The 144179-nt window shown below is 43.5% G+C and overlaps 2 protein-coding genes across 2 annotated transcripts; both read right to left on the reverse strand.

The window, feature by feature from the left end:
- Nucleotides 1-20973: 20973 nt before the first annotated feature.
- On the reverse strand, nucleotides 20974-77600 carry LOC120026748 (histone-lysine N-methyltransferase 2A-like). Its single transcript, XM_038971467.1, has 35 exons — nucleotides 76087-77600; nucleotides 74963-75192; nucleotides 70700-70786; nucleotides 67276-67432; nucleotides 66883-67117; nucleotides 66641-66702; nucleotides 65708-65971; nucleotides 65252-65367; nucleotides 64374-64763; nucleotides 64054-64167; nucleotides 63650-63796; nucleotides 63460-63552; nucleotides 63042-63159; nucleotides 57775-57888; nucleotides 57108-57292; nucleotides 56781-56885; nucleotides 56371-56481; nucleotides 54416-54492; nucleotides 51800-51984; nucleotides 51421-51518; nucleotides 47721-47855; nucleotides 47208-47366; nucleotides 46948-47065; nucleotides 40366-40444; nucleotides 39955-40112; nucleotides 39571-39729; nucleotides 36873-39318; nucleotides 36627-36734; nucleotides 28330-28484; nucleotides 28038-28169; nucleotides 24603-24855; nucleotides 24260-24373; nucleotides 24060-24143; nucleotides 23805-23934; nucleotides 20974-23422 (listed from the first exon to the last, which is right to left on the reverse strand). Exons 1-35 carry the CDS (start codon nucleotides 77348-77350, stop codon nucleotides 23147-23149), a joined length of 8658 nt encoding a protein of 2885 aa, XP_038827395.1. The 5' UTR covers nucleotides 77351-77600; the 3' UTR covers nucleotides 20974-23146.
- A 15369-nt stretch (nucleotides 77601-92969) lies between these two features.
- LOC120027246 (zinc finger protein 436-like) lies at nucleotides 92970-101024 on the reverse strand. Its single transcript, XM_038972146.1, has 4 exons — nucleotides 100414-101024; nucleotides 97709-97824; nucleotides 96978-97121; nucleotides 92970-94271 (listed from the first exon to the last, which is right to left on the reverse strand). The coding sequence occupies exons 1-4, from the start codon at nucleotides 100526-100528 to the stop codon at nucleotides 93582-93584; spliced, it is 1065 nt and encodes a 354-aa protein (XP_038828074.1). The 5' UTR covers nucleotides 100529-101024; the 3' UTR covers nucleotides 92970-93581.
- Between the last annotated feature and the right edge of the window lie 43155 nt (nucleotides 101025-144179).

Consider the following 144179-nt stretch of genomic DNA (forward strand, 5'->3'; position numbering starts at 1 on the left):
TAGACAGAATTATTTATTTAAGCTTTTATTTCTTTCATAACATTCCCAGTGGGTCAGAAGTTGACATACACTCAATTAATATTTGCTAGCATTGCCTTTAAATTGTTTAACTTGGGTCAAACGTTTCGGGTAGCCTTCCACAAGCTTTCCACAATAAGTTGGGTGAATTTTGTCCCATTCTTCCTGACAGAGCTGGTGTAACTGAGTCAGGTTTGTAGGCCTCCTTGCTCGCACACACTTTTTCTTTTCCGCCCACAAATTTTCTATAGGTTTGTGGTCAGGGCTTTGTGATGGCCACTCCAATACCCTGACTTTGTTGTCCTTAAGCCATTTTGCCACAACTTTGGAAGTATGCTTGGGGTCATTGCCCATTTGGAAGACCCATTTGCGACCAAGCTTTAACTTCCTGACTGATGTCTTGAGATGTTGCTTCAATATATCCACATAATTTTCCTGCCTCATGATGCCATCTATTTTGTGAAGTGCACCAGTCCCTCCTCCAGCAAAGTACCCCCACAACATGATGCTACCACCCCTGTGCTTCATGGTTGGGATGGTGTTCTTCGGCTTGCTAGCCTCCCCCTTTTCCCTCCAAATATAACGATGGTCATTATGGCCAAACAGTTCTATTTTGTTTCATCAGACCAGAAGACATTTCTCCAAAAAGTACGATCTTTGTCCCCATGTGCAGATGAAAACCGTAGTCTGGCTTTTTTAATGGCAGTTTTGGAGCAGTGGCTTCTTCCTTGCTGAGCGGTCTTTCAGGTTATGTCGATATAGGACTTGTTTTACTGTGGCTATAGATAATTCTGTACCTGTTTCCTCCAGCATCTTCCCAAGGTCCTTTGCTGTTGTTCTAGGATTGATTTACACTTTTCGCACCAAAGTATGTTCATCTCTAGGAGACAGAACGCGTCTCCTTCCTGAGCGGTATGACAGCTGCGTGGTCCCATGGTGTTTATACTTGCGTACTATTGTTTGCACAGATGAACGTGGTACCTTCAGGCGTTTGGAAATTGCTCCCAAGGATGAACCAGACTTGTGGAGGTCTACAGTTATTTTTCTTGGCTGATTTCTTCTGATTTTCCCATGACGTCAAGCAAAGAGGCACTGAGTTTGAAGGTAGGCCTTGAAATACATCCACAGGTACACCTCCAATTGACTCAAATTATGTCAATTAGCCTATCAGAAGCTTCTAAGTCCATGACATCATTTTCTGGAATTTTCCAAGCCGTTTAAAGGCACAGTCAATTAAGTGTATGTAAACTTCTGACCCACTGGAATTCTGATTAAGTGAAAGCTATAATTTGTTAACAAGAAATGTGTGGAGTGGTTGAAAAACAAGTTTTAATGACTTCAACTGTATTAGCATAACTAGGCTATAGAGAACCATGTTGGACCCACTGTAAAATGTGTTTTTTTTTGGAGCCAAATAGCTGCCAAAAGGTTGAACATACTGTATCATTAGGATCGTAAGAAACATGAAATGTCATCTGTGAACATACCATGTTACGATTACGGACTAATATTTTAGGCTTGAACAAATCTTGTTGCAATTCTGACGTACAATAATACCTCTCAGATTTTTGGCAGTTTCATCTCACCAACAAACAAAAAAGTACACCAGGAGGAGGAGTCCTACACAAACAAGCATAACACAGTATAAAAGAAACGGAAGTCAGGGAAACCGGAAATGTAGTGGATTTGTTTGCCAGCGCAAGTCGAGATAGAACTAACTTATGCCTACAACAGGGACGTTTCAGTCTGCTAGGTGTATCTCTACAGCATGGGCATATCTCTGGGTGACGTGGACATCCCCGTGCATACACCTTATCAAAATATGACTAATTCAATATTGGACCATCCCATTCTCTGGACTCTGTCTGCAGTCATAACCAGTAGTATACCAGGAATAATGAAAAACAGAATAATAATAATAGATGTCATGTGAATCTATGAATTATGTATGACCACTGGAGTCTTTGACACTCAAAAAAAGAAATTCTAGAATATTTTGACATTTAATTCATCACTCAAAATCTTGCTAAAGCATATTCTGTAGGAGGGGTTAATTGAAAATAATTTGACATGGTTTATATGAATAGGGTCATGAACATATGGACTTTGAAATGAATAAGGTAGAGGTCTGGCATAAGCTTATTCGCACCCTTTACAATAACTCTGTTGCAGTGGTCTTAGGTAGTCTCCATATAGGCTACTCCCTCCATCGCGACACTGCTGCCCAGTTGAAGAACTTGTGATCTCCATGCAGCACCATGCGCCTTCGGAAAAGCACCCCTCAGCCTCAGAAGATGCTCTTCTGGAGGCATGCAACCATAGAGTCATTATACCCTAATGTAAGCCTATTTGCCTACTAAAGTGTAGAGCATGCATGATGCGTACAACTCATCATTCAAACATATTTGAACATTTAATTCATCCTTCATTCAGTTCAGTCAGTCAGTGTGTCATCCATTCTGTCATTTGTCTGAGTTGAAATAGGAACTAAATCAAAGAGAATAGAACAGTCTTATCCATTTGTTTATTGAAATTATCTTAATTCTCCAACGTTTTTTTTGCCTATCCAAGTAAAAAAAATAGGCCTTCAACTTGTAGGAATTGCAATTTAGGCTATCATTTTGGGTACTGGTGTCTTGTGGAATAATTTTAGAACTCTATTTGTGATTTTTTAAATTATATTTATTATATCCTCTTAAAAAGAGACCCTAGCTCACAGGCATCTAAATACATTTAAAACAAAATAGTTGAAGAAGCAGATGCAGTGGCGGTTAGGGAGAACAAATCTGGCAATAAGAATAGGCTATAGATAGTCTTGATCATTTGGCACCCGTTGGCTATTTAGCTCAGGACAGGTTATAGCCAAGATATAATCAATATTTTGTTTTGTCTCATTTATTGATATGGATATAGCCTCTGCGTAATAGGGTTTTGCAACGCAAATGGCTATAACAAGCCTACATACAGAGTGGAATTCGCAAATACAACAGTCAAAATGCCTAATATAAGGCCTACAGTCCGTGCTCCCAAATACTGGAAAAATGTAATTCATTAGGTTACATGATCACCATAGTAGCCCAACACAGCTATAAAAATAAATGATGCAATTAAATGGCCATTAAATAACATAGTGGAATAGGCCTAGCCTAAATCATATTTACTTTCTATTTTGCAGCTCAGGCGGTTATTCTAGACAAGGTTTATCTGTGTCTTTATAGTATAATTCTCACACAAGTCATTTGCTGAAGGCCCAAGCCTATACTACGCCATCTACTGGTGTAACGTAGTTACTGTTATTCTAAAACAAGCGCTCGACTTTTATTTTGGAAATGAAACCAGAAGCTGCAAAGCAACTCTGGGCTAGAGTTACTTGATTGACTCGCTAACTTCAAATAGCTATGTTCAGTTCATTCCTTTGCAGATGCCGCATTCCTGACAAAAGTTTGTATGTATAAAAAAGAACTGTGACCGGGAAAAGGGAAATGTAAAGTTAGAATTGAACGTGTAAATGTTCATTCATAGTTGTAATATAGGGTTTATAAGTTCACAGATCGAATTTAACGGTTATGTTACATGTATCACGCATTGCTTTTCTTACGATCCTAACAATTTACGTATGGATTTTCTTACAATCTTAACGATACGTACGTTCAACCTTTTGGCAGCTATCTGGCTCCATACCTCTGCCCACTGGGGCGTGGCTTATGGAGTGCTCTCTGAAATAAGTGCTCGTATTTCACCGGATCGACTTCGCTCATCACACCAGTCTGCTTTTGTTCAAAAACTAAATAAATTATGTTATGCCATGCTATTACAGTAAGATAACTCCAACTGGACTGAAATAATAAACATGCTGAACGTACATTTCTGTGACTCACTAGCTAACATTAGCTTGCTAGCTCAGTGACTTCTACCAGGTTAGGAAATATGCACCTCTACCTGTTTACAGTGTTCCCTATGGGAAATCAGACTAGCGCCACAAAACCAACCAGTGGACAGAATTATATTACACAGGGGTTAGTTTAGAAACCGCATTGACATTGCATGGGAAATGGTTTAGGGCTGTTTAGCGATAGAACGTTTTTTTAATAGTAAAAAAAAAGTAAGCCTATCCAGAAACCATTACCTTAACCTGGGGCGGCAGGTAGCCAAGTGGTTAGAGCCTTGGGCCAGTAACCGAAAAGGTTGTTTGATCTAATCCCCAAGCTGACAAGGTAAAAATCTGTCGTTCTGCCCCTGAACAAGGCAGTTAACCCATTGTTCCTAGGCCGTCATTGTAAATAAGAATTTGTTCTTAACTGACTTGCCTAGTTAAATAAAGCTTAAATAAAATGTTTAAAAATAAAACAACACATTTTTGGGGGGAGTTAATACCTAACCTTAAGATTTCGGGGGGTTAATGCCTAAAATTAACCCTAACCTAAAAAATTGTAGTGTGACCTTGAATGAGTGTGTGAGCATTACTGTACAGTTGTGTGTGTGTTCAACACTGTGTATGTCACCAGGCTTAATAATAATGCCTGGAATGGAGTGAATGGAATAGGATCAAACTCGTGTTTGATACCATTCCACTTACTCCATTCCAGCCAATATGTTGAGCTGTCCTCCCCTCAGCAGGCCTCCACTGGCTTGTGTGTGTGTGTGTGTGTGTGTGTGTGTGTGTGTGTGTGTGTGTGTGTGTGTGTGTGTGTGTGTGTGTGTGTGTGTGTGTGTGTGTGTGTGTGTGTGTGTGTGTGTGTGTGTGTGTGTGTGTGTGTGTTTAGTTGTTGCTCATAATATCGCTGATCCAGATGTTGTATTGGCAAACGTGGGCGTAGAGACTAGGGTGTCCCTCCTGGGCACACTCGTAACCCCAGGACACCACACCCTACAGCTGACCATTACACACCAGGGGGCCACCAGAATCACCTTGCGCACACTCACACATAGACACGAACACAGAAAGATACAAAGGTCAGAATTAAAGTGATTATTCCCAGGAGACAGGAGACAGAATACTGTAACTCTAGCAAGATCTAAAGGAGAGTGTTGAGAAGATGCGTAGATGGTTAGAGAATTTTATCAATACAAGTGGGAAAGAGGGGATGAAGAATGAAAGCAGGAACTTGATAGTATAGTCAAACAGTCTTATTTCGGTATCATTCTCAACCCCCATTTTCTCAGTGGTTTATGTCGACTAACGTGACAGCTGCTGACTCCTCCGTGAATGCGGGCCATGTTCTCTGTGAACAGATTCTCATTCTCGCAGAGTCTGTGATCGATGATGGGCTGTCTCAGGCACTGCAGTTTAGTAGGGAAGCTGTCTGGCAAAGCAGAAATAAATCAAGGAATGTGCTATGCCACACTCACACAGCCTCTCATTCAACATACAGTATTCTGTGTTGTGTGCTTTCAAGTCAGCCCTAGACCGTTTGCATTTGAAATGTTATGTATCATGTAAAAAAATAAAGCATACTCAAGTTACTTTGCTTTAATTTAAAAAAGCACTTATTAACTCAATACAACATCAAATCCCACTCCCCTCTCATTTCCTCTGCAGTTTGTGCCCTATTTACCCTGGAATAGAGGTATGGGTACTGTAAAAAGTGCCCCTAACCACTAATACAGAATCAGATTATTTAGTATTTGCCTAATAGTTTTAAGTTTAAGGGTTGACTAGTTGCAGCCTAGGTTTATGCTTAGGTCCAAATTCTACCTTTAGCTCCCAGCCTCTCACTTCCGTTGGGGATGGTGTTGCCCCAGCCGGACACCAGGCAGTTGTCGACGGCCTGGGGGTAGCGGGAGGGCAGGGCCACAGTCTGGACATGGCTGTAGAGTTCAAGTAAACATTTTATTACACCTACCTAGCAGCAGCCAATAGTTCAACTACCACAGAGTTACTGCATAATGTAATTATACTGAACAAAAATATAAACGCAAAACATGCAACAATTTCAAAGGTTAATATAAGGAAATCAGTCAATTGAAATAAATTCCTTAGGCCCTAATCTATGGATTTCACATAACTAAGAATACAGATATGCATCTGTTGGGCACAGATACCCCCCCAAAAAGTAGGGGCGTGGATCAGAAAACCATTCAGTATCTGGTGGGACCACCATTTGCCTCATGCAACGCGACACATCTCCTTCGCATAGAGTCGATCAAGCTGTTGACTGTGGCCTGTAAAATGATGTCCCATTCCACTTCAATGGCTATGCGAAGTTGCTGGAATTGGCGGGAACTGGAACACGCCGTCATACACGTCGATCCCCCACACGACGCCATACACGTTGTCTGCGGTTGTGAGGCCCGGTTGGAAGCTAGCAGCACTGGTGCTAGCAGCACTGGTGGAGCGAGTGGTCGCATTTCGCTCCGCAGGTAGTATTACATTTCATTACAGTACAACGGTTTGACTTGTCTGATCTTAGCTAGCTACATAGCCGTCTTTGTATCAAAGATAATTGTGTGGTTTAGAGTAATTATCGTAATTACCGAGGTTAGCTAGTCAGCTATTTTCGTCCTAGTCAACACTGCTAGCTAGCCAGCAGCTAGCCAACGTCTACCGTCTACCGAATAGCAGCACTGTAGAAACTATTACATTAGTTTCTACATTACAACGGAACGACTTGATTAGTGTAGTGTTAGCTAGCTACATAGTTGTCGTTGCTGTCTTTGTATCCAAGGTAATTGTGTAGTTTAGAGTAATTATCGTAATTACCGAGGTTAGCTAGCCAGCTATTTTCGTCCTAACGTAGGCAACACTGCTAGCAAGCCAGCAGCTAGCCAGCGTCTACCGTCTACCGAATTGCAGCACTGTAGAAACTATTACATTACAACGGAACGACTTGATTAGTGTAGTGTTAGCTAGCTACATAGTTGTCTTTGCTGTCTTTGTATCCAAGATAATTGTGTAGTTTAGAGTAATTGTCAAGGTTACCTAGCCAGTTACCGAGGCTACCTAGCCAGCTACACTTTCAAACTAAGTCAACAACGCAGCCACTGCTAGCTAGCCTACTCCACCAGCCAGCAGCACTATCATTTTAGTCAATAAGATTTTTTGCAACGTAGCTTAACTTTCTGAACATTCGAGACGTGTAGTCCACTTGTCATTCCAATCTCCTTTGCATTAGCGTAGCCTCTTCTGTAGCCTGTCAACTATGTGTCTGTCTATCCCTCTTCTCTCCTCTCTGCACAGACCATACAAACGCTTCACACCGCGTGGCCGCCGCCACTCTAACCTGGTGGTCCCAGCGCGCACGACCCACGTGGAGTTCCAGGTCTCCGGCAGCCTCTGGAACTGCCGATCTGCGGCCAACAAGGCAGAGTTCATCTCAGCCTATGCTTCCCTCCAGTCCATCGACTTCTTGGCACTGACGGAAACATGGATTACCACAGATAACACTGCTACTCCTACTGCTCTCTCCTCGTCTGCCCACGTGTTCTCGCACACCCCGAGAGCTTCTGGTCAGCGGGGTGGTGGCACTGGGATCCTCATCTCTCCCAAGTGGACATTCTCTCTTTCTCCCATGACCCATCTGTCTATTGCCTCCTTTGAATTCCATGCTGTCACAGTTACCAGCCCTTTCAAGCTTAACATCCTTATCATTTATCGCCACCCAGGTTCCCTTGGAGAGTTCATCAATGAGCTTGACGCCTTGATAAGTTCCTTTCCTGAGGATGGCTCACCTCTCACAGTACTGGGTGACTTTAACCTCCCCACGTCTACCTTTGACTCATTCCTCTCTGCCTCCTTCTTTCCACTCCTCTCCTCTTTTGACCTCACCCTCTCACCTTCCCCCCCTACTCACAAGGCAGGCAATACGCTTGACCTCATCTTTACTAGATGCTGTTCTTCCACTAATCTCATTGCAACTCCCCTCCAAGTCTCCGACCACTACCTTGTATCCTTTTCCCTCTCGCTCTCATCCAACACTTCCCACACTGCCCCTACTCGGATGGTATCGCGCCGTCCCAACCTTCGCTCTCTCTCCCCCGCTACTCTCTCCTCTTCCATCCTATCATCTCTTCCCTCTGCTCAAACCTTCTCCAACCTATCTCCTGATTCTGCCTCCTCAACCCTCCTCTCCTCCCTTTCTGCATCCTTTAACTCTCTATGTCCCCTATCCTCCAGGCCGGCTCGGTCCTCCCCTCCTGCTCCGTGGCTCGACGACTCATTGCGAGCTCACAGAACAGGGCTCCGGGCAGCCGAGCGGAAATGGAGGAAAACTCGCCTCCCTGCGGACCTGGCATCCTTTCACTCCCTCCTCTCTACATTCTCCTCTTCTGTCTCTGCTGCTAAAGCCACTTTCTACCACTCTAAATTCCAAGCATCTGCCTCTAACCCTAGGAAGCTCTTTGCCACCTTCTCCTCCCTCCTGAATCCTCCTCCCCCTCCCCCCCTCCTCCTCCCTCTCTGCGGATGACTTCGTCAACCATTTTGAAAAGAAGGTCGACGACATCCGATCCTCGTTTGCTAAGTCAAACGACACCGCTGGTTCTGCTCACACTGCCCTACCCTGTGCTTTGACCTCTTTCTCCCCTCTCTCTCCAGATGAAATCTCGCGTCTTGTGACGGCCGGCCGCCCAACAACCTGCCCGCTTGACCCTATCCCCTCCTCTCTTCTCCAGGCCATTTCCGGAGACCTTCTCCCTTACCTCACCTCGCTCATCAACTCATCCTTGACCGCTGGCTACGTCCCTTCCGCCTTCAAGAGAGCGAGAGTTGCACCCCTGCTGAAAAAACCTACACTCGATCCCTCCGATGTCAACAACTACAGACCAGTATCCCTTCTTTCTTTTCTCTCCAAAACTCTTGAACGTGCCGTTCTTGGCCAGCTCTCCTGCTATCTCTCTCAGAATGACCTTCTTGATCCAAATCAGTCAGGTTTCAAGACTAGTCATTCAACTGAGACTGCTCTTCTCTGTGTCACGGAGGCGCTCCGCACTGCTAAAGCTAACTCTCTCTCCTCTGCTCTCATCCTTCTAGACCTATCGGCTGCCTTTGATACAGTGAACCATCAGATCCTCCTCTCCACCCTCTCCGAGTTGGGCATCTCCGGCGCGGCCCACGCTTGGATTGCGTCCTACCTGACAGGTCGCTCCTACCAGGTGGCGTGGCGAGAATCTGTCTCCGCACCACGTGCTCTCACCACTGGTGTCCCCCAGGGCTCTGTTCTAGGCCCTCTCCTATTCTCGCTATACACCAAGTCACTTGGCTCTGTCATATCCTCACATGGTCTCTCCTATCATTGCTATGCAGACGACACACAATTAATCTTCTCCTTTCCCCCTTCTGATAACCAGGTGGCGAATCGCATCTCTGCATGTCTGGCAGACATATCAGTGTGGATGACGGATCACCACCTCAAGCTGAACCTCGGCAAGACGGAGCTGCTCTTCCTCCCGGGGAAGGACTGCCCGTTCCATGATCTCGCCATCACGGTTGACAACTCCATTGTGTCCTCCTCCCAGAGTGCTAAGAACCTTGGCGTGATCCTGGACAACACGCTGTCGTTCTCAACTAACATCAAGGCGGTGACCCGTTCCTGTAGGTTCATGCTCTACAACATTCGCAGAGTACGACCCTGCCTCACACAGGAAGCGGCGCAGGTCCTAATCCAGGCACTTGTCATCTCCCGTCTGGACTACTGCAACTCGCTGTTGGCTGGGCTCCCTGCCTGTGCCATTAAACCCCTACAACTCATCCAGAACGCCGCAGCCCGTCTGGTGTTCAACCTTCCCAAGTTCTCTCACGTCACCCCGCTCCTCCGCTCTCTCCACTGGCTTCCAGTTGAAGCTCGCATCCGCTACAAGACCATGGTGCTTGCCTACGGAGCTGTGAGGGGAACGGCACCTCCGTACCTTCAGGCTCTGATCAGGCCCTACACCCAAACAAGGGCACTGCGTTCATCCACCTCTGGCCTGCTCGCCTCCCTACCTCTGAGGAAGTACAGCTCCCGCTCAGCCCAGTCAAAACTGTTCGCTGCTCTGGCACCCCAATGGTGGAACAAACTCCCCCACGACGCCAGGTCAGCGGAGTCAATCACCACCTTCCGGAAACACCTGAAACACCACCTCTTTAAGGAATACCTAGGATAGGATAAAGTAATCCTTCTAACCCCCCCCCCCCCCCCCTTAAAAGAGTTAGATGCACTATTGTAAAGTGGTTGTTCCACTGGATATCATAAGGTGAATGCACCAACTTGTAAGTCGCTCTGGATAAGAGCGTCTGCTAAATGACTTAAATGTAAATGTAAGCACTGACAAATTCTCTAAAACGACGTTGGAGGCAGCTTATGGTAGAGAAATGAACATTCAATTGTCTGGCAACAGCTCTGGTGGTCATTCCTGCAGTCAGCATGCCAAATGCACGCTCCCTCAAAACTCGGTAGTGAACAGTACGTTTACTCTGCCTGACCTACCTGTATTACATCACCTTTTACAGGGAGTCTTTCCTGACCATATGATTATTTTAACAGGAAAGACTGTGGGTCCTACTTGTAATAGGCTAAACTCTGGGCCCCAATTAAAGGCTAAAACCCCAAGGGTTTAACACTTTAATTGGTCTACACTGCCACGAGCCTAAATAAGCCTACATCAGTTTAATAAAGCCCGGTCAGCACTTACGACTTGTGGCAGTGGGCAGCAGACACCACCCACTGGCTGGAGATCAGGGAGCCACAGCAGAAGTGGTAGCCAGCGTTCAGAGACACTTAGAAGGGCATGGAGTGGGCCGGGCACTCATACCCTACGATAACCTTCTCATCGCTCTCCTCCACCGGGGTAGCAACTGAAACAAACAGGTGTGTGGTTAAGCATGATCATACTTACATACAGTAGATAATAAGAGCCATAAACGGATGGATCCATGAACAAAGCAGAATTTTAAAACAATTTAGATAACGAGGATAGACCTACTGTGCTGTAAATCAGTCCACTTTCCTGTAGAGCTATTTGTTTTTCTTAAGTACAAAGACTCAGGGCCTTCCATGTTTGTGTTTGTCCGTTGGCACTCACACAACCAAGGCTACAACCAAGCCATCTTTATAAACTGTACCACTCCATTCCTTTGCTCTCCACTTTTTCAAGGTGCTGTTAAAAACCGATTCTGCCTGCGAATAGGGCATGATTACCTAATGCAATACGGGTGTAGAATTGAACCAATAGGCGTCCAAGTAGTGTTTCTAGAAAGTCACATTGTTATCTCCTGTATGACATTCCAAATGTAAAGGATACACTATAGATTCTAGAGTAAATGTACCTAGACACCTGAAGTAATTGTGTGTGTTCACTGACTCAAATTCAGTGATTTAAAAAGTGATATTCTCACATAAGACGACTTCATTATTTAGAAACAAAACCGATGCATGTGCAACTATGGGGCAAAACAGACAGGGTTGTCTTAAATTGTTGACAGCATGTCCCCCCCCCCCCCCCTCTACTTAAATTTCCCTCACAGTCCCTTCAGTTTACCTTGAGTCCCATTAGTTTGGCTGTTTAGCCTACCTTAGTTATCCGTCACCCATCATAGCCCTGACATTCCCAATCAGAGCGCTTGCAAAGACGCATCTGGACACTGCACCCGCCCACTCAGGTCAGAGTGTTATCGTTGTCCGAAGAAAGAAGACACACATTTGAGGATTATTTTTAATATGGACAGTAACAAGAATACCTGAATGTGGTGTGTGCATTGAAATGTAAATTGCATGGGGGGGTGTATTGGGTTTCTTTTTACAATTACCCCAAATGACTTAATAACTTTGATAGGTTTGTAGCCATATGTTCTATTGTACCGCTATTATTATTCTTTCTTGTTGGAGTTGCCAGTATTGCTTGGCATATTGTTTGTAGTATGTAGCATTTTGCCCGTTGCCATAGGTGTCATTGTTTCATTGGTAAACATAGTTTTCATATGCTCATGATACTGTAGCGCTTCCATAGCGGCCTTCGTTAAAGTGGTTGTTGCACTGTCATGGGCGAGCTTCGAGAAGCCTCTGAGACGGGTCTTGGAGCTCACACATGCGCAGAGTAATTTCCGACCCTGTGGCGCTGGGCAGATTAGATAAGACCTCAGCATGGCAGGCTCTTGCACCGGGCCAGAGAGCAGTGGTGGAAAATGTACCCAATTGTCATACTTGAGTAAAAGTAAAGATGCCTTTAAAAAAAATACTCACGTAAAAGTGGATGTCACCCAGTAAAATACTACTTGAGCAAAAGTCTAAGAGTATTTGGTTTTAAACATAACTTAAGTATCAAAAGTAAATGTAATCGGTAAAATATCAAAAGTATAAATCATTTGAAATTGCTTATATTTTAAGCAAGCGGCACAATTATCTAGATGTTTTAATTAACGGATAGCCAGGGGCACACTTCAACACTCAGACATTATTTACAAACAAAGCATTTGTGTTTAGTGAGTCTGCCAGATCAGAGGCAGTAGGGATGACCGGGGATGTACTCTTGATAAGTGCGTGAACTAGACAATTTTCCTGTCCTGCTAAGCATTCAAAATGTAACTAGTACTTTGGGTGTCAGGGAAAATGTAAGGAGTAAAAAGTACATTATTTTGTTTAGGAATGTAGTGGAGTAAAAGTAAAATTTGTCAAAATTATAAATAGGGAAGTAAAGTACAGATAATTAAAATACTAAAGTAGTTTTTTGGGGTAAGTAATTTTCACCACTGCCAGAGTGAGAGGGTGACATAGTTCTTCATCTTTGTAGTGTCTTAGCTCTTATTACTAATTTATTTAATAAGAAAGACTCCGAATACACGGAAGTGAACTGGAGCTTCACATTTACTAAAGCTAGTTAGTACAAGAATAACATAGAGTAACACTGTACATGACCAATGGCGCTCCTTCTTAAAGGGGGCATCTCCGTAATTAACAGAGCATAACATTCCTTCTCTTATACAATGAGAGTTACTTTTACCAACCACAAGCAAAACATTTCTCATAACTTGTAGTTATTTTGCATCTTTGATTGGAACTTGAACAGTCGTGGGTTGCACCAACATTGTTTAAATTAATCTAGGATTAGAGCTGATCTAGGTATTGTAAATCTAGGTTTTTAATTAATCAGAGATGTGTTGCACCACTTAATTTTAAATCTTGATCAGTAAATCTATGATTAACGGTTTTAAACTATGATTAGTGACATGTTACACCAATATATTCGTTATTTTGTGGGTTGAAACGAAGTAGGTAGCCTACTTGACAAATGAGGCCACAAAGTTGCTGTTCCTTGATAAAATAATAACAATGTAACGTTAGAACTACTGCAACACCATCGTGAAAGGTTCTCATGGGTTGGCTGATTTGAAATAAAATCCGTTATTTGCCAGTACTAGACAGAAAACTAATTTGTTAGCTAACATTAGCCACTGTAGCTAGCTAATTTATAAACCAAGCTAGCTAGCATACAATATTATTCATTATTGTCATTACTTAACGTCATTTATCCATTTATTATTTGTACCTGATCATGGCACATCAAAGAAGTTCAAATTTCTCAGTTAAAAAAAATAATAATATTGTCGGAGCTGATGGAGGAATTTTGTAACGTACTGGAGGATAAAAAGACAGACAACACGACTGGCAAAAAGCAGGAAGACACCTGGGTCATTTTATGCGACAAATGTAATGGATCGACACGGATTAAAGAGAAGAGGGACCCAAATCGGATAAAAGCGCGAAGGAATGTTTTTAAAAGCGAAAGCCTAAAAGGATGCGGCAGAGGAGAGGCGGGGGCTATTTCAGACCAGAGCCTGAGGGTCCTATCACTCAGAAGATATGCGAGATGATGCCCCAGCAGTTTGGCCATCTCCATAACCCCTATGATGACAAAGGACAACTTGACCCACCAATATTTAGTAAGCATAAATAAACTGGTAAATATCAATGCCTATAATGCACTTTAAAACTAACGTTAATGCTACTTCACTACAATGTTACCGTTATCAGGCCCGTTACAGCATGTTGCATAACATCATCATTAGTACCAAGGCTGGGCATATCATAAGCCCCAATTCAATTGTTGTACAAAATGGGCATGTAAATAGCTGGAATAGACCTTTGTTTAGAGCTCTGTTTAGAGCTCTCTTCAATCGGTAGTTGCAGATAAGCCTGTTTCAGGTCGATTTTACTGAAGTATTTCCCACCAGCTAGTGCAGCAAAGATGTCATCCAGACGTGGAAGGGGGTATTGGTCCACATGCAACATTGAATTCACAGTTACCTTGAAGTCCATGCACATTCTAACAGACCCATCTGTCTTTACAATAGGAACAATGGGTGTGGCCCATTCGCTTCTGTCCACTTTCGTCAGGATCCCTGTATCCTGCAAGCGATCGATTTCCACTTCCACCTTTGCTCTCAACGAGTATGGAACAGATCTGGCTTTGCAGAATTTTGGGGTTGTGTCATCTCTCAGTACGAGTTTGGCTGTGAAGCCTTTTACTGTTCCCAACTGATCACTGAAAACAGTTTTGTATTTCTTCAGCAAGTGTTCCAGTGTTTGGTCTGTGCCTTTCTCTTTAGGCTAGGACTTGTGAAGCATTTTGAAGTCACACCAGTTCAGCTTTATTTTGGACAGCCATTTCCTGCCAAATAATGGGGGGACCAGTTCCAGGCACCACATACAGTTGTAACTGCTGCGTTTGCTCCCCATAACTCACTCTGACCTGCCAAGCCCCAATTGGGCTCAATCTCTCTCCCGAGTATGTCTTCAGCAACACATTTGTTTCCTTCAGATTGATAGCCTTGAAGTGCTCATTGTAGACAGTCGTGGAAATTACAGACACTGCAGATGTGTCCAGCTCCATTTTGAAGGGTGTACCTGGTGTCACCCATATGCTACTGCTAGGAGAAGTCACTGCGTTTAACTCCATTGTACCAATTAATTGTTCATTTGAATCACTGCCACTGTTCTCTGCCAGTGCATTCCCAGACCCTTTCAATTTCTCAGTTTTCCTGTTGTGACTGAATTTTGCTCTGCATGCTCTTTGAATTTTGTCTTTGAAACGCCAGTTCTCTGCTCTGTGACCATCTCTGTCACACCTGTTTTTTACGGCCACACGCTGTCGGCTGCGTGAATACTTGTTCAGGTAAGTTTGTGATAGGTCAGCATTTATTTTCCTTTGCAACACAATTGCATCTTTGGGGGCGATTTCCATAGCAACAGCAATTTCAACAGCCTTTGAAAAAGTGAGATCTGATTCTGTGAGCAAACGTTTCTGAATGTCCACAAACAAATATATCCCTTAATATGTAATTTAGGTTCACTCCAAAATGGCAGTGCTCTGTCAGTTTCTTCAACTCTGCTACATACAGTGCCTTCGGAAAGTATTCAGACCCCTTGACTTTTTCCAAATTTTGTTACATTACAGCCTTATTCTAAAATGTATTAAATAAATAAAAATCCTCAGCAATCAACACCCAATACTCGAAAGCAAAAACAGGTTTTAATTTTTTCTCTCCAAATGTATTAAAAATAAAAAGACAACCTTATTTACATAAGTATTCAGACCATTTACTATGAGACCCGAAATTGAGCTCAGGTGCATCCTGTTTCTATTGCTCATCCTTGATATGTTTCAACAACTTGGAGTCCACCTGTGGTCAATTCAATTGATTGGCCATGATTTGAAAAGGCACACCTGTCTATATAAGGTCCCACAGTTGACAGTGCATGTCAGAGCAAAAACCAAGCTATGAGGTTGACGGAATGGTCCGTCGAGCTCCGAGACAGGATTGCGTTGAGGCACAGATCTGGGGAAGGGTACAAAAGAATTTCTGCAGCATTGAAGGTCTCCAAGAACACAGTGGCCTCCATCATTCTTAAATGGAAGACGTTTGGAACCACACTGAGCGAACGGGGGAGAAGGGCCTTGGTCAGGGACGTGACCAAGAACCCAATGGTCACTCTGACAGAACTCAAGTTCCTTTGTGGAGATGGTTGTCCTTCTGGAAGGTTCTCCCATCTCTGCAGCACTCCACCAATCAGGCCTTTATGGTAGTTGCCAGACGGAAGCCAATCCGTCTGGAGTTTGCCAAAAGGCACCTAGACTCTCAGACACAGCCAAGACAATGCAGGTGGTCAAATCTAGTCTTATTGGTCACATACAAATTTAACCTAACAGATGTTATTGCGAGTGTAGCGAAATACTTGTGCTTCTAGTGCCGACAGTGCAGCAATATCTAACAAGTAATATCTAACAATTACAAAACAAATACCTAATACACACAGATCTAAGTAAAGGAATGGAGTAAGAATATATAAATATATGGATGAGCAACGACCGAGTGGTATAGTTTAAGATGCAATAGATAGAATACAGTATATACAGTGGTAAGAAAAAGTATATGTGAATCCTTTGGAAATACCTGGATTTCTGCATAAATTGGTCATACAATTTGATCTGATGGCTGTTTAATAGTTTGATGGCCTTGAGATAGAAGCTGTTTTTCAGTCTCTTGGTCCCAGCTTTGATGCACCTGTACTGACCTCGCCTTCGGGAGGGTAGCGAAGTAAACAGGCAGTGGCTCAGGTGGTTGTTGTCCTTGATCTTTTAAGCAAATAGAAGTGGGTCTAGGGTGACACTAGGGTGACAGGTAAGGTGGAGGTGATATGATCCTTGACTAGTCTCTCAAAGCACTTCATGATGACAGAAGTGAGTGCTACGGGGCGGTAGTCATTTAGTTCAGTTAACTTTTTCAATCTTGCGTACAGGAACAATGGTGGCCATCTTGAATCATGTGGGGACAGCAGACTGGGATAGTGGGAGATTGAATATGTCCGTAAACACACAAGCCAGCTGGTCTGCGCATGCTCTGAGGACGCAGCTAGGGATGCCATCTGGGCCGGCAGCCTTGCGAGGGTTAACACGTTTAAATGTATTAGTTACGTCGGCCACGGAGAAGGAGAGCCCACAGTCCTAGGTAGCGGGCCGCGTCGGTGGCACTGTATTCTCCTCAAAGTGGGCAAAGGTGTTTAGTTTTTCTGGATACAAGACATCAGTGTCCGTGACGTGGCTAGTTTTCCTTTTGTTGTCCGTGATTGTCTGTAGACCCTGAATTGCGACTCCACTTTGTCTCTATACTGACATTTTAGTTTGAGCATTCAGTTTTGTGCGAATGCAGCCATCTATCCACAGTTTCTGGTTAGGGTAGGTTTTAATAGTCACAGTGGGTACAACATAGAGGTCGACCGATTATGATTTTTCAACACCGATACCGATTACTGGAGGACCAAAAAAAGCCGATATTTTTATATATATATATTTGTAATAATGACAATTACAACAATACACTTTTATTTTAACTTAATATAATACATCAATAAAATCTATTTAGTCTCAAATAATGAAACATGTTCAATTTTGTGTAAATAATACAAAAACAAAGTGTTGAAGAAAGTAAAAGTGCAATATGTGCCATGTAAAAAAGCTAACGTTTAAGTTCCTTGCTCAGAACATGAGAACATATGAAAGCTGGTGGTTCCTTTTAACATGAGTCTTCAATATTCCTAGGTAAGAAGTTTTAGGTTGTAGTTATTATAGGAATTATAGGACTATTTCTCTCTATATCATTTGTATTTCATATACCTTTGACTATTGGATGTTCTAATAGGTGCTTTAGTATTGCCAGCCTAATCTCGGGAGTTGATAGGCTTGAAGTCATAAACAGCGCAATGCTTGAAGCACAGCGAAAAGCTGCTGGCAAATGCAGGAAAGTGCTGTTTGAATGAATGCTTACGAGCCTGCTGCTGCCTACCACCGCTCAGTCAGACTGCGCTATCAAATCATAGACTTAATTATATTATAATGACACACAGAAATACGAGCCATAGATCATTAATATAGTCAAATCCAGAAACTATCATTTCAAAAATATTTATTCTTTCAGTGAAATACGGTACGGTTCCGTATTTTATCTAACGGGTGGCATCCCTAAGTCTAAATATTGCTGTTACATTGCACAACCTTCAATGTTATGTCATAATTATGTAAAATTCTGGCAAATTAGTTCGCAACGAGCCAGGCGGCCCAAACTGTTGCATATACCCTGACTCTGCGTGCAATAAACGCAAGAGAAGTGACACAATTTGCCTAGTTAATATTGCCTGCTAACATGAATTTCTTTTAACTAAATATGCAGGTTTAAAAAAATATACTTCTGTGTATTGATTTTAAGAAAGGCATTGATGTTTATGGTTAGGTACATTCGTGCAACGTTTGCAAATGTGCTTTTGTTAAATCATCCCCCGTATGGCGAAGTTGGCTGTCTTTGTTAGGAAGAAATGGTCTTCACACAGTTCGCAACGAGCCAGGCGGCCCAAACTGCTGCATATACCGACTCTGTTGCACAGATCGCGAGAGAAGTGACAATTTCCCTAGTTAAAAGAAATTCATGTTAGCAGGCAATATTAACTAACTACGCAGGTTTAAAAATATATACTTGTGTATTGATTTTAAGAAAGGCATGGATGTTTATGGTTAGGTACACATTGGTGCAACGACAGTGCTTGTTTCGCGAATGCTCTTGTTAAATCCCCCGTTTGGCGAAGTAGGCTGTGATTCAATGATAACTTAACAGGCACCGCATTGATTATATGCAACGCAGGACAAGCTAGATAAACTAGTAATATCATCAACCATGTGTAGTTAACTAGTGATTATGTTAAGATTTATTGTTTTTTTATAAGATAAGTTTAATGCTAGCTAGCACCTTACCGTGGCTCCTTGCTGCACTCGCATAACAGATTGTCAGCCTGCCACGCAGTCTCCTCGTGGAGTGCAATGTTTCTGAATGTCCTTGAGTGGCCCAGCCAGATCGAACATCTCTGGAAATACCTGAAAATAGCTGTGCAGCAATGCTCCCCATCCAACCCGACAGAGCTTGAGAGGAATGAGAGAAACTCCACAAATACAGGTGTGCCAAGCTTGTAGCATCATACCCAACACGACTCAAGGCTGGAATTGCTGCCAAAGGTGCTTCAACAAAGTACTGAGTAGACTAGGGTCTGAATACTTATGTAAATGTGATATTTCTTTTCTTTGTATATATTTGCAAAAATGTCTTGGTGTGTCCAAACTTGACTGGTATTGTATATACAGTATCAGTCAAGTTTGGACACACTCATTCCAGGGTTTCTTTATTTTACTATTTTCTACATTGTAGAATAATAGGTTAGACATAAACTATTAAACATGTTGTCATGATTATTTATTTAATCCATTTCAGAATAAGGCTGTAATGTAACAATGTGGAAAAAGGGGTCTGAATACACTGTATACGTACAGTGGGGAGAACAAGTATTTGATACACTGCCGATTTTGCAGGTTTTCCTACTTACAAAGCATGTAGAGGTCTGTAATTTTTATCATAGGTACACTTCAACTGTGAGAGACAGAATCTAAAACAAAAATCCAGAAAATCCCATTGTATGATTTTTAAGTAATTAATTTGCATTTTATTGCATGACATAAGTATTTGATCACCTACCAACCAGTAAGAATTCCGGCTCTCACAGAGCTATTAGTTTTTCTTTAAGGAGCCCTCCTGTTCTCCACTCATTACCTGTATTAGCTGCACCTGTTTGAACTCGTTACCTGTATAAAAGACACCTGTCCACACACTCAATCAAACAGACTCCAACCTCTCCACAATGGCCAAGACCAGAGAGCTGTGTAAGGACATCAGGGATAAAATTGTAGACCTGCACAAGGCTGGGATGGGCTACAGGACAATAGGCAAGCAGCTTGGTGAGAAGGCAACAACTGTTGGCGCAATTATTAGAAAATGGAAGAAGTTCAAGATGACGGTCAATCACCCTCGGTCTGGGGCTCCATGCAAGATCTCACCTCGTGGGGCATCAATGATCATGAGGAAGGTGAGGGATCAGCCCAGAACTACACGGCAGGACCTGGTCAATGACCTGAAGAGAGCTGGGACCACAGTCTCAAAGAAAACCATTAGTAACACACTACGCCGTCATGGATTAAAATCCTGCAGCGCACGCAAGGTCCCCCTGCTCAAGCCAGCGCATGTCCAGGCCCATCTGAAGTTTGCCAATGACCATCTGGATGATCCAGAGGAGGAATGGGAGAAGGTCATGTGGTCTGATGAGAAAAAAAAGAGAGCTTTGGTCTAAACTCCACTCGCCGTGTTTGGAGGAGGAAGAAAGATGAGTACAACCCCAAGAACACCATCCCAACTGTGAAGCATGGAGGTGGAAACATCATTCTTTGGGGATGCTTTTCTACAAAGGGGACAGGACGACTGCACCGTATTGAGGGGAGGATGGATGGGGCCATGTATTTCGAGATCTTGGCCAACAACCTCCTTCCCTCAGTAAGAGCATTGAAGATGGGTCGTGGCTGGGTCTTCCAGCATGACAATGATCCCAAACACACCGCCTGGGCAACGAAGGAGTGGCTTCGTAAGAAGCATTCCAAGGTCCTGGAGTGGCCTAGCCAGTCTCCAGATCTCAACCTCATTGAAAATCTTTGGAGGGAGTTGAAAGTCCGTGTTGCCCAGCAACAGCCCCAAAACATCACTGCTCTAGAGGAGATCTGCATGGAGGAATGGGCCAAAATACCAGCAACAGTGTGTGAAAACCTTGTGAAGACTTACAGAAAACGTTTGACCTCTGTCATTGCCAACAAAGGGTATATAACAAAGTATTGAGAAACTTTTGTTATTGACCAAATACTTATTTTCCACCATAATTTGCAAATAAATTCATTAAAAATCCTACAATGTGATTTTCTGGATTTTTTTCTCATTTTGTCTCATAGTTGAAGTGTACCTGTGATGAAAATTACAGGCCTCTCTCATCTTTTTAAGTGGGAGAACTTGCACAATTGGTGGCTGACTAAATACTTTTTTGCCCCACTGTATATACATACATATACACGCACATATGTATATATAATAGATATTTAACCGAATCAAAAACAAATCCCTCACCAACATTTCTTCAAACATTTCAACATCTTTATTAAGCCAAGTATATCATAAATAAAAAAAGTGCTTAGAAAAAAATACAGGTTTAGAATTTTTTTTATACAACTATGTACAGACAAAGTTCGCTTTACAGAACAATGTTCATTCAATACGCAGTGAAATAAACAGTCCTACGGCAACACACTGCATTTATTCAGTACTCTGGGGCAGAGACCCCTCCAAACCAGAAACATGTAGATTGTGTCCTTTGTTGCATGCACTGCCAGCTCAGTGCCCTAAAATGGGGTTGCACAGCATGAGTTGGAAACCAAGAGCAAGTTACAATATCCATACGAGCATACCACTTAGAATGAAACAATCTATTGGCCACGTGGTTTACTACAGTCAGTGCTTGACTTGGGCCAGAACAAACAGAAAAAGAGTTCCAATACCCCAAGCACTGGCTGAACTAGTCATTGTAACAGAGCCCAAACATGATCTTCTCTTGTTTATGTCATGGTGAGCCACTGAGGTAATACACCTGTGAGAGACAGGGGAGAGGATTGGTCACTGTTAGGTAAGTAGAAGAGGGCCACACAGATAAAGATAAAGGACGACAATTTGAGCATAGGCTACGACCAGGCATTTAACTGTAATCTTTATGCCCGTTTAAAATTAGTGGGTGTTCAGTACCAAATATAAACCAGGTTAATATTTGAAAACATCACTTTTTTTTCATTAGCATTTTGATTATACATGTATACCAATATACATGAATACATATACAAATTGGGTTGTAAAATGTTAGGGAGGGAGTTGACTTATCAAAGCAGTTTTTATCAGTACCAGTATTAAAGTCTGGATAATCAAGAACAAAACGGCACAAAAACAAGTGAAAAAAAGTATGCCTGGCAGACTAAAAACATCTTTCATTATTTCTTTCTAGAAGGGTGCAACAAGATATGTTTTCACAGTAATTAAATTCTAATTTCAAGTATAGGGGAGAAATTAGTGGAGAACCAGTTTAAAAGGTAAGACTCAGCGATATGACGGAGTTGCAGAAAGTAAACAGCATAGTGGGTCAATTTCCAACTAACAGCTTTGAAGCGCGAGGCTCAACGTCGCCGCTGTTTTCGTGCCCTGGCTACCACGCTGTAACAGCGTGAATCTAACCCGTTACGCACATACGGTGTGTGACTGTGTGAAATCGAAGTCCTGCATCTCGCTCATCTCAATATCTGCGGTGGTGATCGTAGCAACGGCACTTCGCTGAGTTTACCTTTATTAAAACCATAAGTGAAAGTATCTTTTAGTTGAACAGCACCTTCATATAAGTACAACAAAAGGAACAACAACCTGAACCTGCTCATAAGAGTCTCTGGCCATGTCCAAAATGTCACCCCATTCCCCATTGGCCCTGTTCTAAAGTAGTGCACTATGTATGGAACAGGGTGTCATTTGGGACATATTCTGTTATAACGGTCTCCATAATATCGACATGGGCAATTAAAATATAGCTGCTCTAAAATGTATACTGGAGGTGGCTAGGGTCAACGGAAAAAAAATAAAAAATACAACAGGCTTTTTTTATTTTATATACAGAAACGCTCACGCTTATGGCCATTGAAAATAAGGTGCTAAAATAGTTTGACTCGACTCGAGTGTAGCCTTGTACTGTCATAGCTACAGTACAATAACATGGAATTCCTCGTAAAAACAGAGTAATCTGAATGATGACAAACTGAAATTAAGTACATAATCAACCCCATCTCTGGTCTAAGTGATAAGCACCACAACTGTGGAATATTTACCTTCATTTTCAGCAGAGGCCATTGGCAACTGATTCAAGAACGTAGACAAACCAAGCGAGTGGCCCATGAGATGGTGTAATGTCACCAGTGGCCTAAAGTCCTGAGGCCTGAATCAACTGGGTTTCTTTGAAGGCCTAGAATAGATGCCTGTAGCAGTAGACATCGAGTTTAGGAAAACCTGCTCTGGGATATATCCACAAAATGTCCATCAGTCTGTCTTTAAATTAAAAAGCGTCATATCAGTCCGTCTTTAAATTAAACTATCTACGGAGGAGTGTCCAATTCATCAGTACTTATCGGTAACGCCACCCTTATGACCACATCATTGCGTCTCCCAGTCTCCCTCTAAGAATTCAAGTACTCCAACGTGGTGTCTGTTCAGGTTGGTCTTCTAGTTGAGGAAGCGGCGGCAGCGCCTGGTGGCACAGTTGCAACGCAGCTTGCTGCTGTCGTCCTCGATGGGGAACTTGTAGTCGTAGGTGAGCTCCTCGCCGCGGTAGATCTTACGCAGGGCGAAGATGACGATGTGCTTGTGGCTGTCGACGAGGATGACGCGCGAGTAGCAGTTGGGCTCGCATGAGTGGTTGATGAAACGGGCGGCATTGCCGTGCATGGTGGCGTCAACTACATCAAAGTCATCAATGCGGAACATGTAACAGCCGATGCCCTGACAAGGAGATGAGAGGGTTTTAGAAAACAAAGATGAGATAGTACTTTATTAATCCGCCAAAGGGGACATTTTTTTGTGCTAGCTATAAAAAAACAATAAATACACAACCAACGCGACACTAAAATCCACACATGAATGCATGTTCAAAATCTAAGTGCTCAGATTAAAATGTATCATCGCAAATGTCAAAATATATTTAGTTATTGAATGAAATGAGATGCATAGCTGTATTTTCTGAAATGAAATGCATTGCTGTATTTTCTAAAATGAGATGCATTGCTGTATTTTCCTTTGTATTCAACCTAAACATCCGCAGCACAACCAGTTTCTGTAAACTGCTTATAAGACAGTATTCACTCCGGTGATTTTGTTGACCAACCTTGCTGTCATAGTATTTCTCCCTCTTGTCTGTGAGAACAGCACGGATGACATTGCCTGCGTACTCGATCACCATCTCCCCTGCCTCAATGTTCCTCTTGCAGAACAGACCACGTCCGTGAATTTCAGACCTAGGATAAGGAAAAGATTTTTTTTAAACAGTGAAAGAGAAAAATAGTAAGTATGAAGTATTTTTCCCCCAACAAAACAAAGTAATCATAATAATATTAGAACATTTAAAAATGGTTTTAGTGACCTGTAAACCCCCACTGCTTCCTTTGAGGTCTTCTCCAGGTGCCTGAAGCGCATGGCCATGGGAAGCTCTGTGCTGGTGGCTCGTCTATGAGATGGGAACATGGAGAATATTGTAGGTTAGAACTTATTTCTCTCAGGAAAAAAGACAGATTACAATTAAATTACAGCATTAGCTCAATGGTAATTGTGGAGTTGTCTAACCTGGTGGATTTCAGTAGGACGTCATCGTCCTCCTCGTCACATGGCGTCGACATGATGTCAGGCAGCTGTCTGTGTTGAGACGCCAAGAAGTTGAACATGTCGAAGGTTGACTTCCTGTGAGGGGACAGAGGGAGTTAGTCATAGCTACAGTAATTTAATGTTCTAAATGTAGGGGATGTAGAATTCAGGTTACAAAAAAATAGAAATTCAGATTCAATTACATAAGCTTAAAAATGAAAATCACCTCTACATTCCAATAAGAGAGATATGGAGATCTTATAGCAAGATGGCTCAGACATCAACATGCCTATTTTAACCACAGACATCAGTGCTTGGTTCTTACCGCGAGTAGACCTCAGCGCGGGCGCAACCGCTGGGGTTGATGGGCAGCTCGTCGTCAGGGCTGTCGGAGTGGTGGAAGCGGAAGCGGTGTTGTTTACAGCTGGCGGCACCCTGCAGCTGCTCCAGTAGGAAGATGACAGCGTCGTGGAGCAGGCCCAGAACCCGTGCCCCGATCACCCCGCCCAGGGGCAACGCCTTCAGATGGAACCCTGCTCGGGCCTCCAGGACGCCGTCGATCACCGCTCGCCACGCCACTGAGGGAGCGAGAGGAGAGAAAAAAGGAGGATATGAATAACAAAATAAAATGCTATACTACATCGGGTCGGTTTACTGGGCACACATTAAGCCTAGTCCTGGACTTAAAAGCCAGTTCAACAGATTCTGCATAGAAAATGCTTTTACATTCAAATAGGAATAGCTACAGTGGCTTGCGAATGTATTTACCCCCCTTGGAATTTTTCCTATTTTGTTGCCTTACAACCTGGAATTCAAATGTATTTTTTGGGGGGTTGTATCATTTGATTTACACAACACTTTGAAGATGCAACATTTTTTTGGGGGTGAAACAAACAAGAAATAAGACAAAAAACAGAACTTGAGTGTGCATAACTATTCACCCTCCCAATATTTTGTAGAGCCACCTTTTGCAGCAATTACAGGTGCAAGTCTCTTGGGGTATATGTCTCTATAAGCTTGGCACATCTAGCCACTGGCATTTTTGCCCATTCTTCAAGGCAAAACCGCTCCAGCTCTTTCAAGTTGGATGGGTTCCGCTGGTGTACAGCAATCTTTAAGTCATACCACAGATTCTCAAGTGGATTTTTATTTTACCTTTATTTAACTAGGCAAGTCAGTTAAGAACAAATTCGTATTTTCAATGACGTCCTAGGAACACTACCTGTTAAGGGGATTTGTACCTTGTCAGCTCGGGGATTTGAACTTGCAACCTTTCGGTTACTAGTCAAACGCTCTGACCACTAGGCTACCCTGCCGCCCCTTAGGTCTGTGCTTTGACTAGGCCATTACAAGACATTTAAATGTTTCCCTTTAAACCACTCGAGTGTTGCTTTAGCAGTATGCTTAGGGTCATTGTCCTGCTGGAAGGTGAACCTCCGTGCCAGTCTCAAATCTCTGGAAGACAAACAGGTTACCCTCAAGAATTTCCTTGTATTTAGTGCCATCCATCATTCCTTCAATTCTGACCAGTTTCCCAGCCCCTGCCGATGAAAACCACCATCCCCACAGTGAAGCATGGTGGTGGCAGCATCATGCTGTGGGGATGGTGTTCTCGGGGTGATGAGGTGTTGGGTTTGCACCAGATATAGCGTTTTCCTTGATGGCCAAAAATCTCAATTTTAGTCTCAACTGGCCAGAGTACCTTCTTCCATATGTTTGGGGAGTCTTCCACATGCCTTTTGGGGAACATCAAACGAGTTTGCTTATTTTTTTCTTTAAGCAATGTTTTTTTTCTGGACACTCTTCCGTAAAGCCCAGCTCTGTGGAGTGTACGGCTTAAAGTGGTCCTATGGACAGATACTCCAATCTCCGCTGTGGAGCTTTGCAGCTCTTTGTTGCCTCTCTGATTAATGCCCTCCTTGCCTGGTCCGTGAGTTTTGGTGCGCGGCCTTCTCTTGGCAGGTGTGTTGTGGTGCCATATTCTTTCCATTTTTTAATAATGGATTTAAAATGGTGCTCCGTGGGATGTTCAAAGTTTTGGATATTTTTTTTTTTATAACCCAACCCTGATCTGTACTGCTCCACAACTTTGTCCCTGACCTGTTTGGAGAGCTCCTTGGTCTTCATGGTGCCGCTTGCTTGGTGGTGTTGCAGACTCTGGGGCCTTTCAGAACAGGTGTATATATACACTGAGATCATGTGACACTTAAATAAAGTCCACCTGTGTGCAATCTAACTAATTGGTGACTTCTGAAAGTAATTGGTTTCACCAGATCTTATTTAAGGGCTTCATAGCAAATGGGTGAATACATATGCACGCACCACTTTTCCGTTAACTTCTTATGGCTGCAGGGGCAGTATTGAGTAGCTTGGATGAAAGGTGCACAGAGGTGACCAGAGTAAACGGCCTGCTCCTCAGTCATAGTTGCTAATATATGCATATTATTATTAGTATTGGATAGAAAACACTCTGACGTTTCTAAAACTGTTTGAATTATGTCTGTGAGTATAACAGAACTCATATGGCAGGCAAAAACCTGAGAAAAAATCCAAACGGGAAGTTGGAATTCTGAGGCTGGTCGATTTTCAACCAAGATCCTATTGAAATCACAGCGAGATATGGATGAGTTTGCACTTTCTACGGATGTCAACAGTCTGTAGAACCTTGTCTGATGCCTCTACTGTGAAGGGGGGCCGAATGAGAGGGGAATTAGTCAGGTCTGCCATGACCTGACCATGCACGTTCACATGAGAGGGAGCTCTGTTCCATCGCTCATCTGAAGTCAATGTAATTCTCCGGTTGGTACGTTACTCAAGATCTTTGTTAAAAACCATTCTAAAGATTGATTCAATACATCGTTTGACATGTTTCTACGGACTGTTACGGAACGTTTGGACATTTCGTCAGCTTTTAGTGAACGCGCTTCCTGACGTTGGATTTGTACACCAAACAGGCTAACGAAAATAGCTATTTGGACATAAATGATGGACATTACCGAACCAAACAAACATTTCTTGTGGAAGTGAGAGTCCTGGGAGTGCATTCTGACGAAGCTCAGCAAAGGTAAGGTATGATGAGTATTTCAGTTATTTGATGTGGCTCTCTGCAATTTCTCCGGATATTTTGGAGGTATTTCTGAACATAGCGCTAATGTAAACTGAGGTTTTTGGATATAAATATGAACTTAATCGAACAAGACATATATGTATTGTGTAACATGAAGTCCTATGAGTGTCATCTGATGATCATCAAAGGTTAGTGATTAATTTTATCTCTATTTGTGCTTTTTGTGACTCTTCTCTTTGGCTGAAAAAATGGCTGGTGGTTGGTGGTGACCTAACATAATTGTTTGTGGTGCTTTCGCTGAAAAGCCCATTTGAAAATCAGACACTTTGGTGGGATTAACAACAAGATTACCTTTAAAATGGTATAAGACACATGTATGTTTGAGGAATTTTAATTATGAGATTTCTGTTTGAATTTGGCGCCGTGCACTTTCACTGGCTGTTGTCATATCATCCCGTTAACGGGATTGTAGCCATAAGAAGTTCATTTTATATGAATGTTTTGAAAGAAGTAATTCTTTTCATTTCACTTCACCAATTTGGACTATTTTGTGTATGTCCATTACATGAAATCCAAATAAAAATCGATTTAAATTACAGGTTGTAATGCAACAAAATAGGAAAACTGCTAAGGGGGATTAATACTTTTGCAAGGCACAGTATAGCTTTTCTGTGGCTAGGCTGAGATTCTTACCCTCTATGCTGTCTGCCTGTACATGGAAGCCGTCGTCGCTGGTGATCTCAAAGCGCAGGTGGGGCTGGTTCCTGTGGGCAAACCTGGTCTTGTCCTGTTTAGGTGGCAACGTGTCCTCGTCAGAGCTGAAACCTGAGAGGTTCGAAGTGTGTTAAGATAGGAAGGTTAATATTTTTTTTAAATGAGAAATATTTATTAACATTTAGAATACATTTCAAATATTGGTTTGGTATGTTTTTGTTTGTTTTAAGAGTAAAACCGCTCAATGCTGAATGTATACAATGTTGCCCACCTGAGTAGGGGCCCCAGTCAGAGAGATCTCCATGGCGGGCACTGACCCAGACGTGGGTTTTCCCATGGATGTTACTGCTACTCTGAGTGGTGCTGCTGCTGGGTGGACGTAGAGTGCGGTTGGGCTGACGTGCCATCTGAGGTATGGGAGGTGGTCTATACGACCAGACACAGACATGGTGTTACATTAATTAAGAATTTAGATATCCCTATTCCACTGAAGGCTTCTAAGGGAAGACCCCCATGAAAAGGACAAAAATGAATGGGATCTTATTGGCATTGGGCCAACCATACACACAATCGTAAATACCACTCAATTGGGCGGCTGTTAGTCAAAAATATATTGCAAGTGGAACATGTCAAATGCCGGGTGTTATAAACCAAAAATCCAAAAGGTGGTTTAGCGCCACCTGAAAGTCAGGTCTCAAGGGTGAAATCTTAAATTTTACAAAATATTAAAACCTTGTAAAAAGTGTTTAGATTTTTGTCAATTATACATATATAGGAACCGTATGGACATAGATTTGTCTTATTTTATGCGAGCTGTCATAAGGCCTATGTTTTGTCCATTTGCCAAATCCGATCATAGGAAGTCGTGTTCTGAACCCAAAAGTCACAGAACCATGTCCAAATGGCATATATAGGTATTGAAAGTACTAAATCAGGATGTTATGTCCATTTGCCATATATGATCATGGGAAGTCGGCTTCCGAACCCAAAAGTCAGTGAACCATGTACAAATATAATGTCGAGGTGGCCTATATACTGACCAAATGATATATCCCTATGTTAAGCCTTGAATCAACCTAGAAGGTATATTTGTCATGTTTGATCAAAGGAAGTCAGAATTTCTCGTTGGTGTTGATTCAACATCCTTATGGATATACATTGACAACGGACACTGTCAACTTGCAGAAGAGCATGTTCACACTGACAATATAGCATGTGTAATGGACACTATCCAATAGCAATATATTGGCAATGGACACTGTCCAACTGCAGTATAACATGTTAAGATTGGCAATATATTAAGTGCATTGGATACTGTCCATTAGCAATACATTACAATGGGCATTGACCATCATGAATTGAACATGCTCTAATATATTGCTGAAATGCCCAATTGTCTGGTTCGCTGAACTCGGGATGGCCGAGCAGCGATAGTGGTTGCTCTCCATCGCTCGTTGGTGTTGATTTCAGCCTGTCCATTTGGTGATGGTAAATCACTGTTTAAACTTATTGGAAATAGACACTGCCCCTATGACCCAAATGTAAGGCACTTCTGGTTGTCACAGGAAGCTGAGAGTAAACATATCCTCATTAGGACACCCTTATACAGAATCCTGAGTGTCAAGTCTTTACATTAAGAACTGACTGATTTACAGAGGGTTGAATGCAGTGTTTTTCACTAACTGCAGGGAGTGAAATCAAAATCAACACAGGTAATCCTTAGAGTGGCCTGATGGGTTGTCATTGAAGACAGTTTGATATGGCAACCATAATCCACATGGGCATCAGGTTGAAGTTAGGGCAGCAGGCAATGTATTGCTATGGGGAGAGATATCAAGGTCAACTGAAATACCCCCTGTTTTCACTGTTAAGGGTTAATTACACATGGTCAAGGTTAGGCTTGCACAGATTGGGAGGACCTTAGGAACATTCCTGTGGTTGAATTGTATTTCCAGTCTCAACGGTTCTGCCACTGTAACCCAAAAGCACCTCAAATTTAGGTCAGGCTTCATTTTGGGCCTACTTTTTTTGCACGGTCACGGAGGTCAGACCGAGTGAGCTACGGTCAAGTGGAGCACCTCGTTGAACTCGGCACGGCCTAGAGACTAAGGTGATGACATATGTTTCCCTTTCTGTGATGATTTCAGCCTGCCCATTTGTTGATTTCAGCCCTATTTGATGGTAAAATGCATACTTCCCCTTTAGGATATGAAGGGGACTATTCAATATTTTCATGTTGATATCTGTAGAGGTACCGGTGACCCTGCACATGTGGCAAAGAAATTTAGAAAATTGCCTGCACAGAAGTAGAGTTAGAATAACCTGTAAACCCATGTTATCCTTAGGGAGAAACTTGGATGTGTCAAACTACATGAACCGGCGAGCGCAGCTAGAACAACTCTGTGGCTTATCCACCCCAACCTCCCACCCGATGACCCCAGTCGAAAACAGCGTCTGTGTGATCCAGAGGCCGTAATGTCAAAAGCATGTCTAAATAACTACTGGTCAGGCTTCATTTCGGGCCTACTATTTGCACGGTCGCTGCGGTCAGGCCGAGCGAACTACGGTCACAAGTGGGGCACCTCGTTGAACTCGGCATGGCCTAGAGACTACGGTGATGCCATTTACCAACACTTTCAGTGTTGATTTCAGTATGTCCATTTGGTGATGGTTCATAACTGTTTAAACTTATTGGAAATGGACAAAAGTCAGCCATCCATCAGTCAATAAGATATCATACTGACACCAAACTGATACATACTTGACACCAAACCCACTTTGTCCAAATCGTTTAGAAGCCAACTATCGCATATTTCAGATCCGGCCCAAAATTCACAGCGCCTTCTGTTAAAACCATAAAAAACGTAGTTACGTTCTAGCTGTGGGTCCAGTTCTGACATTATGTGTAGGCCTAGCTGAGGCGACCCCGAATTTCGTCTTGATAGGTCATTAGGAGCCCAAACAGCGACCTTAATTAGTGTTGAAAATGCAATTTTTTCTGCCGTTGCTACGGGGTTCCTGAAAGAGCTATAGGACAGAAACCTGTAGTGTCCGTCTCTATGGGCCGAGGCGGTTTCGATGCACCTAATCTTGTGATTCTGGGACTTGAAATGTTGTCATTTTCGCAACGTTAAATTAATTGAAGATATTGCAAATGGACAAGGCTGTTTCTCGGCCTGAGAACCTTCTAGAGCCACAACTCACCGTGCACTACCGACTTAAGCTCTAGAACAGGTTTATAAAGTTGAAGAGCTTTAGGTTTGATGATTCTGAGATCGTTCTAACGCCAGTAACTATTGCAGGCTCTGTGTGTCTACACGCCACACTGTGCCACTCCATCTTGGCTGTGTGTGTGAGTACAGAAAGTCACAGAAATCACGTAGAGCTCCGATACCCGCCTTAACACGCCTCAACTGGATCTATAACTACATTTTTTAAAATAATTTAAAACACGTTTTAGCATCATGAAATGGACGTTGTATGATAAACTATGATAGATAAATGTCTGGTTGTATTTTTCCTTACACTGCATTACCATTTTCGACCTTTAGTCCCACAAAATGTGCATTAAGGGACTGTCCATTTTCCCTATGAAAATCCTCGTCAATCAAAAGGAAGCTGCCACATGCATCCCTTATGTAGGAAAGGGGTGTTCATCTGGGTTGTCATTCCAAAAAAGAAAATGTGAAGGAGGACTGACAGGTCGAAAGGCATTCGTTAAAAAAAAATAAAAACCCCACAGTATTCAGACCCCGTTGACTTTATTCTAAAATGGATTAAATAAATAAAAATCTCAGCAATCTACACACAATACCCCCTAACGACAAAGCAAAAACAGACCGATATTTTCGCAAATTTCTTACAAATAAATATCACATTTACATAAGTATTCAGACCCTTTACTTAGTACTTTGTTGAAGCACCTTTGGCAGCGATTACAACCTTGAGTCTTCTTGGGTAGGAAGCTACAAGCTATTTGGGGAGTTCCTCCCATTCTTCTCTGCAGATCCTTTCAAGCTGTCAGTTTGGATGGGGGAGCGTCACTGCACAGATATTTTCAGGTCTCTCCAGAGATGTTCGATCGGGTTCAAATCCGGGCTCTGGCTTGGCCACAAGTACATTGAGACTTGTCCCGAAGCCACTCCTGCGTTGTCTTGGCTGTGTGCTTAGGGCCGTTGTCCTGTTGGAAGGTGAACCTTCGCGCCCAGTCTGAGGTCCTGAGTGCTCTGGAGCAGGTTTCCATCAAGGATCTCTGTACTTTGCTCCGTTTTTTTCTCCCCTAAATCCTGACTAGTTTCCCAGTCCCTGCCACAGAAAAACATCCCCACAGCATGATGCTGCCTCCAGCATGCCAGGCTTCCTCCAGACATGATGCTTGGCATTTAGGCTAAACGTCTTGGTTTCACCAGACCAGAGAATCTTGTTTCTCATGGTCAGAGTCTTTAGGTGCCTTTTTGGAAAACTCCAAGCAGGCTGCCATGTGCCTTTTATTGGCTTATGTCTGGCCACTCTACTATAAAAGGCCTTATTGGTGGAGTGCTGCAGAGTTGTCCTTCTGGAAGGTTCTCCCATCTCCACAGACTTTGGAGCTCTGTCAGAGTGACCATCGGGTTCTTGGTCACCTTCCTGACCAAGGCCTTTCTCTCCCGATTGCTCAGTTTGGCCAGCTCTAGGAAGAGTCTTGGTGGCTCCAAACTTCTTCCATTTAAGAATGGAGGCCACTGTGTTCTTGGGGGCCTTCAATGCTGCAGAGATGTTTTGGTACCCTTCCCCAGAACTGTGCTTTGACACGATCCTGTCTCTGGGCTCTAACGGACAATTCCTTCAACCTTATGGCTTTGTTTCTGTTCTGACATGCACGGTCAACTGTGGGACCTTAGACAGGTGTAACCCTTTCCAAATCATGTCAACTTTAACACAGGTAGACTCCAATCAAGTTGTAGAAACATCGTAAAAACCTCTTAACTTCTAAGGTAGGGGGCAGCATTCGGAATTTTGGATGAAAAGCATGCCCAAATTAAACTGCCAGCTACTCATCCCCAGAAGATAAGATGCGTAGATTTGGATAGAAAACACTCTGAAGTTTCTAAAACTGTTTGAATCATGTCTGTGAGTATAACAGAACTTATTTAGCAGGCGAAACCCAGAGGACAAACCATTCAGATTTTTGTGTTGTTGAGGTCACTCTTTTCAATGTGTTTTCATATGGAATCCAGATTTCTAAGGGACCTTCTTGCAGTTCTTACCTATTCCACTGGATGTCAACAGTCTTTAGAAATTGGTTGAGGTTTTTCCTTTGAGAAATTAAGAAGTAGCCATGTTCAGAATGAGGCTCCAGTGAAGTGTACTGTTTGTTAGAGGGGCGTGACCAGAAAGCTAGCTACAGTTTGTTTTAATCCTGTATTGAACACAGATCATCCCGTCTTCAATTGTATCGATTATTTACGTAAAATACCTAAAGTTGTATTACAAAAGTAGTTTGAAATGTTTTGGCAAAGTTTACAGGTAACTTTTGAGATATTTTGTAGTCACGTTTCACAAGTTGGAACCGGTGTTTTCTGGATTAAACGCGCCAAATAAATGGACATTTTGGATATATATCGACGGAATTAAATCGAACAAAAGGACCATTTGTGATGTTTATGGGGCATAGAGTGCCAACAACAGAAGCCCGTCAAAGGCATGAATTATATTTTTATTTCTGCGTTTTGTGTCGCGCCTGCAGGGTTGAAATATGCTTCTGTCTTTGTTTACTATGGTGCTAACTCAGATAACAGCATCGTTTGCTTTCGCCGAAAAGCCTATTTGAATTTTGACATGTTGGCTGGATTCACAACCAGTGTAGCTTTCATTTGGTATCTTTCATGTGTGATTTAATGAAAGTTTGATTTTTATAGTAATTTATTTGAATTTGGCGCTCTGCATTTTCTGTGAGACAGTAGCGTCCCGCCTAAACTCAGATTTTGGGATATAAATATGAACTTTACCGAACAAAACATACATGTATTGTGTAACATGAAGTCCTATGAGTGTCATCTGATGAAGATCAAAGGTTAGTGATTCATTTTAACTCTATTTCTGCTTTTTGTTACTCTTCTCTTTGGCTGGAAAAATGGCTGTCTTTCTGTGACTTGGCTCTGACCTAACATAATCGTTTGGTGTGCTTTCGTCGTAAAACCTTTTTGAAATCGGACACTGGCTGGATTTACAAAAAGTGTATCTTTAAAATGGTGTAAAATACTTGTATGTTTGAGGAATTTAAATTATGGGATTTCTGTTGTTTTGAATTTGGCGCCCTGCAGTTTCACTGGCTGTTGTGAGGTGAGACGCTACCGTCCCACATACCCTAGAGAAGTTAAGGATCCGCCCCCTTTTTTAAATTTTTGCCTAAAATGACATACCCAAATCTAACTGCCTGTAGCTCAGGACCTGAAGCAAGGATATGCATATTCTTGATACCATTTGAAAGGAAACACTTTTGACATTTGTGGAAATGTTAAATTAATGTAGGAGAATAACACCTTAGATCTGGTAAAAGATAATACATGCGTTTTTTGTATATATTTTTTGTACCATCATCTTTGAAATGCAAGAGAAAGGCCATAATGTATTATTCCAGGCCAGGCACAATTTAGATTTTGGCAACTAGATGGCAGCGGTGTATGTGCAAAGTTTTAGACTGCGCCAATGAACCATTACATTTATTTCCAAATGTTGTATTAAGACTGTCCAAATGTGCCTAATTGGTTTATTAATACATTTAAGTTCATAACTGTGCACTCTAAAATAATAGCATGGTATTCTTTCACTGTAATAGCTACTGCAATTGGACAGTGCAGTTAGATGAACAAGAATTTAAGCTTTCTGCCAATATCAGATATGTGTATGTCTTGGGAAATGTTCTTTTTACTTACAACCTCATTCTAATCACATTAGCCTACGTTAGCTCAACCGTCCTGCGGGGGACCCACCGATCCTTTAGAAGTTAAGGATGATCAATGGAAACAGGATGCACCTGAGCTCAATTTCCAATGTCATAGCAAAGTGTCTGAATACTTATGTGAATAAGGTATCAGTTCTTTATTTTTAATACATTTGTTAAAACAAAAAAAATGTTTTCGCTTTGTCATTATGGGGTAGTGTGTGTAGATTGATGAAATATTTTTATTTAATACATTTTAGAATAAGGCTGTAACGTAACAAAATGTGGAAAAAAGGGGTCTGAATACTTGCCGGAATGCACTGTATGTACGGAGCCCCTTATGGGGTTATGGTGGAGAGAGAAAAAAAACAGCCAGGCTAATCAGTTCCTTCAGTTTTTTCATTAGTTCCCTCAATATAAAAAGTAGATCACTCAATTGTATTAATCCATTGCTTGAATTTGTTCCCTCAATCATGTTGGGGCGGCAGCGTAGCCTAGTTTTTAGAGCGTTGGACTAGTAACCGAAAGGTTGCAAGATCGAATCACCGAGCTGACAAGGTACATATGTCGTTCTGCCCCTGAACAAGGCACTGTTCCTAGGCCGTCATTGAAAATAAGATTTTGTTCCTAACTGACTTGCCTAGTTAAATAAAGGTAAAATTAAATTAAAATGTAATAGTCCTCAGAATCGTCATTCTGTCTCTCTGCAACCATTTCCCAGAATTTCAGAAGCATGCTGCTGCGTGTGCGACTTAGCCAACCATGATGGTTTAAAGAGGCTCTGGCTCTATGTTCATAACAAAAACTGACCGCTATTCGCTTTGTTGCGATGACACTACGTTCACCTGGATATTAGCTAATTACCAGGCTAGGATAGGTAGCTAACGAACTGGAGTATAGACAGGCTATAGAACAGCTAAGATTATGGAGCTGCCTCCGATGAGTCACATGTTAAGTCAAAAACACATCCAAGAACTTGGCTGGTGCCATGTTATAGTGGATGTATAGCCCAAACTATATGCAGGAAGCCGGGTAAAAAACAGGGTCGCAGGGATGAGAGGCACTCAAAACGGACAACTGTTCATGTTGTCCAAGTGTATGAATAGGAGTTTGCATTATAAACATGCATCATTCAATTATGACTGCTTGCGAGGCTTCTGGCTTTTCAGGCTATTGAACTTACTTAGCCAGATTAAGAGGTTTTAAACGCTATTATTTGCCCTTATAGGCATATGAAAACACTGAAACTAAGCTATTGAATGGTCAGTGATCATCACCATTTGAAGCATGTAATTAACTAAATACTTACAATAAGGCTGCGATATGTTATCGGCCAAGTGGGAATGGGACCGGGTAGGCCTACATTAGGAATGCCATTCTTGTAAGCCTAGAGATCCGAGGGAACTAATACAATTGAGGGAACTACTTTTTCTATTCAGGGAACAATGTTTTATATGAGGGAATTACTTTTTATATTTTAGGGAATGTAAAAAATAAAAAAAAGGGAATGGATTAGCCTTCCTGTTAAAAAAAATGTCTTCACCATGACCCCTAAGGGGCTCCGTACTTATGCATTCAAAAATGTACCTTGCAGTGCGTATTTCTGGCATCCATCTTGCTATGGTCGTGTTTGAGAAGAAACTAACCTGATCTTCTCAGGTTCTGTTGGTAGGATGACCTTGGGCTCAACTTTCTCCTGGTCCAGATCCAGCACATCTTTCATTGTTGGGGCTTTAGTTCTAACGCCACAATTTCTATATGAGAAAAAGAGTGACAGTCTTTAAAATCAATCTTTATTATCCCAAAATGTGTAGTGCAGTCAAAGTTACAACATTAAAAGTAAAATAAAAAAATGTAATAATTCCATTATCTCATATTGTACTCTGCCTTACCTGCTGCCATCTAGGTCATCAAGGTCACTAGAGGGTGACTGCGGGAGGAAATCAGTTTTACATTTCTTCTTGCCGGGACGCTCTGCGACAAAGGACACTCTTTTGACACGGACCTGAGACTCGGGTACGGTGGCCGGCTCGTGGCGGAGCATCTGACCAGGTGTGTCTGAAATGTCTAGAGGAGACTGAAGCTTGTTGAGGAACGGGTGGACCTGGATGTGGGATGGGCTCAGCTGGGACGCGCTCACCCTGAGGATATTAGGCCGTATCCGAGAGGGCTCGCGATGAGTAGCCATGGCTCTGTCTAAGATAGCTTGGGCCTGGTTGCCTGTCATCACTGGAGAGCTGGGCATAGAGACGCACTTGACCCTCACTTGTTTCGCTCCATGCGTCATGGGCATGGCTCGGACCAGCACTCGCCCATCATGCAAACTCTGTGGGGTCCTGATCAGGAGATTGGTGGTGGTTGCTGGTGTGGTGTTGTTTCTGTTAGAGATGGTGGTTGGTGTGGTGGTGTTTCTGTTACTGGTGATGAGATTTGAACTATGGAAGATGGCTGTCCGTGGCGAGGGTGTAGATGTAGCGGGTACGACCACCATCTGGGGAATCGCGCGGGGCAGTGCACCACTGTTGTGGATAATCTTGGCTATCTGGCTGATGCGGCTGTAGGAAGGGGAGCTGGTGCTGACAGTCTGGAAGGTGTTAGTCTTTGGATCCTTCATCAGAATCTGACCTTGACGGTTGACTAGCAGAACCTGTGGAGACATGGCTGAGTTGGAGGCAGACTGAATAGTGGCAGTCAGCTGCTGCTGAGCTGCTTGTCTTGGTGTGGCAAGGCGGATAGCGATAGCTCTCCCCGTAGTGGCCCCTGTCTGTAAGGCTATAGAGTTCATGCCATTCATTACAAATGGGGTCGGGGAGGCGGTGGAGGTGACTGTCCTTGGAATGGTTCGAACAGCGATGAGTGGCGAAGAGAAGGCTACATTCAGAGGCAGAGCAGGTCCAGAGGGTAGGGACACCCTGATGATTTTTCTCTGCGTTGGTGTGGGTTTACGTGGAATAGTTTTCATGTTCACAGGACGAGGGCGTTCCATGATGGTTTTCACGGGAATTGATTTGGGGTTGGGTTTGGGTTCCGGCTCAAAGTCTGGGTCTCCCATCTCGTCGTCCACTCCAATGAGAGAATCTGTAGAGGAGCCAGAGCTGTCGCTATCATCAAGCACTACTTTTTTATTATTAGCCAGGTACTCTATGATGCTGTCGTCATCCGAAGCAAAATGGCCACTGCTGGGGTCCAGAAGAACCTCTTTCTGGGATTCCATTTGCTCAGACTCCATCAGAACCTCCTCTTCAATAGACATGTCATTATTTGGGTCACAGGTTTCAAACACGGGTTGACTGTCAGCCCCCTGATCTTCCCCATTCTTCCCCTCTTCCTGAGTTTCTTCCTCATCGCAGGTAGAATCACTTGAGTCACTCTCAGAGCCGTTATCCGCTCCGTCAAGCTGGGAGATGGACTGAGACGTAGGAGCTGGTGGGGGGAGAGGGAGACTTGCCTGCCCTGAGTCCTTGGAGACTTTGCACACCAGCAACGTACGAGATAACTTCAAGTAGTGATCCATGTCTTCGTCTGAGGAACTGTTCTCCAGGACCTCTTTAGTAGCCATTACTTTGGTGAATACTGGAGCCATGTTGGCATCCATGTTGTCCCCACCCCGAGTCTGGCTCTGGGTCTCCTCCTCTAATGCCTCCTCCACCTCCTCCATATCGCCTCCACCTGTCTGGGAACCTCCACAGTGAAGCGCCACAGTCTCATTCAGCAAGGCCTCGTCAAACTCCAGCTTGGCGTTTAGCACAGAGGCCACCGCCACGTCTGCGTCCGCCACGTCGAAGGGCGCGAAGGGCAAGTCCTGATCCAACGTCAGGGGGCCGACGTCTGTGTCTTCCTCCATATTATTTGCTGTCAATGTGATCCCGTTTGAGGGCACCACCACTGCCACCTCTGGCTCGGATGACGCTAAGAAGTCTTGTGGCACCTCAGTGGACACTGGAGTTGTGATTTTGAATGAGTGCCTGATCCTGGAGGAGTGGCGGATTGCCAGAGGGAGGTTGGAGGGTGGGCTGCCGATGGCGCCAGGCCGCAGAGATAGAGGGGAGGTAACACTGGAGGGGGACAAGAGAGGGGAGCGCCAGCTGGAGGAGCCAGCGCGAGGTTGTACTCTCTGAGGGGAATTCAGGAGGTTTTCGCTGGTTCTGGGAGGGGAGCTGAAGGGTAGGAACCTGGGGTGGAGGGTGCCCCCTGAACGGAGCATCATTGGTCCCGCGGGGCTATCGGTGGGGGAAGAGGAGTCCCCGGAGCGGCGGCCCCGAGACAGGCGACGCGGCTGGCAGGCATCGCCCAGATCCCTGAGAGTCAGGATGTGGTGGGATTTGGTCATGGCACTCCCTAGAGATTAAAGGATCACCAGATAGTGTCATGACGGAACAGAGTGATATTAACATTTTACGTTGATGTCGTTTAGCAGACGCTCTTATCCTAAGCGACTTACAGTCAGTGCTTTAAATTTAAGGGAACTAGGTAAGACAACATATCACTCATTGTAAGTAAAAACGTTACTCAAATAAGCAGAGATCTCTCACTGTTAACTGACACTAGATATTAAACTGGTATCGATATCTAACTCAATGTCAATGTTACCTGGAGAGGGAAGAGGTCGAGATGTTCCTCCTGCTGGTCTCCTGGTTTGTGAGTAACTAGGGGTTTTGGCCCCAGGCTCCTGTTTCAGGGGGGATGAAGTGGTGCTGGGAGATACCTGAATGGGCAGAGGACTCATCACAGCCTCTGGAATTTCCATTTCTGGTCAAGGAATAAGAAAGGAACATTATTTACTTTGAAGACTCAGAATTAGTAGATTCTAGTAAATTGTACAATTCCAATGTAGTTAATTATGTTGTTATACTTATCCCTCTTAATTATTTCAATTGAAAAGAAGAAACAAATATAACATATGGGACATCAAGGTTATCCATTGAAGTGCCCACCCTACTACCAGATAGGGGCAGGTTAGGTGGGTTTGCTGACCTTTGTAGAAGCTGTGAGCTATGGTTCGGTTCTCCTCCTGCTCCCACCAATGTGGTTCCCCTGGCTTCTCCGGGAGTGGAGAGTACACCTCCGTCACATTACAGGTGTACTTACAGCGCCGCCGAGGGTCCACTGTGCTCCAGTACAGCCGAGAGCACCTGGACGGAGGAAAACAGGGAGGGAGGAGAATGACAAAAGGTGAGTAAAGTAAAAGATAAACCCAATATAATTTCAATACGAACTCCAGGGAAGTTCTCCTACAAAATAACTGCAGTTTTATACTGCCAATCTTATAATAACAATACAATGACAACCCTGACCACATTATTCACAAATCGAATATTCAAAACAAGAAGAATCTAAATGGATACTGTCGATGTCTGGGTCACAAGAGGATTATTGGTCACTTACTGGTAGCCCACAGGATACAACCTTGCACCATTTGCTGATTGTTCAGTCAGCACACCCAGCCTGTTGATCTGAAGTGAACCTGGATATAGAAGGAAACAGATGGATGGTTTCACGAGTAAAAGGGGGAATGATTGATGGTGGTAAAATACTGTAAATCCCTTACTGGCCAAACTTTTAGAGTATATGGGTCACACCTTCCAAATCAAAAGCCCCTCGACCCAGGGAATAGGGTGCCATTTGGGACAAAGCCTGTGTAATGCACTATTTGACCAGTGCCTGGGGGTTTTGTTAAGCATTTAAACTTGTACACGTATATGGGTTGAAAATTGCAGATTTGGACACTGATAAGTGCCTAATTTGGAATGCAGTGACTGTACAGTAACATGCTACATGAGAGCTCAGGGTCTCCGCTTCACAGCTCTGTATTTGTTTTGACTGATACCCGCTCTGAACTTGAGCACCGAATGCGACAAGACGGTTTGCGCATTTCTTGTTGGTTGAGTGAGGGAAATGCTGTAAATTAAGAGGGCTCGACTTTATTTAACTATGCAAGTCAGTTAAGAACAAATTCTTATTTTCAATGACGGCCTAGGAACAGTGGGTTAACTGCCTTGTTCAGGGGCAGAACGACAGTTTTATTTTGAAAGAGGATTATAAAAAAAATTCCATATCATAAAACTCATGAAAATATAGCATCAACGTTTACGATCACCATGTTTGATGTACAGTTAGAAGATGAGATGGCGTTATACCCTGGGTTGTCCTGAAAAGAATGAGCACGTTTGTTGAATTGTGAAAAAAAATTGGCACCCATGACTCCATTGTATGCGCACCAAAATTACAATATGCTTCACCAAATTTTTTTGTGAAAGCCTAACACTAAAATCGTATTTTATAATTTAGCTAGTTATATCTGCAATAGAACAGGGTTTCAAATGATGCCCACCTGACCCAGATTGCGACTTATAATGGACCATTTTCCGTTTGCATAAACAGTAATTGTGGGATGGCACCAGTGTTTCCGTTAGCTGTTAATAACCGGCTTTTGGCCGTTAGAAAAGCCAATGAATAAAATTGTCTCGGCCAATTGTCCGGGAGAAGAAAAATCCCATTGCGAAATAATGCTTTTTAGCCTATTACCAGTCGATGGAAAAATATTTGACTGGGCATGCATAAAAATCGGTCTATAGGTTAATTTTAGTGACGCACCGATATGACATTTGTGGCCGATACCAACATTTAAAATGTTAGCGGCCTTAAGCATTCTAGTACAGTTAAATAGTTCACACACACGCAGCGGTCTAAGGCACTGCATCTAAGTGCAAGAGGTGTCACTACAGTCCCTGGTTCGAATCCAGGCTGTATCACATGGAAGTCTCTATGGAAGTCCCATAGAGCGGCGCACAATTGGCCAAGCGTCGTCTGGGCCGTCATTGTAAATAAGAATTTGTTCTTAACTGACTTGCCTAGTTAAATACAGGTGTGTGACGCATTGATGAAGCCTGCCTTCCGTTGCCTATGCATTTGCTGTTTGAGATGCTGTTGCAGAAGTTTCTCACGCTTTCTGACAGATGTTCCACTCAAAGGCTCTGTATCTGTGTGCTCGACGCATGTGATAAGATACATAAGTACTTAAGTACACTCGCCAATTTAATTCCACTAAATCTTGCAAATTAACTAGGGATGCACAATATATCTGTGAACATATCGGAATCGGACAATATTAGGTAAAAATGCCAAAATCGGTATCGGCCCGATGTCTAGTTTAACGCTGATGGTAAAAACCGATGTCAAAGCTACCGTGCATACCTATATAATGTAGGTACATGACGTAATGACGCCACAAGTTTTGCGCTCCACGTGCAACACAGCATTCCTAACCTAGCCCAAAATGTCTCCTGTATAGGTCGAGCAGTCAAGTCGAGCAGTCATTTGAAAGAGCAAGAAAATGTCAGTGAGACAACTTAAAGGCTTAATCCATTAAAGCCAAGATAATGGAATTCATTACCCTTGACAATCAACCATTCTGTCGTGGGTGATGTTGGCTTTCGCCGACTGGTCGAGCACCGGTACACACTACCAAGTGCGCTATTTTTCAGATGTTGCCCTACCGGAGTTACACAGTAATAGCGTCACTGCTAATAGCTTCACGACATACATACTATGGAACGCCGTTTGGGTATTTGCGTGTTACAGTAGCACTGTCAAAGCTGTATAAAAAAGTCTGCAAACACCGGCCACGAACGATGTGTTTACAATACCGCGTTGGTAATAAAGCATAATTTGTTCGACAGCAACTTCTGGGGTAGCTAGCTTAAGCTTGGTACCTAGCTAGCACCTATACAACCAGCCTGAAAACAATGACCAGTAGAACCTGCAATCATTTTCATTATTCTTAGCAATGATTTAGGAATCCTTGTAAGTATTAGCTAGGTCGCCACTTGTTGTTCGCCTAATGAACTGAAGTTCAATTTCAAGAAAATAAATAGCTAGCCAGTTTACTTAACCCTGTTGCCCAGAGCTAACGTTATAAGCAGCCAGCTAGGTTAATCTGGCTAGTGTGCCTCGACCAGACCGGGTTATGTGTTGTGAAACTAGCCACAATAAAGATTAGGCACAATATTGGAATTTGCGGCCAGTTTACTTAACCCTGTTGCCCAGAGCTAACGTTATAAGCAGCCAGCTAGGTTAATCTGGCTAGTGTGCCTCGACCAGACCGGGTTATGTGTTGTGAAACTAGCCACAATAAAGATTAGGCACAATATTGGAATTTGCGGTTTGCCCTCAAAATAAAAGTATGTCATTGACAGTGATGCAAATGAATACAAATAGTAGAATTGTGCCATACTGTTATTTTGAAGGCTAACCGCAAAGTCCACTGATGTGGCTAATCCTTATTGTGGCTAGCTTCACATAGATGGTTTCGGCCACCATTAAAAAAAAAGAAGAGAACTGTCTTAAAAATAGGGTTATTTTAGATGATGACACCTGGATTGTCGTTTTGCTATGTTATTGGGGAAGAACATTATTTGCATCCATGAGCTAGCTAGCTTTCTTTTATGACCAGCACTGTAGGTGCGCGAGACAACTTTACCAGCATCATAGCATACGTATCGATGAATCGTTGTGACATGAAATACAAGTGATGGTGTAATCAATGTGTAATAACTATGTAAAAATGTATGAACTCATTAAATTATTATGTGACGTGCAGTCATATTCAGGTCCTGATTGGTCAACAAGCTCATTTGACACGTCAAATAGTGTTATTTGACGTGTATCCTTTTTGACATGCAAAGACCTAAACGGCATTCCATAGAAATCCTGGTTGAGAATATAACAAGTGAACAAATGAACCACAAAACAGCACAGCAAGTATGTGAAAGAAATAGGTTTTGATTATGTTTTACTGGTAATGGGGACATAAGTAAATGCCAGCAAATTAACCTTTTGGTCAGTGTGTGTGTGACCTTCATTTAACTAGGCAAGTCAGTTAAGAACAAATTCTTCCTTACAATGACGGCCTAGGAACAGTGGGTTAACTGCCTTGTTCAGGGGCAGAACGACAGATTTTTACCTTGTCAGCTCAGGGATTCGATCTAGCAACCTTTTGGTTACTGGCCCAACGCTCTAACCACTAGGCTACCTGCCGCTCATTTGCAATGAGCTGGAGGCAGTACGCATTTTGAAAACATATATTAGGGCTGTCCAACATTTTTTTTTAAAATATTGGTCGACCAAAAGTAGTCGACCAATCGATTGGTAGAAGTTTTAAAAATGTGTATTTTTTAATATATAGACGCCTATGTGTTTTAATAAAATCAATATGTACTGAGCTTGTCTGATGCTTTAAAACACTGTTTTATTAAATAATTAAGACACAAAAATTACTCAAGGGAGCCAGAGATCAAGATAACCTAATCAGAAGGGGGAAAAAACTTTGATCTTCCGCCTCCCGCTGCTGGCCTTCGCAGATTCTGCCATTTCGTTCTTGAAGTTGCCGGTAATAGGCTACACCAAGGGTAGGCAAACTTTTTCATTTCGAGAGGCAATTTATCTTACCATTTCTAACAATCTGAGTGCCAGTTATGATTTTCATATGCACATTTTCGTGGAACAGTTTCATTTAATTTATAATAGTCTTTGTATCTCAAAATCATCTTTGTCATGTGGTTCTAAATCTAAATGACGATGATGCAAATCTAAAAGTAACTTCTATTGCTAACCATGTAAAAATAGCCTACATAAAGCCAACAAATAAAAACATTGCAGCCTGCAGGTAGAAAATATCTTATAAACCACATTGCAGACAGGACATGCCTAGCCAAAGAACTTGAAACATTGTATCAACTATCAATTTTGTCCTGCCGAAGCTAGCAAACTTGCAACATTGTAAAAAATATTCTGGGCCCCTCAGAGTTTCCAGCGCCAGTGAGTTCAGTACAGACTAGAGGTCGACCGATTAATCGGCATGGCCGATTAATTAGGGCCGATTTCAAATTTTCATAACAAATCGGTAATCAGCATTTTTGAACGCCGATTATGGCCGATTACATTGCACTCAACGAGGAGACTGTGTGACAGACTGACCACCTGTTACGCGAGTGCAGCAAGGAGCCAAGGTAAGTTGCTAGCTAGCATTAAACTTAACTTATAAAAAAACAATAATTCTTAACATAATCACTAGTTAACTACACATGGTTGATGATATTACTCGCTTGTCCTGCATGTCATATAATCAATGCAGTGCCTGTTAATTTATCATCGAATCACAACCTACTTTGCCAAATGGGTGATGATTTAACATGCGCAAAAAAATGCACTGTCGTTGCACCAATGTGTACGTAACCATAAACATCAATGCCTTTCTTAAAATCAATACACAACTATATATTTTTAAACCTAAATTTAGTTAAAATACATTTATACTAGCAGGCTATATTAACTAGGGAAATTGTGTCACTTCTCTTGCGTTCTGTGCAAGCAGAGTCACGGTATATGCAGCAGTTTGGGCCGTCTGGCTTGTTGTGAACTGTGTGAAGACCATTTCTTCCTAACAAAGACCGTCATTCATTTGGCAGAATTTTACATAATTATGACATAACATTGAAGGTTGTGCAATGTAACAGCAATATTCAGACTTAGTGATGCCACCTGTTAGATAAAATAGGGAACGGTTCCGTATTTCACTGAAAGAATAAACGTTTCGTAATTGGTATCGGTGTTGAAAAGTCATAATTGGTCGACAGACACAGCTAGTACAGACACAGCTGTAGGCTATTTGTGCAAGGGATAAGAAGTAATCAGGTATTTTATGATGTTTCAACAATCTTCTACCGCACGGCAAGCGGTAGCGGAACGCCAAGTCTAGGTCCAAAAGGTTTCTTAACAGCTTCTACCCCCAAGCCATAGGACTCCTGAACAGCTAATCAAAGGGCTCTTTTGCGCTGCTGCAACTCTGTTTATAATCTATGCATAGTCACTTTAACTCTACATACATATATTACCTCAATAACCGGTGCCCCCTGCACATTGATTCTGTACCGGTACCCCCTGCATATAGCCTCTCTTGTTATTTTACTACTGCTGTTTAATTATTCAACTTTACATTTTCTATTTAACTTCTTAAAGCATTGTTGGTTGAGGGATTGTAAGTAAGCATTTCTCTAAGGTCTGCTACACCTGTTGTATTCAGGGCACATGTGACAGAATTTGATTTGAAATAGTTGATCAACATCTTAAGCTAAACTTTCTGATCTGTTGCATCAAACTCCTTGCTTTTGAATATTTATTTTTTATGTAACCTAAGCCTACTGGTTGTATGAATTTAAAATCAAATCAATGTGGATCTATCGTCCCACGACTGTCCCAGAGTTTGCTTGGAATAAGCTATTTCTTTGTCGACAAGTTTCTCAATACAATATGTCAAGTTTCCTACTATTTTGGATAGTAGAGTGACATGCACTGTGTACAAAACATGAAGAACATTTACCTAATATTGAGTTGCAGGGCTGTGTTCCAAACAAAACAACTATAAGTGTGCTTGCTCGAGTTCATCAACGGCACAGCTAGGAGAGCTCAAAAAAGCACCTTACAGTTGGAGACTCTTCTTTGAGTCATAAAAGTGCATTGAATTTACTTACTGTGCATACTTTGGAGAGCTGTGTGGCCACTTGGATACACCAGTTTGACCTCTCAAACCTTTGGCATTTTTTTTTAATGATGCACCTACCCCAAATTTTCCGATAATATTGTTACTGAATGTATCCAGAGTATTTTCAGATTTCATTTCAACAAATGCATTGGAAGGTACAGTAAATGTAAACTGTACATAAAATCAGCGTCATGTTTAGACTCAGTCTTGTGTCAGGTGAACTGCTGTGTCCTCATCATTTTCCCACAATCTCCTAACTGTTCCCTTTTAATTGCTACCATGGGTATGCATATGCTTTCCACATTTCTTCTGTAAAAAACATTTCAATTTAGCCCTATCCATATATGCTCATTCCCAAGAGTGTAAAGGGTTAAAAGCAGTGCACTACATAGGGAATAGGGTGCCATTGGGGATGTACACATACTCACCAATGGTCATATTTATAGACTCTGGCTCCAGGCCAGTCAGAAACTTCCTACGGAGGCTGATCCCTTCGAAGTCCACGTAGACCCGCCGGAGAACTTCAAACCCATTCTCAGACACCATCTGGAGAGGGGAAACGGGAGTGCAAATCCTGAGACATAAGTTTGGATGCCGCTGACAAGTCACAGTGAAAGTGGTGGTGCGCACTGTTGGATAGATAACCGTTTCGGTTTGTGTGCGCCTCAGCCCATTTCTAAAAGTTCACCTTCTCACTGACGAGGTCGCGGTGCCTTGAGCAGAAGACCTTCCTGTCCTCCTGGAAGACACAGTTGCGGGCGCGGGCGCACATGAAGTGGTAGTTACTCTGACAGGACGAGAGACAGCAGCCAACCGTCGCCCCCGCCTGGCCACAACGCTCACAGCGCTGTAGGGAAGATATGTACAATGAGTAAGAGAAAAGAAAACAGAATGAGAACGACTAGCAGAAAACTCACTGAACTAAATGGGCATAGCAGACTTGACAAAACAATTCTATCTTTGGAACAATAAAGCTGCTATTATTTTACGGCAATGTTAAAAACAGGAAACTGCACACCTATGCCTGAATACAAAGTCTATTGGGAAAGGATGTACTCCAGCTTTGATATGTGGGAAGTGTCCCAAATACCACCCTATTCCCTACATAGTCCACTATGGGCCCTGGTCAAAAGTAGTGCACTTTATAGGAAACAGGGTGCCATTTGAGGCGCATCTATGGTGATGTTCAATGCATTCTTACCATGTGGCGCCCCCTGGAGACAGCACTGTGTACTTGGAGTAGAGCTCCGTTGTCTTCGTACACCTCAGCGGACCACAGGCAGCAGTTGACGTGGGCCCACTCGTTCTGCCCCAGGAACAGCATCCTGCCTGCGTCCTTCAATAAAAACGAGGAAATTCAGATTTAGAGTGGACCTGAGACAACATTCTGGGATGTCTGAATAGCTGCTAATACCATTACTGTGGGTATAATGTATTACAGAAGTGTTTCACAACTCCGATCCTTGAGTACCCCTAACAGAATACATTTTTGGTTTAGCCGAAAAGAATAACAAACTCAACTAGTCATGTGCTTGTTGATTAGTTCACTAATTGAATTGGGTGTATGGCCACAACAAAAATACTTTCTCTTTGTCAGTCATCTTCGGTACAACACACTATGGAGGAGTCGCACACTCACGACTTCGGTTGAAGGATCTACAATCATGCTCGACAAGGCCAATGAAATACACGGCTCACTGGAAGCCCCTCCTTCCACATGTGATAAGCGTGAGACTCGGATTCATTCTTTCAATTATTCCACTCTTCACCTTGGTGTGAACAGGTACATTTCACAGTACTAAAACAAACAATTGGAACACGAGACTGTCTTATGTTGCGCCAACTTAACTGTCCCTTAGGTTGCAGAGCGTGCTCACCCCCGGCACGTTGTGTGCTGTAGTTTATGATTAGGAAACTTATGAGAACAGTACAAACAATGAGTTATTCTTCTAATTGCTTGGCCTGACTTCAGCAATAGGTAAGATAGCTAACGAAACCGAAACGACAAGGTGGGTTTGGATTTGCGACCACGCCCCCAATTAATTAATAGCTATCCAGGTTTGTTGTCTTGTGTCTTGGTGCATGCTCAGGCCGCCCTCGCTCTAATCAGTTTGTGTGCGAGACTAGGGGACGGCTGGGGCTTGGTGTTCCAGATGACTTCCTCTCCCGGCTGCCCGTACCTCGACAAAGTCGGAGTTGCGGGACACGGAGATGGGTTGGGTCGTTGGGCGGGTCAAATGTCTCCCGGCTCCTGTGCGCTCTGTTGCCAGTTATAGGAGGCTACTTGAAGAGAGAGGATGACCAGGTTCTGTCTGTGTGCCTTGGTTAAGCACCGCTTGCCTCTCTTCTCAGAAGTGTCCGGGTTCCACCTCAGTGAGTCCTACGACTCGAGACCAGGCTAGCTAACAAGCGCTGCATAGTGTGCTAGCCAGGTTAGCTAACTTGTAAAGGCGAGCTAGCTACTACCATCCAGAAGGCGAGGTCAGTACAGGTGCATCAAAGTTAGGACCGAGAGACTGAAAAACAGCTTCTATCTCAAGGCCATCAGACTGCTAAACAGCAATCACTAACTCAGAGAGGCTGCTCCCTACATTGAGACCCAATCACTGGCCACTTTAATAAATGGATCACTAGTCACTTTATACAATGCACTCTAAATAATGACACTTTAATATTGTTCACATATCTTACATTACTCATATCACATGTATATACTGTATTTTATACCATCTATTGCACCTCTCGGCCATCACTCATCCATATACTTACATGTACATATTCTCATTCACCCCTTTAGATTTGTGTATTAGGTAGTTGTTGGGGAATTGTTAAGATTACTTGTTAGATATTACTGCACTGTCAGAACTAGAAGCACAAGCATTTCGCATTAACATCTGCTAACCATGTCTGTGACAAATAAATTTAGATTTGATTTTAGCCATTCCAGCTTCCTAATGGTGGAATTGCTTGGGTAACCCTCCTGTTTAGTGTACGTAGCCAGCATTAAGTTGCTTGGTTATTCTAAACCGACCGTGTTGCAGTCAGAGGCTAGCTAGCCTAGCTTAAACTAGAAGCCTTAGCATGGCTAAATTCAGTTAGCATGCATAACTTCCGGCAAATAAAGCTTATCAGCTTTCCGCCAGTGATACGGCAATCATATTCCCATTTCAAATTCTTGGAGTTGGAGGGAGTGGAGGAAGCGGGGCATGCAGGCACCTCAGATGAGGAAGCAGCCGCCAAGCACTTGGCTCGGGTAACCCCCAGAGCGAGGGACCTTAGCACGGGTCTGATCGACCGGTGAGCCCCACCACAAACATATTACTGTGGCGTCAGTGCCCCCCACGTTTGGTTACAGCAAAACGGGGTGCTAGACATTACTGGAGCCCCATGTCCATAAGTGGCAGGGCTTCATCCAGGCTATAATCTCACAGAAGAACAATTTAGCTTGGAAGCTTGTCCATGTTTAAAGCCTCCTCTGTTACCCCGCTTTCCTTGGTGTTCACAGGGTTCAAGGGGTATATCAATCTCCCCAAGGTGAGAGTAATAAGTTGGGCGACTCGCTCTCAGTCCACAAGAAGGCTCATCACTGGGATTCATTACTGATTCCTGCCTGTAGCATTCCTGGAAATTACATTCAATTACCAATTGCCCCGTCTGTTACCACAGAAGGGGTCCATTTTTCAGAGCTGTCTGTCCCTTTTCCAGCTTGGTTGAAAGATTGTGGCACCGGTAACTATGAAAAAGAACAATGAACCAATCTCTCCCAGTCCATATGGTGGCATCCAGCTCCTTCAGATGGCACTTGACGGGAGGCTCGCTGTCGGCTCCAAACAATGGTGTGCATGGATCATGCGAACAGTGACGTCGGGGTACAGGCTACAACTTTTGCGCATCCCCCACGCTTCAGCGACGTCATCAGGTCGACTGTTTCTGGGGCCTTAGAGCCCGTTTTGAGGAAGGGAATAACCTCCCGTCTCCAGACGCAGGTAATCCGAGAAGCCTCTATGTCAGATCCAGGACCCTGGTTGTGCGGTTGTCTCAGACTGGTCTCTAAACCAATTGCGCCCACATGGGACTTGGCCCTGATCCTCCACTACAAAATCTCCCTGCTCATGACTTTGGTCATGGTTAAACATGCTGCCAGGGGTCCGGCAGCATCTTGGGCGTTGTTTAAATGGTTGAGTGTAGGATTCATTTGTGCTGCAGCGAGTTGGGCTTCACCACATACTTTTGTGATGTTTTATTGCTTGGATGTCACTGCTCCCAGTGCAGCCCAGTGTGCTTACGGCTGGGACGGGGAAAGTGTGCACGATACCCAGACTGCCGCATCTGGCGGGGTCAGGTCTGGGTGGTCTGGCACGGGCAGTTTAATTTAGTATCCGTTGGGCTCAGCTAGGGGTGTGACTATATATCCCCATAGTATGTTGTACTGAAGTTGACTGAATGAAAGGGAACGTAACTTTATGACTATAACTACTGTTCCCTGAAGGAGGGAAACGAGATACAACTCCTGTTTAGCCCCACACTGCCCGTTCCTGGGCTGAGTGAAGGAATGAATCCGAGCCTCACGCTTATCACCTGTGGAAGGCGGAGCTTCCAGCAAGGTGTGGATTTCAGGCGGTTGTGGATCCTTCAACCGAAGTAACGAGAGTGCGACTCCCCCATAGTGTGTTGTACCTCGTTTCCCTTCTTCATGGAACAGTAGTTATAGTCATCAAGTTACGTTCTGTTTGAGATACTCAAGAACCGAAGTTGAGAAACACTGTACTACAGTACCCATAATGCTCTATTTATGGTTTTATCTTAGTAAAGATGTTTCTGAAGCCAACACAATGGTGTCCCGTCTCCTTATCAATACAATTACTGTGTGGGATCAGTACAGAGGGGGGAGGGAAACTCACGTTGGGTGTGGCGTCTCCACATTGTTGGCAGAGTGCACACTGCCTCTCATCTTTGGTCCAGTCGAGTTCCAGGGCCCCGGTTAGAGCACAATGTGTACCTACTCAAGATAGACCAAACACATTCATTAATCATTGAATTGATTCACATTGTTAGGATGACGTAAAAAGCTAGATCACCATCAGTCCTTGTACTCAATTACTTTACGCACAACAAACATCTTCTTGTGCCGGTGAATGTGGTTAAATCTAAGTCTGCTTTGAGACAGGACATAGGCTTACAGAGGGAGTGATAGATATATAATATAATGCACTACTGTTGACCAGAGCCCTATGCCTATGACCAGACCCCCTATTTGAGACACAGCCAAAGACTCCATACCTTGGGATTTGAATGGGAGGCTCTCCAGAGCCCGGGACTGATGGGTGGTGACTGAGTACAGGGAAGGGATGCTGATCTCCTGCTGGAGGCACCCTGAGCCCCTGGTAACTTGGTATGTCCTCTCCAGCCACTGTGCATAGCTGTGCTCCTTAGAGGGTGGAAGAACTGCCTCAGGGAGCATACCACTGAGACAGAAGAAAAGGGGGGGAGACTTGTTCAGCAACAGAGCCTTTTAAATTTTTATTTATTTATTTATTTAACCAGGTAAGCCAGTTGAGAACAAGTTCTCATTTACAACTGCGACCTGGCCAAGATAAAGCAAAGCAGTGTGACAAACAGAGTTACACATGGAATAAACAAACGTACAGTCAATAACACAATAGAAAAGTCTATATACAGTGTGTGAAAATCAAGTAAGATTAGAGAGGAAATGCAATAAAGAGGCCGTAGTGGCGAAAAATTACAATTTCGCAAATTAACACTGGAGTGATAGATGTGCAAGTAGAGATACTGGGGTGCAAAGGAGCAAAAAAAATGAAAAAATATAAAATAAATAACAATATGGGATGAGGTAGTTGGATGGGCTATTTACAGATGGGCTATGTACATGTGCAATGATCTGTAAGCTGCTCTGATAGCTGATGCTTAAAGTTAGTGAGGGAGATCTCCAGCTTCAGTGATTTTTGCAGTTCGTTCCAGTCATTGGCAGCAGAGAACTGAAAGGAAAGGCGGCCAAAGGAGGAATTGGCTTTGGGGGTGACCAATGAGATATACCTGCTGGAGCTCGTGCTACGGGTGGGTGCTGCTATGGTGACCAGTGAGCTGAGATAAGGCGGGACTTTACCTAGCAAGGACTTATAGATGACCTGGAGCCAGCGGGTTTGGCGACGAATATGAAGCGAGGGCCAGCCAACGAGAGCATACAGGTTGCAGTGGTGGGTAGTATATGGGGCTTTGGTGACAAAACGGATGGCACTGTGATAGCAAATGGGATGCAGTCTGAGTAGAGTGTTGGAGGCTATTTTGTAAATGACATCGCTGAAGTCAAGGATCGGTAGGATAGTCAGTTTTATGAGAGTATGTTTGGCAGCATGAGTGAAGGATGCTTTGTGGCGAAATAGGAAGCTGATTCTAGATTTAATTTTGTATTGGAGATGCTTAATATGAGTCTGGAAGGAGCGTTTACAGTCTATCCAGACACCTAGGTATTTGTAGTTGTCCACATATTCTAAGTCAGAACTGTCCAGAATAGTGATGCTAGGCGGGCGGGCAGCGATCGGTTGAAGAGCATGCATTTAGTTTTACTTGCATTTAAGACCAGTTGGAGGCCACGGAAGGAGAGTTGTATGGCATTGAAGCTTATCTGCAGGTTAGTTAACAGTGTCCAAAGAAGGGCCAGAAGTATACAGAATTGTGTCGTCTGCGTAGAGGTGGATCAGAGAATCACCAGCCGCAAGAGCGACATCATTGATGTATACAGAGAAAAGAGTCGGCCTGAGAACTGAACCCTGTGGCACCCCCATAGAGACTGCCAAAGGTCCGGACAACAGGCCCTCCGATTTGACACACTGAACTCTATCTGAGAAGTAGGTGGTGAACCAGGCGAGGCAGTCATTTGAGAAACCAAGGCTGTTGAGTCTGCCGATAAGAATGCGGTGATTGACAGAGTCACAGTATTGACTATTGTCGATGGCAATTATGATATCGTTTAGGACCTTGAGCGTGGCTGAGGTGCACCCATGACCAGCTCGGAAACCAGATTGCATAGTGGAGAAGGTACGGTGGGATTCGAAATGGTCGGTGATCTGTTTGTTAACTTGGCCTTTGAAGACCTTAGAAAAGGCAGGGTAGGATAGATATAGGTCTGTAACAGTTTGGGTCTAGTGTCTTCCCCTTTGAAGATGGGGATTACCGCGGCAGCTTTCCAATCTCTGGGGATCTCAGACGATACGAAAGAGGTTGAACAGGCTAGTAATAGGGGTTGCAAAAATTACAGCGGATCATTTTAGAAGGAGAGGGTCCAGATTGTCTAGCCCAGCTGATTTGTAGGGGTGCAGATTTTGCAGCTCTTTCAGAACATCAGCTATCTGGATTTGGGTGAAGGAGAAATGGGGAGGCTAGGGCAAGTTGCTGTGGGGGGTGCAGAGCTGTTGAACCGGGGTAGGGGTAGCCAGGTGGAAAGCAAGGCCAGCCGTAGAAAAATGCTTATTGAAATACTCGATAATCGCAGATTTATCAGTGGTGACAGTGTTTCCTAGCCTCAGTGCAGTGGGAGAAGGTGCTCTTATACTCAATGGACTGTACAATATCCCAGAACTTTTTGGAGTTTGTGCTACAGGATGCAAATTTCTGTTTGAAAAAGCTAGCCTTTGCTTTCCATTCAGGCCAAGGAGTTGCTTTTTTTGAAGTATTCTTTGCTAGCTTTTCAAAAATAAGTATTCTATGCCTGCTTTATCTTTCTGAAGGCAAAACTATTTATTGTCATAGTTGGTTCGTTCAGGGAGATTCCCTTTTGTCTTCTTGGCGGAAATGTGAGTAAGAACAACAATATCAAAAACCGGTCAAAATCGATAACATACACCGTCATACGGTCTTACACATAGTGTATCCATTTACCTTGGGAAATCTTTGGAGATTGGGTCCCACATTTTCTGATCCTGGCTATGAAACCAACTGAAAGTCTCCTCCAGCAACTGAAAGGACATAGATACAGTGCATTCGGAGAGTATTCAGACACCTTGACTCTTCCCACATTTTGTTACATTAAAGCATTATTCTAAAATTCATTAAATTGTTTTTTCCTCCTCAATCTATACAAAATACCCCATAATGACAAAGCAAAAAGTGTTTTTTAGAAATATATAAATAAATAAAACTTAAATATCACATTTACATAAGTATTCAGACCTTTTACTCAGTACTTTGTTGAAGCACCTTTGGCGGAGATTACAGCCTTGAGTCTTTGATTGAGAGGGGTTGAGTTAAATGCGGAAGACACATTTCAGTTGAATGCATTCAGTTGTACAACTGACTAGGTATCCCCCTTTCCTTTCCCTTTCTTGGGTATGACACTAAGTTTGGCACAACTGTATTTCAGGAATTTCTCCCATTCTTCTCTGCAGATCCTCTCAAGCTGTCAGGTTGGCTGGGGAACATCGCTGCACAGCCATTTTCAGGTCTCTCCAGAGATGTTCAATCGGTTTCAAGTCCGGGCTCTGGCTACGCCACTCAAGGACGTTCAGAGACTTGTCCCAAAGCCACTCCTGCGTTGTCTTGGCTGTGTACTTAGGGTTGTTATCCTGTTGGAAGGTGAACCTTCGCCCCAGTCTGAGGTCCTGAGTGCTCTGGAGCAGGTTTTCATCAAGGATTGCGCTGTACTTAACTAGTCTCCGCCGCTGATAAACATCCCCACAGCATGATGCTGCCACCACCATGCTTCACTGTAGGGATGGTGCCAGGTTTCCTCTAGACGTGACCCTTTGCATTCAGGCCAAAGAGTTGAATCTTGGTTTCATCAGATCAGAGAATCTTGTTTCTCATGGTCAGAGTCCTTTAGGTGCCTTTTGGCAAACTCCAAGCGGGCACTCATGTGCCTTTCACTGAGGAGTGGCTTCTGTCTGGCCACTCTACCACAAAGCCCTGATTGGTGGAGTGCTGCAGAGATGGTTGTCCTTCTGGAAGGTTCTCCCATCTCCACAGAGGAACTCTGGAGCTCTGTCAGAGTGACCTTCGGGATCTTGATCTTGTAGGCCCTTCTCCCCCAATTGCTCAGTTTGGCCAGGTAGCCAGATCTAGGAAGAGCGTTGGTGGTGCCAAACTTCTTCCATTTAAGAATGATGGAGGCCACTGTATTCTTTGGGACCTTCAAAGCTGCAGAAATGTTTGGTAGCCTTCCCCAGATCTGTGCCGCGACACGATCCTGTCTCTGAGCTTTACGGACAATTCCTCCGACCTCATGGCTTGGTTTTTGCTTCTGACATGCACTGTCAACAGTGGGACCTTACATAGACAGGTGTGCCTTTCCAAATCATGTCCAATCAATTTAATTTAATCACAGGTGGACACCAATCAAGTTGTAGAAACATCAAGGATGATCAATGGAAACAGGATGCACCTGAGCTCAATTTCGAGCCTCATAGCAAAGGGTCTGAATACTTAGGTACATTTTTTATTTAGTTTTTAATCTAAAAACCTGTTTTCGCTTTGTCATTATGGGGTATTGTAAATGTATTTAATACGTTTTAGAATAAGGCTGTAAAGTAACATTTTGAAAAAGGGAAGGGGTCTGAATACTTTCCGAACGCACTCAGTGTGTGATCTTTATACATCGTTAAAGAGAGGCAATATGCAAGGAGTTCATACACAAAAATATTATTTTAGAGTTATTTTATTCGGTTTTATTGAGGCAATTAATAAAATAACATAAAAGAGCTCAGAAAGTATTTTTTTATGCGGACTATACTAAAATATCAGAGTAAATATGCAAATATTTATATAATGTAGAGATATGACGCAGTATGGCCCATAACAAATGTCTATAGCATTAATGGAGGAAAGGTCTTTCTACTAACCTTCAGGTAGTGAGACCTGGCCAAACAGGTGGGCCTCAGGTCCTCAGGGAGAGACTCCTCCTCCTTTAGCCACTTCCTCATCACCATGACAACATCCTCATGGAATGATTTCTGATTGGTAGACAAGAGCAGGAAAAACAGGTGTCAAGTTTAGGAGACGGATGTATTGTTGTACAATATATGTGAGATTAAATTTACTGTATGGAGTCTTCCCTCCCATTAGAACATCTATAAGAGCATCTGCTAAATGACCAAAATGTATATAAAGTGATCAGATTGTGGTCTGAAAAGAGCTACGTGATTCACAGTGGAACATTGATGCCATGAAAGCAAAATTACCAACCTCTAGGTCTTAATATAGTTTTCATGTGACATAATTCAAATGTTTATAAAGGACTGGGGTCTCTCACCAGTGAAGTGTACTGGCCGCCTGTACATTTTTGACCCACGGCATGTAGGTCACAGATGGGCTGCTGTTGGTCCCTGAAAGCATTTAGTTCCGTGGATTCCTCACACTGCAGAAAACAAAAGAACAGCATAGTACCGTAAAATGGAGACCGCCGTCAGAGGGTCAGGGATATACAATCCATAAGACAGTCTAAACATGTAAAAGTTAAATATTTTTATACTTGATTTTGGATATAGAGAAAAGCCATGTTATGAAAGTGAGAGAGTATGTTACGAGTATCTGACTCGTGACTACTTGACGTCTTTACTGTGATGGCGGCAGACATTACCTCTCTGCAGGTAATCAGGTGCTGGGCGGAGGAGTCAGAGAGGAGGTTGGTCAGCACATTCTCTAGCCCCGCCCTCAGCCTTTCCTTCAGCGCCTCCTTCCAGAATCTGGGCTGTGATTGGCTGCAGCGTGTACAGGAATATACTACGCTCTCTGGCAGGCTGGACATGATCTCATACAGGTCATCTGGGAGACAGAAGAGAAGCAGAATTTCAATGTAATGGAGTGGGTTTATAGTGAGATAGTTGTTCTGATCCCTTAAGTTAGGGCCTGCCTGAACAATTGGCCCAGCGTCGTCCAGGTTAGGCCAGTACATGCCATCATTGTAAATAAGAATTTGTTTTTAACTGACTTGCCTAGTTAAATAAAGGTGAAATAAAATGAAATATTTGAGGTGGCATCGTCCCCTACACATACTGCTAACAGGGGTGGTCACCCCTTTGCCTGGAGAACTACCCTCTTGCAGGATTTGGTTCCAGTTCTTATATCCAACACACCTGATTCTACCAATGAGATGCTCCCTGGAACCTTGATTAGCTGGATAAGGCGTTTGTATAGGGCGAGAGCAAAAGCCTGCATACCCAGTAACACTAATGAGTGTCGGCCACCCCTGTTGTACATCCCCTTGATAAAGACAGTTTCAAAGCTGAAACATTAGTGTCACTCACCAGAGAGTCCTTCACATTTAGAATGTACCCAGTGGCTACACCTGGAGCACTCCATCATCTGGCTGTTGTGGTCCTTCTCCTCGTAACACTTGGAGCAGATGGTGCAGAAGTTCCCTTGTGAAACAAATAAGAAACAAAATCAGATGTCCCCAAGTAATCAATGATTAAATACATTTCAAAAATGCCAGTAGGGGGTTGACAGAGTCATCTGGTCTTTCGACCTATCGAAATAAAAAAAAGTTTAAATAAAATCAACCTATACAGTGAATTCGGAAAGTATTAAGACCACTTGACTTTTTCCACATTGTTACATTACAGCCTTATTCTAAAATTCATTAAAAACTAAATTTAAAAAAAAGACAAAGTAAAAAAAGTTTAGAAATGTTTGCAAACGTATAAAAATAACAAAAAAAACTGAAAAAGTACATTTACATAAGTATTGATGAGTCTGAGTCTTAATTATCAGGTAATCTATTGAAATTGTAACCTTTATTTAACTAGGCAAGTCAGTTAAGAACAAATTCTTATTTACAATGACGGCCTACTCTGTCCAAACCCGGACGACGCTGGGCCAATTGTGCGCCGCCCTATAGAACTGCCAATCACGGCCGGATGTGTGACAGCCTGGAATCGAACAAGGGTCGAACACCTCTTGCACTGAGATGCAGTGCCTTAGACCGCTGTGCCACTCGGGAGCCCTATTGAGTGCCATGGCCTGGTTTCTACACCAGAAGTTAATGGTTATCTGTAGGAGGAATGTACAGTTGAAGTCGGAAGTTTACATGCACTTAGGTCGGAGTCATTAAAAGTAATTTTTCAACCACTCCAAATTTCTTGTTAACTTCTTTGGGGTAGGGGGCAGGATTTTCACGTCCGGATGAAAAGCATGCCCAGAGTAAACGGCCTGCTACAAAGCCATAAAAGCTAGAATATGCATATTATTAGTAGATTTGGATAGAAAACACTGAAGTTTCTAAAACTGTTTGAATGATGTCTGAGTATAACAGAACTCATATGGCAGGCAAAAACCTGAGAAAAAATCCAACCAGGAAGTGGGAAATCTGAGGCTGGTCGATTTTCAACTCAGCTCCTATTGAAGATACAGTGGGATATGGTAATGTTGCACTTCCTAAGGCTTCCACTAGATGTCAACAGTCTTTAGAACCTTGTCTGATGCTTCTACTGTGAAGTGGGGCCGAAGGAGAGGGGAATGAGTAAGGTCTATCATGACCTGAACATGAGCTGACCATGTGCGTTCATGTGAGAGCGAGCTCTGTTCCATCACACTTCTGAAGACAAAAGGAATACTCCGGTTGGATCATTATTGAAGAATGTTAAAAACATCCTAAAGATTGATTCAATACTTCGTTTGTCATGTTTTTACGGACTGTAATATACATTTTTTTACTTTTCGTCCGTACTTTCCGCTGGACTTGCCCGCGCGTCGCGAGTTTGGAAAGTGTACTGAACGCTAGAACAACAAGGAGGAATTTGGACATAAATGGACATTATCGAACAAAACAAACATTTATTGTGGAACTGGGATTCCTGGGAGTGCATTCTGATGAAGATCAAAGGTAAGTGAATGTTTAAAATGTTATTTCTGACTTCTGTTGACTGCATAATATGGCGGATATATTTGTGTCTTGATTGGGCTCTGAGCGCCGACTCAGATTATTGCATGGTTTGCTTTTTCCGTAAAGCTTTTTTGAAATCTGACACAGGAGAAGTGCATCTAAAATTCCATGCATAACAGTTGTGTCTTTTAGCAATGTTTATTATGAGTATTCCTGTAAATTGGTGTGGCTCTCTGCAAAATCAAAGGATGTTTTGGAACTTCTGAACGTAAGGCACCAATGTAAAAACTCAGATTTTTGGATATAAATATGAACTTTACCAAACAAAACATACATGTATTGTGTAACATGAAGTCCTATGGAGTGTCATCTGATGAAGATCATCAAAGGTTAGTGATTCATTTTATCTATATTTCTGCTTTTTGTGAATCCTCTTTGGCTGGAAAAATGGCTGTGTTATTCTGTAAATAGGCACTCACCTAACATAATCGTTTGGTTTGCTTTCGTCGTAAAGCCTTTTTGAAATCGGACACTGTGGCTGGATTTACAACAAGTGTATCTTTAAAATTGTGTAAAATACATGTATGTTTGAGGAATTTTAATTATGGGATTTCTGTTTTGAATTTGGTGCCCTGCAGTTTCACTGGCTGTTGAAGAGGTGGGACGCTCCCGTCTAGAGAGGTTAAGTACTGCAGTGCATCTCCTCATGGACTGCACCAGATTTTCCAGTTCTTGCTGTGAGATGTTGCCCCACTCTTCCACAAGCAAGTTTCTGGACATTTCTGGGGGGAATGGTCCTAGCCCCCACCCCCCGATCCAACAGCTCCAGACGTGCTCAATGGAATTGAGATCCGGGCTCTTCGCTGGCTGTGGCAGAACACTGACATTCATGTCTTGTAGGAAATCACGCACAGAATGAGCAGTATGGCTGGTGGCATTGTCATGCTATAGGGTCATGTCAGGATGAGCCTGCAGGAAAGGTACCACATGAGGGAGGAGGATGTCTTCACTGTAACGCACATCATTGAGATTGCCTGCAATGACAACAAGCTCAGTTCGATGATGCTGTGACACAGCCCCAGACCATGACGGACCCTCCACCTCCAAATTGATCCCGCTCCAGAGTACAGGACTCGGTGTAACGCTCATTCCTTCGTCAACAAACGCGAATCCAAACATCATCCATGGTGAGACAAAACCGCGACTCGTCAGTGAAGAGCACTTTTTACCAGTCTTGTCTGGTCCAGCTACGGTGGATTTGTGCCCATAGGCGACGTTGTTGCCGGTGATGTCTGGTGAGGACCTGCCTTTACAACAGGCCTTACAAGCCCTTAGTCCAGCCTCTCTCAGCCTATTGCGGACAGTCTAAACACTGATGAAGGGTTTGTGCGTCCCTGGTGTAACTCGGTCAGTTGTTGTTGTTGCCATCCTGTACCTGTCCCGCAGGTGTGATGTTTGGATGTACCAATCCTGTGCAGGTGTTGTTACACGTGGTCTGCCACTGCGAGGACGATCAACTGTCTGTCATGTCTCCCTGTAGCGCTGTCTTAGGCATGTCACAGTACGGACATTGCAATTTATTGCCCTGGCCACATCTGCAGTCCTCATGCCTCCTTGGAGCATGCCTAAGGCACGTTCACACAGATGAGCAGGGACCCTGGGCATCTTTCTTTTGGTGTTTTTCAGTGTCAGGAGAAAGGCCTCTTTAGTGTCCTAAGTTTTCATAACTGTGACCTTAATTGCCTACCGTCTGTAAGCTGTTAGTGTCTTAACGACCATTCCACAAGTGCATGTTCATTAATTGAGCATGGGAAACAGTGTTTAAACACTTTACAATGAAGATCTGTGAAGTTATGGATTTTTACAAATTATCTTTGAAAGATAGGGTCCTGAAAAAGGGACGTTACTTTTTTTTTGCTGAGTTTATGTATATACTGTATTCTATGCCGCTCTGACATTGCCCGTCCATATATTTTTCATTCCATTACTTTACTTAGATTTTTATTTATTGTTGTGAAATTGTTAAATATTACTTGTTAGATATTTCTGCACTGTTGGAGCTAGAAACACAAGCTTTTAGCTACACCCGCAATAACATCTGATAAACACGTGTATGTGACAAATACATTTTTATTTGATACATCTTCAATTTCTCAGAGATCATTTCGTTCACTTTGTTCTCAGACTCCATCCAGGTCTCATGTGGAGATTCTGCTATTCCGTCCTCAACCATGTTGTTCAGCCTTGATTGTCACTTGATTGTCATTTCTCCGTCATTGTTATTATGGATTCACACACAGAACTAATGTCCTCTCTCAATGACTTAGATTGTTGTCATCTTGCCATTCTCCTGTTTCTATCGAGCTGACCATGGGAGAACTGCAAACTGTTCTTCAGGTCCTGGACCTCTCTGGTCAGGTCATCCATTCTTTTATTAGTTGAATCCACCAGTATTGGACAAAACACTTAGGTTACTCTGTTTATCCTCGCAGCTCCAGACAAGGGAGGTCACAATGTAAATACATTACACACAGACCCACACACATACTATTCATAATCAGTTGTGGGTCCTTACTCTTAAAAAGAAAGAGCGCCAGCACACTCTAGGAGCTCAGATGCAATCATTTATTAACCAACGTTTCAACAGTCACGCTTGATTTCATTAAATTATCTGTAAATCTAAATAGAACATAAAAAGCATAAATGGATACGATATGATCATAGATACAATTTGGCTACATAGGCCTACAAACATTATTTACAATGGAGAGCAAAAACACAAGTCACAAGAATGGCTTCAGTTCAAAGTCTACGTTGAGACTGAGGGGCCAAGGGTCTTTAAATTAAAGATCCAGGCGGCCTCTCGATTTAAAATTGTCAAGGTCACCCCCTCTCCTAGGGAGGGTGACGTGTTCGATGCCGATATAGCGAAGGGCCGAAATAAAGTGGTTCGCAACTTGGTACGTTGAGTTTCTACTCAACATTGACAGGAGCTCTGCAAACAAAAGATGACTGAATTCACAAAACCCGTAAATGGTATGAAATAAACCAAAACATGTTTCTCATAAGCATAGGTTGTGTGTCTGCAAACAGCGTGTTCATGACAATAAGAACGGTAAAAGACTGTAATAATAATATATTGAATGCATTAACAGAAATTACCATAAACATTGTAGATTAGAAATTATAGCAATTAACGGTGAATGTACTACTACTGGTGATATATGTAATGCGGAATTGATTTACTAACAATCAAACGATTAAGTTATGAAACAATGAATGTGCACAAATTGTCGGGAAAGAGCGCATTCAGGAAAGAGATGTGGACTGTGCATCTTAGTCACACTTCCCTTCTTGGACTGTGCCATCCGCAATGGATTAGTCTCGGCCTCCGCAATGGATTAGTTCACTGAGATGGGCGCGAATCAGATCGGTCTGGTGTGCCATAAAAAATATGTTTTTCTGCTGCTCAAAAAAAAAAAAGATCTTGGTCGACCAACAGCCTATCGCCCTAACAATCAACCAGTGGACTGATTGGGGTCCGCCCTAAATGATGGTAAGATCCTGACAAAGTATCAGTCCATCTAAGCGACTGCTCTCATCCCTCTCTTCTTGGCCTGTTCCTGGAGTGTGTATACCTTGCCTTGGTTGACTTGTGATGTGTCTCTGTGTGACTCACTGAGGTCCTACCTTTGCTGTGGAGGGTGCTGCAGTCGGGACAGAGGTCCTGCTCGTGGTTCCAGGCCATGTCCCAGGTCTTCCCTGGGGTCACTCCACAGCTCTTACACCGGATACACGTCATACACACCTGGGACACGGGGGCAGGTAGCCCAGAAGTTAGAGAGATGGACCAGAACTTTAAGGTCGCTGGTTGTCCCAGGCCGGGCGAAGAAAGATGGGAAATTAACTGGCTGAGAACTGAGGATTGCTGGTTTCAGATCATTACTGGAATCCACTATGGTTGTGCCCTTGAGCAAGGCACTTTTCAAACTGGACAATACACTTGCATTGTATGGTATTGACCCACATTACAGTGAAAAACAGTCGTAAATCAGAATGGGGAGAAGAGAAGCTAAACAGCAATAGATGTTAAATTCCTGGTACTTACCCAGGGCATCTTACAGTTGATGGGCTTTGGGTAGGTGGGTCCCAGACAGGAGGGGTGGTAGCAGTTCTGACACCTCCTGCACTGCAACACAGGCTAAAGGAAGTAATAGTACACTTAGAATGTGAAAGTGGGGGTGGGAAAAAAAAAAACACTAGACTACTTAACCTCAGATCCTGCTGACCATACACACCTTGTTGTTCTTGCTCTTACGGCCGCACACGTGGCAGAACTTGCAGCGGCGGCAGCACCAGTTCTCCTTGTTCTTCTCGTGGGGGCGCTCTTCGGGCCAGAGGCAGAAGCTGTGGAAGGGTTCGCAGCACACCTGGCAGTAGATCATCTGAGGTAAGGTGGAAAGGCAGAAGGCAGTCAACTCTCAAAATCAGGATTACACCATATTGCACTAAATCTACTGTTTTACATACAACCCAGTGTAGCTATTCAGTAAACCTATGGAGTCTCCTGTGTGCTTCCTAGTTAATTTCTTTCCCTCAAAACGGTCAGAGTAATACTTATCTACAATGAAATGTGATTATTCGAATGATAATACTGCAAACACAGGCACTGAATAATCTGTGGATGCCTTTCCATGATTACCTCATGGTGTCCTTTGCTGGCACAGAGCAGACAGACAGGCTGAGGCGTGACGGGGACAGAGGTGAGGATACTCAGACCGCCCATCAACCACACGTTCTGGATGGCACAGTCCTCCTGGGAGAGAAACACAATAAGTTAGTGTGAGTTAATAAACTTTGATTTTGCAGGCATTCATTAAGAGTATATGACAGACAAAGAAAAGGAGAAAGACAGTTGGCAATGAGGTAATAAGAAAATAAACAATTTCACATTTTTAAGAAAGTTTATATGGGAGGGAGATGGAGTGAAAGAGTGAGTGAGTGTGAGAGAGAGATACACACCTTAAAGTCCACACGGATCCTGTGCGTCCCGGTCTTCAAGTGGCCCTTTTGGGGGAGTCTGTTGGTTAGCGCAGTGAGGATGTTAGTTGACGTGTTTTCCACGGCATTCTGGGAATGAAGGACATAGTGGGGATCAATTCTGGGATTGTGTTGTTGCTCTCCCTCTTTAACAACAGTCATCTCCTCTTCCTGCGAAGACTCGTCATCCGACTCCTCGTCCCTCTGCATGAGCGACTGCACCACACACGGGGGCAGTCGCTGCAGCTGCACCTGCAGGCGCCGCCGTAACCGCAGCAGTGAGATCCTGGGAGGGCAGGAATCGCTGGGGCTCCTTGTTAGGTGGCCCTCTGTAACCAACAGCCCTGGGCGGTGCTCTTCTGAGACGCTCCCCTGTGCATGTGAAGGGGGGGGGGACTGCTTAAGCCATTGAGTGGGGGACCAGCATTACAGCACGACCACGGTCACATGCTACGCGGCGGGCCAAGGCAGAGGAAAGAAGAAGACCCACCAAAACCGCCTTTGGCTTTGAGAATAAAGTGTTAAGAGAAGTGACGGAGAAGAGTTAAGAGAGGGTTAAGAAAAGCCTGATCAGAGTTAAGGCATGCCAAGTCTAATCAGAGGAAAAGAAAGAGGTCCAATCACCAACGGTAGTCAACGTTGTTAAAGAGAGCGAGAAAGAAATCATAGGTCATGCCAGTCAAGAGAAACATGGAAAGAGTCACGGCATCTATGGACTATAAAATATTCGATTAAGTTCCAGAAAAACATGAAGGAAGATTCCAGAGGAGCAGGAATTTAAGGTGTAATGCATGCATCAGGGATGAATGTGAAAGGGGTAAGATTTTCCAACATGAGAACAGAGTTATACGAGTCATTACCTTGTCGGCTCTGCATCGGCCCAGCAGTCTTTTGGGTGGACCAGGTCTGCGGTGCCTTACAACTTCACTGGGCACTGGGCCATCCTCAGGAGCTAGGAGGTCAGAGGATGCAGCATCTGTCAGAGAGCAAAGGGGTTTTAAAGCATAAAAATGAATAACAAAGTCTCCACTCAAACCAATACCCTAAAACGACTCAGAAAAATGACCTGCACTTCTATCCTCAATCACTGTCATCCTTAATCTCAATTACTATGGACTTCAACATCCACCACTAATCTTCTGATCTGCTTGGCTAATGGCTTTACATCCTTCAACTCTACCTGTCAAATTACTCCATTTCAAGGATGGAGTTCAATGGATCTTGTTGTGGTCCAACTCAAAAGGAGAAGCCCGAATGTGCATCGACCTATACTTTCATCCATACAGTACGGCTCCTATCCCGGTGTACGGCGTTACCTTGGCTGCTGGGAGCGTCAGAATTCTTTACAGGACTATTGACCACGCCTTCGCCGCCTGTGTCCTCGTCCGAGTCAGACTTCAGCAGGCTGCTGTAGGAGCGTGGCGTCACGTTCCGCCTCGGCTGCTTCCTGGTGGAAGGCCTCAGGCAGTCTCCAAGGGTTGCAGGGGCCGACATCTCCTCTGCCTCTCCCCAGCACGCCGACACATCATTGTTGAACTGAAGGCCATTAGCTGACGTCTGGCGCCGCCGCCTCGAAAGGACTGCACGACAAAGAGAAGCCCATTGTTAAAGCTAAAAAAAACACTGGCTGAATATTTGGGCCATGAGGCAGGCCAGTGTTCTAGTGTGGCTTTCGGTTAACGGTGTCAATGTTTTTGGTAGTAACAGCAAATTCAAACAAGTGGCGTTATTCATTAGTAAATGATCCACCCTCTTCAAGACCCTGGTGCTTGCCTACAGAGCAGCAAGGGGAAATGCCCCTCCTTAACCTCTCTCATCCCGAGCACTCCGTTCCGCCATCTCTGGTCTCTTGGCCCTCCCACCCCTACGGGAGGGCAGCTCCCGCTCAGCACAGTCAAAGCTCTTCTGTGTCCTGGCACCCCAATGGAGGAACAAGCTTCCCCCTAAAATCAGGACAGTAAGGTCCTTGCCCATCTTCTGAAAACATCTGAAACCCTACCTCTTGAAAAGTACCTTAATTAACTCACGGCACCCCCAATGCCCCACTCCCAAGAAAAAGGCGCATGTATTTTCCTACCAGCACTGACATTGCTGATAAATACTTTGAGGGGAAACGTACTTGATACGATTGTGATATGTTGTGGTCTCACCTAGCTATCTTAAGAAGAATGCAATAATTGCATAAGAGCGTCTGCTAAATTACAAATGCAAAATATTATAGACGTATTAAACATAAGAACACAACAAACCTGTGAATGGCTTGATGCCGCGCTTTACTTTCCTTGCCTCAATCCGAACACATCGTTTTAACCTGGTGGCACAGGGACATATTTATCATCACCATTTAAAAATAGGTGCCGTGTTCAATTTGTACACAAGACAACTAGAGCCGATTATAGAAATGAAAAACCGTGTGTGCGCGCCTGAGTGTGTGTCCATGAGTGGATGAAAAGTGAGAGCAACGGCCACAATTCTAGGTACAGTCACTTACACACAGCACTGGCGTCTGGTGTTGGGCCCTCCAAACTTGGGCTTGTCCAGGCAGTTGAAGCAGGTGCTGCAGTCACCCTCACGCAGGCAGCCCTGGCAGGTCCTACAGCGGGTGGCGCGGCCCCCAGGACCAACCTCGTTATAGTTCCGCTTGAACTTCCGCTGCTTGATGTACTTGTGCTTCTGTCTCATCATCTTGTGCCTGACCGTGCAGTCAGAGGGGTCATCCGCAATGTCTAAAAACAGAGCGAGATCCAAAAAATGATCTTAAATGACTTTGCAAACATAGGTCACTGCGCTAACGTCACATACCTGAAATCGACAAAGCTAAAAATCAAGAAAACATAAGAGGTAACTACCGTTCTTATCAGCGTGCTTCATAAACAAAGGTTACCTTCTACAGCTGGTGAGGTGGTGATGCCCTCTCGCTCATGGAGGGGCAGAGCGCTAAGCCGGGGGATATCGTCAGGCACCATGGCACGGGGTTGCCCCAACGCCACCGCTGCTGCCCGACAGACGTGCTTGATGCGTGGGCCGCCAGGGAGTTGGTCCTATGGGAACAGGAACATTGTCATATATTATAATTAAACTACCGTAAAGAAATGCCACCCTAAACACAGCCACAGCACAAATAGCCTAAGCCTAATTCATTGCAAATAGTCTGGGTAGCCATTTGATTAGATGTTCAGGAGTCTTATGGCTTGGGGGTAGAAGCAGTTTAGAAGCCTTTTGGACCTAGACTTGGCGCTCCGGTACCACTTGCTGTGCGGTAGCAGAGAGAAAAGTCTATGACTAGGTTGGCTGGAGTCTGACAATTTTTAGGGCCTTCCTCTGACACCACCTGGTATAGAAGTCGTGGATGGCAGGAAGCTTGGCACTGGTGATGTACTGGGCCATGCGCACTACCCTCTGTAGTGCCTTGCGGTCGGATGCCGAGTAGTTGCCATACCAGGCAGTGATTGCAACCCGTCAGGATGCTCTTGATGGTGCAGCTCTAAAACCATTTGAGGATCTGAGGACCCATACCAAATCTTTTCAGTCTCGTGAGGGGGAATAGGTTTTGTCGTACCCTCTTCATGACTGTCTTGGTGTGCTTGGATCATGTTACTTTGTTGCTGATGTGGACGCCAAGGACCATGAAGCTCTAAACCTGCTCCACTACAGCCCCGTCGATGAGAATAGGGGTGTGCTTGGTCCTTTTCCTGCAGTCCACAATCGTCTCCTTTGTCTTGATCACATTGAGGGAAAGGTTGTTGTCCTTGCACCACACGGTCAGGTCTCTGACCACCTCCCTATAGGCTGTCTCATCGTTGTCGATGATCAGACCTACCACTGCTGTGTCATCGGCAAACTTAATGGTGTTGGAGTCGTGCCTGGCCATGCAGTCATGAGTGAACAGGGAGTACAGGAAGGGACTGAGCATGCACCCGAGGGGCCCTTGTGTTGAGGATTAGCGTGGCGTATGTGTTGTTGCCTACCCCTCACCACCTGGGGGCGGCCCGTCAGGAAGTCCAGGATCCAGTTGCAGAGGGATGTGTTTAGTCCCAGGGTCCTTAGCTTAGTGAAGAGCTTTGAGGGCACAAATAGTGTTGAATGCTGAGCTGTTGTCAATGAATAGCATAGGTGTTCCTTTTGTCCAGGTGGGAAAGGGCAGTGTGGAGTGTAATAGAGATCGCATCATCTGTGGATCTGTTGGGGCAGTATGCAAACTGGAGTGGGTCTAGGGTTTCTCGGAGAACGGTGTTGATTTAAGCCATGACCAGCCTTTCAAAGCATTTCATGGCAGACGGCATGGCAGACGTGAGTGCTACGGGTCGATAGTCATTTAGGCAGGTTACCTTAGTGTTATTGGACACAGGGACTATGGTGGTCTGCTTGAAACATGTTGGTATTACAGACTCGGACAGGGAGCGGTTGAACATGTCAGTGAAGACACTTGCCAGTTGGTCAGTGCATGCTCAGAGTACAGACCCTGGTAATCTGTCTGGCCATGCGGCCTTGTGAATGTTGACCTGTTTAAAGGTCTTACTCACGGAGATCGTGATCATCAGCTCTTCCGGGAAACCGTGTGCCCTCATGCATGTTTCATTGTTACTTGCCTCAAAGCCAGCATAGAAGTTATTTAGCTCATCTGGTAGGCTCGTGTCACAGGGCAGCTCTCGGTTGTGCTTCCCTTTGTAGTCTAATAGTTTGCAAGACCTGCCACATCCGACGTGCGTCGGAGCAGTACAATTTGATCTTAGTCCTGTATTGACGCTTTGCCTGTTTGATGGTTCATCGGAGGGCATAGCAGGATTTCTTATAAGCTTCCGGGTTAGAGTCCCGCTCCTTGAAAGCAGCAGCTCTACCCTTTAGCTCAGTGCGAATGTTGCCTGTAATCCATGGCTTCTGGTTGGGGTATGTACAAACAGTCAGTGGGGACGACGTCATCGATGCACTTATTGATGAAGCCAGTGACTGATGTGGTGTACTGCTCAATGCCATTGGAAGAATCCCGTAACACATTCCAGTCTGCTAGCAAAACAGTCGTGTAGTTTAGCATCTGCTTCATCTGACCACTTTTTTATAGACCCGAGTCACTGGTGCTTCCTGCTTTCATTTTTGCTTGTAAGCAGGAATCAGGAGGATAGAAATATGGTCAGATTTGCCAAATGGAGGGCGAGGGAGAGCTTTGTACGCATCTCTGTGTGTGGAGTAAAGGTGGTCTAAAGTTTTTCCCTTCTGGTTGCACATTTAACATGCTGATAGAAATGAGGTAAAACGGATTTAAGTTTCCCTGCATTAAAGTCTCCGGTCACTAAGAGCGCCGCCTCTGGATTTGCGTTTTCCTGTTTGCTTATGGCGGAATACAGCTCATTGAGTGCAGTCTTAGTGCCAGCATCGGTCTGTGGTAGTATGTAGACAGCTACAAAAAAATACAGATAAACTCTAGATAGTGTGGTCTACAGCTTATCATGAGATACTACCTCAGGCGAGCAAAACCTTGAGACTTCCTTAGATATCGTGCAACAGCTGCTGTTTACAAATATGCACAGTCCCCCGCCCCGTGTCTTACCAGAGGCTGCTGTTCTATCCTGCCGATAGAACAGCAGAGTGTATAACTTGCCAGCTGTAAGTTATTAATGTCATCGTTCAGCACAAGACTGTGAAACATAAGATATTACAGTTTTTAATGTCCCGTTGGTAGGATACACGTGCTTTCAGTTCGTCCCATTTATTTTCCAGCGATTGAACGAAAGCTAACAGTACGGATGGCAAAGGCAGATAAGCCACTCGTCGCCTGATCCTCACAAGGCACCCAGATCTCTTTCCGCGAGATCTCTGTTTCTTTCTCCAGCGAATGACAGGGATGAGGGGCTGCACGGGTGTTTGGAATATATCCTTCCCAACAGACTCATTAAAGAAAAATGATTTGTTCAATTCGAGGTGAGCAATCGCTGTTCTGATGTCCAGAAGCTCATTTCGGTCATAAGAGACGGTAGCAGCAACAATACGTACTAAATAAGTTAAACAAAGCGAAAAAACAGCACGGTTGGTTAAGAGCCAATAAAACTGCAACCATCCACACCGGTGCCATTATACTTAAGTCGTGTGGGTCCAATTGGCTCATTCATCTCCCCTGTAACTATTACCCAAGTCGTTGCTGTAAATGAGAATGTGTTCAGTCAACTTACCTGGTAAAATGTGGATTCAATTAAAAATAAAACACTGTACTATAAACATCAACAATACATAAGCATCAAACAGAGACAAAGAATGAGACCGACACAGGCGGCTAGAAAAAAAAACACAGCCACGGTCAGGAAACACAGGCTCACCTGAGCAGAGCCTCTCCTCCTCCTCCTCCTCCTCCTCCTTCCCCCTCCTAAATCTCTGGGACCAAGCTTTACCGATCCAGACAGGAGCTAAAAGAGACAAGGGTGTAACAATTAAACTATGACCTTTCAGTGCCATAGTAATAAAACAGACTAATAATTTAGGCTGGGAATTCCCAGGAAGCTCACGATACTTAGGTGCTGATACGATATGGCAAATCTAAGTTTATTTGTCATGTGCGCCGAACACAACAGGTGTAGACCTTACAGTGAAATGCTTACTTACAGGCTCTAACCAATAGTGCAAAAAAGGTATTAGGTGAACAATAGGTAGGTAAAGAAATATAACAACAGTAGAAAGACAGGCTATATACAGTAGCGAGGCTACATAGACAGGTTAGTCAGGCTGATTGAGGTAGTATGTACATGCAGATATGGTTAAAGTGACTATGCATATATGATGAACAGAGAGTAGCAGTAGCGTAAAAGAGGGGTTGGCGGGTGGTGGGTAGGACACAATGCAGATAGCCCGGTTAGCCAATGTGCGGGAGCACTGGTTGGTCGGCCCAATTGAGGTAGTATGTACATGAATGTATAGTTAAAGTGACTTGGCATATATGATAAACAGAGAGTAGCAGCAGCGATTCTCATGATTCTACAGTGCCTTCAGAAAGTTCACACCCCTTGACTTTTTCCACTTTGTTGTTACAGGCTGGATTTTTTATTGATTACAATTAGATTTGTCACTGGCCTACACACACACAACCCTATAATGTCAAAGTGTAGTTATTTTTACAAAATAAGGGGGGGGGGGGATCTTTAATGTCTTCAATCAATAAGTATTCAACCTCTTTGTTTTGGCAAACCTAAATAAGTTCAACAGTAAAAATGTGCTTAACAAGTCACATAATAAGTTGCATGGACTCACTCCGGGGGAGGAGGGGGGTACTGCTAAGCTATATGGAATTGTTTTAAGAACATCATACCAGGGAGCATTTTGATTTTAAGACTACGACATTGGGGGGGGGGGGGGGGGGTTCACTACATGGAACCCCCTCAATGAACCATAAACAATTATTGAACATGTACCTGTGGAACGGTCGTTTAGACACTAACAGCTTACAGACGGTAGGCAAATAAAAAGAGGCCTTTCTACTGACTCTGAAAAACATCAAAAGAAAGATGCCCAGAGTCCATGCTCATCTGCGTGAACGTGCCTTAGGCATGCTGCAAGGAGGCATGAGGACTGCAGATGTGGCCAGGGCAATAAATTGCAATGTCCGTACTGTGAGACGCCTAAGACAGCGCTAGAGGGAGACAGGACGGACAGCTGATCGTCCTCGCAGTGTCAGACCACGTGTAAGGATCGGTACATCCAAACATCACACCAGCGGGACAGGTACAGGATGGCAACAACAACTGCCCAAGTTACACCAGGAACGCACAATCCCTCCATCAGTGTTCAGACTGTCCGCAATAGGTTGAGAGAGGCTGGACTGAGGGCTTGTAAGGCCTGTTGTAAAGGCAGGTCCTCACCAGACATCGCCTATGGGCACAAACCCACCGTAGATGGACCAGACAGGACTGGCAAAAAGTGCTCTTCACTGACGAGTCGCGGTTTTGTCTCACCATGGATGATGTTTGGATTCGCGTTTATCGTCAAAGGAATGAGCGTTACACCGAGTCCTGTACTCTGGAGCGGGAGCGATTTGGAGGTGGAGGGTCCGTCATGGTCTGAGGCGGTGTGTCACAGCATCATCAGACTGAGCTTGTTGTCATTGCAGGCAATCTCAATGCTGTGTGTTACAGGGAAGACATCCTCCTCCCTCATGTGGTACCCTTCCTGCAGGCTCATCCTGACATGACCCTATAGCATGACAATGCCACCAGCCATACTGCTCGTTCTGTGCGTGATTTCCTGCAAGACAGGAATGTCAGTGTTCTGCCACAGCCAGCGAAGAGCCCGGATCTCAATCCCATTGAGCACGTCTGGGACCTGTTGGATCGGAGGGTGAGGGCTAGGGTCATTCCCCCCCAGAAATGTACCTGCAAGTTCCCGGACCTTGGTGGAAGCGTGGGGTAACATCTCACAGCAAGAACTGGCAAATCTGGTGCAGTCCATGAAGAAGAGATGCACTGCAGTACTTAATGCAGCTGGTGGCCACACCAGATACTGACTTACTTTTGATTTTGACCCCCCCCCCTTTGTTCAGGGACACATTATTACATTTCTGTTAGTCACATCTGTGAAACTTGTTCAGTGTATGTCTCAGTTGTTGAAGCTTGTTATGTTCATACAAATATTTACACATGTTAAGTTTGCTGAAAATAAACGCAGTTGACAGTGAGAGGACGTTTCTTTTTTTTGCTGAGTTTATATAACGAAAAAACAGTAAAAACAAAACTACTTTTGTCCTCTGAAGAGGGATGGGTTAATAATATTTTTTTAAAGCAAGGCCATCTATTGGTAGATGGGTAAAAACAAAATACAAATCTGACATTGAATATTCCTTTGAGCATGGTGAAGTTATTAATTACACTTTGGCTGGTGTATCAATACATCCAGTCACTACAAAGATAAAAGCGTCCTTCCCTAACTCAGCTGGTGGACAGAATGGAGACCGCTCAGGGATTTCACCATGAGGCCAATAGTGACCAAAACAGTTATAGTTTCATGTCTGTGATCGGAGAAAATAGAGGATGAATCAACATTGTAGGTACTCCACAATACTAACCTAAATGACAGCGTGAAAAGCAGGAAGCATGTAGAGACTAAGTACATTTTCTAAAACATGCATCCTATTTGCAATAAGGCACTGAACTGCAAAAACATTTGGCAAAGACATTCACTTTTTATCCTGAATGCAGAGTTGTTAGTTATTTTTTTATTTCACCTTTATTTAACCAGGTAGACTAGTTGAGAACAAGTTCTCATTTACAACTGCGACCTGGCCAAGATAAAGCAAAGCAGTTCGACACATAAAACACAGAGTTACACATGGAATAAACAAACATACAGTCAATAATACAGTAGAAAAAGTCTATATACAGTGTGTGCAAAATGAGGTAGGATAAGGGAGGTAAGGCAATAAATAGGCCGTGGTGGCGAAGTAATTACAATATAGCAATGAAACACTGGAATGATAGATGTGCAGAAGATGAATGTGCAAGTAGAGATACTGGGGTGCAAAGGAGCAAGATAAATAAATAAATACAGTATGGGGATGAGGTAGTTGGATGGACTATGTACAGGTGCAGTGATCTGTAAGCTGCTCTGACAGCTGGTGCTTAAAGCTAGTGAGGGAGATATGAGTCTCCAGCTTCAGAGATTTTTGCAATTCATTCCAGTCATTGGCAGCAGAGAACTGTAAGGAAAGGCAGCCAAAGGAAGAATTGGCTTTGGGGGTGACCAGTGAGATATACCTGCTGGAGCGCGTGCTACGGGTGGGTGCTGCTATGGTGACCAGTGAGCTGAGATAAGGCGGGGCTTTACCTAGCAGAGACTTGTAGATGACCTGGAGCCAGCGGGTTTGGCGACGAGTATGAAGCGAGGGCCAGCCAACGAGAGCGTACAGGTCGCAGTGGAGGGTAGTATATGGGGCTTTGGTGACAAAACGGATGGCACTGTGATAGACTGCATCCAATTTGTTGAGTAGAGTGTTATAGGCTATTTTGCAAATGACATCGCCAAAATTGAGGATCGGTAGGATGGTCAGTTTTACGAGGGTATGTTTGGCAGCATGAGTGAAGGATGCTTTGTTGCGAAATAGGAAACCGATTCTATATTTAATTTTGGATTGGAGATGCTTAATTTTTTAGTGACAGGGTGCAGTATTCGGAAATTCAGATGAATGACGTGCCCAAAGTAAACTGCCTATTACTCAGGCCCAGAAGGTAGGATATGCATATACTTGGTAGAATTGGATAGAAAACACTCTGAAGTTTCTAAAACTGTTAAAATAATGTCTGTGAGTATAACAGAACTGATATGGAGGGCAAAAACAGAAGAAATCCATCCAGGAAGTGTGATTTTTTTTTTAATGTGAGTGGTTTTCCATTGAATGCCTATTGACTATGTAATTGGTTAGGGCCCAGATTACAGTTCCTATGGCAACAACCCTGCTTATTCAGGGTGAATCAATGGCTGCATCTGGAACGACACCCTAAGTTGTGCACTACTTTTGACCAGAGCCCATAGGGCACAATTTAGGGAATAGGGTGCCATTTGCGACACAGACAGGCTAAATCAAAGTCACAGATTCTCACCTGTGATGACTTCGTTGGTTTTTCTTGGTCGATCTTCACAAGCTGCAGCCTGGCTCTCTTCAGCTGGTCGATCTTAATGAGTTGGACCTTGGCCTTCTTCAGCAGATGGAACATCCTCTTGTTGATGCTGGTGAGGTTGCTCCGATGGCTGGTGCCCTCCGGTTCCACCACCACCCCATCATCAGCCTGGCTTTCTCCTTCGTAATCCCCGTCAGCAGCAGCCTCCACCCCTGGGGAGAAGAATCAGGCAAGTGACTAATTTGCAAAGGCTGACATCAAACCTGCAAATGGCAACTTATTCCCTATATTGGCAAGCTACACTGCAAGCTATACGGCTCCATCCTATGGGAATATGTAGAATTCAGTCCCCTTGACTTTTTCCACATTTTTACATTAGAGCCTTATTCTACAATGGATTAAATTGTTTTTCCCCCTCAATCTACACACAATACCTCATAACAACAAAGCAAAGTTTTTTTTAAATGTTTGCAAAACTGAAATATACCATTTACATAAGTAATCAGACCCTTTACTTTGTACTTTGTTGAAGGACCTTTGGTAGCGATTGCAGCCTCGAGTCTTTTTGGGTATGACGCTACAAGCTTGGAACACCTGTATCTGGGGAGTTTCTCCCATTCTTCTTTGCAGATCCTCTCAAGCTCTGTCAGGTTGGATGGGGAGCGTCACTGCACAGCTATTTTCAGGTCTCTCCAGATATGTTAGATGGGGATCAAGACCGGGCTCTGGCTGGCCCACTCAAGGACATTGAGACTTGTCCCGAAGACAGTCCTGCGTTGTCTGAATACTTATGTAAATATGGTATCTGTTTTTTTTAAATTTGCTTTAAAAAAAACTGTTTTCACTTGGTCATTATGGGGTATTCCGTGTAGATTGATGAGGATTTTTTTTATTTAATCAATTTTAGAATAATACTGTAAAGTAACAAAATGTGGAAAAGGTGAAGGGGTCTGAATATTTTCCAAATGAACTGTATTTGCATGTCAACATCTAAGAATTCTACTTTAAATCACAGTCCAAATAATTTTCTGGAATAAGAAAATAGATGTTTGCTTAATGGATCTTTAGGAACTAATACATTTAGCTGAGCACAGTTAGGGCCTTACCTTGGACATTTTCTGTGTCATTTGCTGCCTCCTCCAGAGTCTCAGATGAAGCAGCTTGAGATGCAGCAGCAGCGTCACTGACTATCACCGCCAGTTTCCTCACAACCCCAGGAGAGTTGAGGTCCTCCATCTTCAGATTGGTCCCCCCCCTCTTCCTAACCGGCAAAGTCAAACTTAGGTAGTCCTGGGCTTCTTCTGTGGTTTCACCATCAGCAGCACTAAGGCCTTTCTTCTTCTTCTGGGCCAGGCTGAGAGTCAGCTTCTTGAGTCTCTCGTAGACCTCGAGGTGGGATGAGCCTGGGCTTGAGGAAAGGCTGGTCTTAAGTGTTTTTTTACCAGTTGAGCCGTCAACTTCAGGTTTGAACTCATTTTGACCTGGAGTTCGAGACAAGTTGTCCATGTCATCATTGTCTGAATCATAAAAGGATAAGCTCATGGCATCCTCCTCCACCTTGTATTGGCACTTTTTTTTCGGGGAGCCCCTCGGCAAGGATATGATCTCGTCATGGAGGAACCTCTTGGGTGCCTTGATGACACGTGAAGACCTGGCGCTCACCACAGGCAAGGAGATGTTACTTCTGCCTCCTTGCTGGATCTCTCCAGGGGACAGGAGAGGTTTGCCCTCTGTCCCGGTTCTCTCCCACTGCGCCTCCTGTCCCACCTGCTTCACTGGGGTTGGAAGCGACTCTGGCACGTAGGTGTCGAAGACAACCTTACGACGGAAGCGTTTCACGACAGAATCTGGCAGACTAAGCTTGTGCACATTACTGGGCTTCCTCCTGAAGCCAAATATGGACTTACGCGTATATGGTGCTGGTTTCTTTCTTTCCAGGGGTATTGCTGGCTCCTGACCCAGCTCAGCTCCAACCTCAGTGGAATCCCCAGTTCCCCTGGACACCCTCTTCCTCTGCTGCTTATTCACAGGTTTAGGAGACAGTGCTACTCCTTGAGAGGCGATGTGGGGATTCGTGGTCTTCTGTCCATTTCTAGACTGAGGTTCAACCTTGCCCCCTTGCTGGGATCCTTTTCTTCTCTTCCCAGACCTCTGTGGCTTAACTTTGTCTGTTGTTATCTCCCCAGCCTTTTTGACCTTGGAAGTCTTCCCTTTGCCCTTGACCACTGTCAGGGTCCACACCAGTTTACCCTGCTTGTTTCTGCTGGTTTGTGGTCGGGCTGTGCTGGACCCTGAGCCTCCCTTAGTTGTTTGTTCCTGCCTGTTCCCCTTTCTGTCTGTTGAAGACGATTCCACCGCTTTCCTTCCCATTTTCAAGTCAGAGCCATCTGATTTTGCACTGCCCTTGCTTTTTGAGGCCTTTGTCCCAATAGCCTGCTTTCCTGTAGACTTAACCCCCGAACTGATGGATTTCTTTTGGGCTGCCAGTTTGGTAATTATTTTGGGTTTCACAGCATTTTCTTCCCGACCCTCTCCAACCTCTTCTTCAGAGATATTGCCTCCACTTTTCTTAAACTTTGCTGTAGGTTCTGGAGCTAGGGGAGGCTTTTTTGGCTTCAATAATGTTTGGAAAGGACAGTCTAGAAACGAGAGAGGGAAACATGTCTTGATAGGAATAGACTAATGTCAGACAATAACTTGATCATGCATATTATCAGGTATGCTACCAAAGCAATACATAGCAAATATGAAGGCTACTGCATATTTCTGCTAGGAAATGTGATAATTCCTGAGCACAGATGATCTCACATTACTGTTCCTCATTAGCCTACTTACTTGTAGAGATATTGCGTGCTGAGAGTGTAGGCCGGTATTCCGTCCCAAATCCAGAGAAATCCTCATCCTAACACAGGAAAACAGGGTAGGAATGTGTTTAACAAAAAATGTAATACTGACCCTAACAACCACAATAGGCTACACGAATACTTAGCAGGTATACTACATAAGGCCTAATAAATCAACCAATGTATATTTCTTTACAGTTAATAATTAAATGTTTAGCCCTAATCGATCTTAAAATCACAGGGTTGGGATTAGATGAAACCATGGACAGCAGCCCAGGTGATATCTGTTTATAAACCATCACACTGAACTGGTTGGAGAGATCAGGAATCCAAATGTAGTGGGGGATAACTGCAAACGGACATGTGTAATTTCAATTAGGTCTAGGCTAGTACAAATGCAAAGTGTGATCATTGATCAAACTCCACTTCAACAGAAAATACAGGCCATCATGAAATGTACACCGTTCATAAATACAGATCTGAATCCTATTCTACAGCATTACCGGAAGTTGAGGATGTGTAGGAAAAAGAGAACTATAAAAAATATCAAGGCCCCAAAAAATTATCTACTGAGTAAACTACAACCAGCTCACTAGCCGACAGGGCAAGCTGTGTGACAAAAAAAACGATATCGGGGCCAGAGACTACATTTTTTTTACTGGGAGTTAAAACAGACAAGATTTAGAAGAGGAAAATAGACAGATCAAAGATCTGGGTGATATGCAAGAGGCATTACTGAGAGTGTATAAAGCTACTTATAAACTGGGTGGTTCGAGCCCCGAATGCTGATTGGCTGCGAGCCGTGGTATATCAGACCATACACACGGGTAAGACAAAACATTTATTTTTACTTTACTATTCAGAAAGCATCTCAGAGGAGTGCTGATCTAGGATCAGTTCCCTCCCTCTGTAAACAAGGTAGCACAAGTGAGAATCAGCCCAGCAATGGCCCAAATTCATGCAATTCTACCCCCTCCCCCACGACTACTAAAAAAATATTAAATGTAGGTAGTAATTTTATATTTAATGTAGGTACTGTAGTAATAGAAGCTATCAACCGAACTATGAAAGGCAAACAAAAAATACATTCAGTCACAAACTTATTTTTAAAATTGATGAAATGTACTTTGTGTGGGTGTCATCCATCAACAGGCACTATGTATGGATGTAGCATGGATGCATCCAAATACATTTCACAAGAAAGCAGCTTATAAAAACGCAAATGCAACTACTTCAATGTTATTCCATCTGCAGAGTTGATGCGACTGCTAGTAAGCAAGCAAGCAAGCAAGGGATAAGAACATTGCCAGCTTGCATAGCAATCAAACAAACAAATACAATGAATAACAAGTCCACTTCTCAACAACCTAACTTCTCTAGCAACCTAACAACCAAGTTCAGGTGGATTAAATATAATCACGAATGAACTTATCAATAATGTTAACAATCACGTTTTAATTAAGATTAACAGTAAATGTGTGCTTGTTTTCTTTCTTTGGCAATCGTGGCTTAAGCAGGATAAATGTCTCCATTCCGTATATACATTCGGGCAGTACCAAGTCATCATTATTTCCAGATAATGTACGAAGCATCAGTGTTTATCCCTTACATGTACGGTACCAGTCAAAAGATTGAGTAGGTGTCCATTCAAGTGTTTCTCATTTAAAAAAAAGCAGTGATCAGCATTTGTGGGAACTCCTTCAAGACTGTTGGAAAAGCATTCCAGGTGATGCTGGTTGAGAGAATGCCAAGAGTGTGCAAGTGCAAAGCTGTCATCAAGGCAACGGGTGGCTACTTTGAAGAATCAAAAATATTTGTATTGTCCAGCAACACCAGCTCAGGCTCAGGGTTCCAACCTTCAGATTTATTTGGCAAACGGTGGGGGAAGGTGGAGACAGTCCATATGATGAGCTGAGAGTAGAGAGAGAGTCTGCTTGTAAAGAGACAAACAAGACATGTATTTTAGAGCACATCACTTTACATGAGGTTTAAGTGAGGAATGGAGTCAGATGGAAACATTAATCATTAAACCAATAGAATGTTGTTTTACATTATACTTAGTTTATTTACTTTTTATAGATTTCCTTTTCAGTTAAAGACAGCAGCCGATTCACCCATTGACTGTATAGGGTCAACCATGAATCGTGTGGCAAAACAATTTGTTTTGGGGTCGACCACGAGAGCTACCAAAATTAATTGGATCTAATGTTATACACCAGGGACATAGGGGGGGAAAAGACACACACACTGCCTTCGGAAAGTATTCAGACCCCTTGACTTTTTCCACATTTTGTTACGTAACTTTATTCTAAAATGGATTAAATAAATAAAAAATCCTCAGGTATCTACATATAATTATCCCATAATGACAAAGCGAAAACATTGATATTTTAGCAAATGTATAAAAAAAAAAGCTATAACCTAACAAAATGTGGAAAAAGTCAAGGGGTCTGAATACTTTCGGAAAGCACTAATATACAGTACCAGTCAAAGGTTTGGACACAACTACTCATTGAAGGGTTTTTAGGAATGTACTATATTCTACATTGTAGAATAAGTATAGACATCAAAACTATGAAATAACACATGAACTCATGTGGTAACCAAAAAAAAGTGTTATATCAAAATATATTTGAGGTTCTTCAAAGTAGCCACCCTTTGCCTTGATGACAGCGTTGCACACTCTTGGCATTCTCTCAACAAGCTTCATGCGGTAGTCACCTGGAATGCATTTCAATTAACAGGTGTGCCTTGTTAAAAGTTAACTTGTGGAATTTCTTTCCTTCATGCATTTGAGCCAATCAGCTGTGTTGTGACAAGGTAGGAGTAGGAGCAAGACCACGATGTCTTGCTCCCAGACAAACTAAAGAGCTTCTTTGCTCGCTTTGAGGACAATACAGTGCCACCGACACGGCCCGCTACCAAAACCTGCGGGCTCTCCTTCACCACAGCCAACGTGAGTAAAACATTTAAAACGTGTTAACCCTCGCAATGCTGCCCAGACGGCATCCCTAGCCACATCCTCAGAGCATGTGCAGACCAGCTGGCTGGTGTGTTTACAGACATATTCAATCAATCCCTATCCCAGTCTGCTGTTCCCACATGCTTCAAGAGGGCCACCATTGTTCCTGTTCCCAAGAAAGCTAAGGTAACTGAGCTAAATGACTTATCGCCCCGTAGCACTCACTTCCGTCATCATGAAGTGCTTTGAGAGACTAGTCAAGGACCATATCACCTCCACCTTACCTGACACCCCAATTTGCCTAACATCCCAATAGGTCCACAGACAACGCAATCACAATCACACTGCCCTAACCCATTTGGACAAGGGGAATACCTATGTAAGAATGCTGTTCATTGAGTATAGCTCAGCATTCAACACCATAGTAGCCTCCAAACTAGAGGTCGACCGATTAATCGGAATGGACGATTAATTAGGGCCGATTTCAAGTTTTCATAACAATCGATAATCTGTATTTTTGGACACCGATTTCGCCAATTTTTTTTACGCCTTTATTTATCCTTTATTTAACCTGTCTGGCTCCGGCGTTCTGCTAGCGGAACTCCTCCCACATTCCACTGAAAAGGCAGAGCGCGAAATTCAAAAAATATTTTTTTGAAATATTTAACTTTCACACATTAACAAGTCCAATACAGCAAATGAAAGATACACATCTTGTGAATCCAGTCAACATGTCCGATTTTTAAAATGTTTTACATCGAAAACACCACATATATTTATGTTAGCTCACCACCAAATACAAAAAAGGACAGCCAACCTAACTAACCAAGAACCAACCAAACTAACCAAGAAACAACTTCATCAGATGACAGTCTTATAACATGTTATACAATAAATCTATGTTTTGTTCGAAAAATGTGCATATTTGAGGTATAAATCAGTTTTACATTGCAGCTACCATCACAGCTACCGTCAGAAATAGAACCGAAGCAGCCAGAGTAATTACAGACACCAACGTCAAATACCTAAATACTCATCATAAAACATTTCTGAAAAATCGATGGTGTACAGCAAATTAAAGACAAACATCTTGTGAATCCAGCCAATATTTCCGATTTTTTAAGTGTTTTACAGCGAAAACACAATATAGCATTATATTAGCTTACTACAATAGCCTACCACACTACCGCATTCATTCATCAAGGCACGTTAGCGATAGCAATAGGCACGTTAGCGATAGGGAATAAACCAGCAAAAGATATTAATTTTCACTAACCTTCATAAACCTTCATCAGATGACAGTCCTATAACATCAGGTTATACATACACTTATGTTTTGTTCGAAAATGTGCATATTTAAAGCTGAAATCAGTGGTTATACATTGTGCTAACGTAGCATCTTTTTCCCAGAATGTGCGGATATTTTTATGACACTCCAACTATTCTGACCAAATAACTATTCATAAACGTTACTAGAAAATACATGTTGTATAGGAAATGATAGATACACTAGTTCTTAATGCAATCGCCGTGTTAGAATTCTAAAAATAACTTCATTACGACATCCAGCTTAGGTATAGCGAGAGAGTACCCAAAATCTGGGCGCAAACGACTAGTACAACATGTTTGACAGATATAAGAAATAGCATCATAAAATGGGTCCTACTTTTGATGATCTTTCATCAGAATGTTGTACAAGGGGTCCTTTGTCGGGAACAATCGTTGTTTGGATTTAGAATGTCCTCTTCTCCAGTCAATTAGCACGGAAAGCTAGCAAAGTGGCGCTAAGCTCTCCTTCCTGAACAAAGGCACACAACGCAACACGCCTAACGTCCCGAATAAATTTCAATAATCTAATAAAACTATATTGAAAAAACATACTTTACGATGATATTGTCACATGTATCAAATAAAATCAAAGCCGGAGATATTAGTCGTCCATAACGACAGCTTATCAGAAGGCAAATCCAGGTCCCTTCACGCGCTCTCCAGAAAACAGGAAACTGGTGACACGTCATGCCGAGAGCTATTATTCGACCCCAGATCAAGTTACACACTCCATTTCTTCTCTCACTGCCTGTCGACATCTAGTGGAAGACGTATGAAGTGCATCTATACTAATAAATATCAAGGACATTAATAGGCAGGCCCTAGAACAGTGCATCGATTTCAGATTTTCCACTTCCTGTCAGGAAGTTTGCTGCAAAAGGAGTTCTGTTTTACTCACAGATATAATTCAAACGGTTTTAGAAACTAGAGAGTGTTTTCTATCCAATAGTAATAATAATATGCATATTGTACGAACAAGAATTGAGTACGAGGCCGTTTAAATTGGGCACGATTTTCCCCCAAAGTGAAAACAGCGACCTCTGTCCTCAACAGGTTAACTAGGCAAGTCAGTTAACTTCTCTAGGATAGGGGGCAGCGGTTTCACGTTTGGATGAAAAGCGTACCCAAATTCAACTGCCAGCTACTCATCCCCAGAAGATAAGATATGCATATTGTTAGTAGATTTGGATAGAAAACAGTCTGAAGTTTCTAAAACTGTTTGAATCATGTCTGTGAGTATAACAGAACTTATTTAGCAGGCGAAACCCAGAGGACAAACCATTCAGAATTATTATTTTTTTGAGGTCACTCTTCAATGGGTTTTCATTGGGAATCCGGGAATTTTTAAGGGACCTTCTTGCAGTTCCTACCGCTTCCACTGGATGTTAACAGTCTTTAGAAATTGGTTGAGGTTTTTTCCTTTGTGTAATGAAGAAGTACGGCCATCTTGAACAAGGGTCACTTGGAGTGTCCTGTTTGTTAGAGGCGCGTGACCAGAAAGCAAGCTACAGTTTGTTTTAATCCTGTATTGAACACAGATCATCCCGTCTTCAATTTTATCGATTATTTACATAAAAAAATACCCAAAGTTGTATTACAAAAGTAGTTTGAAATGTTTTGGCAAAGTTTACAGGTAACCTTTGAGATATTTTGTAGCCACGTTGAGCAAGTTGGAACCAGTGTTTGTCTGGATCAAACGCGCCAAATAAATGGACATTTTGGATATATATAGACGGAATTAATCGAACAAAAGGACCATTTGTGATGTTTATGGGACATATTGGAGTGCCAACAACAGAAGCTCATCAAAAGGTAAAGCATGAATTATATTTTTATTTCTGCGTTTTGTGTCGCGCCTGCAGGGTTGAAATATGCTTCTCTCTCATTGTTTACAATGGTGCTATCCTCAGATAATAGCATCGTTTGCTTTCGCCGAAAAGCCTATTTGAATTCTGACATGTTGGCTGGATTCACAACCAGTGTAGCTTTAATTTGGTATCTTTCATGTGTGATTTTTATAGTAATTTATTTGAATTTGGCGCCCTGCATTTTCTCTGGCTTTTGGCCAAGTGAGACAGTAGCGTCCCGCCTAAACTCAGATTTTTGGATATAAATATGAACTCTACCGAACAAAACATACATGTATTGTGTAACATGAAGTCCTATGAGTGTCATCTGATGAAGATCATCAAAGGTTAGTGGTTCATTTTATCTCTATTTCTGCTTTTTGTTACTCCTCTCTTTGGCTGGAAAAATGGCTGTTTTTCTGTGGCTATGTACTGACCTAACATAATCGGAAGGTGTGCTTTCACCGTAAATCCTTTTTGAAATCAGCCACTGTGGCTGGATTAACGAGAAGTTTATCTTTAAAATTATGTATAAAACTTGTATGTTTGAGGAATTTTAATTATGAGATTTGTTGTTTTGAATTTGGCGCCCTGCAATTTCACTGGCTGTTGGTTAGGTGGGACGCTACCGTCCCACATATCCCAGAGAAGTTAACAGAATGTGACTGGCAGAACGGGTGTTATGTGGAGGATGAGGGTTGCAGTAGATATCTCAGATAGGGGGGAGTGAGGCCTAAAGGGTTTTATAAATAAGCATCAACCAATGGGTCTTGTGACAGGTATACAGAGATGACCAGTTTACAGAGGAGTATAGAGTGCAATGATGTGTCCTATAAGGAGCATTGGTGGCAAATCTGATGGCCGAATGGTAAAGAACATCTAGCCGCTCGAGAACACCCTTACCTGCCGATCTATAAATTACGTCTCCGTAATCTAGCATGGGTAGGATGGTCATCTTAATCAAGGTAAGTTTGGCAGCTGGGGTGAAAAAGGAGCAATTACGATAGAGGAAACCAAGTTTAGATTTAACTTTTGCCTGCAGCTTTGATATGTGCTGAGAGAAGGACAGTGTACCGTCTAGCCATACTCTCAAGTACTTGTATGAAGTGACTACCTCAAGCTCTAAACCCTCAGAGGTAGTAATCACACCTGTGGGTAGAGGGGCATTCTTCTTACCAATCCACATGACCTTTGTTTTAGAGGTGTTCAGAACAAGGTTAAGGGTAGAGAAAGCTTGTTTGACACTAAGAAAGCTTTGTTGTTGAGCATTTAACACAAAATCCGAGGAGAGGCCAGCTGAGTATAACGCCATCATGTGCATATAAATGGACGAGAGAGCTTCCTGCTGCCTGAGCTATGTTGTTTATGTAAATTGAGAAGAGCGTGAGGCCTAGGATCGAGCCTTGGGGTACTCCCTAGGTGACAGGCAGTGGCTGAGAAAGCAGATTTTCTGACTTTATACACTGCACTCTGAGGTAGTTAGCAAATCAGGTCAATGACCCTTCAGAGACACCAATACTCCTTAGCCGGGCCACAAGAATGGAATGGTCTACCATATCAAAAGCTTTGGCCAAGTCAATAAAAAAAGCAACACAACAGTGCTAAGAATCAAGGGCAATGGTGACATCATTGAAGACCTTTAAAGTAGCAGTGACACATCCACAACCTGAGCAGAAAGCAGACTGCATACCAGAGAGAATACTATAGACATCAAGAAAGCCAGTCGATTGATTATTGACAAGTTTTCCAACACTTTTGATAAACAGGGCAAAATAGAAATAGGCCTATAACAGTTAGGATCAAGTTGATTTCCCCATTTAAATAAAAGGACAAACCATGGCTGCCTTCCAAGCAATGGGAACCTCCCCAGAGAGGAGAGACAGGTTAAAAAGGTCAGAGATAGGCTTGGCGATGATAGAGGCAGCAACCTTAAAGAAGGGTCTAAAGCATCTGACCCAGATGTTTTTTTGGAGTTTCAGGAGAAGCATCGGGGATAGTCGCATTAGAAGGGTTGGGAGATGAGGAAATGTTGGACGGGCAAGGAGGCATGGCGGAGTCAAATAGGAATTCTGACTTAATGAAGTGGTGATTAATGAGCTTAGCCATGTGCTTCTTGTCAGTAACAACCACATCATCAACATTAAGGAACATGGGCAGCTGTGAGGAGGGTTTATTCTCCTGGTCTTTAACAGTTTCGCAGAACTTCTTGGGGTTAGACCCACAGAGAGAGAACGGCTCCTTAAAGTAACTAACTTTGGCCTTCCGGAAAGCCTGAGCGCACTTATTTCTCATTTGCCTGAACGGTAGCCAATCAGCCTGAGTATGCGTGTGCCGAGCCTTTCGCCAATGCAATTCTTGAAGTGGAGCAACTCTGCAAGATCACGGTCGAACCAAGGGCTGAACCTGTTTTTAATTCGAATTTTCTTTATGGGGGTGTGTTTGTTAACAATACCACTTAAAATATCAAAAAAGAAGGTCCAAGCGACTTCGACAGAGGGCATCAAGCAGATTCTATACCATTTTACAGAGTCCAGTTCATGAAGGAAGGCTTGCTCATTAATGTTCAACAAGCATCTATGACAAATCAGGACAGGTTGTTTCACTGAGCAGCAATTACAAACACATGTTGTAAAACAGTGATCCCTAAGGTCATTACAGAAAACGCCAGACTGATACCTATCAGGATTATTTGTGAGGTTAACATCGAGGAGAGCAGCTTTTTCTGGGTGTTTGGAGTCATACCTTGTGGGATTGGTAATAATCTGAGAAAGATTTAGGGAGTCCCATTGCTTTAGGACTTTGTCAGGTGGTTTAAGCATGTCCCAGTTTAGGTCACCTAGCAGGACAAATTCAGACTTCGTGTAAGAGGCCAGGAAAGCGCTTAGGGTAAGTAGGGTACAGGCCGGTCCTGATGGAGGACGATAGTACCCAGCAACAGTCAACAAAGAGCAATTTGAAAGTTTAATACTTAAAACCAGCAAACCAAATTGTTTGGGGACAGACTTGAAGGAGAAAACCGAGCACTGAAGGTGATCCTTGGTAAAAGACTGCCACTCCCCCACCTTTGGAAGATCGGTCTTACCGAAAAAGGTTATAATCATCAGAAAGGTTAACATGAGTATTCAAAACACTCTTCCTTAACCACGTCTCAGTAATGACCAACACATCTGGATTGGAGCTGTGAAACCACACTTTCAACTGATCCATTTTAGGTAATAACCTTGGTGTTAAAATGCAGAAAACTCTGGCTTGTATGAGAGCAGAAATCAGTGAAGCAGATTTCTGACTTGTGCTCTGATTTGGGGCTAGCAACAGTAGATGGGCCAGGGTGAACATGCACATTTCCAGATATCAACAGTAATACAATCAAGGCACGGCATAGGAAAGGAAGAGCTCTGCAGTGCTGATTTATGACATATAAATGTGCAATCAGATGGCAACAAGATCATATTGTACAGCAATTTCATCAGGTAACATAAATACAAAGCCAGCAAGCGGTGGTTAGAATAGAATTGGAGGCCAAAAGTCTGTGTAACCCATAGAGTCAGAGTCCCGAGTGAGGGAACAAACTAGAGGTCGACCGATTAATCGGAATGGCCGATTAATTAGGGCCGATTTCAAGTTTATAACAATCGGTATTTTTGGACACCGATTTGCAGATTTAAAAATATATATATATATTTTACACCTTTATTTAACTAGGCAAGTCAGTTAAGAACACATTCTTATTTTCAATGACGGCCTATGAACGGTGGGTTAACTGCCTTGTTCAGGGGCAGAACGACAGACTTTTACCTTGTCAGCTCGGGGATTCGTTTTTGCAACCTTCCGGTTACTAGTCCAACGCTCTAACCATTGCACTCCACAAGGAGCCTGCGTGGCAGGCTGACTACCTGTTACGCGAGGGCAGCAAGAAGCCAAGGTAAATAGCTAGCTAGCATTACATTTATCTTATAAAAAACAATCAATTTTAACATAATCACTAGTTAACTACACATGGTTGATGATATTACTAGTTTATCTAGCTTGTCCTGCGTTGCATATAATCTTTGCGCCTACTTCGCCAAACGGGTGATGATTTAACAAGCGCATTAGCAAAAAAAGCACTGTCGTTGCACCAAAATACCTAACCATAAACATCAATGCCTTTCTTTAAAATCAATACACAAGTATATATTTTTAAACCTGCATATTTAGTTAATATTGCCTGCTAACATGAATTTCTTATAATTAGGGAAATTGTGTCACTTCTCTTGCGTTCCGTGCAAGCAGTCAGGGTATATGCAGCAATTTGGGCCGCCTGGCTCATTGCAAACTGTGTGAAGTCCATTTATTCCTAACAAAGGCCGTAATTAATTTGCCAGAATTGTACATAATTATGACATAACATTGAAGGTTGTACAATGTAACAGCAATATTTAGACTTAGGGATGCCATCCATTAGATAAAATACGGAACGGTTCCGTATTTCACTGAAAGAATAAACGTCTTGTTTTCGAAATGATAGTTTCCGGATTCGACCATTTTAATGACCAAAGGCTCGTATTTCTGTATGTTATAATTAAGTCTATGATTTGATAGAGAAGTCTGACTGAGCGATGGTAGGCAGCAGCAGGCTCGTAAGCATTCATTCAAACAGCACTTTCGTGCGTTTGCCAGCAGCTATTGCTCTGTTTATGACTTCAAGCCTATCATCTCCCGAGATTAGGCTGGTGTAACCGATGTGAAATGGCTAGCTAGTTAGCGGGGTGCGCGCTAATAGCGTTTCAAACGTCACTCGCTCAGACTTGGAGTAGTTGTTCCCCTTGCTCTGCATGGGTAACGCTGCTTTGAGGCTGGCTGTTGTCGATGTGTTCCTGGTTCGAGCCCAGGTAGGGGCGAGGAGAGGGACGGAAGCTATACTGTTACACTGGCAATACTAAAGTGCCTATAAGAACATCCAATAGTCAAAGGTATATGAAATACAAATCGTAGAGAGAGAAATAGTCCTATAATTCCTATAATAACTACAACCTAAAACTTCTTACCTGGGAATATTGAAGACTCATGTTAAAAGGAACCACCAGCTTTCATATGTTCTCATGTTCTGAGCAAGGAACTTAAACGTTAGCTGTCTTACATGGCACATATTGCACTTTTACTTTCTTCTCCAACACTTTGTTTTTGCATTATTTAAACCAAATTGAACCTGTTTCATTATTTATTTGAGGCTAAATTGATTTTATTGATGTATTATATTAGGTTAAAATAAGTGTTCATTCAGTATTGTTGTAATTGTCATTATTACAAATAAATATACAAATAAAATGTTAAAAAATTAAATAAAAATAAAAAATCGGCAGATTAATCGGTATCGGCTTTTTTGGTCCTCCAATAATCGGTATCGGCGTTAAAATCATAATCGGTCGACCTCTAGAACAAACAGCCTGTCCCACGGTTGGGTAAATAAAGTTCGTAGTCAAAGCAAGCAGGAGTCAAAATTAACAAGCTTTTATATATATAAATAAATAACAACTTGGGGCTAGCCATTGTAAGTTCAGAGTCACTCGCCCCAAAAGTGCGTGTGTGCTGGAGGCGAGCGAAAGCTCGGGAGAGGGAGTGTGGTGGAGGTACCTGTACCAGACAGGGGGAGACAGGCCAGGGCAGACAGTGAACAGATCACCAGGTATAATCCAAGCAGCAGTGCAGCAGGCAACGGGAGCAAGTGTCACACCCACTTGGGAGAAGCTCTTATATCTGAAGGCAGATTTCTTGTATTAAATGCCTGTGGATAGTATTTGAACAGAAGGAGGGGGCTTCAAAGGGGGCTTCAAAGACTCCTGACACTTGTTGGGCCTAAACACCTTTCACTTCACACCTCAGTGCTAATTGAAGTTGCATCTGGTCTGTCCTAGCAAGCCTGGCAGCTTTAACTCAGCATTCAGTCCCCATAAAGTAAAATATGTCATTGTAATGTACTTTATTTTTATTCTTGGCTTTCAAAATAGCATCAGACCAAACACTACTCACTCAGTTCCAGGTTAGATGGTGTCCTCAGGTCTCTGCTGTTTGTTTACTAGAGCACCCTCTAATGCTTGGAAAAAGGAAACTTTGGTAGCACTACTCTCGCAGGTTAATTAAGTGTATCTAACTCCAAATCTATCCTTTTCTAAAAAACATGTTGAAAAATGTGAGCGCTCACATTGAATGCTTTTTGCTTTGTCAATATGGGGTATTGTGTGTAGATTGATGGTAACAATTTAATCAATTTTAGAAAAAGCCTGTAACGTAACAAAACGTGGAAAGGCCAAGGGGTCTGACTACTTTACGAATACACTGTAAATCTGAACACACTACCAGCCCTTTAACAATTTTATTTAATTATGCTTTCCTGTGGATAGTCTCACAAGCCTACCACCAAAAGGACAAACCGCACGGACAACTAGTACGCTAAAATGTAATTGCATTCAACATTCTGGCTTGTAGGTGTCATGGGAAGAAACTTTACAGATTCAAACTCTCATTTCTGCCAGACATAATTCAACGCCGGGTTTCCAGGCAAGCAGACAACAAGCTTGTATCCAGCCAAGGTGACGTTGGGTACAGCAAATTTCACCGCCTAAAGTAAACGATTGTCGAAGATCCTGGCAAAGGTAATGTTAGTCAGTCTAGGAGATTGTCAACCTTGGATATGTTGTCGACTAGTTTGTCAACTTGCCACTGAGTAACGTTAGTGGCTAACGTAGCTAACGTTAGCAAGCGTTTAAGTTTCAACAATTGTATAATTTAGATAAAGCTACATAGCTAGCTAACGTTTACTAGCCCAGGTATGAACGTTATCGCGAACACTTGGTTCTCAATATCACCAATATTACAGAAAGGGCTGTGGAACATGCACGTTTTAATTGGGTCTGTGGTGTGGGGCTGGTACGCAGTGCATGGCTTGGAAACTCACCTCACTCCCGCTTGAGTAGAAACCCGCGTCGCTCTGGCGCCTATGTTTCTCAGCAATCCCGAGTAAGCGTAGCAGTGACGGGTCCTCGCACAACGTTAGTTCAATGTTGATTGGCCTCGGGCCTCCAGTGATTACCTCTTCACCTTCCGTGTCCAATCGTCCCCGCTGCGGACGTTTCTCAGACCGTAGCCGACTACGAGATGTCCATGGCCGGCCCGGGAAACGAGACCGGGCCACGACCGGAGTGTTAAAGCCAGTCACATTAGCAGGATATGTTAATCCCCCTCCCGATGCCGCCATTATTCACTTGCTGCTACTACAACAACAACGACGGTGGTGGTACGCTGTTGCTTTGTGGTAAAACAAGATGGAAAGGCGCGAGATAGGAAGGAAATACCGTTGCATCATGGGAAAACGAGTTTGTTGTATTTCATAATTCTGAGCGTCCTTTCGAGTGTTTGTGAATGTGAATGAGTACATACATAGACAGATTGTTTTATTCGTGTTTTATATTTCAATGAATAGAAAATAATTCAAATTAAATCAAATAAACATAAATTATAGTAAAATAATATCTAAAAATGTTATTCTTCAGTAAATGTTTGTAACTTTGAGCCTTTTTCCCTTCTGCCCACTTGTTCCTCTCCTATTGACCATAATATGTATGTATATACACTGAACAAAAATATAAACGCAACATGTAAGGTGTTCGTTTCATGAGCTAAAGTAAAAGATCCCAGAAATGTTCCATATGCATAAAATGCTTATTTCTCTCAAATGTTGTGCACACATTTGTTTACATCCCTGTTGGTGACCATTTATCCTTCTCCTGCCAAGATAATCCATCCACCTAACAGGTATGATATATCAAGATGATTAAACAGCATTATCATTACACAGGTGCACCTTGTGCTGGGGCCAATAAAAGGCCACTATCAAATGTGCAGTTTTGTCAGACAACACAGATGTCTCAAGTTTTGGGGGACTGTGCAATTGCAGGAATGTCCACCAGAGCTGTTGCCAGAGAATGTAATGTTAATTTCTCTAACATAAGCCACCTCCGTTGTTTTAGAGAATTTGGCAGTACGTCCAACCGGCCTCACAACCGCAGACGTGTATGGCGTTGTGTGAGCGGTTTGCTGATGTCAACGTCGTGAACAGTGCCGCATGGTGGCGGTGGGGTTATGGTATGGCAAGGCATAAGCTACAGACAAACACAATTGCGTTTTATCGATGGCAATTTGAATGCACAAAAATACGGTGACAAGATCCTGAGGCCCATATTTTTAAAGATATCTGTGACCAACAGATGCATATCTGTATTCCCAGTCATGTGAAATCCATAGATTAAGGCCAAATTAATATATTTAAATTGACTGATTTCCTCATATGAACTGTAACTCAGTAAAATCTTTGAAATTGGTGCATGTTGAGTTTATATTTTTGTTCAGTATAAAATTGTGTAGGTAACCACAGATTCTTATTTGAAATTACAACTATAAGCGGTGAGCACAGCAATGATATAAAATACCCACAAAAAAATCTGTCTATCCATCTCTCTCTGCACTCCTTCTCCATGATGCTCATTTTCATTTGACTCACCACCTGCCAATATTCATGGAGTATTTTTGTATAGTGACTTCTCCAAAACATCCATCTCCTTCAGCAGCACCATCCCTATTTCTCCTATTTCTTTGCTGCTCCTCTACATCTCCAGGCTGGCCTTGACCCATTCCTCCTTAGCCCATCTCCTCTCCAATTAGCCAGGTTAAGCTCCAGCTCACGCTTTAGCTCGGTCAAGGTGTTATTCTCATCCTTACTCCCCTTCTCCACTACAAGCTTTTGCCTTTGAGGCTGTTATTCTCTATCCCTTTGTCTTTCTACCTCCTTGACCTCTCCTCATATTGTCCTGCCACAAGCCTTTGGATTTCCTCCTCACTAGCTCCTTCTGCCACAACAAACCCAAATGAATGGAAAAGATAAGCACCATACAATCATTCAGTGCTTATAGTTTCCATTCATTTCAGGGTGACATTTCCCGTAACCTTAAATTCACATTGATTACAGACTGCAATTGAAATCACTCCTTAGTTTAATGCCATTACTATTTCATTGTGGATGAAAAAAAGTACAAGATCACCTGAATACAACAATGACATCCTTTACGGAACAATGGATTCCCCAGACCAATATACATTTACATGATCAGAAGATGCCTTGACAGGAACAACTAAATTATGAGTGGAATGGTACACCATAAAACCCATTAATTACCTACTAAAATCAATACTATAAGTTACAAAAACTTCTCACATGAGGCAAATCGTTAGACTAGCTCTACATCCATAATATGAATACAGAATTATAATTTTTTAAAGGTGTTGGCAATATGGAAACAAATAGATTCCCACTCTGGGGGGCAGTTGTAATTCACAATTATGTACACATCTGTATAAAGGGTTTTATACACAGTACATTTTGTTGTTTTTCTAAAAGCCCTTTAAAATAACCACAAACAATCTAATGATCCAACTGAGTGCTTTTGTGTATGGTATGTCACATATACCAAACCCCCATCTTGAACATAAAAAACCCACCCACATCAAGGCCTGTTTTACTCAAAATTATATTTTCAAAACCCTAAACCATCCATTACATTTTCATGATGATATTCCCTTTCCCGAGATTATCTCTTTTCTTTGTCTGTTGCCTCTTCTCCCTCAGTGTGTGTCTTCTGGTGTGCCTTTAGGTTGCTCTCCCGACTAAAGCTCTTGCCGCAGGTGGGGCAGTTGTGTCGGCCAGAGCTGTGAGCCCTGGCCATGTGGGCTTTGAGCTGCTCCAGCCGGGCATAGCTCTCTTCACACTCAGAGCAGGGGTGAGCCTTGCGAGGTTGAGGCGGCCTCCCGTGCTTCTTCTTCTTGTGGGCCCGGAGAAGGGCAACAGAGGAGAAGGTGAGGTCACACTCAGCTTCAGAACAGGGGATTTGGAGCTCCTCCTTAGGGGGTCGCCCCGGTCCTTTCCCTCTTTTTGCCACAGACTCGTCTCCCCCCTCCTCAGCTTCTCCGCTCTTCTCTCCGTTTGCTGCCTCAGCCACTTTCTTGGGAGGTCGGCCACGTTTTTTGGCCGGGACCTTTGCATCGCAATGCTGATCACCCGCAAAGTTCTCCTGATGCAGCACAAGATCCACCTCCGCCTCAAACCCGCGGCCACACTTGCCACAACGGTGAGTCTTGGTGTCATCATCCTCCTCTTCCAGTGGCTGGGGGTGCTGGGTGAGGCGGTGGGTGCGTAACTGGTTTGGGCCCCGGAATACCATGCCACATTCCTTGCACACACACTGCCGCTCCTTGCACAGCTGTCGCCGGTGGACTGTCAACTATGAGAGACAGAAACAAAATTATTAAGAGGCTTAGGGCATCTTGAGGAAACAAACTTGGTGACTTGGTCCCCATTGGACAACAGAAGGCAGATGCACTACAGAGCACCTGCTTAGCCACTGGTTCTTTATCTTTATTGGGATTCCCATTAGCTGATGCCATGACCACAGCTAATATTGCTGGGGTCCTAATATCTAATGGAGAGACTATGTAAACATAACTGGTACCGTAGATCTGTCTGCATTCTATGGGATGCGTGAGATAATGAGAAGCACTAATACATTCTGGGTCTTGTGTTTTCGTCACTGGTTATTTAGACGCATCAGGATTGGGCGAAGGTAGTGCTTAACTCTTGACAATCATGGGAATTAGCCTATATGGACAGGGATAAATTCAAATGTTTCTTACAGAAGAAATGTAAAAAGTTATATAGGGAAATTATTAGACCAAAGCTGATAACAGTTCAAGACTGAATCCAAACATTACACTTGATTTTATGTGCATTTTACATTTACTGTACTTTTCACTGCATTTGTTAATAACAAAATCTGAAAATACTCTGGATACATTCAGTAACATAAGAATATTCCTGCATTTACAATGGTTTGAATGAGGAATAACAACTGCAGTCTCCAAGTGGCCACACACCTAAATGTGCACAGTTCCTAAGTCATTTCAAGCCGTTTGAAGAGACTCAAATCCAACTTTTTTGCATATCCGATTCAAATCTGTTATTTTTCCTGCAGTCTGAAAAAGCTAAAGGCCACATTTCAAACCACCTTCATAGGTGGTTTGAAGTCAGATACAAATCCGATACCTGGCCATGTGACTTATGACTGAACGGTCAAATCTGATTTATTTGCAGTCAAGTGGTTTTTGGACTCATTTGGCATTTCTTGTTGCTTGCTAGCTACTCTGTTGAGTTTGACAAGAACATGGAGGTTGTAGCTAACTAGCTTGTTAATTGTTTACAAACAAAATGAGTGAATGTGCTAGAAAGCTGAACAGCTACTTAGCTATAGCTGACTGCTGTGACTAGCCAAAAATGACTCCTTCTGAAAGTTGTATCATCTTATCATTTGAGGCTTTAAAAAGTGTTCTTACACTATAATTTTGAACATTCAAAGCAACCGGGAAAAGTTCCATGGCAGGCATTGTTGCTACATAACTTCTGAGTGATAGGAAGCACGAGCACCAATCTGCCTACACCACTGTACTATGACAACAAGTGTAGCCATGACAGCAAATGACTGATGCCTGAACACATACGTCTGATTTGGTCACTTGTAACTTGCTGTTTGGACAGTCAGTATTCTAAAACGGAATTTGAAAAACAAAACTTATTGGAGCATTCTGTGTGAACAAGGCTAAAGAAGAGTCTTCAAATATAATATAAGGTGCTTTTTTGAGCTGAGGAACTAGTCAGTATTCCAAAACGGAATTTGAAAAACAAAACTTATTTGAGCAGTGTGCACAAGGCTAAAGAAGAGTCTTCAAATATAAGGTGCTTGAGCTGAGCACACTTGTAGTTGTTTGGAAAAGCCCTGCATCCCCACCATCGCACAATTACTGTTGTTTACACAATCCACAAACAGCCCATTTTAAATCGTAATCTGGGTCAGGTGGGCATCATTTGAAAGGTTGTTTGAAAGGTTGTTCCAACATGTATTTTTTTATGTAACCTTTATTTAACTAGGCAAGTCAGTTAAGAACAAATTATTATTTACAATGACGGCCTACCTTGTTCAGGGGCAGAACGACAGATTTTTACCTTGTCAGCTCGGGGATTCGATCAGGCAACCTTTCGGTTACTGGCCCAACGCTCTAACCACTAGGCTACCTGCCGCCCCATGACTAGCTAAGTTATAAGTGTTAGGTTTTCACAAGGCAATTCAGCAAAACAGATCAGAATTTTGGTGCGCTTAGAAAGGAGTCATGAGTGCCTTCAGATGCGTGTTCTGCAGTGAATTTTCTTCACAATAGACAAACATAGGCTCATTCTGTTCAGAACAACCCAGGTTGACACCATGTCATCTTGTAACTGTACATAAAAGAGTGATTATAAACAATGACACTGTATATGACATGAGTTTTGTGATATGGAAATGTGATATGCACATTTGGACTTTTGGGCTTGTATGACATCAGTGGTATTTATTTTAATCTTCAATGTCTCATCTTTCAAAATACATTCAGTCTTCTTCATATATATAGAATTCCCTCAAACAACAACAACAAAAAAAAAGCAAAAGTTACCCAATTAGCAGGAAGGACGGGGGCAACTTCTTGCCGCATGCGGTGCTGAAGTTCAGAACAGCTGTCAGTCAAAAGCCATACAGCACTGTGAAGCGCAGAGCCTGAGCTCTGACGTCATTTATAGCTTATCAGTGCCCAAATCTGCCATTTTCAACCCGAGTACGGGTATAAAAGGGTTAAATGACTTTGCTTTGATGGATGATAAACACAGGTGAAAATATCAGAAGGGAGGGCTTTGGCTAAGAGTTTCCTTTTGCGAGGGTGGAGACGTCGCAAACCGGAAATCTCAACTTCTTACACGTTTACCCCCAAAACCTATTCGAGCATCTGACCAAATTTGGAACGATTTTAGTTCTGGGTTAACTGAGATTACTGGGGTCCTTTCACACAACTAAAAGTCATTAGAGACAAAAGACTTTACTACTTTCATTGAAAGACCGTTGTCTCACCTCAGAGAAGGTCCGGAAGCTTCCCTGGCAGTGGGCGCAGCGGAAGGGCTTGTCTTCCAGGCTGTGTGAGGTCTGGTGCTGTGTCAGCTCCTCAGAGGAGGAGAAGGTACGATCGCACACATAACAGGTGAACAGCGTATCGGTCTGCAAAATAACACAAAACAGCAAATAATTAAGTGTTAGAGGTAATGTACATCATTATATATGCTGTGCATATAGGGCTATAGCATCCTGCTGTTAAGCTGTGTGCTTTGCAGCTCCGGGGTGAAGTTTCCCATAGGTACACCATACAGATTTACGATCAGCTCCCCTGCCCTCCACAATTATTATTTGACCCTGCTGGTCATTTATGAACATTTTGAACATCTTGGCCATGTTCTGTTATAATCTCCACCCGGCACAGCCAGAAGAGGACTGGCCACCCCTCATAGCCTCGTTCATCTCTAGGTTTCTTCCTAGGTTCTGGCCTTTCTAGGGAGTTTTTCCTAGCCACCATGCTTCTACACCTGCATTGCTTGCTGTCTGGGGTTTTAGGGTGGGTTTCTGTACAGCACTTTGTGACAAAAGCTGATGTAAGAAGGGCTTTATAAATACATTTGATTGAAATTTGATTGAATTCTAAACCTAACCATTACTAAAGAAAATCTAAAAAATTACCCAAGATCAGCATCTAGGGGCAATTTCACCCTACTCCTGCAATGCATCTTGCATTTCTTTTATCCATTCCGTACCTGTTGGAGTGACTGCTTGTATTCCTCACGATGGCTCTTTCGCATGTGCCTCTCCTTGGCCTTGGCATTACAAAATGTAATGAAGCATTGAAAACACTGTAGGCTGTCATGCTGATCTGCAATAAAAGGAGAGGAGATACTGCACTTGAAATTCAAACACATTAACAACTATCTGTAATCACTATCAAACGCTCCCTAAAACACTTAAATCGACCTGGCCCGGGTATCCTGGAAGGATATTGACCTCATCCCGTCAGTAGAGGAAGCTTGGTTGTTCTTTAAAAGTAATTTCCTCACCATCTTAAATAAGCATGCCCCTTTCAAAAAATGTAGAACTAAGAACAGATATAGCCCTTGGTTAACTCCAGACCTGACTGCCCTCGACCAGCACAAAAACACCCTGTGGCGGACTGCACTAGCATCGAATAGTCCCTGCGATATGCAACTTTTCAGGGATGTCAGGAACTAATACACACAGTCAGTTAGGAAAGCAAAGGCTAGCATTTTGCAGAAATCAAACAGAAATTTGCATCCTGTAGCTCTAACTCCAAAAAGTTCTGGGACACTGTAAAGTCCATGGAGAATAAGAGCACCTCCTCCCAGCTGCACATTGCACTGAGGCTAGGAAACACTCACCAACGATAAATCCACTATAATCGAGAATTTCAATAAGCATTTCTCTATGGCTGGCCATGCTTTCCTCCTGGCTACCCCAACCCCGGCCAACAGCTACGCACACCCCGCAGCGACTTGCCCAAGCCTCCCCAGCTTCTCCTTCACCCAAATCCAGATAGCTGATGTTCTGAAAGAGCTGCAAAACCTGGACCCGTACAAATCAGCAGGGCTAGACAATCTGGACCCTCGCTTTCTAAAATTATTCGCCGCCATTGTTGCAACCCCTATTACAAATCTGTTCAACCTCTCTTTCGTATCGTCCGAGATTCATAAAGATTGGAAAGCTGCCGCGGTCATCCCCTCTTCAAAGGGGGAGACACTCTAGACCCAAACTGTTACAGAACTATATCCATCCTGCCCTGCCTTTCTAAAGTCTTCGAAAGCCAAGTTAACAAACAGATCACTGACCATTTCGAATCCCACCGTACCTTCTCCGCTGTGCAATCTGGTTTCCGAGCTGGTAACGCTCAAGGTACTAAACGATATCATTGATAAAAGACAGTACTGTGCAGCCATCTTCATCGACCTGGCCAAGGCTTTCGACTCTGTCAATCACCGTATTCTTATCGGCAAACTCAACAGCCTTGGTTTCTCAAATGACTGCCTCGCCTGGTTCACCAACTACTTCTCTGATAGAGTTCAGGTTGTCAAATCGGAGGGCCTGTTGTCCGGACCTCTGGCAGTCTACGGGGGTACCACAGGGTTCAATTCTCGGGCCGACTCTTTTCTCTGTATATATCAATGATGTCGCTCCTGCTGCGGGTGATTCCTTGATCCACTTCTACGCAGACGACACCATTCTGTACACATCTGGCACTTCTTTGGACAGTGTTAACAAACCTCCAAACGAGCTTCAATGCCATACTCCTTCCGTGGCCTCCATCTGCTCTTAAACGCAAGTAAAACTAAATGCATGCTCTTCAACCGATCGCTGCATGCACCCGACCGCCCAATTAGCATCACTACTCTGGACAGTTCTGACTTAGGTATTTGTAGTTGTCCACATATTCTAGGTGTCTGGCTAGACTGTAAACTCTCCTTCCATACTCATATTAAGCATCTCCAATCCAAAATTAAATCTAGAATTGGCTTCCTATTTCGCAACAAAGCCTCCTTCACTCATGCTGCCAAACATACCCTCGTAAAACTGACTATCCTACCGATCCTCGACTTTGGCGATGTCATTTACAAAATAGCCTCCAACACTCTACTCAGACAACTGGATGCAGTCTATCACAGTGCCATCCGTTTTTTTAACAAAGCCCCATATACCACCCACCACTGCGATCTGTATGCTCTTGTCGGCTGGCCCTCGCTACATATTTGTCGCCAGACCCACTGGCTCCAGGTCATCTATAAGTCTTTGCTAGCTAAAGCTCCTCCTTATCTCAGCTCACTGGTCATCATAACAACACCCACCCGTAGCACGCGCTCCAGCAGGTATATTTCACTGGTCACCCCCAAAGCCAATTCCTCCTTTGACCGCTTTTCCTTCCAGTTCTCTGCTGCCAATGACTGGAACGAATTTATAAAAATAAATAAATAAAATAAAAATCGCTGAAGTTGGAAACGTATATCTCCCTCACTAGCTTTAAGCATCAGCTATCCGAGCAGCTTACCGATCGCTGCAGCTGTACACAGCCCATCTGTAAATAGCCCATCCAACTACCTACCTCATCCCCATATTGTTTTAATTAACTTTTTTGCACACCAGTATTTCTACTTGCACATCATCATCTGCACATATATCACTCCAGTGTTAATTTGCTAAATTGTAATTACTTCGCTTCTATTGGCCTATTTATTGCCTTACCTCCTTACTCCATTTGCACACACTGTATATAGATTTTTCTATTGTGTTATTGACTGTTCTTTTGTTTATCCCATGTGTAACTGTGTTGTTTTTTTGTCCCACTGCTTTGCTTTATCTTGGCCAGGTCGCAGTTTCAAATGAGAACTTGTTAAATAAAAGGTGAAAAAATATGTATATATATATATATATATATATATACACACAAATGTGTGCTTACAGGGTTGGATAGCAGGAACAGTCTGTGGCTTGATGGTGGACGCTGTGGCACTGGTCATCACCTCTTCCCCCAGAACGACCTGCTCTATGTCCAACATAACATTACCCAACTCCATTGACGTCTGAATCCACCCAGCAATGCAAACACAAGTTTACATAGGGCTGTAACAAAAATATAGGCATCATCGGATGTGGGAATAAATTCATATTTTCAGCATTGTCTTATTTTTCTAATGTTAATTGGCAACTAATAGCAAGCCAATGTGAACCTGTGTGTATGTTTCGATAACTAACGTTAATTAGGTAACGTAGCCAGCAACAAGCAACAAAATGCGCCGTGGATCAAATGATTGAGGAACTTGATGAATGATTATTTAGCATGCTAGCTAGCTAGGAAGGCTGGCGGGCTTAGCCTTTGCCACCAGATATACGTTTTACAGAACAGAAAAATGCATTGATAACCACCCAGAAAAACTACAAATATAAGAAAGCAAATAACGTAATATATTTAGCCAGGCAATGCAGAAAACAGGGAGGGGGAAATTAACTGTAACTAAAGCATACATTTTCCGCTAAAATTATGAAATTGCATTAGCTATATTGTTGCATTCGGTTTTCATGCAAATGTATTTATATAATTTGGGATTGCACACTAAAATCCAAGGCAAAATCTATGTAAACATTTATACGTAAGCTAGCTAGTTAGCTTCAACCGTTGCTTACCCAAAGTGTCCAATGAAATGAAGTCTTTGTGTGAACTCTTGACCCATATCACGTGACACTGGATCTTACGGGCTTGGCAAATCACTGCTAGTTGAGAGACTGGGTGGGAGAAAAACCCTTAATATCCAAGTTGCCTCGATTTGACTGCATATTCATGACATGAGGCTAGTAGCATAGCGTCTCTGTCTATTGAATACAGGCAGTTGAAGTCAACAACCTTCATCGAATATTCTAAACAAGATTACAATAATGAGATGTATCGTGGTAGCCAGGTGGTACGCAGGACTTGTTCATTCTGCAGAACAGCAATGTTGGCATATATGCCTACAGGAGGGAGCTGTTGAGGATGGATGGTTTATCGGTGACTGTTGCCTACTCATTTGTCTTAAAGCAACTAACGTTACCTCATCATCTCTTTGTAGCGTTGTTTTTATAGCTTGAGCCAAATAAATGCTTTTGGTTGTACTCAATCTCTGACACTAGCACTTCTATTTCAGTCTCTTTTTTTCTCTTAGCAGTTGTGGGTTGCGACGTTGTATATTCCCCATGCGCTTTAAAGGGATGATTTTTACCATATATGGTTCATTAGGTGAATTTCGAAACGTAAATACACAAGGTCTTGCACCAAGGCTGAGAACTGAGGCTGAGAACAATTGGTATTTATCTATGGTTATCTCCTACAGGTGTGCTTATATTGTTTGATAAATCACACTTACAGATCACGAAGTCAGCTAATTTCCAAGCCATTCATATGCAAATCCGTTTGATTCATACACTGGCTTGTCTGGCTGTCATGTTTTTATTTTAACCTGCCCTTCCCTTATCTACACTGAAATAATCTCAAATGAAATTTTATTTGTCACATACACATGGTTATCAGATGTTAATGCGAGCGTAGCGAAATGCTTGTGCTTCTAGTTCAGACCATGCAGTAATATCTAACAAGTAATCTAACAATTTCACAACAGCTACCTCATACACACAAGTGTAAAGGAATGAATAAGAATATGTACATAAAAATATATGGATGAGCGATGGCCAAATGGCATAGGCAAGATGCAGTAGATGGTATAGAGTACAGTATATACATATGAGATGAGTAATGTAGGGTATGTACACATTATATAAAGTGGCATTGTTTAAAGTGGCTAGTGATACATGTATTACATCCAATTTTTAATTATTAAAGTGGCTAGAGATTTGAGTCAGTATGTTGGCAGCAGCCACTCAATGTTAGTGATGGCTGTTTAACAGTCTGATGGCCTTGAGATAGAAGCTGTTTTTCAGTCTCTCAGTCCCTGCTTTGATGCACCTGTACTGACCTCGCCTTCTGGATGATAGCAGGGTGAACAGGCAGTGGCTCGGGTGATTGTTGTCCTTGATGATCTTTTTGGCCTTCCTGTGACATCGGGTGGTGTAGGTGTCCTGGAGGGCAGGTAGTTTGCCCCCGGTGATGCGTTGTGCAGACCTCACTACCCTCTGGAGAGCCTTACGGTTGTGGGCGGAGCAGTTGCCGTACCAGGCGGTGATACAGCCCGACAGGATGCTCTCGATTGTGCATCTGTAAAAGTTTGTGGGTGTTTTTGGTGACAAGCCACATTTCTTCAGCCTCCTGAGGTTGAAGAGACGCTGCTGCGCCTTCCTCATCACACTGTCTGTGTGGGTGGACCATTTCAGTTTGTCCGTGATGTGTACGCCGAGGAACTTAAAACTTTTCACCTTCTCCACTACTGTCCCGTCGATGTGGATAGGGGGCTGCTCCCTCTGGTGTTTCCTGAAGTCCACGATCATCTCCTTTGTTTTGTTGACATTGAGTGTGAGGTTATTTTCTTGACACCACACTCCGAGGGCCCTCACCTCCTCCCTGTAGGCTATCTCATCGTTGTTGGTAATCAAGCTTACCACTGTAATGTTGTCTGCAAACTTGATGATTGAGTTGGAGGCGTGCATGGCCACACAGTCATGGGTGAACAAGGAGTACAGGAGAGGGCTGAGAACGCACCCTTGTGGGGCCCCAGTGTTGAGGATCAGCGGGGTGGAGATGTTGTTTCCTACCCTCACCACCTGGGCGCGGCCCGTCAGGAAGTCCAGGACCCAGTTGCACAGGGAGGGGTCGAGACCCAGGGTCTCGAGCTTAATGACAAGTTTGGAGGGTACTATGGTGTTAAATGCTGAGCTATAGTCGATGAACAGCATTCTTACATAGGTATTCCTCTTGTCCAGATGGGTTAGGGCAGTGTGCAGTGTGATTGCGTCGTCTCTGGACCTATTGGGGCGGTAAGCAAATTGGAGTGGGTCTAGGGTGTCAGGTAGGGTGGAGATGATATGGTCCTTAACTAGTCTCTCAAAGCACTTCATGATGACGGAAGTGAGTGCTACGGGGCGATAAGTCATTTAGCTCAGTTACCTTAGCTTTCCTGGGAACAGGAACAATGGTGGCCCTCTTGGGAACAGCAGACTGGGATAAGGATTGATTGAATATGTCCGTAAACACACCAGCCAGCTGGTCTGCGCATGCTCTGAGGACACGGCTAGGGATGCCGTCTGGGCCGGCAGCCTTGCGAGGGTTAACACGTTTAAATGTTTTACTTACGTTGGCTGCAGTGAAGGAGAGCCGGCAGGTTTTGGTAGCGTGCCGTGTCGGTGCCACTGTATTGTCCTCAAAGCGAGCAAAGAAGTTGTTTAGTTTGTCTGGGAGCAAGACATCGTGGTCCGCGACGGGGCTGGTTTTCTTTTTGTAGTCCGCGATTGACTGTAGACCCTGCCACATACCTTGCGTGTCTGAGCCGTTGAATTGCGACTCTACTTTGTCTCTATACTGACGCTTAGCTTGTTTGATTGTCTTGCGGAGGGAATAGCTACACTGTTTGTATTCATTCAAGTTTCCGGTTGCCTTATATACACTGCTCAAAAAAATAAAGGGAACACTTAAACAACACAATGTAACTCCAAGTCAATCACACTTCTGTGAAATCAAACTGTCCACTTAGGAAGCAACACTGATTGACAATAAATTTCACATGCTGTTGTGAAAATGGAATAGACAAAAGGTGGAAATTATAGGCAATTAGCAAGACACCCCCAATAAAGGAGTGGTTCTGCAGGTGGTGACCACAGACCACTTCTCAGTTCCTATGCTTCCTGGCTGATGTTTTGGTCACTTTTGAATGCTGGCGGTGCTTTCACTCTAGTGGTAGCATGAAACGGAGTCTACAACCCACACAAGTGGCTCAGGTAGTGCAGCTCATCCAGGATGGCACATCAATGCAAGCTGTGGCAAGAAGGTTTGCTGTGTCTGTCAGCGTAGTGTCCAGAGCATGGAGGCGCTACCAGGAGACAGGCCAGTACATCAGGAGACGTGGAGGAGGCCGTAGGAGGACAACAACCCAGCAGCAGGACCGCTACCTCTGCCTTTGTGCAAGGAGAAGCACTGCCAGAGCCCTGCAAAATGACCTCCAGCAGGCCACAAATGTGCATGTGTCTGCTCAAATGGTCAGAAACAGACTCCATGAGGGTGGTATGAGGGCCCGACGTCCACAGGTGGGGCTTGTGCTTACAGCCCAACACCGTGCAGGACGTTTGGCATTTGCCAGAGAACACCAAGATTGGCAAATTCGCCACTGGCGCCCTGTGCTCTTCACAGATGAAAGCAGGTTCACACGCACATGTGACAGACGTGACAGAGTCTGGAGACGCCGTGGAGAACGTTCTGCTGCCTGCAACATCCTCCAGCATGACCGGTTTGGCGGTGGGTCAGTCATGGTGTGGGGTGGCATTTCTTTGGGGGGCCGCACAGCCCTCCATGTGCTCGCCAGAGGTAGCCCGACTGCCATTAGGTACCGAGATGAGATCTTCAGACCCCTTGTGAGACCATATGCTGGTGCGGTTGGCCCTGGGTTCCTCCTAATGCAAGACAATGCTAGACCTCATGTGGCTGGAGTGTGTCAGCAGTTCCTGCAAAAGGAAGGCATTGATGCTATGGACTGGCCCGCCCGTACCCCAGACCTGAATCCAATTGAGCACATCTGGGACATCATGTCTCGCTCCATCCACCAACGCCACGTTGCACCACAGACTGTCCAGGAGTTGGCGGATGCTTTAGTCCAGGTCTGGGAGGAGATCCCTCAGGAGACCATCCGCCACCTCATCAGGAGCATGCCCAGGCGTTGTAGGGAGGTCATACAGGCACGTGGAGGCCACACACACTACTGAGCCTCATTTTGACTTGTTTTAAGGACATTACATCAAAGTTGGATCAGCCTGTAGTGTGGTTTTCCACTTTAATTTTGAGTGTGACTCCAAATCCAGACCTCCATGGGTTGATAAATTTGATTTCCATTGATAATTTTTGTGTGATTTTGTTGTCAGCACATTCAACTATGTAAAGAAAAAAGTATTTAATAAGAATATTTCATTCATTCAGATCTAGGATGTGTTATTTTAGTGTTCCCTTTATTTTTTTGAGCAGTGTAAAAATCCAGAAAATCACATTGTAGGATTTTTAATGAATTTATTTGCAAATTATGGTGGAAAATAAGTATTTGGTCACCTACAAACAAGCAAGATTTCTGGCTCTCACAGACCTGTAACTTCTTCTTTAAGAGGCTCCTCTGTCCTCCACTCGTTACCTGTATTAATGGCACCTGTTTGAACTTGTTATCAGTATAAAAGACACCTGTCCACAACCTCAAACAGTCACACTCCAAACTCCACTATGGCCAAGACCAAAGAGCTGTCAAAGGACACCAGAAACAAAATTGTAGACCTGCACCAGGCTGGGAAGACTGAATCTGCAATAGGTAAGCAGCTTGGTTTGAAGAAATCAACTGTGGGAGCAATTATTAGGAAATGGAAGACATACAAGACCACTGATAATCTCCCTCGATCTGGGGCTCCACGCAAGATCTCAAAATGGTCAAAATGATCACAAGAACGGTGAGCAAAAATCCCAGAACCACACGGGGGGACCTAGTGAATGACCTGCAGAGAGCTGGGACCAAAGTAACAAAGCCTACCATCAGTAACACACTACGCCGCCAGGGACTCAAATCCTGCAGTGCCAGACGTGTCCCCCTGCTTAAGCCAGTACATGTCTAGGCCCGTCTGAAGTTTGCTAGAGAGCATTTGGATGATCCAGAAGAAGATTGGGAGAATGTCATATGGTCAGATGAAACCAAAATAGAACGTTTTGGTAAAAACTCAACTCGTCGTGTTCGGAGGACAAAGAATGCTGAGTTGTATCCAAAGAACACCATATCTACTGTGAAGCATGGGGGTGGAAACATCATTCTTTGGGGCTGTTTTTCTGCAAAGGGACCAGGACGACTGATCCGTGTAAAGGAAAGAATGAATGGGGCCATGTATCGTGAGATTTTGAGTGAAAACCTCCTTCCATCAGCAAGGGCATGGAAGATGAAACGTGGCTGGGTCTTTCAGCATGACAATGATCCCAAACACACCGCCCGGGCAACGAAGGAGTGGCTTCGTAAGAAGCATTTCAAGGTCCTGGAGTGGCCTAGCTAGTCTCCAGATCTCAACCCCATAGAAAATCTTTGGAGGGAGTTGAAAGTCCGTGTTGCCCAGCAACAGCCCCAAAACATCACTGCTCTAGAGGAGATCTGCATGGAGGAATGGGCCAAAATACCAGCAACAGTGTGTGAAAACCTTGTGAAGACTTACAGAAAACGTTTGACCTCTGTCATTGCCAACAAAGGGTATATAACAAAGTATTGAGATAAACTTTTGTTATTGACCAAATACTTATTTTCCACCATAATTTGCAAATAAATTCATAAAAAATCCTACAATGTGATTTTCTGGATTTTTTTTCTCATTTTGTCTGTCATAGTTGAAGTGTACCTATGATGAAAATTACAGGCCTCTCTCATCTTTTTAAGTGGGAGAACTTGCACAATTGGTGGCTGACTAAATACTTTTTTGCCCCACTGTATGTATCTATTGTAATCTAATTTCAGTGGTCATTTTATGATTTGTTTTTTTCTATCTCACATAGCTCATTAGTACACCCTTGTAGTTGAATATATATGTATCTATTGTAGGTCCTAGGATACAACAATGAATAATGTGGAGCAAATAAATACAAACAAAAGATAACTTACAATAACGAACACCTTGTGAAACAGCTGTGAAAACCAACCTGGCAATATTTAAGATTTTAATACATGAACTTTGATAGTTTTTGGTACAATTGTGTCATTCATTTATTTTAACAGACTTTTTGTGCACTCACATGGCAATCATGGACTAAAATAATGAATTCTGGTGTTTGGAATATAGAGGTGGTTGCGAGGCTCTGCCTGTCACTTGTTCTCAACAGACAGCCAGTCTCAGAAGGGGGACTTGAAGAGAGAGACTGCAAAGTCCAGGCACTGCTGCTCTCTCTGTTCTGAGTGTTTGCAGTGTAGTGTTTTTAGTTAATCTGTGTATCTCACATATTATGTGCCCGGTATGATAGAGCAAGAAAACTTTCTTAGCATATAATGACAACATAACAACAACAGTAGCTGTAGATTATGTAATGAAAAGTTGGAGGGTGGTTGGTAATGGTTGACATCAGTTGGATCCACGTCTGGGTGTTGGGCAGAACCCCTAGTTCCTGGAGAACAGGAGCAGAGTTAAAGGGAACAGGGTAGGAGACAAAGACGTAAACATGCAAACACACAGGTTCCACTTTACTGTGAGAAAATGTAATGGATTAGTGCAGTGTTATAAATGGGAGATATGTACTTTTCATCACTTTTGGAAGGTATAGCCTACCTCAAGCTGGTCCCCCTCTGACTCAGAGCACAGCGAATCAGACTGATCTGAACTCAATGGTTCTGGTGGATGGGATACCTCCTGGGGGGCAGGTGTTGAAGATGTCCACCATGGCCTTGGAGGTGGCCTTGTTAGTCTCATCCTTGATGGGTATCATACGAAACAAAAATCTATTTTTGGTTCCAAGCACCCTTTTTAACTGGTTACAGAAGGGATATTAGAGTTAAGCACGTACTCTTCTTTTACTGACCTTAATGGGTTTTGCCTCCACCCACTTGGTAAAGTGATCGGTCGCTGTCAGACACCAGCTGTTGCCATTCCTGGATTACTTTATTCATACACATATCTGTGTCATACCATATGCAGATTTTCATATTCGTAAGGACACACACTATAATTTTTACTTGCTGTGGTCAAATAAAGCAACCATTACAAAACAACTTATCAGGGCAAAATTTGAATTTGGACACTTACAGATCATGTGCCATGGTGAAATAACTTTGATTAGCTTCAACTCCGGCGCCACAGTCTGCTCCCTCTCAAACTTCTGGCAGGCTAGATAGGGTACTGAACTTTTCGCAAAAAGTGACACATTGAAACATTGTGTGCTCTCTAATATGACATTCATTGAAATCATAATATGTCATATATAATAGAATGTGATTAATAAACAAACGGTTATTTCACTTTCCCAGGTGTACACCTCCTTGACAATTCCCCGTCAGAAGAAGCATAGGTTGATTTTGGAAATCATGCTCTTCACTCCGAAATGGCCAGCATGCATCTCGGTCAGCACGGCCTCCTTCTCCTCCTTAGTAAAATTCACCCTCCTGTGTGGCTGGCCATCCTTCCCCCGTAGGTAGATGTGATTGCCTAACAAGTTGGAAGAAGAGTTGTTGAAATACTCAAGTCTAAGTACATTTGCACTGCTGTTTTTTGCTCTCTGTCTCTCTGTCTCTCTGTCTCTCTGTCTGTCTGTCTGTCTGTCTGTCTGTCTGTCTGTCTGTCTGTCTGTCTGTCTGTCTGTCTGTCTGTCTGTCTGTCTGTCTGTCTCTCACTTTCATCCTCCCCCGTGTCTGTCTAGCAAAGACACCTAGTTAAGGGCATTTGTAATTACCATAATTGCTTACACCTATCCATTTGATTGATCAGGTTTAACTATATCAGTGGAGGCTGCTGAGGGGAGAGGAGGACAGCTCATAATAATGGCTGGAATGGAGTCAATTGTATGGCATCAACCACATGGAAACCACGCGTTTGATACCATTCCATTTAATCCATATTATGAGCCATCCTCTCCTCAGCAGCCAACGTTAGATTGAAAATGCTGTTGAAAAATGGTTGTACATAGCTAAATCAGTCCAGTTATCTAATAGAAGTTAACTGCTTAACGTTACACTGAATTGTGAATTTCTCGGAATGTTGCGCCTCTTGTCGAGATCCGTGGTGTCTTCATAGTACTTCTCCTGGTTAGAAAGATAAAAGAAAATCTCCTCGAGGGATGCCATTAAAGTGCAAGCTAACGTTACATACAAACAGAAAGCTGCAATAACAGTTACAGTAACGTAAACTCACCCCATTCTGTACAAATGTGCCTAACCGCAACATTCAAACGAGGCTACAAAGAAAACTAATGGGACTGTAGCGACTGTGTTGACTTCAAAATCGGGGGTGTGAACTAGGTTTCTATTCAAGCGTTGATCGACATGGTAATGGATCTATAGTATTGGAGAAAAGTTGAAAAAACGGACCCTCCGTTACATCGTGACGTGTCATGTCATAACGTACAGCACGCATAAAGCAACTATTTCTGTCTTACAATCTCTCTCCACCAGGTGTAGCACTTCTCTCATCGTTTAAAAACAAGAAATGGACAGTGACGGGGGTAAGGGGAGATACCTAGTAATTTTTTGCGTCATCATTGCATGCGATCATCATTCTCAAAGCCGCTGTTTACTTCTAAGATCACTTTAGCACCGCCCTAAAAACCCGATTCAAATTCGACACAAACCTTCAAATAGGTATGTAATGACACATTATATAAACTCTTTATAGTGTTTTATTAACATTTTAGAGGCGATAAGGTGATAAGTTGGACAGATCGAGTGAAAAAAAGCAATTTTCCCTCACAACATCTCTCCTTCTCACTATCACACATTAGTTTTGCTTCCCCACCCGCCATTTTTAAAAAGACCCGACGGGGCTCATTGCCTGCTTGAATTATGCAGAAACGGGCAGCGTTTAGGTCATGTCATTGATAATGTTGGAAAGGGGAGAAATTGTGCTTTACAATGGTATTGACATTACAGTTGATCTGGAAGTATTACGTTTTGGGGGCGCTAAAATAAGGGCAATTGTCCCCGTCCCCAGTGAAAGTTGTGCCCCTGGGTTACATTATATTATATAGCCTGTCAAGATATGTTACACAAATTCACAATGGGATTCACAATGGAAAAACAATTCAATCGAAAAAATAAATAAATAATTATAACTCACACAATTTCACACATTTTGAACATACAGTGCCTTCAGAAAGTATTAAAATCCCTTGACTTTTTCCACATTTAGTTGTGTTACACCCTTTAATTTAAAATCGATTACATTTACATTTTGTGTCACTGATCTACACACAATACCCCATAATGTCAAAGTGGAGTTATGTTTAAGAAATGTATACAAATTAATTAGAAATTAAAATCTGAAATGTCTTGTCAACCCTTTTCTTATGGTAAGGCTAAATAAGTTCAGGAGTAGAAATGTGCTTAACAAGTCACATAAAAAGTTGCAAGGACTCACTCTGCATGCAATAGTGTTTAACATGATTTTTAAATTACTACCCTGTAAGGGGTGCGTAACCGGTGGCAGGGAAGTCAGACGCAGGAGAGCAGAACTTGGTAATAGCCGGAGCAGTTTAATAGCAAAACCAATGGCATAAAAATAACAAGATATGGGTACAAAAACCCGTCGTGCACCAATCAACACTTGCACAAGCACTTACAATAAACAATCCCACACAAAGACATGGGGGGAAAAGAGGGTTAAATACACAACAAGTGATTGATGGCTAGAAGACCGGCGACGCCGAGCGCCGCCCGAACAAGGAGAGGACCCGACCTCGGCGGAAGTCGTGACATACCCCTTCTCTGTACCCCACACATTCAATTATCTGTAAGGTCCCTCAGTCGAGCAGTGAATTTCAAGCACATATTCAACCACAAAGCCAAGGAGGTTTTCCATTGGTTCACAAAGTAGGGTACTTATTGGTAAATGGGTAAAAAAACAAAACGGACATTGAATCCCTTTGAGCATGGTGCATTTATTATTTACACTTTGGCTGGTGTATCAATACATCCAGTCACTACAAATATACAGGCACCTTTCGTAACTCAGTTGCCGGAGAAGAAGGAAACCACTCAAGGATTTCACCATGAGGCCAATGGTGATTTTAAAACAGTTACAGAGTTTAATGGCTGTGATAAGAGATAGGTGAGGATGGATCAACAACATTGTAGTTATTCCACAATACTAACATAAATGACAGAGTGAAAAGAAGGAAGCCTCTAAGAATCGACACTGGAGACGAGAAGCAGGTACAGGGAGTGAACATTTAATAACCACGGATATGAACAGAATACGGACAGCATCTGGACAGGGGAAACGGAAACGACAATAATGCTGACACGGGGATGAAACAGAGGAAACAGACAGATATAGGGAAGGCAATTAAAACGTGAAGGAGTCCAATGAGCGCTGATGCGTGTAATGATGGTGACTGGTGTGCGTAATAAAAGGCAGCCTGGCGCCCTCGAGCGCCGAAGAGGGAGACCGTGAGCAGGCGTGACAGTACTCCCCCCTAGCGGCGCCACCCGGCGTCCCACCTGGGCGAGCCTGACGGGCCGGCCGAGGCATGGGCGCTGGACAAGGCAGCTGGGGGGCGTAGAAGCCCGACAAGCCGGCAGAGGCATGGGATCCTGGCGAGCCGGCTGAGGCATGGGAGTCTGACGATCCGGCTGAGGCGTGAAAGCCTGACGATCCCGCTGAGGCGTGGGAGCCCGACGAGCCGGCTGAGGCGTGGGAGCCTGATGAGCCGGCTGAAGCATGACGTGAGGTGGGAGCCTGATGAGCTGGCTGAGGCATGACGTGGGATGGGAGCCTGCCAACCCAACCGGGGCAAGAAAACCTCTTGAACCACCTAAGGCGTGGAAGCCTGACGAGCCAGCTGAGGCACCCCCGGTTCCATAGGCGGCGACACCCGGACCAGACGTCACCAACAAAACAAAAAACAAAAACCTCCCTGATGCTTCGTATAGTGTTGTCAGCATTCTGTAAGGATCGACGCTGGAGACGAGAAGCAGGTACAGGGAGTGAACATTTAATAACCACGGACAGGAACAGAATACGGACAGCGTCTGCACAGGGGAAAAGGAAACAACAGTAGTGCTGACAAGGGGATGAAGCAAGTGTGACAGAAGCCTGTACAGAATAAAAAATATTCCAAAACATGCATCCTGTTTGCAATAAGGCACTAAAGTAACACTGCAAAAATGTGGCAAAGAAATACACTTTTTTTCCTGCACACAAAGCACTATGTTTGGGGCAAATGCAACACAACACATCACCGAGTACCAAACATGGTGGCGGCTGCATCATGTTATGGGTCTGCTTGTCATCGGAAAGGACTAGGGAATTTTTGGGAATAAAAATAAACGGAATAAAACTAAGCACAGACAAAATTGTGGAAAATTTGATTGTCTGTTTTCCACCAGACACTGGGAGACAAATTCACCTTTCAGCAGGACAATGACCTAAAACACAAGGCCAAATATACACTGGAGTTTCTTACCAAGACTACATTGAATGTTCCTGAGTGGCCTAGTTAAAATATGGCGAGACTTGAAAATAGCTGTCTAGCAATGATCAACAACCAACTAGACTATCACGCCTGCACCCGCTCCTCCTCTCTGGCACTCAAGGGCGCCAGGCTGCCCATCATTGTTTCATGTCCATTTATCCTTTAAATCTTCACTCCCTGTACTTGCTTCTCGTCTCCCAGCGTCTGTCCTTACATAGACAGAGCTTGAAGAATTTAGAAAAGAACTAGGGATAGGGGGCAGTATTTTCACATCCGGATGAAAAGCGTGCCTAAAGTAAACTGCCTGTTACTCAGGCCCAGAAGCTAGGATATGCATATAGATTTAGATAGAAAACACTCTAAAGTTTCTAAAACTGTTAAAATTATGTCTGTGAATATAACAGAACTGATATGGCAGGCGAAACCCCGAGGACAAACCACCCCCCCCAAAAAAAAAATTCAGCTTACCACTATTTTCAATGGCTAGTACTATAATTATAAGCCCTCCCAGATTTTCAGTTCCTAGGGCTTCCAATAGATGTCAGGCTGGTTTTTGGAGAAAAAAAAATTCTAGGTGGCTCCCATTTTGGCTGTAGTGTGTCCAAGCGCATGGAAGAAAGCGCGTTCTTTCTTATTTATCTCCGGTAATGAACATACAATTCTCCGTCTTAAATTTTATCGTTTATTTGCGTATTGGGATACCTAAGGTTTGATTATAAACGTTGTTTGACTTGTTTGGCAAAGTTTATTAGTAACGTTTGGGATTCATTTTGTATGCATTTTGATGGAGGGAAACTGGATGGATAATTGACTGAAGCGCGCCAGCTAAAGTTAGTTTTAGTTTTTATGGATATAAAGAAGGACATTATCGAACAAAAGGACCATTTGTGATGTAACTGGGACCTTTTGGAGTGCCAACAGAAGAAGATCATCAAAGGTAAAGCATTTTTTATATCGCTATTTCTGACTTTCGTGTCGCACCTGCCTGGTTGAAATATGTTTTTCATGTGTTTGTATGCGGGGCGCTGTCCTCAGATAATCGCATGGTTTGCTTTCGCCGTAAAGCCTTTTTGAAATCTGACGCGGCTGGATTAACAACAAGTTAAGCTTTATTGCGATGTATTTCACTTGTGATTTTATGAAAGTAAAATTTTTATAGTAATTTAATTTGAATTTGGCGCTCTGCAATTTCACCGGATGTTGTCGAGGTGTCCCGCTAGCGGCACGCCTTTCCCAAACTTAAGGGCAAATATTGTACAATCCAGGTGTGCAAAGCTCATAACGACTTAACCAGAAAGCCTCTCAGCTGTAATCACCGCAAAAGGTGATTCTAACATGTATTGACTAAGGGGGTTGAATAGTTATCTAATCAAGAGATATTAGTGTTTTATTTTCCATACATTTTTCCTTCCACTCTGACATTTTTTTAATTTTTAATTTAATAAATTTTTTACCTTTATTTAACTAGGCAAGTCAGTTAAGAACAAATTCTTATTTACAATGACAGCCTAGGAACAGTGGGTTAACTGCCTTGTTCAGGGGCATAAAGACAGAATTTACCTTGTCAGCTCTGGGATTCGATCTAGCAACCTTTCGGTTACTGGCCCAACACTCTAACCTCTAGGCTACCTGCCGCCATTACAGAGTATTTTGTGTAGATCATTGACCAAAAAATTACAATTAAATCCATTTAAATTCCACTTTGTAACACAACAAAATGTGTAAAAGGTGAAGGGGTGTGAATACTTTTTGAAGACACTGTATATTTTACCTATAGGCTTGACAAGCAGTTCCTTTATTCCACCACTTGGCACTGTGCGTATGCATGGTCATGGCTGGGCGTAAAATTTATGCACTGTCAAGCAAATGTTAATAAAAATCTCACACTTTGCATGGAAAGGATTCTACACGTGGTTTACACACAGATTTGTGCCTACGCATGATTGATAAATGAGGCCCGTGAGCAATCTTTCAAATTATTAAGACATGTATACACCTTAATCAGCATTCCGTATTTGATCTGCACTTGTGCTAGCACCAACCGAGGCAGCCTCCCTCTTTAGCATGAGTTAAGTGAATTTGGAACAATTGAATGTATGTATTTTAAAGGTCGTTTTCACATACAAACTTTAAAATAATATGGTCGGACGTTTTTTTCGAATGCCAATTTTCTGCATTTGTCAGAGGGCCATCAGGTAGCCTGAATTCAGATGTGTAAACAGGATTATTAACATGTTGACCAGACCGGACACGTCGCGTGCGTTGCAAAATAAATGTACACATACATGTTATTCAATCATTGCACCCGCACTGCTCGTCTGCGTAGCCAGGCGCTGAAATAAAACTTGATTCTATTTGTGATACTCGATGCGCTGCATGTCCTGCCTCTCCCATCTCCTGCCTCTCCCATCTCCCCATTTGGTTTTTAGGAGCATATACTCACGTGGGTGATTGAAAGATGAACTGAGGTCCACACTCCAGTCGGTTGTGGTAATGCACCTCAAGGTTGGTTGCCAACCGCCATATACAGTCCGAAGAAGAAGAAGAAGATGAAGAAGAAGCCTGAAGGAAGGAGGAGAGATTACTAGAAACTAACTTGGTTGACCATTTTATCTGTTGATTAATTATCGGAGTAGAGGTCCTTGTGCATTTCAGGTAAAATAACAACAACCCAATGTTTATCTCCCAGGAAAAACTAGCTAGCAACAGCAAGCTAGCTAGCTAAATTGCCATAAATGTTTAATGCTTTTCGACCTGTCCCCAAATGAATATAATTGGTTCAGAGTTTGTTTTGATATTTGAACCTCCGTGTCCTGATCGCGTCTGGTGTGGGTGGACAAAATCAACTTGCGCGCGATGGCGCACGCACACGTTTTAATCAAACTATTATGTTAATCTAACTATCCACAATAATCCCATTATTGTGTGTATGTAACTATAGTCAATGATTTGAGAGTGTAAGATATATTTATAGTTGTAAACACAATTTTCAAGTGTGTAACTGATGAGTTGTGAACATGAAAGAATAATCTGCAGTTGTAAACGCATTCTAAAACTGTAACTGATGTGAACATGTGAACATGAAAAAAACCTAATTTGTAATTTCCTTTGCGAAACGGTAAATTAATATTTGCATCTGTACACCAGCGCATGCCAATTTTGCATGATCAGACTTTTGTCAAGCTATCTTATATTTTAATCTAGCTAGTTAGCTAATTTTAGCTTGATTCTGTATGGAGCCACAGCTAGCTAGCATAGTCATTAGAAAATGAATCATTCACCTGCTAAGACCTAGTAAGTGACATAAATCCCATGATTTATTGATCACCCAGTTAGATCGGGAGTTTTAGTAGAAGCACGACTGAAGGTAGAAAATCATTTCTTTAGCTTTGACATTGGTTGCATTCTGTGACCCTGTACTGCACTTTGATTCAACCTCTAGATAAACCATTTACACTTGTCTGTCCCCACTCTCCAGGCTGCAATCCACTCACAGTTAGACGGGCCTCCGTCACTCCCTTTTGAGGCTTTAGTCAATTCCACAATGCCGTGGTGGACATGAAGGACGTCCAGAACTTCCTGGCAGAAGTCAGCAATGAATGGAGGCAAAGCATCAACAATATTGAGAACCCGAAGGACGTAAAATATGCTGGGATGGAACACAGTCAGCTAGCCTCAGCCATGTAGAACCTGAAGAAAATATTTTCAGGTATGTTCAGCTGCAGCATTACATGTCACTTGATTGGGAACTTATTGTTGGCTTGCATTGCATTTGATGTGACACTGTTCAGTTCCAATCTATTTGTGTATTAATATTTCTCCTCCCTTCCTGTGCAGTGCCAGAGATGGTGGCAGACACTCCGTTAATGTTTGAGCAAGCCGAACTGCTGGAGGGCCACCACAAGCTGATGAACCTGGAGTGCTCATGGAATTACCTAATGTACGATCACTTCCGCATGGACAGCAATAAACACGCACAACAAGAACCTCAATCGAAACTACTTTGGCAAGGTGCAGGACCTGTTGGACGACCTGGCCAAGCAACTGTGGATAGTGCACGGGCAAGCTGGAGGCCACAGTGAGTGCAGTGCTTCCCAACTCATTACACTGTGTCCATGAGGGTGCAGGAACTGGCTGCAGAGGACCTGACGGCCAACAAGATTGTGTCCCTCCTCACCTGGGTCCTCAATTAATACAAAAGTATGTCTGCACTGCCCTCTCTGTGACTCATGCTGCATTAGCGATTTCTGGGCACCAGTCCAATCATACATTTCTATCATCCTAGGTTGTAAACAAATACAGTCGGAATGTATTCAGAAACCTTCACCTTTTCCACATTTTGTTACGTTACAGCCTTATTTTAAAATTGATTAAATAGTGTTTTTCCCTCATCAATCAACACACAATACCCCATAATGACAAAGCAAAAACAAGTTTTTAGAATTTTTTTTGCAAATGTATTAAAAATAAAAAACATAAATATCACATTTACACCACATTTACACCACATTTACACGCTTGGCACACCTGTATTTGGGGAGTTTCTCCAATTTTTCTCTGCAAATCCTTTCAAGCTCTGTCAGGTTATATGGGGAGCGTCACTGAACAGCTATTTTCAGGTGTCTCCAGGGATGTTAGTTCGGGTTCAAGTCCGGGCTCTGGCTGGGCCACTCAAAGACATTCAGAGACTTGTCCCGAAGCCACACCTGCGTTGTCTTGTCTGTGTGCTTAGGGTCGTTGTCCTGTTGGAAGGTGAACCTTAGCCCCAGTCTGAGGTCCTGAGCACTCTGGAGAAGGTTTTCAACAAGGATATCTCTGTACTTTACTCTGTTCATCTTTGCCTCGATCCTGACTAGTCTCCCAGTCTTTGCCGCTGAAAAACATCCCCACAGCATGATGCTGCCACCACCATGCTTCACCGTAGGGATGGTGCCAGGTTTCCTCCCGATGTGACGCTTGGCATTCAGGCCAAAGAGTTCAATCTTGTTTCTCATGGTCTGAGAGTCCTTTAGGTGCCTTTTGGCAAGCTCCAAGTGGGCTGTCATGTGCCTTTTTACTGAGGAATGGCTTCCATCTGGCCACTAATAATCATGGCCTCTAAACCTTCAAGCTGCATACTGGATCCTATTCCAATTAAACTACTGAAAGAGCTGCTTCATGTGCTTGGCCCTCCTATGTTGAACATAATAAACGGCTCTCTATCCACCGGATGTGTACCAAACTCACTAAAAGTGGCAGTAATAAAGCCTCTCTTGAAAAAGCCAAACCTTGACCCAGAAAATATAAAGAACTATCGGCCTATATCGAATCTTCCATTCCTCTCAAAAATGTTAGAAAAAGCTGTTGCGCAGCAACTCACTGCCTTCCTGAAGACAAACAATGTATACGAAATGCTTCAGTCTGGTTTTAGACCCCATCATAGCACTGAGACTGCACTTGTGAAGGTGGTAAATGACCTTTTAATGGCGTCAGACCGAGGCTCTGCATCTGTCCTCGTGCTACTAGACCTTAGTGCTGCCTTTGATACCATCGATCACCACATTCTTTTGGAGAGACTGGAAACACAAATTGGTCTACACGGACAAGTTCTGGCCTGGTTTAGATCTTATCTGTCGGAAAGATATCAGTTTGTCTCTGTGAATGGTTTGTCCTCTGACAAATCAACTGTACATTTCGGTGTTCCTCAAGGTTCCGTTTTAGGACCACTATTGTTTTCACTATATATTTTACCTCTTGGGGATGTCATTCGAAAACATAATGTTAACTTTCACTGCTATGTGGATGACACACAGCTGTACATTTCAATGAAACATGGTGAAGCCCCAAAATTGCCCTCGCTAGAAGCCTGTGTTTCAGACATAAGGAAGTGGATGGCTGAAAACGTTCTACTTTTAAACTTGGACAAAACAGAGATGCTTGTTCTAGGTCCCAAGAAACAAAGAGATCTTCTGTTGAATCTGACAATTAATCTTGATGGTTGTACAGTCGTCTCAAATAAAACTGTGAAGGACCTCGGCGTTACTCTGGACCCTGATCTCTCTTTTGACGAACATATCAAGACTGTTTCAAGGACAGCTTTTTTCCATCTACGTAACATTGCAAAAATCAGACATTTTCTGTCCTAAAATGATGCAGAAAAATTAATCCATGCTTTTGTTTCTTCTAGGTTAGACTACTGCAATGCTCTACTTTCCGGCTACCCGGATAAAGCACTAAATAAACTTCAGTTAGTGCTAAATACAGCTGCTAGAATCCTGACTAGAACCAAGAAATTTGATCATATTACTCCAGTGCTAGCTTCCCTACACTGGCTTCCTGTTAAGGCAAGGGCTGATTTCAAGGTTTTACTGTTAACCTATAAAGCGTTACATGGGCTTGCTCCTACCTATCTTTCCGAGTTGGTCCTGCCGTACATACCTACACGTACGCTACGGTCACAAGACGCAGGCCTCCTAATTGTCCCTAGAATTTCTAACAAACAGCTGGAGGCAGGGCTTTCTCCTATAGATCTCCATTTTTATGGAATGGTCTGCCTACCCATGTGAGAGACGCAGACTCGGTCTCAACCTTTAAGTCTTTACTGAAGACTTATCTCTTCAGTAGGTCATATGATTGAGTGTAGTCTGGCCCAGGAGTGTGAAGGTGAACGGAAAGGCTCTGGAGCAACGAACCGCCCTTGCCGTCTCTGCCTGGCCGGTTCCCCTCTCGCCACTGGGATTCTTTGGCTCTAACCCTATTACAGGGGCTGAGTCACTGGCTTACTGGTGCTCTTTCATGCCGTCCCTAGGAGGGGTGCGTCACTTGAGTGGGTTGAGTTACTGACGTGATCTTCCTGTCTGGGTTGGTGCCCCCCCTTGGTTTGTGCTGTGGTGGAGATCTTTGTGGGCTATACTCGGCCTTGTCTCAGGATTGTAAGTTGGTGGTTTAAGATATCCCTCTAGTGGTGCGGGGGCTGTGCTTTGGCAAAGTGGGTGGAGTTATATCCTTCCTGTTTGGCCCTGTCCGGGGGTATCATCGGATGGGGCCACAGTGTCTCCTGACCACTCCTGTCTCAGCCTCCAGTATTTATGCTGCAGTAGTTTATGTGTCGGGGGGCTAGGGTCAGTTGGTTATATCTGGAGTACTTCTCCTGTCTTATCCGGTGTCCTGTGTGAATTTAAGTATGCTCTCTCTAATTCTCTCCTTCTCTCTTTCTTTCTCTCTCTCGGAGGACCTGAGCCCTAGGACCATGCCTCAGAACTACATGGCCTGATGACTCCTTGCTGTCCCCAGTCCACCTGGCCGTGCTCCTGCTCCAGTTTTGACTGGTCTGCCTGCGGCTATGGAACCCTGACCTGTCCACCGGACGTGCTACCTGTCCCAGACCTGCTGTTTTCAACTCTCTAGAGACCGCAGGAGCGGTAGAGATACTCTTAATGATCGGCTATGAAAAGCCAACTGACATTTACTCCTGATTATTATTTGACCATGCTGGTCATTTATGAACATTTGAACATCTTGGCCATGTTCTGTTATAATCTCCACCCGGCACAGCCAGAAGAGGACTGGCCACCCCTCATAGCCTGGTTCCTCTCTAGGTTTCTTCCTAGGTTTTGGCCTTTCTAGGGAGTTTTTCCTAGCCACCGTGCTTCTACACCTGCATTGCTTGCTGTTTGGGGTTTTAGGCTGGGTTTCTGTACAGCACTTCGAGATATTAGCTGATGTACGAAGGGCTATATAAAATAAACTTGATTTGATTTACCATAAAGGTCTGATTGGTGGAGTGCTGCAGAGATGGTTGTCCTTCTGGAAGGTTCTCGGGAACTCTGTCAGAGTGACCATTGGGTTCTTGGTGACCTCCCTGACCAAGGCCCTTCTCCCCCGATTGCTCAGTTTTCTCAGACGGCCAGCTCTAGGAAGAGTCTTGATGGTTACAAACTTCTTCCATTTTAGAATGATGGTGTCCACTGTGTTCTTGGGGACCTTCAATGCTGCAGACATTTTTTGGTACCCTTCCCCAGATCTGTGCCTTGACACAATCCTGTCTCGGAACACTATGGACAATTCCTTCGACCTCATGCCATGGTCTTTGCTCTGACATGCACTGTACATTGTGGGACCTTATACAGACAGGTGTGTGCCTTTCCAAATCATGTTCAAACAATTGAATTTACCCCAGATGAAACATCTCAAGGACGATCAATGGAAACAAAGATGCACCTGCTGTCAATTTCGAGTCTCATAGCAAAGAGTCTGAATACTTATGTATATAAGGTATTTCAGTTTTTAATTTTTAATACATTAACAAAAAAAAAAAGTTTTTGCTTTGTCATTATGGGGTATTGTGTGTAGATTGATGAGGGGAAAAAATAATTGCATGTTTTTTTTTTAATAAAGCTGTAATGTAACAAAATGTGGAAAAAGTGAAGGGGTCTAAATTCTGTCTCAGAAATGTATTGTTTGTTTAAATGGGAACCACTGATAAATGTATAGATATTCTCTTTGATTTTCCGTGAATGGGTGTGTGCTTCTGTATGTACTGTGAACGTGTTGCATTCGTCCCTTTCCCTGCCCCAACTTGGGCTCAAACCAGGGACCCTCTGATAGTATGGGTATGAATAGTCTGTGCTCGTGACTGTTTGTGAGTTTATTTGTGTGTCAAATGAAGATTCAGGCATTGTTGTGTGTGTGCGTGCGTCCGTGCGTTGCTGTATGTGTGAACGTCCACAGTACAGCACATACTGTACATGGTTCTCTCATTTCTATACTTTATCTGTCTGTGATTATTATTATAGTTATTAAAGATGAACAAGGTTATGTTGTGCAGATACACCAGTTTACACTCTCACCCTTCCGTCAGCCAACATTACAGAATGGCTGCACAAGGCTCTGAAGAATAACAAGACCGACAGGCAGAAAGATACAGCGCCAGAGGCTGATTAATATGGGTACCACCAGACAACCATCACAGCCATAATCTTCCAGGTATCCTATAGATATACCGTATCCCCGTATGTCACATCAGCCTGGATTTCTTTAACCAACAACTGGAGGAAACTAAGTGGTCTAGAGATGCTACAGTAAGGTTACTTTCAATTATGTAACTTCAGGATTTTGGGCGCTGGCCAGCTGGGCTTGTAAACCAGCTTGTAAACCAACCAAATTCATATTAGCCCGGGTCCAAAATCGGTGCTGAAAATCACTTGCTTAATTTCTATCCCTGGTTACTATACCGTAAATGTGTATTTGACCAGAACTCAGACTAGATTTTTGTCTTAATAGGTACCACGGCAAGGGCTCTAGTTTGTACAATACATCCATTCTTAATATTGTCAGGACTGATAATCTGACATCTGTTTTTTCCTTTGCATGTGGATGCGAGAATATGTTTGGTGACTGCGAATCTTTTGTTAGTTTTGAAAGCCTAATTTCCCTCATGTTATACAAGTGATACTTGTCTCAGTCTTTCTGTGAATTATCTGACTCAGTCTAAAGGACTACGTTTTGAAAGGTGTAAATTAGTGTAGTATGTACACTTATTAACGGGGCACCAGTCCAGTTATTGGACAAAATGGTCTTCTAAGAAGACCTGACTTATTAGTTATTTAGTAATAACTCTGACTACAATTATAATAATAGTAATAAATTGATTCATCTCAAGGTATGAATTCTTTGAGAATGAATTGGAGTTCTTTACCAGAATTTCTTTTCTTTTGTATTTTTTTATTTCACCTTTATTTAACCAGGTAGGCAAGTTGAGAACAAGTTCTCATTTACAATTGCGACCTGGCCAAGATAAAGCAAAGCAGTTCGACACATACAACAACACAGAGTTACACATGGAGTAAAACAAACATACAGTCAATAATACAGTAGAAAAATAAGTCTATATACAATGTGAGCAAGTGAGGTGAGATAAGGGAGGTGAAGGCAAAAAAAAGGCCATGGTGGCGAAGTAAATACAATATAGCAAGTAAAACACTGGAATGGTTGATTTGCAGTGGAAGAATGTGCAAAGTAGAGATAGAAATAATGGGGTGCAAAGGAGCAAAATAAATAAATAAATAAATACAGTAGGGAAAGAGGTAGTTGTTTGGGCTAAATTATAGATGAATTTATAGATGTACAGGTGCAGTAATCTGTGAGCTGCTCTGACAGCTGGTGCTTAAAGCTAGTGAGGGAGAAGTGTTTCCAGTTTCAGAGATTTTGTAGTTCGTTCCAGTCATTGGCAGCAGAGAACTGGAAGGAGAGGCGGCCAAAGGAAGAATTGGTTTTGGGGGTGACTAGAGAGATATACCTGCTGGAGCGCGTGCTACAGGTGGGTGCTGCTATGGTCACCAGCGAGCTGAGATAAGGGGGGACTTTACCTAGCAGGGTCTTGTAGATGACCTGGAGCCAGTGGGTTTGGCGACGAGTATGAAGCGAGGGCCAGCCAACGAGAGCGTACAGGTCGCAGTGGTGGGTAGTATATGGGGCTTTGGTGACAAAACGGATGGCACTGTGATAGACTGCATCCAATTTATTGAGTAGGGTATTGGAGGCTATTTTGTAAATGACATCACCGAAGTCGAGGATTGGTAGGATGGTCAGTTTTACAAGAGTATGTTTGGCAGCATGAGTGAAGGATGCTTTGTTGTGGAGTAGGAAGCCAATTCTAGATTTAACTTTGGATTGGAGATGTTTGATGTGAGTCTGGAAGGAGAGTTTACAGTCTAACCAGACACCTAGGTATTTGTAGTTGTCCACATATTCTAAGTCAGAGCCGTCCAGAGTAGTGATGTTGGACAGGCGGGCAGGTGCAGGCAGTGATCGGTTGAAGAGCATGCATTTAGTTTTACTTGTATTTAAGAGCAATTGGAGGCCACGGAAGGAGAGTTGTATGGCATTGAAGCTCGCCTGGAGGGTTGTTAACAGTGTCCAAAAAAGCGCCAGAAGTATACAGAATGGTGTCGCCTGCGTAGAGGTGGATCAGAGACTCACCTGCAGCAAGAGCGACATCATTGATGTATACAGAGAAGAGAGTCGGTCCAAGAATTGAACCCTGTGGCACCCCCATAGAGACTGCCAGAGGCCCGGACAACAGACCCTCCGATTTGACACACTGAACTCTATCAGAGAAGTAGTTGGTGAACCAGGCGAGGTAATCATTTGAGAAACCAAGGCTGTCGAGTCTGCCGATGAGGATGTGGTGATTGACAGAGTCGAAAGCCTTGGCCAGGTCAATGAATACGGCTGCACAGTATTGTTTCTTATCGATGGCGGTTAAGATATTGTTTAGGACCTTGAGCGTGGCTGAGGTGCACCCATGACCAGCTCTGAAACCAGATTGCATAGCGGAGAAGGTATGGTGGGATTCGAAATGGTCGGTAATCTGTTTGTTGACTTGGCTTTCGAAGACCTTAGAAAGGCAGGGTAGGATAGATATAGGTCTGTAGCAGTTTGGGTCAAGAGTGTCCCCCCCTTTGAAGAGGGGGATGACCGCAGCTGCTTTCCAATCTTTGGGAATCTCAGACAACACGAAAGAGAGGTTGAACAGGCTAGTAATAGGGGTGGCAACAATTTCAGCAGATAATTTTAGAAAGAAAGGGTCCAGATTATCTAGCCCGGCTGATTTGTAGGGGTCCAGATTTTGCAGCTCTTTCAGAACATCAGCTGACTGGATTTGGGAGAAGGAGAAATGGGGAAGGCTTGGGCGAGTAGCTGTGGGGGGAGCAGTGCTGTTGACCGGGGTAGGGGTAGCCAGGTGGAAAGCATGGCCAGCTGTAGAAAAATGCTTATTGAAATTCTCAATTATAGTCGATTCATAGGTGGTGACAGTGTAGAATAAAAAGACAAACAATTGATTTATACAATCAACGCAAATCTAAATATTTAAACATAATGAGAATGATCATCAAAAGGTAGAAAAATGAATGAAAGACAAGAATTGAAGACCTGGAGATCCTGAACATTAAATGATGTTATAAATTTCTGTGATCAACGTCTGTTGTGGCTTCTTGATTGTTCAGGCCGCATGGACGAGAACAAAGGAAGAAGATGGCTGTGTGTCCTTTCTTGTTGAGTTGGGGTTGCTCATTTGGTCTTGAGTTAGTGTCATTATGCTTGTTGCTCTTCTGTTGGCTTGTTTGAGTTGCAGAGGCTGTGATCTAATTGTGTCACGCTTGCTCCCGCTCCCCCTCCCTGGCACTCAAGGGCGCCAGGCTACCCGTCATCATAAACACCTGTTACCATCATTACGCGTAGCTGCGCTCATTGGACTCACCTGGACTCCCTCACTTTGTTGATTGTCCCTGCATATATGTCTGCTCCTCTGTTGTTCCCTGTAGTAGCATTGTTTGTTGTGTCGTGTCTATGGCCAGACGCTGTCCCTGTTCCGTTGCTTGTCCGTCTGTATTAAATGGTTCACTCCCTGTATCTGCTTTTCATCTCCTGCGATGGGCCTCACTAATTGTCTTCTTAAGCTTAAATTCAGGCTACACGAGACTTAAGTCTTGTCTTCTTCTGAGACTGTGTTCTTCTGAGCCTGTTTAGTGCGTGGGCACTTCCGTTCCAACTTCTGTACTGCATTACAGGTACTATTCTCTAAAAGGCACCTTTTCCCTAACTTATCAGTTACCAGTTCTGGCCATTAAAGGCAAAGGTCCAGGGCCTGTGGCCTATGGTTCAGGGCCTGCTGGAGATGGAAGTCCTTCTCCAGCAGGCTTTGACCAGAAGTGGTGCCTCTGCTTGACAACTCTTTGCTCCAGAAGATTGTTCGCCTTGTGGGCGTAGGCCTGAACCTATTCAAGTAAATACATTTTGAAAATGTTAAAACAATGTATCAGCTAGTTAACGTCATGTTAGCTTGTTGTTGATGTAGGCCTATTTATCATTGTAAATTAAAAACTCATGCTCTAAATGCATTTGTAGCAATGGAAGAGGGTGAAAGGATTTTCTGCCCCAGCTGTCAGAAAAGAAAGTAGGTGTACTAGTTATATAGGGCAGGTTGTGGGATGACATTATTAAAATATTTTCCAGTTTTAGTCCCTAGAAAGGAAAACTATGAAGACACAGAGACAATAGACAGGGCTGTCTAATTGTAATAAAATTAATCCTGTTTCTCAGATGTGAATAGGTTTGGAAATTATATTGATTAGTTAAATTTTGATTCATTTAAGTGAAGTGTTTAAATTTGTTTTAATTGTTAACTTAAACATTTATTCAAGATGAACTAGTGTCAATGTTCATTCATCACAGATCACAATTCTGCAATAAAAAGATGTGAATGGAATCTGTCTCTAATTTTTATTTAACCTTTCTTCAACTATGTACCTACTACTAGTTAGCATGGGGGACTAACTTACTTCCACTAGCTAGCATGACTATAGGCAGTAGCCCTAGTTAGCAGTATCGTTAGCCGGCTAACGTTGTTGTTGAGTTCGTTCTATTGGCATGCTAACGTCATGATAGGTTAGGAATCTTAGCTAACATTACTATTTTTATCTTCCTGTCACACAAATGTCTAATCTTTGTCTGCTCATATTGCAGCTCAACCCAGACTGTAAACACACCCGCTATGCAACTTGAATATTATATTAGGGGGCAAATACTTCCAGGTATGAACAAAAAGAAGAAATAAAATGGATACATTTTGTTATTTGTTACTCTATGCCTAATTTGTCAGCCATAAACGAGAAAACAAGTTGATATTCCATTTTCTTTTTGGCTTTCAACTAGAAAAATGATAAAATGATTAATTCTCTCATGTTTGACCTTGCCGAGATGAAAGGAAATATCCATAAACACACGGATCGATTTGCACTGAACAATTTCATGTCAGAAAAATCAGGTAGAAAATGTGGCTTATGGTTAGCCTCATATGCATTATCTACTGGTAAAATGTTTGTATTGAGAACATACTGTATAGCTAGCTCATCAATATGTTAATGTGTGGGTTTAGCTATTCTCTGCTTCAGATGTACAATGATAAGGGGCACATTGATTGCTCATGGCAATTAGGCCAGTTATGTCATCATACTGTAGGCCTATGGCTACATATGGCTGCATTATGGTAAACTGCAAAATGGGTTCACATGGCTGATGTCCTGAGACAGAGCGACAATCAAATAAAACCGATTGGAGAGCTCACAACTGGACAAAAAGGTCATGTTCATTTGAGAAAGCAACACAGAAACACAGACAAATGTTTAGGGGCTCCCGAGTGGTGCAGCTGTCTAAGGCACTGCATCTCAGAGCTAGAGGCGTTACTACAGACCCTGGTTCTATTCCAGGCTGTATCACAACCGGCTGTGATTGGGAGTCCCAATGGGTGGTGCACAATTGGCCCAGCGTTGTCTAGGTTAGGGTTTGGCTGGGGTAGGCCATCATTGTAAAAAATAATTTGTTCCTAACTGACTTGCCTATTTGAAGTAAGTTAACGTTAGTCCCTCAACCTGCTACAAGATGAAGTGGCCCGGCCAGAGGTACCTGTTGCAGAAAGGTGAGATTTCTACATTCCTTTCTATAGCTAACTTAGCTAGCTATCTAGATCGATCGACTGGCTGGTGCTTATTGACTGAGTAGGCTAATAATGAACTGCAGTTACTGTAAATGGTTACCTATCTGGCACTTCGCATAGCTATTTCTTACACATTCAATACAACAATATCCAGTTAAGCTACAGTCAATGCTGATTTGTGTGTGTGTGTGTGTGGGGAGGTTCAGAATGCTCGCAGGAGAGGACACAGTATGGCATCTGGGTAGATCTTCATGAACTTCATCCAGTTACATCAGCCTTTTATTGCCTTTTATTGTATAATTCACAAACCTCCTTTCCTGCTTACTGAAAGGCAGATGTAGAAAAGGCATAATGGTGAGGATACTACGTGAATTGCTACAACAATTGGCAAACAAACTTTTCTGAGCGTATACCTACAACCTTTCAGGGTGGCTGATGATCAATGATACAGAGAAAGTCTGATACTACTTCATTGCATGAATCCCCCCAAGCGTGCTCTCCCTCTCTCTCATTCACAGGGCCATTCACACAGTCCAGTCACTCAGCCCTATCCAGAAGATCTCATGGTCCTACACTACTTCCTCCAACACCCTGACGAGAAGCAAAAAGTCTGGCCCATGACCATAAGTGTGGATATCTCTCTAACCCTGTTGTACCCTACCGTGCTGAGACAATCTGACACTAGAACAGTATTGATTATTGATCTCTCTCTGCCATCCTTACAGCTCACTCACTCAGATGGTATGTAGGCTGGCTGATGCACCTACAGGCCTGTTTGAGGGACAACTGAGCAGAACATATCAGAATGCTTGGACCTCAGCTGAGACCCTCCTCTCCTTCCCCGTCTTTCAAGGAAACCCCCTTCTTTACACTTCCGGTTTGGCATGATGCTCTCAAGGTGTCTCTTTCTCATGTTGTGTGGTATTGCCTATACATGACTCCTAGACACTTTCACATAGTTTGCCTCTGAATTGATGTCCATGTCAGGTAACATCAGGAATATAACTTGTTATCTGTGTGTTAGAATACTGTGTCCCTTTTACATCATTTGAGTGATCCCTCCACTGCCAAATGCTCTCTTTCTCTCCAGGATACATTAGGGGAAGTTTATTTGCTGTTGGCAACAATCCCACATTTCCAGGGTGTGCCAGACAACATCAAAGTCTTTATCACTCTCATCCTAAACTTTGCTAAATCTTGTTCACCTGCTCTTTGGTTAAATTGGTTTAAATAAATGTTGTCATGACTGGCCTGTTCGGGTCAGGATACAGTGGATCACAGTCCTACAGAGACATCTCTTACTCCCACCAGAGGAGAAGAGGTATAGAGGATTGATTGGGGGGGTGGGGGTGTTATGACACCTCATCCCCAATGTAAATCTTAAGGCAGCAGACAAAATCCTTTGTCCTCTCAGTGTGGAGGATTTGAATGTTTGTGTGGGCCCTATGGAGAATCTACCTCAGAATGGTAATATGCAATAAATGGACTTTGGGACAATATTTTTCATCAGCCAAAATGGTGGCAACAACAACAGATGGAATATGAAAATGAATATTGTTTTTGTTATGTTATTAAAAGTGAAATGATGCCGTGATAACGAAAACATTGTAACTTTTCATATGTTTTCCTAATATGTACATGATGTTTACATACTGTGCGGTGTGTGGAAAATGTCCAGATCAAAGAGAATGTTTTTGTACAGATGAACTGTGAATTTAGTTGTCTAAACTGGATCAGAGTAAAATCCTGATGCCTTGCCTCGTAACAAGCCCCAGACAACTTGTCATAAAGACGGACACGCCCTTTCTACCCTGGGGTATAAAACATGTGAGTTAAGAATTTACATACAGACTCACACGGACCACAGCTGCAGCGTGATCTAAGATAGTCGCACACCCCAAAACGTAACACGATGTCGAAGACAAAGAAACCCCTTAACGATCAACGCTACAGTTGAGTATCTGTATCTAAGAAGGTGAATTCAAGCATGACCACCCGGTTATTCTATCCAAAGGAATTGTGTGTCTACACTGCTTTCATTCCCACGCTGGAACCATCTACACGACTGATTAGCTGTCCTCAGAAGACCCCTCTTACAGATCAAGGGCAAGGAAACAGACCACTAAGAGAAAGGACACTGACATCGTGTGGACAATCAGAGAGTTACACCCGGTTTTGAAGAAGGTGCCACCATCAGAGGAGAAGGCAGAACTTGGTCCACGAAGAGATACCCGAACAGAGACCTTCAACAAGTAATTACATCATTATAATTCTGACCCATAAGAGCAGCAGTTTGGGGCAAGGTGTTAGGGCTAAACTAAGCATAGTTTACACATGTATCCAAGTGTGCTTTTCTCTAGTGCACTCTCTTTCTAAATCCCCATCTTGTGTAACCCTTGTCATATTGTGTTGGTCTGCAAGGGACCTGTTTCATTGTACTAAGTTCTAATCAATAGCCTAGACTGTGTGTTTGTGTACCTTTATATTATAATTTAGCTTGTTAGTAAATAATCAACTCAATTGGTGTGGTACGGAATGATTTAGGGAGACCCCGGGTTTGTGCAGATTTATGAATTATGCGACGTTCAGAATGAGACTGTAGAGGAAATTAATTAATTAGCGACTGCTATAAAATCGATATTCTTATATTCTTTGAGTTAATTTGGGAAACTGAAACTCATTAAACACACTTTTCCCATGGTGCTCCAGGTTACTGAGTTAATGATTATCTGATTAATTGAATCACGTAATTATAAACATAGTTAATTATTCGATAAACAGCAGTCATCACATTTATGATACCAACGTTATCCAGGTCCTGGCCACAGCAGGTCCTGGCCACAGCAGGATTTGTGTACTATTTGAATAACCTACATATCCTAAATAGTGTTGTGTTTGCATTGGCTGAGAAATAGGCTAAATCAGCCAACCAGGAGTACCTGTAGGTGAGGATGGGGGAGAGTGACTGGTAGTTATTTATTTGACCTTTCAGGAAAGTTGACCTCTGTGATGCAACCTCTCTCCTGGATGACAAAGTTGAGAAGTACTACTACTCACCTCAGCTGTGTCCGTTACCAGAGACTTCATTTGTGTGGCGATAAAAACATTAAGAGGTATCTGTACAGCCCATTTACTGTGACATGGACGCAGGCTATCTGTATTCCCTTACTGACTTTTGTTCTGTATTTGTTGAGTGGCTGTTTGAGTAAAGCTGGAACCAATGGGCTGTGGGCCTGTGTTCAGAACTGCTACCAATAAATAGATATCATTTGTTTTTGGAGAATGGATTTGCCTGACCTGTGCATTGACACCTCTGCACTAGATGGAGAGATGAACTTGTCGCTGGTGATATAGGTTGATGTGTTCAAGGGGTCACGGAGTGCGAAGTTTCAAGTTTTACGTTTTAATGTCACATGCACAAGTACATTGAAATGCCTGTCTTGCAAACTCAAAACCCAACAATGCAAAAATCAATAACAATATAATACTATAAAAAAAGAAACAAGAAATAAGAAGAAATAATGAAGAACACAATAAGTAGGTAAGCATACTATATACAGGGTCAGTTCCAATACCATATTTACAATGTGCAGGGATACTGGAGTGATGGGGGTAGATACAGTGCATTTGGAAAGTATTCAGACCTCTTTACTTTTTCCACATTTTGTTACATTACAGCCTTATTCTAAAATGGATTAAATAACTTTTTTTCTTCATCGATCGACACACAATACCCCATAATGACAAAGCGACAACAGGTTTTAATTTTTTGTTGTTGTAAATGTATAAGTATTCAGAACCTTTGCTATGTGACCCGATATTGAACGCAGGTGCATATTGTTTCCATTGATCATCCTTGAGATGTTTCTACAACTTGACTGGACTCCACCTGTGGTAAATTCAACTGATTGGACATGGTTTGGAAAGGCACACACCTGTCAAAATAAGATCCCACAGTTGACAGTGCACGCCAGAGCAAAAACCAAGCCATGAGGTTGAAGGATTTGTCCAAAGAAATCCGAGACAGGATTGTGTCGAGTCACAGATCTGGGAAATGGTAACAAAAACTGTCAGCAGCATTGAAGGTCCCCAAGAACACAGTGGCCTCCATCATTCATAAATGGAAGAAGTTTGGAACCACCAAGACTCTTCCTAGAGCTGGCCGCTCGGCCAAACTGAGCAATCGAGGGAGAAGGGTCACAGAGTTCCTATGTGGAGATGGGAGAACCTTCCAGAAGGACAACCGCCTCTGCAGCACTCCACCAATCAGGCCTTTATGGTAGAGTGGCCAGACGGAAGCCTCTCCTCAGTGAAAGTCACATGATAGCCCATTTGGAGTTTGCCAAAAGGCACCTAAAGGACTCTCAGACCATGAGAAACAAGATTCTCTGGTTTGATGAAACCAAGATAGAACTCTTTGACCTAAATGCCAAGCGTCACGTCTGGAGGAAACCTAGCACAATCACTACGGTGAAGCATCGTGGTGGCAGCATTATGCTGTGGGGATGTTTTTCAGCGGCAGGGACTGGAGACTAGTCAGGATCGAGCGAAAGATGAACGGAGCAAAGTACAAAGAGATCCTTGATGATCCAGAGCACTCAGGACCTCAGACAGGGGGCAAAGGTTCACCTTCCAACAGGACAACGACTCGAAGCACACAGCCAAGACAACGCAGCAGTTGCTTCGGCACAAGTCTCTGAATGTCCTAGAGTAGCCCCGCCAGAGCCCGGACTTGAGCCCGATCGAACATCTCTGGAGAGACCTGACAATAGCTGTGCAGCGATGCTTCCCATATAACCTCACAGAGCTTGAGATAATCTGATGAGAAGAATGGCAGAAACACCCCAAATATAGGTGTGCCAAGATTGTAGCGTCATACCCAAGAAGACTTGAGGCTGTAATCGCTGCCAAAGGTGCTTCAACAAAGTACTGAATAAAGGGTCTGAATACTAATGTAAATGTAATATTTCAGTTTTTTATTTTTAACAAATGTTTGCTTTGTCATCATGTGGTATTGTGTGTAGATTGATGAGGTAAGACAAAACAATGTAATCCATTTTAGAATAAGGCTGCAACATCACAAAATGTGAAAAAAGTCAAGGGGTCTGAATACTTTCCGTATACACTGTATCTTCAATTTGCTATCTGTGGATTCTATTCAAATAGATAGATTCAAAGTGTATGTTAAACGCCACAGTGTAGTTGATATATAGCGGGTAGAAATCCGAAGCGTGTGACCAGCAGAGATAGGTGGGATCGGCTGAGGGAAACTGAGGGTTGGGATGTGGAACTGGAGACAAGTAGGAGTGAATAGAATGACAGTGAAATATAAAAGTCGAAATAATATCAAAATTAACAAAAAAAAAGTATGTTTGAATGACACTGAGGGGGAACACTGTTACATCCCGGTTGAGAGCTTGGGCCAGCAGGTCGCTGGTTCAAATCAAATCAAATCAAATTTTATTTGTCACATACACATGGTTAGCAGATGTTAATGCGAGTGTAGCGAAATGCTTGTGCTTCTAGTTCCGACAATGCAGTAATAACCAACAAGTAATCTAACCTAACAATTCCACAACTACTACCTTATACACACAAGTGTAAAGGGATAAAGAATATGTACATAAAGATATATGAATGAGTAATGGTACAGAACGGCATAGGCAAGATGCAGTAGATGGTATAGAGTACAGTATATACATATGAGATGAGTAATGTAGGGTATGTAAACATAAAGTGGCATAGTTTAAAGTGGCTAGTGATACATGTATTACATAGAGATGGCAAGATGCAGTAGATGATAAAGAGTACAGTATATACATATACATTATATTAAGTGGCATTGTTTAAAGTGGCTAGTGGTACATTTTTACATAATTTCCATCAATTCCCATTATTAAAGTGGCTGGAGTTGAGTCAGTATGTTGGCAGCGGCCGCTAAATGTTAGTGGTGGCTGTTTAACCTCTAACGAGCCTCTACCCCGGATCCGGGAGCACCCCCCCCCCCCCCCCCCCCCCCCCCACACTGATTAGCATCGCTAGCATAGCGTCACAATTAAATAGTAGCATCTAAATATCATTAAATCACAAGTCCAAGACACCTAATGAAAGATACAGATCTTGTGAATAAAGCCAACATTTCAGATTTTTAAAATGTTTTACAGGGAAGACACAATATGTAAATCTATTAGCTAAACACGTTAGCAAAAATCACCATTTTTCTTTGTCCACCATTTTCTCTCAACACCAGTAGCTATCACCAATTCGGCTAAACTAAGATATTGATAGCCACTAACCAAGAAAAAACCTCATCAGATGACAGTCTGATAACATATTTATGGTATAGGATAGGTTTTGTTAGAAAAATGTGCATATTTCAGGTATAAATCATAGTTTGCCATTGCAGCCAGCATCACAAATCTCACCAAAGCTCCTAGAATTACTACAGAGAGCAACTTGTATTACCAATTTACTCATCATAAAACATTTCTTAAAAATACACAGCACATAGCAATGGACAGACACAGATCTTGTGAATTCAGACAACATTTCAGATTTTCTAAGTGTTTTACGGCGAAAACACAATAAATCGTTATATTAGCATACCACATACGCAAACGTTACCCGAGCACTGATTCTAGCCAAAGAGAGCGATATCATATCATCGCCAAAATATATTAATTTTTTCACTAACCTTCTCAGAATTCTTCAGATGACACTCCTGTAACATCATATTACAACATACATATACAGTTTGTTCGAAAATGTGCATATTTAGCCATAAAAAACCGTGGTTATACAATGAAAATAGTAGCAAAACAAGCCTGGAAATGTCGGTCGCCATCTTTGAGTGATCTAGTTTAATCAATAGCTAATCATATACTTGACTAAAAAATACAGGGTTGACAGGAATCGAAAGACAAATTAGTTCTTAATGCAATCGCTGATTTACATTTTTTTAATTATCCTTACTTTTAAATACAGGTTGCGCCAAGCGAAGCTATACAAAACAAAATGGCGGCGTAAGCTTTAACATTTTTCGACAGAAACACGATTTATCATCATAAATTGTTCTTACTGTGAGCTGTTCTTCCATCAGAATCTTGGGCAAAGAATCCTTTCTTGGGTCTAATCTTCTTTTGGTCGAAAGATGTCCACTTGTCCGTCGAAATGCCCACTAACGTACGACCGGGACACCGAAATGTGCCCAGCGCGTCAAAGTGCACAACAAAGCAATGCCTCAAAATCGCACTAAAAGGATATAAATTGCTATACAACGGTTCAAATTAACTACCTTATGATGCTGTTAACACCTATAACGGGTAAAAACATGACCGGAGAAATATTACTGGCTACACTAATGCTTGGAAAAAGAGCAGGGCGGTGTCCACCGCGCGTCCGGCGCAGCTGGAAAAGAGTTCCTACCTACACGTTTTTTTGTTTTATAGTGGCTGTGATTGCGCAATCGATACCATTCAAAGCGTCATCACGTAAAGGCATCCAGGGGAAGACGTAAGCAGTGTCCGTATCCTCATAGCATTCACAGTGACCTTTAAACTGACTCCAGATCAGGGGCCAAAATGTGTGAAATCTGACTCCATGTCAGGGAAATTGCTGTAGAATGAGTTCTGTTCCACTCAGAGACAAAATTCCAACGGCTATAGAAACTAGAGAGTGTTTTCTATCCAATAATAGTAATAATATGCATATTGTACGATCAAGAATTGAGTAGGAAGCCGTTTCATCTGTAGAGACAATTATGCTAATTTGAAACAGCACCCCCTATAGTCGCAAGAAGTCTGATGGCCTTGAGATAGAAGCTGTTTTTCAGTCTCTCGGTCCCTGCTTTGATGCACCTGTACTGACCTCGCCTTCTGGATGATAGCGGGGTGAACAGGCAGTGGCTTGGGTGGTTGTTGTCCTTGATGATCTTTATGGCCTTCCTGTGACATCGGGTGGTGTAGGTGTCCTGGAGGGCAGGTAGTTTGCCCCCGGTGATGCGTTGTGCAGACCTCACTACCCTCTGGAGAGCCTTACGGTTGTGGGCGGAGCAGTTGCCGTACCAGGCGGTGATACAGCCCGACAGGATGCTCTTGATTGTGCATCTGTAGAAGTTTGTGAGTGCTTTTGGTGACAAGCCGAATTTCTTCAGCCTCCTGAGGTTGAAGAAGCGCTGCTGCGCCTTCTTCACAACGCTGTCTGTGTGGGTGGACCAATTCAGTTTGTCCGTGATGTGTACACCGAGGAACTTAAAACTTTCCACCTTCTCCACTACTGTCCCGTCAATGTGGATAGGGGGGTGCTCCCTCTGCTGTTTCCTGAAGTCCACAATCATCTCCTTTGTTTTGTTGACGTTGAGTGTGAGGTTATTTTCCTGACACCACACTCCGAGGGCCCTCACCTCCTCCCTGTAGGCCGTCTCGTCGTTGTTGGTAATCAAGCCTACCACTGTAGTGTCATCCGCAAACTTGATGATTGAGTTGGAGGTGTGCATGGCCACGCAGTCGTGGGTGAACAGGGAGTACAGGAGAGGGCTCAGAACGCACCCTTGTGGGGCCCCAGTGTTGAGGATCAGCGGGGTGGAGATGTTGTTACCTACCCTCACCACCTGGGGGCGGCCCGTCAGGAAGTCCAGGACCCAGTTGCACAGGGCGGGTCGAGCTTGATGACGAGTTTGGAGGGTACTATGGTGTTAAATGCTGAGCTGTAGTCGATGAACAGCATTCTCACATAGGTATTCCTCTTGTCCAGATGGGTTAGGGCAGTGTGCAGTGTGGTTGCGATTGCGTCGTCTGTGGACCTATTGGGTCGGTAAGCAAATTGGAGTGGGTCTAGGGTGTCCGGTAGGGTGGAGGTGATATGGTCCTTGACTAGTCTCTCAAAGCACTTCATGATGACGGAAGTGAGTGCTACGGGGCGGTAGTCGTTTAGCTCAGTTACCTTAGCTTTCTTGGGAACAGGAACAATGGTTGCCCTCTTGAAGCATGTGGGAACAGCAGACTGGGATAAGGATTGATTGAATATGTCCGTAAACACACCAGCCAGCTGGTCTGCGCATGCTCTGAGGACGCGGCTGGGAATGCCGTCTGGGCCTGCAGCCTTGCGAGGGTTAACACGTTTAAATGTTTTACTCACCTCGCTGCAGTGAAGGAGAGCCCGCAGGTTTTGGTAGCGGGCTGTGTCAGTGGCACTGTATTGTCCTCAAAGCGAGCAAAAAAGTTATTAAGCCTGTCTGGGAGCAAGACATCCTGGTCCGCGACGGGGCTGGTTTTCTTTTTGTAATCCGTGATTGACTGTAGACCCTGCCACATACCTCTTGTGTCTGAGCTGTTGAATTGCGACTCTATTTTGTCTCTGTACTGGGACTTAGCTAGTTTGATTGCCTTGCGGAGAGAATAGCTACACTGTTTGCATTCGGTCATGTTTCCGGTCACCTTGCTCTGGTTAAAAGCAGTGGTTCGCGCTTTCAGTTTCACGCGAATGCTGCCGTCAATCCACGGTTTCTGGTTTGGGAATGTTTTAATCGTTGCTGTGGGTACGACATCGTCAATGCACTTTCTAATGAACTCGCTCACCGAATCAGCATATTCGTCAATGTTGTTGTTGGACGCAATGCGGAACATATCCCAATCCACGTGATCGAAGCAGTCTTGAAGCGTGGAATCAGATTGGTCGGACCAGCGTTGAACAGACCTGAGCGAGGGAGCTTGTTGTTTTAGTTTCTGTTTGTAGGCTGGAAGCAACAAAATGGAGTCGTGGTCAGCTTTTCCGAAAGGAGGGCGGGGGAGGGCCTTATATGCGTCGCGGAAGTTAATATAAATCCTCTAACGAGTCACAAACCCGGATCCGGGATCCCCCCATCAAAAAAGCTGACTAGCATATCCTAGCCTAAAGCCACAGGGATATCATATAATAAAATGTTCATGAAATCACAAGTCCAAGACACCAAATGAAAGATACACATCTTGTGAATCCAGCCATCATTTCTGATTTTTAAAATGTTTTACAGGGAAGACACAATATGTAAATCTATTAGCTAACCACGATAGCAAAAGACACAACTTTTTTTTGTCCACCATTTTTTTCCTGCATAGGTAGCTATCACAAATTCGACCAAATAAAGATATAAATAGCCACTAACCAAGAAACAACTTCCTCAGATGACAGTCTGATAACATATGCTATACAATAAATATGTTTTGTTAGAAAAATTTGCATATTTCAGGTATAAATCATAGTTTACCATTGCAGCCACCATCACAACTCTCACCAAAGCAACTAGAATAACTACAGAGACCATCGTGTATTACCTAATTACTCATCATAAAACATTTCTTAAAAATACACAGCGTACAGCAAATGAAAGACACAGATCTTGTGAATCCAGCCAATATTTCAGATTTTCTAAGTGTTTTACAGCGAAAACACAATATAGCGTTATATTAGCTTACCACAATAGCAAACATCACAGCAGCATTGATTCAAGCCAAAAATAGCGATAACGTATAAACCACCAAAATATATACATTTTTTCACTAACCTTCTCAGAATTCTTCAGATGACAGTCCTATAACATCATATTACACAATGCATATAGAGTTTGTTGGAAAATGTGCATATTTAGCGGCACAAATCGTGGTTATACAATGAGAAAAGTTGCCAAGCTGCCCAGAAAATGTCGGGAGAAATCTTTGGAGAGGTACCTATTCTAATCAATAAATAATCATAAACTTGACTAAAAAATACAGGTTGGACAACAAATGAAAGACAAATTAGTTCTTAATGCAATCGCTGTGTTACATTTTTAAAATTAACGTTACTATAACATACAGCGTGCGTTAAAGCGAGGCTGCACTGAAATTAATGGCGGCTTATGCATTTTACATTTTTCAACAGAACAACGAATTATCAGCATAAATAGTTCTTACTTTTTGATGAACTCCCATCAGAATCTTGGGAAAGGTGTCCTTTGTCCAAAAGAATCGTTGCTCGGTTGTAGAATGTCCTCTTCAACGTTGCAATTAGCAGTAAACATTAGCCATGTGGGCCAGACATACCCAACCCCCTAGAACGTAACACAAATAAATACCCGAAAATCGCAATATACTGACATAAACTGATATAATTCGGTTTAAAATAACAACATTATGATGTCTTTAACACCTATATCGAATATAAACACAGCCGGATATTTCTAAGAGCTATAACCGAAGGTTCTAGTACGATATGCCAAGCTCCTTCCTGCGTCAGAGCGGAGGGAAAAGACCAGTACTTTTCTTCCCAAGCCATTTATAACCTTTCAGATCTGCCTAGAGACTCCATTTCAAGTCCCACTATTCGCTAACAACCAGGGGAAGGCGTATGCAGTGCATCTCAACCAATAGAAGACAGGCAGATTTATAAACAGATCTGAGAACAGCCAGCAAAATTTTGCATTCTCACATCCACATAGGAAAATTGCTCTAAGTCCAGTTCTGTTTCACTCACAGATATAATTCAAACGGTTTTAGAAACTAGAGAGTGTTTTCTATCCAATAGTAATAATAATATGCATATTGTACGAGCAAGAATTGAGTACGAGGCAGTTTAATTTGGGAACGTAATTATTACAAAGTGCTAACAGCACCCCCTATTGACAAGAAGATAACAATGATCCAAGGTTTTACCAGCCCTGGTAGCACAATCGATATGCTGATAGAATTTAGGGAGTTTTGTTTTCAGATTGGCCTTGTTAAAATCCCCAGCTACGATGAATGCAGCCTCAGGGTGTGTGGTTTCCAGTTTACAAAGAGTCAGATAAAGTTCGTTCAGGGCCATCGTTGTGTCTGCTTGAGGGGGAATATATACGGCTGTGATTATAATCGAAGAGAATTCCCTTGGTAGATAATGCGGTCGACATTTGATTGTGAGGAGTTCTAGATCAGGTGAACAGAATGACTTGAGTTCCTGTATGTTGTTATGATCACACCACATCTCGTTAATCATAAGGCATACCCCCCCGCCCCTCTTCTTACCAGAAAGATGTATGTTTCTGTCGGCGCGATGCGTGAAGAAACCAGCTGGCTGCACCGACTCCGTTAACGTCTCTTGAGTTAGCCATGTTTCCGTGAAGCAGAGAACGTTACAATCTCTGATGTCTCTCTGGAATGTTACCCTTGCTCGGATTTCATCAACCTTATTGTCAAGAGACTGGACATTGGCGAGTAGTATGCTAGGGAGTGGAGCGCGATGTGCCCGTCTCCGAAGCCTGACCAGGAGACCGCTACGTTTGCCCCTTTTACGGCGTCGCATAGGGTCGCCGGCTGGGATCAGATCCATTGTATTGGGTGGAAGGCAAAACACTGGATCCGTTTCGAGAAAGTCATATTCCTGGTTGGAACGATGGTGAGTTGACGTTGCTCTTATATTCAGTAGTTCCTCCCGACTGTATGTAATGAAACCTAAGATTACCTGGGGTACCAATGTAAGGAATAACACATAAAAAACAAAATACTTGTAACAGGCTTCCTCCTTCTCCTCATCCGAAGAGGAGTAGCAAGGATTTGACCAAAGTGCAGCGGGTTGTGAATACATAATGATTTATTAAAGCAAACGACGAAACATGAAAACAAACACTTGGAAGGATTACAAAATAACAAAACAACGTAGACTGACCTGAACGTAAGAACTTACATGTAACACGAAGAACGCACGAACAGGGAAAACAGACTACACAAAAACCGAACGAACAAACATACCGAAACAGTCCCGTGTGGCGCAACATACACAGACACGGAAGACAACCACCCACAACAAACAATGTGAAACAACCTACCTTAATATGACTCTCAATCAGAGGAAACGCCAAACACCTGCCTCTAATTGAGAGCCATACCAGGCAACCCATTAACCCAACATAGAAAACACATAACATAGACTACCCACCCAAAACTCACGCCCTGACCAATTAAACACATACCAAACAACAGAAAACAGGTCAGGAACGTGACAGAACCCCCCCCCCCCCTCAAGGTGCGAACTCCGGGCGCACCCCTACAACTCAAGGGGAGGGTCTGGGTGGGCATCTGTCCGCGGTGGCGGCTCCGGCGGTGGATGAGGACACCACTCCACCACTGTCTTTGTCTCTCTCCTTCGCGTCCTTTGAATGGCGACCCTCGCCCCCGACCATGGTCCAGGAACCTTCACTAAGGCCCCTCCTACATAGAGGAGACAGCTCAGGACAGAGAGGTAGCTCAGGACAGAGAGGTAGCTCAGGACAGAGAGGTAGCTCAGGACAGAGAGGTAGCTCAGGACAGAGAGGTAGCTCAGGACAGAGAGGTAGCTCCGGACAGAGAGGTAGCTCCGGACAGAGAGGTAGCTCCGGACAGAGAGGTAGCTTAGGACAGAGGGACAACTCTGTACTAATGGCAGCTCCAGACTGGGTGGCAGCTCCGGACTGGGTGGCAGCTCCGGACTGGGTGGCAGCTCCGGACTGGGTGGCAGCTCCGGACTGAGTGGCAGCTCATGACTGAGTGGCAGCTCATGACTGGAGGGCAGCTCATGACTGTAGGGCAGCTCATGACTGTAGGGCAGCTCATGACTGTAGGGCAGCTCATGACTGGACGGCAGCTCATGACTGTAGGGCAGCTCATGACTGTAGGGCAGCTCATGACTGGAGGGCAGCTCATGACTGGAGGGCAGCTCATGACTGGAGGGCAGCTCATGACTGGAGGGCAGCTCATGACTGAAGGGCAGCTCATGACTGTAGGGCAGCTCATGACTGTAGGGCAGCTCATGACTGTAGGGCAGCTCATGACTGTAGGTCAGCTCTGGCAGCTCCTGACTGGCTGGCGGTTCTGGCAGCTCCTGACTGGCTGGCGGCTCTGGCAGCTCCTGACTGGCTGGCGGCTCTGGCAGCTCCTGACTGGCTGGCGGCTCTGGCAGCTCCTGACTGGCTGGCGGCTCTGGCAGCTCCTGACTGGCTGGCGGCTCTGGCAGCTTCTGACTGGATGGCGGCTCTGGCAGCTCCTGACTGGCTGGCGGCTCTGGCGGCTCCTGACTGACGGACGGCTCTAGCGGCTCCTGACTGACGGACAGCTCTAATGGCTCGGGACAGACGGGCGGCTCTAATGGCTCGTGGCAGACGGATGGCTCAGAAGGCCTGGGCAGACGGATGGCTCAGAAGGCGCTGGGCAGACGGATGGCTCAGAAGGCGCTGGGCAGACGGATGGCTCAGAAGGCGCTGGGCAGACGGATGGCTCAGACGGCGCTGGGCAGACGGATGGCTCAGACGGCGCTGGGCAGACAGATGGCTCAGACGGCGCTGGGCAGACGGATGGCTCAGACGGCGCTGGGCAGACAGATGGCTCAGACGGCGCTGGGCAGACGGATGGCTCAGACGGCGCTGGGCAGACGGATGGCTCAGAAGGCGCTGGGCAGACGGATGGCTCAGAAGGCGCTGGGCAGACGGATGGCTCAGACGGCGCTGGGCAGACAGATGGCTCAGACGGCGCTGGGCAGACAGATGGCTCAGACGGCGCTGGGCAGACGAGCAGTGCAGGCGGCGTTGGGCAGACAGCCGACTCTGACCTGCTGAGGCGCACAGTAGGCCTGGTGCGTGGTGCCGGAACTGGTGGTACCGGACTGGGGACACGCACCTCAAGGCTAGTGCGGGGAGCAGGAACAGGGCACACTGGACTCTCGATGCGCACTAAAAGCCTGGTGCGTGGTACCGGAACTGGCGGTACCGGATTGAGGGCACGCACCTCAGGGCGAGTGCGGGGAGAAGGAACAGTGCGTACAGGGCTCTGGAGACGCACAGGAGGCTTGATGCGTGGTGCCGAAACTGGAGGCACTGAGCTTGAGACACGCACCACAGGGAGAGTGCGTGGAGGAGGAACAGGGCTCTGGAGACGCACTGGAAGCCTGGTGCGTGGTGTAGGCACTGGTGGTACTGAGCTGGGGCGGGAAGGTGGCGCCGGATATACCGGACCGTGTAGGCGTACTGGCTCCCTTGAGCACTGAGCCTGCCCAACCTTACCTGGTTGTATGCTCCCCATCGCCTGACCAGTGCGGGGAGGTGGAATAACCCGCACCGGGCTATGTAGGCGAACCAGGGACACCATGCGTAAGGCTGGTGCCATGTAAGCCGGCCCAAGGAGACGTACTGGTGGCCAGATATGTAGAGCCGGCTTCATGGCACTTGGCTCAATGCTCAATCTAGCTCTACCAGTGCGGGGAGGTGGAATAACCCGCACCAGGCTATGCACACGTACAGGAGACACCGTGCGCTCTACTGCGTAACACGGTGTCTGCCCGTACTCCCGCTCTCCACGGTTAGCCTGGGAAGTGGGCGCAGGTCTCCTACCTGCCCTAGACCCACTACCTCTTAGCCCCCCCCCCCCCCAAGACATTTTTGGGTTGTACTTGCGGGCTTCCAGCCTTGCTTCCGTGCTGCCTCCTCATATCGTCGCCTCTCCGCTTTAGATGCCTCCAGCTCCGCCTTGGGGCGGCGACACTCCTCTGACTCTGCCCAGGGTCCTTCTCCATCCAGAATCTCTTCCCATGTCCAATCCTCCTTGACCCACTGCTGCTGTCGTTGCTGTCCGTTAACCCGCTGCTTGATCTGGGTTTGGTGGGTGGTTCTGTAACGGGCTTCCTCCTTCTCCTCATCCGAAGAGGAGTAGCAAGGATTTGACCAAAGTGCAGCGGGTTGTGAATACATAATGATTTATTAAAGCAAACGACGAAACACGAAAACAAACACTTGGAAGGATTACAAAATAACAAAACAACGTAGACTGACCTGAACGTAAGAACTTACATGTAACACGAAGAACGCACGAACAGGGAAAACAGACTACACAAAAACCGAACGAACAAACATACCGAAACAGTCCCGTGTGGCGCAACATACACAGACACGGAAGACAACCACCCACAACAAACAATGTGAAACAACCTACCTTAATATGACTCTCAATCAGAGGAAACGCCAAACACCTGCCTCTAATTGAGAGCCATACCAGGCAACCCATTAACCCAACATAGAAAACACATAACATAGACTACCCACCCAAAACTCACGCCCTGACCAATTAAACACATACCAAACAACAGAAAACAGGTCAGGAACGTGACAATACTGCATATTTTCCAAGGAACGCGAAGCGAGGCGGCCATCTTGGTCGGCGCCGGAAGTGCGAAGGTCCCCGATTTGACTTGGTGGGAGATCTGTCAATGTGCCCTTGGGCGGGGTGCTAACCCTGGTTACTCCTGTCGATTGCTCTGGATCGGAGTCTCCTAGATGACTGAATGTAATTTAAATGTAGAGCGGCTTCACTGCAGGTATATTGTATGGTTTAATATTCAATTGTCACGTTCTGACCTTTATTTTCCTTTGTTTTTGTCTTTAGTTAGTATGGTCAGGGCGTGAGTTGGGGTGGGCAGTCTATGTTATGTGTTTCTATGTTGAGGTTTGTCAATTGGCCTGATATGGTTCTCAATCAGAGGCAGGTGTTTTGCATTGTCTCTGATTGGGAACCATATTAAGGTAGCCTATTTTCACTGTTGGTTTGTGGGTGATTGTTCCTGTTCGTGTGTTCCTGTTTTTTTCTGTGTTCACTAGTTCGGGACTGTAGCTTCGTTGGTTTTTCGTCTGTTTATTGTTTTTGTTCATATTGAGAAGTATTCTAATAAATTATGGATACTCACCACGCTGCGCTTTGGTCCTCCTCTCCTTCTACCGACGAAAACCATTACAGAATCACCCACCACAAAAGGACCAAGCAGCGTGGTAAAAGGCAGCGGCAGCAAGAGCAGCGCAAGAAGGAGGAATGGACATGGGAAGACGTTTTGGAAGGCAAGGGCTGCTACACATGGGAGGAGATCCTGGCTGGAAGGGATCGCCTCCCATGGGAACAGGTGGAGGCAGCTAGGAGAGCAGAGGCAGCCGGAGAGA

Source organism: Salvelinus namaycush, chromosome 32, assembly GCF_016432855.1.
Source record: "Salvelinus namaycush isolate Seneca chromosome 32, SaNama_1.0, whole genome shotgun sequence".
Taxonomy (NCBI): Eukaryota; Metazoa; Chordata; class Actinopteri; order Salmoniformes; family Salmonidae; genus Salvelinus; species Salvelinus namaycush.

Coding starts and splice junctions, on each gene's coding strand:
- LOC120027246 (XM_038972146.1), bottom strand. CDS start 100,528: ATGGAGTTGGGTAATGTTATGTTGGACATAGAGCAGGTCGTTCTGGGG. Junction 97,825..100,413: donor TGTTCCTGCTATCCAACCCT/GTAAGCACACAT, acceptor CTTTTATTGCAG/ATCAGCATGACAGCCTACAG. Junction 97,122..97,708: donor ACAAGCAGTCACTCCAACAG/GTACGGAATGGA, acceptor GTTATTTTGCAG/ACCGATACGCTGTTCACCTG.
- LOC120026748 (XM_038971467.1), bottom strand. CDS start 77,350: ATGGGAAGGAAAGCGGTGGAATCGTCTTCAACAGACAGAAAGGGGAAC. Junction 64,168..64,373: donor GGATCCGTGTGGACTTTAAG/GTGTGTATCTCT, acceptor TTTCTCTCCCAG/GAGGACTGTGCCATCCAGAA. Junction 23,423..23,804: donor AGAAATACTATGACAGCAAG/GTTGGTCAACAA, acceptor TCTCCTTGTCAG/GGCATCGGCTGTTACATGTT.